Source organism: Numenius arquata, chromosome 8 (genome assembly GCF_964106895.1).
Source record: "Numenius arquata chromosome 8, bNumArq3.hap1.1, whole genome shotgun sequence".
In the NCBI taxonomy this organism is placed as follows: domain Eukaryota; kingdom Metazoa; phylum Chordata; class Aves; order Charadriiformes; family Scolopacidae; genus Numenius; species Numenius arquata.
This window is the reverse complement of record NC_133583.1, coordinates 29,944,017-30,056,646: the sequence shown is the minus strand read 5'-3', so window position 1 is coordinate 30,056,646 and position 112,630 is coordinate 29,944,017. Positions and strand designations below refer to the sequence as shown.

At 40.4% G+C, this 112,630-nt stretch overlaps 1 protein-coding gene across 2 annotated transcripts; it reads left to right on the top strand.

The window, feature by feature from the left end:
• The first annotated feature begins 31,716 nt into the window (after positions 1 to 31,716).
• RGL1 (ral guanine nucleotide dissociation stimulator like 1) lies at positions 31,717 to 110,802 on the top strand. Of its 2 annotated transcripts, XM_074151434.1 has the most exons (18): positions 31,717 to 31,837; positions 32,815 to 32,925; positions 60,411 to 60,619; positions 70,942 to 71,016; positions 84,930 to 85,114; positions 88,420 to 88,541; positions 89,124 to 89,339; positions 93,186 to 93,289; positions 94,441 to 94,525; positions 96,955 to 97,044; positions 98,839 to 98,925; positions 100,106 to 100,138; positions 101,654 to 101,775; positions 102,629 to 102,718; positions 104,760 to 104,946; positions 106,912 to 107,157; positions 108,429 to 108,543; positions 108,739 to 110,802. In XM_074151434.1, the coding sequence occupies exons 1-18, from the start codon at positions 31,811 to 31,813 to the stop codon at positions 108,924 to 108,926; spliced, it is 2,292 nt and encodes a 763-aa protein (XP_074007535.1). In that variant the 5' UTR covers positions 31,717 to 31,810; the 3' UTR covers positions 108,927 to 110,802. The 2 variants fall into 2 exon arrangements, with proteins under 2 accessions (XP_074007535.1, XP_074007536.1); XM_074151435.1 differs by lacking the exon at positions 98,839 to 98,925 and having other exon boundaries at positions 31,811 to 31,837.
• Positions 110,803 to 112,630: the final 1,828 nt, after the last annotated feature.

Here is a 112,630-nt window from a genome sequence, read left to right as displayed (position 1 = left end):
ATGTTGCACACCAGAGATATATCCCATTTTATGCTTGTTGATGGAGGCGATGGCTTGAGCTCTTTCAGCGTGTTTAAAGGGATGCCACCAGAGACACTTAAAATTTTATATCTCCCTCTAAAACTTGCCTTTTTTTTTTTGTTTGTTTGGTGGTTTGGCCTGATCAAAACCCAGTAAATATTCAGTCTTCTCAATTAATTGTGTCACATCCTTACAGGATGGGAGTCAAATCTCAAAGTACGCAGTTTGATGGATTAATTGGAATGTGTTCCCACAACCTGAGCACATTTCTGCATGCACTACAACAGCCTTTGGCTCCTTTGCCAGCACTGTCCCTGTGAGCCTGCTGGGACACACAGTGACAAGGGTTGCTCGCTCTGCCTCTGTGGGTTCCAGCCTTCCCACCGGTCTGAATCCTCTACCAGCTCTGGTGAGCAGCGAGGGTCAGGGAGCAGAATCCCAACGTGAGTATAAATGGGAGAGGCTTCTCATTTGCCACGTATGTCAGTCCTATGATCATTTTGGGGGTGCAAAGAGGAAGGATGTTTACAAAAAGTGCGAGTCGAGCAAAATGGAAGAAAGCTGACCACTCATCATATTCTCAGAATGGACCCATTCCTGGTTTATGAGGAAGCAGAAAGTTGATATTTTCTTCCAGTATTTTTGCATGATTTTTTCAGGAATAGAAAAAAGATGCAAATGTGTTACACAAGATCCTTTATAGTGATGTATATATGCACATTCATAAGAATGTGTATGTATGTATACATGAGTGTGGATTAAGCAGCTAATAGGAGCACTCATCATTCAGCTCCCTCGCAGAAAAAAATCTGTTCCCATGCTCAATTTTATTTAGTAATACTGAATGGCTTGGTAGCATTTGTCATCTTCAAAGTAGTTTATATATCTGACCAAGTGGATAAAATATAGACTGGTCTAAATGGCTCTCTTCCTGGTATTTCTGCTGCTTAGTGTCACTTCGATCCTACACAGGGGAAATTGTTAAAGTGGCTTCCAACTTTCAGAGTGCCTAATTTGTCACAGTGATCCTGATGCACCTGCAGAGGTGGTAAATGTTGCAGACTTTAGCTGACGTTAATAGTTTTTATAAGTTGGAAATTTGGAATTCAGATGGTTTCAGGCTGGAAATAGAAAATGAAGGTACTCAAAATGACTTCTCCCTTTAGGTATTTTTCATCTTGATTTCAGTGTTTGCAATCCTGATTAGGTGCAAAAATTTTACCTGATCAGGTACCTACTTTGGTTCTGTAGTTCATTATAAGATGTCTCCCTTAAAGCTTTTCTCCAATGCCTCCTATTGGCACTAATCAATTGTAAAGTGCTTTGAGATCTTCAAGATATGTGTTTGACTGTGGTGTTGCGTGTAGCTCATTCTGTTTATTCTCTTTATCCTTCAAATGCTACACCTCCAAAATATCCTTCAAAATAGTCAATGCCCTGATATAAAAGCAAGATATCCAAACTATTCTCTGCTTTGTCTAGTTGTCCCATGTTTTTGAGCAGAAAGCTTGCCCACATCTTCTCTAATATTAATCTTTTTCAACATGCAGCCCTTCCTGAGCTCATAGGCTGTTCCACATCCTCAGAAGAAATGCTTGATTTTAAATATGCTGTATGAACCTAAGGGTAAATTTTTTAACATTTGAAGTTGTTAGGGAAAATAACATCTTTATCTATCAATTTCATTGCGTGAAAACATCATCCTTATATAGAAGATCATGTCTAATGGATATGATTAGGAACTCAAAGCATGTGTTAAGGAATGAAACAGATCCATACACCCCCAATTATATTTAAAATTATAAATATATCCCTGCCCCTTCCAACTATATTTGGAGGGGACAGGGATATAAATATAATTTTAATAAATTGTTTTGCTTATTACTAAAATGCAGGCATCTTTGGGACAGAGGGCAGTAGCTGTTTAACAGTGCTCCACAACAAGGTATAAATGTTCACAGGAGGAATTGGAGAGGAATGCTTAATCCCTTTAAAACCTCAGGGGAAACTTATGTGGTCAGTACGTAATTGCTCAGGTTGGCAGTTAGCCAGGATACAAGCCATATGTTCTGCTCCTAGGGAAAAAAAGCGTAATGATCAGGGCTGTGCATTTTTTTATCCAAATATTAGCTAAAACCTAGTATCTCTTCAGGCTTAAAAACAATTCTGATTCATTCCAATGTGGCTAGTTTGGACCTGATACTGGTTTTACTGATTAAAACTTGGGACACTTTGATTTATGAAGACGCCTTTGGAAGCAAAGTTGCATGCATCAATTGGGCAAAAGCTAATCACATGTGATTATATGGAAGTATGATGATTTTTTTATTCCCCTAACTAAAATACGATCTACTTCCGTAGTCTTGTACAAGTGTAGTTCTGTTTCTGTGAGGGGATCTGGTGCTTCCCCCAAAAGCGCTGCACACAGTACAAGAATGGTTCCTTTTTTTGCTGCTGAAATATGAGTGTTGAAATTCTGTTGCATTTCTAAGTACGGCTTGGTTCAAAATAATCTCTGTTGGAAAGCATTTTACACATGACTTCATTCAGTAAGAAGTTTATCTGAGTTCAAAGTACAGAGGAGTCACATGGTCCTTAAACACCAGAGACTTGACGTTCTTGTGCAGTCCTAAGATTTTAAAAATAAGAAGTGCAGGAAGAAGCAGAATGCTCTCTAAAACTGCTAATAAACATTTCCACACAGACAATTTAAACCTGAGCTGTTGTGGCATAACTTGTGTCCACACTCAACAATCTCAAGTTCATTTAACACGTGAGTTTGGGATATCTAGTGCTGCAGGGACGCTGGCTCACAGCTCCAGAGCAGATCCCTGGTATTTTGCATTCTGCCACCGGGCCATAAAGATTAGTGAGGATTTAGGTCCCGAGTTTGGAACGTTTCCTCCTCAAGCACATGTGAAAGTCAGACCTTCACAAAACCATTCCACCAAACTTTCCTCACCTGTCTTGTCCAACCTCAAAGTGATTTAAATTATCACCTCACTTCCAGGGATTTTTCCAGGGTTCCACTACTTTTTGTTTGTTTGTTTCTCTTTCTCTATCTTTACGTCTAAATATAAGAATTTTTCCTTAGTCTATCTATTCAGAGTGGAATTAAAAAAAAAAAAAGTAGGTTAGTTTTAAATCTCCTATCCACTGTTAAATTTATGATGCCTCTGATAACAAACAGTGTAACGAGCAGCAGCTTGCCTTCCACTTCTGTTACATTGGCATGTAGACCGGCTAATGCCAGAGCACTCTGCTATACTCAAACTGTCTGTAATCTTGGAGAACTCGATATGAAACCGTGTTTGACAGGCAGCAGGCCTCCTGAAGTCTGTATGGTACTGCAGAGTTCTTATGCCTGTCTTATTTATCACCACCTCTTTGCCTGAAAATTACTGCTGAGTTTGGGGTTTTTTTTGGCATTGCTTATAACCTCACCCCTAACCTCACCACCTCTGAACTGTTCCTCTCTGTAGCAGCCTCTCAGCTCTCTATTAGCTGGGCAGGAAAAGGAGCTGGCAGAGCTTGTTTCAAACCATGTAGGTCCTGATCAGCTGATGGGCAGCTAGCTGAGCAGGTAGTGGATGAGCTACATTGACAAATTTTCCTTAGTAGGGGCATTTTATTCCATCTCTGTTTGTCTGCTGATTTTCCAGAAGTTAGTAGGAACCCAGCATGTTGGTGACCTCTGTTAACTTTTCAGCTGGGTTTGATGGATTCAAGTGAGTCAGTAAGTTCAGAAATCATACAGGATGGAGCAGGAAGGGGGCAGAAAGACAGCAGGATTGCATATGCTTTGTTTCTTTAGGATTTTAGGCTAATAACCATACAGAAGCATTAAAAAAAAAAAAAAAAAAGAGGAGATAAAGGCCTGTTTTAGATCAGCTGAGTCAGAAGGTCTCAACGTGAATTGCCTGAAATGTTTAAGAAAGCTGAAAATATAAGAATAATGGAAACTTTGCTGAATCTTGTTGAAGTTGTGGTTTATTTGTTGGGTACTGTAGCACTAAGCAGATAAACTCACTACGGAATTGTTCTTTAGTCCAGAAATTCACCAACTATGTGTGTGAACTTCAGATTGCATAAACTTTGAGCTGTAGAAGTAAGATGAATGTGTTTGAAAATGTAATGAGAGCCAAATGGCATGTCCATTACACAAATGGAGGTGTAATGCAGAAGGCCATTAAGCAATACTAGGTATTTTTGCATTTCAGCTAGGTCAATTCTGATTTTGCTGTATCAGAGGAAATGAAAATTATGCCCCATCACCTTGGCATTGTACAAGGGAAAATTCTTTGTATGTTGTGAATGAATCCTGGAGGCTGCATCAAAGCCGGGTTGATCTTTCAGCTTGTATGCTATTAGTCGTAGCAGCTGCAATGGACAGTAGAATAACTGGCCAAGGAAAAGAGTTACAACTGGAAAGCACATGACCTCCAATCAGGAAGACCAGACGCTCTTAACTAACATCTCTAGCACTCCTTGTACTACAGTGTTTGCTCTCTCCAGAATCCTTTTCACTAATGATATTGATTTATTACTGTTTTTATTAGGTAGGTGCTGGTGACCTGGATCTGGCCATTAAATATAATTTTGCTGTTGAATTAGACCAACATTAGCAAAAATAGATATGCACTGTGCTAGACTGGCCCGTCAGATGCTTACCCTCTGGTTCATTTAGTTTAAATAGCCTACATAGATCACTATTCAGTGTGATTATAAAAGTGTTGAGGCAAATGGCCATAACTGATATTCAAGTGTTTTCTTTTCAAAGAATCATGCAGTTCCTTTTGATGGCTTTCACTCAGGCAGACATCTAAAAGAGCCCTTGAAAGATTTTCTGGGCTTGGAGACACATATTTGAATCTAAGGCCACTTGAGAAGGCCTTAAGTAGTGAAAAATGGGAACCTGAAAACACAAAGAGAAGAAATGATGATAGTATTTATTTCAGACTTGGAATTTGTTTGCTTGTGAGAATTCTAGGCAATGCCTAGAAGTTTAAATTAACAAATGTGAGGGCTCTTGCTAATGTCACTGGGAGTGCTAACAAGGATAAAATTAACCAGATATATAAATCTTTGCAAGGTATGGGACTAAAACAGTAACAGCTGCCAAAGTTGATTTAGTTATTGGATGAGGGAGGGTACTGGCTGCTGAGAGTGATGGTTAACATTGTATGAAACTAGTCAAATTAGTACTGCTGTTACTCTCATGGATGTGAATTTGGATCAATATGTGGTTGGATTAAAAAAAATGTAAATAGAAATTAGAAAAAAGATATCTCAAATGGCAGCTACAAATGCCATATTTCTTTGTGTACCCCCCAAATAAATTAGCATCTAAGACTTGCACTTGCCACCCTCAGCACTTCATGAGGCTGTAATAAGCTGTAAGTGCCACAGAGTGGGGAAAACCAGCAGTCTTCCTTCATATTTCATGGTCTGCGTAACCTTGAGACACACACCGTCACATTCATTTGGATAAATTAGTCGATCGCATTCATCCTCCTCCTGACGCCTCTCTCTTCATTTCATCTGTTTTCCTACGCTCTTCCTACTCACCTCTTCCTGAAATGTGGACTCTCTCCTCCTGATGGCTCTTAGACTGGGTATTGCTAAAGTTGAGCAGTCCCCTCATTAGTCATATTCAAGGCATGAGAGAGACACTGCAATCTCCTGCATTGAAATGCAGGTTTGTCCCCTAGCAGAAAGCAATCTGTAAAGCGAATGACAGATAACACATACTTAAATGTCATAGGCAGGGTGACCAGTTTAAATTTTAGGAGAGTAAAAAGTGTAAGGAAAAATAATAGATGAAGTAACCTGGGATTTTTCTTGCTTTTTGATTATTTAAAAAAAATCCCATTGTATTGAGTGTGATCACAATACACATTCTAGGTTGAGAAATTCTTCCATAGTACTTTATAAACTTTTATCAGTATGCTTTGTTTTTCAAACAATTGGACAGATTTCCTCTTGTCCTATGAAAAAGACAGCAAACTTGCCAAGAACCTGTGTTTGTAGATAGAAAACGTGAAAGACCAAAACATAAGTTTAGAGACGGAAAGACAAGGGACCTTGTCTCTTTCTTTGAAGTAGAATGATAGAACTGAGTTTGATTCTATTTAACTATCAGTTTTTACAGGAGCGAAAAACGAGGCAGGTTTAAAAGCTGGCTTCAGTTCACGTGAAATACATGAAGCAAGTAGGAGGAAGAAACTTAACAAAAAAAGATTGAAAACAGCTACTGAATGACTGCTAGTACTATGCTGGTTCATCTTCCTTCCATTTGAAGTGAAGATGATTCTTGGCACTCGAAGAGCCATATTTCATTCTTAGAAAATATCAGTTCAGAAAATAATTTGAGATTTAGGGTCAAATGATTAATGTGTATACAGAATTGCTTCAGTGAACGTCAGTAGAGCTAGGATGGTTTCCAGAAGTATAGGGCCAGAGAAAGTTTTACCAACTACTTGCATAAGTGTCATAGGACAGGCAGAAATGTTCATTTTTATATGAAGTATGAGCTGTGTTTGTGGAGAATATTGCACCAATATTCAGTCCAATTCTGATCTCACTTCCACTTGTCTAATTTAGGGCCTGACTTTTGAAATAAATGGAGTTGCACAGGCATAAAACCTGTTTGAGTTGTGACTCCACTCTGTTAACAGTATGAACCAGGCAAATAAAAATTAGCTAATGCAATAAAGGATGATTATACCTATCAGCTCCTCCTTCCAAACTAGCTGCCTGGTGATTCAGATCAAACAGACTGACAAATGCTGGCTGTATGTGAACAAGAAGAAAGAGGAGGCCAGAATTTGTTGTTCTTTGGGAATACCCAGGGATGTCTGGGGATGTTTTAGCTGGGCTGTGAGCCTGGGTGTCCCAAACAGCCTCTATGGCCCTTGTGACTTTTGGGGTTATTTACAAGAATCGTCATCAGAAAACCAACAAATAGGATTATGTGGTGTACATTTCCAAATGGTTTGGTGGGGCTCAGAGTGTTGTTCTGGGCCAGTTCCATTTCTAATCTAGTCATTAATACAGTAGAAGAGTGGAGAAGAGTCACTAATATTTCTCTATTTAGATGACTTATGCTCTTTCACTCTGCAGAGATGAGTGTTAGCTAAATAACACGATTTAAGATCTGCTGGTCTCTAATAGAATAAGACTTTTTACAGTGTAGGAAAATCTGCTTTCAATTTCTATTGTTAGGCATTATTTTAGTCAATGAAAACAAAGTGTGCTTGGGAAGCTGCCTAGAAGACATGTGATTTCAGGGTATTGCTATTTTCTGTTTTATGAGAAAAGAGCCAGCTTTTTTCTTTTATGTCATGGTTGGATAAAGTGATGTATTCAGTATGGATGACGGGAATTCACTCAGACTCCTTTGATATGTGTAGGGCAACTCTACATGCTCGCTGATTGAATAAGGGAAGCCTATTTCTGTGTACAGCAGTGAAGACTCTTATTTGGTCTGGTTAAAACTCATGTAAACAACCTAAATTCTGTTCGTCATCTCAAGATCCAGTAAAAACTGCAATATGAAAGAATATCCTATTTCTAGATGTGTGCATTGCTCAATTTAAGCTGGTTTTTATCAGAATGATTTAGGAAAGAATGAGGCATTTCTTGGTATAATTGATTGTATTAAGACAATGAGAAGTTTGAGTTTCGTGTTATTTCATGTTAGTTGCACTGTTGATTAGCTTTTGAGAAGGGGGAAAAGTAGAACAGGAAAGTGGATAAAAAGAAACAGAAAAATGAGAGAGTATCACTGGCTATGGAGTGCCTTGCATTTACTCCCTCTTCCTTCTTTACGCCCTTCTCCCGTTTGCCAGTGTTAAACTGCAAGAATTGCATGACCTCATTTTGTTGCCTGCGTTGAGTTCTTGACTAAATTGGTTGAGGTTTCCTGTGTTCTCAGATTGGTGTCATGTTTAGTGGTGGTGGGAGAACCTAAAAAGGTTCAGATTGCAGATGTAGATCAGATAAGCAGTGAAGTTATCTATTTGAATTAAACCTCATGGGTCTGCAGTCTGGTCCTTCCTGCTTCTGGTTGTGTTGAAAATACCTCAAAGCCCCTTTTTTGATATTTCTCCCCAGGTTTTTCAGGTGCCCAGGTGCTATTAGGTTTAATGTTTTCTAGTCTTTTAGATGGATAAACTTACGGGCAAGGAATATCTTGTTATTTTTTCTTTATTCTGAATGTGACTAAAAATTATTCTCAAAGAATTGATATCCTGCTCTGCTATATGACTCGTTTCAGGACTTCTAAAACACTTTTATAAATACCAGTGAAATAGACTGTGCATTTTCTCCAAAACAGCTAAATCTATGAAGTCACTGTACCGGTAGTATTTCGTGTAACAGAATCAGAATCTTTTATGTTCAGTGTGTAGAGCAAGAAACCAAGGTACAGGTGAGCTACTGACTGAGCCAGGAGAAAAATCTGGATTTTTCCAGCTTTGTGTCAGAAAGACTAACTTTCCCCAGAACAGCAGTTTCTTCCAGTGCCCTGATGCTTGTGTGTGCCAGCTATTCCCGTTACAAGCTAAATGTGCTGTAGCATGAGCCAGATGTAGCCTTCTCACATCCGCCTAGTTGGCCGTTACAGCAACAAATCAAAGAACTCTGACCAGATCAGCATCACATCTGCAAAAAGACCAGTTGCAGACTCTTTGGAGAATCCCAGACTTGTCTGTAACTCACTGAATTACACAGCACCATCAGTAGGCAGATCCTACTCAGAAGCTCAGGGTCCAGCAGCCCATTTGGTTGTTGTTCTAACCAGTGCACTGCAGATGTGATTCTTACTCATCTCGATGTTGAATTTGTGTATGAAGCTTGTTGGTCCTGCTTCTTGCAGCTTTGCTTTTGAATGGAGTCAGACTGCATAGGTGAAAGCAAAATGTATTTTTCCATATATATATATATATATATATAATTGCTGTGTGTTTGCTTTTAATGGACATGTTTCTTTACACAGTTTATTATATTTAGATGGTTTGCATTTTTCATTTTGTGTCGCTGTTTATGTAGAAAATATCAGACTAATTCTTTACAGGTCTGCTGACTCCTGAGAGCATGTTTACTTACAATGCTCTGCAAGATGAAATAGAGGAATTGTTCTGTCCTATACAATAGCTGTGTATGTGGCTGACTGGTGAATGTGTGGTGAAAAGACAGTCAATGTGGTGTAAACACATTACCCCTCTCCCAGCACAAACAGGAGGGCTGGATCTCATCACAGTGTTTAGGGAGAAGGGAGAGATGGGCTGCTGATTTCTTAGTTCATTCACCACAGTCCCAAAGGACATGGTCTTTTGGGAATGTATCTCAAGGACTCTTTTTTCCTTGCATGCAATTATTTTCTGGAAATACTAGCCAAGGGGAGGAGCTACATGCTTTTTCCTTTCTAAGTGAACACCAAAGTGCTCTCCTGACTGCTCCACTCTTCTTTCAAGATTCATTCAGCAGCTCTGCAGAAAAGGACGCTCTGATCTTTGCTGCCTACCTCACTGTGTCTGGCTGATACATTAGCAAGGTAGATAAAAACTCTCAGGTGAAGGACCCTGGGCTCAGGAGGCATGAGTTCAGGTTCCAGGTTAGCATTTGGGCTTAGACCTCCATCTGATACTGCACTGCATCATGTACATGGAATGGTAGCCTGGAAAAAAAATTTTTAAAGCATCATTTCTTCAACTCTTAGCTCCTAATTGCTGTTCAGGTAGCACTATGAAGATTTTACAAGGAAAAGAGTGCCAACTGAACCTACTTGCTAGAGAAAAGGACTGCAAGTCAACATTTCTAGGATTTATTCCTGGCTTTTGCATGGAGACAGCCCCTCCCAGTATTTTAGCTGCCAGTGGTTCAGTTCCTGCTCTGTAATGTTCATCATTGTAACATTTCATTCTTGCTGCTGAGAGAACTGTGGGATATTCAATTCAGTAAAAACATGTGAAATGTGAGGAGACTTGATAAAGGATGTCACAAATGTGCTAAATGTTACAAAAAACAAGCTGTAATGTCCCAAACAGTGCTGAAGTTAACAGTTGGTCCTTTGTGCTCATTTAGTTTGTCTACAAAGTCAGATCATAATTGAAGGTGATTCACTGTTCTGTACAACCTTTTGATGCACTTCAGTGTGAAGGCTATAGTGTTAAACCATATCCTTCTGAAAGGGAAATTGAAACAGATTTGATTGAGAAAAATGTACATCTGGTGTAGTCATGCCGTTTGCAAAGAGCTCAGGCTTTTATATCCCAGAGCAGGAGAAAAATCTTACTGTGATATAAGAAATGCTTAAAGAACTGCAATTTTCTTTTTCTTTAGGTTTTCAAATGCTTTAGCAGGGCTGTGTCTGGATTTCTCATCAGATCTTAAGAATACCTTGGGTAATTCTTAATAGCACTTGCAAAGACAATACAGAATGTCTTGTGTGTGTTTGTTGGGTGTTGGTGCTTTAAGCCTTATTTTTATATGTTTTTATGTGTGTTTATATATATATGTTAAGGGTTAAAGTTTGACAGCTGTGGCTGCTACCTATTTCACCTTTTCTATCTCTATTTTATGTACAAGTGCTTGATAACTCGATTTATAAAATGGCATGTCTCCATTTTGATAACAGTCTGGAATGCAACAGATGAAATATTTTGCTGCCTCTGAGTTTCTCAGCTTGACGGTGTGTTGTATCACTTTCTGTGCACAGGACATGGGGAGATTTTTGCTCTGTAATATTGCAACTCATTGTTTCACTTTCCATGATCATAGTTTCTATTATTGCCCTGAATATACATTAGATGCATTTAAAAAAAAAAAAAAAAGGAAAAAAGTTGTGTTTACCTTTTGTATTCTTCAGTACCAAGTTTTTTGAGAAGGGCATTTTTTTACCCATGCTCTTTGTAACACTCCTGTACAGATGATAATTTTCTTTTCTCCTTTCTACTCTTCTAGGGTGATTTTCCCCCTCCTTCTCCCTCTGCATTTAGAAGAGGAAGGGGCACTCTAAATATCTGTGTTTTTTGACACTAAAAAAGAATACAATTTAAACGATCTTGTTAGACAAGGAAAGTAAAGTAAAAATACAGGATGATAAAACTTGTTTTCAAAATATGAACAGAAAATAAATAGAACTTTACACAGGAAGAATCTAGCTGTTTTCTGTTCTGGGCCAGGTGTCATACTGAGTCATAGAAAACCTGGATTTCCACCCAACATATGGCTTGTGTTGCTATATCAAAGCATAGTTCCTTTACATGGAAGAAAACCTGCTGGCCTAGTTGCTGTTAATATTTTAAAAATAATTTAATATCTCTGTTGTACCTTCAGTCTGATGGCTTCAAAGTGCTCTGCTGATGTGGAACTAAACTCCTTGGGGCAGGAAGAGTCCTGTTGTATTTATTTATAAATTGTCTGATGCAGAATTAGATCTTGGTTTTGCTGTATGGAACCCATCATAATATGTGTAAAAAGCAAGTATATTTTCTTGGTGAGCGTGAAAGGGAAAGATATCTCTTCCTTTGTTGGGACATGGTCACAGATTCTTGTAGTCAGAGGAACTCTGGGATGAAGAACTTATTTTGTCTGGTTTGGAAGAGGGAAGAGATGATGGAAGAAGGACCATAACCTGCTGTGAAGTCACTGAATTTTCATATTGTCCTGTGTGAGAAAAGAAAGAGGTGTTTAAAAAAATCAGAAAGTCTTAGTTTTATTTCAAAACTTGATTTTGGTTTGAACAACCTAGTTCTCACCTTTCATATAAATGAGAAGTCCCCTAGATCCTGCAGGGTTTTGTTGTTTTGTGTTTGGTTTTGTTTGTTTGTTTAAAAACTGCCATTCACATTTATATTAATTTATAATTAATTATAAAACATTTATATATTTAAATTTATTTCATCAACTTACAGTTTCCAGAGTGATGAGCACTAGCAAGCCTCTGGGCGGGGACAAAGATGGTAGGAGTCTAGGGAGAATTCTGCTGGAATGTTTGGGGGAAAGATCTTTCAAACCCAAAGTATTTCTAATGAACCACATTGACTCAATAGATGAGCCATTTTCTGATTAAAAAACCTTAACACTGGAAAAATTTTGAACCAGTTCTATGTGTTATCCATGTCTTAAACATAGGTAAATACAGAAAACTCTTCCTAAAATCATGCAAGTTTCTGAAAATTATGTGAGGCACTGCCAAATTCCTGACTCACAATCCTCAGTAATCAATTATATTGCCTTCCTGTTGGGTCCCCTTTTGACCCAAGCAGCTTGCCAGTAGTTTGGGTTCTTACAGACTTTTCTCATTAGGAAGAAAAAATAATTAGAGCCAGACATTTTTTTTAAAACTCAATTCACTTGTTTATAAAAAATGTATTCAAAGCAATCTTTGTGTTGAAGAGGATTCAAACTGCCAGGAGGTTTTTTTCTTCAGTTTCCAACTTCTTTCCAGGTAGCACCTTTCCCATGCTCCTCTCCATCATCACACAGCTTGCAAGGTATCCATGTGCCACCATCTTTCTTATTAGTATTCTTGCTTCATACATGTTAATCAAGGAATATGTAATGCTCTGACTATGTGCTATAACTCAAGTTAAAAGTAAAAATTTCCATTTATGATGACAAGTAAATTTATCTGGGAAGGCAGATGCAGCTACTGACCCTAGCTGTCTTGCATGCTCTATGAAACTATTGCCCCTGTAAGTAAAAATGATGAAACAGAATATGTACCCACCTCTGAGTTACCAGAACTATTATAGTTCACTACAGTAGCATAAATGGAAATCACCAATGGACTGTACATGTGTACGGGACTGTAAACTGCTGCGAGTCATCCAGTCTCAGAGTCTGAAACTCTGTTCTCCTGGGGGAGCCTGAGCTCCAGTTCTGTACAAGCTTTGCAAAGGTCTTTAATTTGACTTGTTCTTATTTCCAGGATTAACTGTATCTTATATTGTCTTTATCTGCTTTAGTCAATATTGTGTAAAATCCCTTTCATGCCTAAGACACGCCCTTTTTTTTTTTTTTTTTTTTTGTCTACAGTTGTAGAATCAAACCATCTCTTCTTAAAGGTTTCCTAATTTTACTTTGCTCCAATATTTTGTCTCATTTTGCAAGGATGTTTTCAAATCCTCTCTACTCTCAAAACAACATATTGGCCTAAGCAAGTGAGGTTTATGTGAGTATGCCTTCATTTAGCCTGTATTTCAACTGAATCTTGAATTGCTTTGCCAATATCAGCTCGACTTAGCAAAGCACTAGAGATTTCTCAAACAGTAATGCAAGTGTCATAAAAATCAGATAAAGAATAGAACTCCTTTCATGACCCTACTGTGAGAAAGGCTTCCAATTGGGGCTCCAAAAGTTTTCTCCTCTGCTTTCCTCTAGCAGGCCAGTTGGGCAGTCAGTGGTGATGGTGACAGGCTACAGTATAAGTTGTTTTTTACCTGGGCTACATGGGAAGGAGGGTAGGATTAAAAGGCCTTTTCTCCTTTCCAGCTGTAGAAGATTTCCATCAACTATATGGCATTTTAAATTTCTCTCAACCTGGCTTGAATCCACTGGTTTAAGGGGGAGAGTGGCAGGCCATGTGATTGCAGGAACACAAGCAAAATCAAGTTGAAAAAGAAAGACTATACCAATCTATTTCCTTCAGTGTTTTCTTACAGAGTTAGCCAGCTGAGCCCTCAGAGTAAGGTTGATCCTTCTCAACATCTCATCAGGTTCTGGCTTCTGTGGTCAGGAGTTTTATGACTTGCTACTAACTTATAAACTTTTGGACTTAGAATTGCTTCTTCAACATGTACATAATGCCTTTCTAGCTTCAGGTCCAATCATGAATTGCTTTACAGTTGTCACATACTCTCAGTTCCTTGTTCAATAAATGTCAGGTATTTAGGTAGATTATGTGTGGCAAACATACTGATTACTGCACCTCAGCAAAGGCCTAGACAGGTCAGTAGTTACTTATCTTGGGGGCCTTCTTGAGATGCTGTTGTGTAGGTGCTCTCTCAGGTTTAATGGCATCTTTCTTTGCAGTGGAAACATGATAAACTGGAAAAATTCCTCCATAGTCTTCGCTCAATATTGTTTAAGATACCATTTACCCCGCTCTTCGCTGTATTGTTGCTGGCCTGAATACCTAGATCAAAGGAGGCTGTAAAACAATTCCTGAAATAATTGAGCAGGATAAGGTAAAACAGTGACCTAGATAAGAAACATTTTCACAAGCACAATAAGCATAATAAGGTCCTGAAGAAGGACCCCTGGTGCCTGTCTCCCATAGAGACTCATTAAGTTTTGCTGTGGATTCTCTTATTTAGAATACCTGTTTAATGTCTGCATTTGATATGGGTGTTGTACTCCATTCTTGTATAAGCATAGGAGACCAACAAGATTATGGAGGACAGGTTAGCACAGGTAAAAGATTTGTTGCCATATGACTGTTAAGGGAGATGGCTAGCACTCTATTCTGATCTTGAAACTGGTCATACCTTGAACGTGGTACATGTTGTGACTTTTTTTTTGAGCCTTTTGATTAAATGTGGGAACAAGCAAGTTATATACCCTGTATATTACATGCAGGGCACTTTGTTTTAATGTATTTTTATGTTAATCAACATCTGCATAATCAGTTGAAGATTACTGTGGAATATTTGTTTCCATTCTCTTCTCTTAAACGCTATCGGAGGAACTGCTTTCTTTGTCCCTCAACTGCAGACTGAACCAGAGGAATTTGTTGTTTGTCCACTGAGTAGGCTGACATCTGCCAACAAGGTTACAGTGAAGGAAATCCATGGTAATTTAAGAGAAGGAGGTGGGGAGAGAAGGAAGTGGACCCATCCTGTCATTCAGATGCAAGTGGTGTGAGTGTTGTTGCGATGACATAGCCTCAGGAAAAGGACAGAGCTTCAAACTGTAAAGTCTATTGCCTTAGAGGTATAACACTGCTCTCTCCCCTCTTCCTTTGCCCCTCACTAAACCATTAGTAGCCAAACTATTTTAAAGCGTTAGTATTACCTAGATGTGATTAGTGATGAGAGACAATTTGAACGGTCATCTTCCTTAAAAGGAAGAATGGAGCAAGGCTGGAGTGTTATCCAGTATCAGTGTAGTAAAAAACCAATATATATCCTTGTCTGAACCCAATTATCAGCCTTGCCTGACTTCCCTGGAGATTTAACTGTTGGGTATCTTCCAGAAATTAGCTATGACCTCAGATGCTTTGCATTTTGAGATTTAAATGTAAGAAAGTTAGCGTGTAATACATGGATTTTCAAATTAAAGCCCAAGGAGCAGTCTGATTTAGAAGAGCAGGACTTCATGGCTGTAATCCTTGGATTAAATGTTGGCTTTTTCTATGCATGTAACTGGACTTTGTGTTTCTCAGGAAAAAAATAATGTCCATCAAAATAATTTTGAAGCCTGGGGAGATGTGGTGATAGCTGCATAATCAGTATTGCTTTTCTACAGAGTAGAAAGGGATTTAAAGTAAATCTCTTGGTGTTCAGATTAAACTGAACAATATCCTTATGTGTCTGAATGAACAGCTGTTAGGATTACAGCCACAAAATTATCAATCTCATCTGACAAGCTCCTCCCTCCCCAATATGAGGGTCACATAACCACAAGACTTAAAAAGTCATAATGTTTCCCTTATCTTAATTTTTTAGGTGTTAAAGGAGTTACTGGGGCAGCCATATTGAGGTGTTGGAATATAGAAAATGATTTGTATGTAAATGAAAGGCAAGACTTTTCAGGGAGTAAACAGGAGGAAGGTTTTTCAAGGAAAATCTTAAATGAGATAAAATCACGATTTATGGCAAGATTGCTGCCTGGATCGCTTGTTTTAGGACACATCTGGCCTATAAAATGTATACTTGACCCTCAGCATATTCATTGGGTGATGATATAGAACGTATATCTGTGGCTTTGTATTACATTTGCTTAGGGCTGGAGGCAGCGTCTAGGTTCAGAGTGTTGTAGCAAGAGCTGCTCAAGCCTGTTGCCCAGGTCATTGCTGCGTAGCCTTTACAACGGATCCGCTTTCTTTGTTAAAGCTGTTGTTCTGGTTGCCACTTGATAGGAAGCTTTTCCACAGCTTTGGTGGTAGCTGGTTCAGATTGTTAGTGGGTTCTGTGTTATTGTGAGAGACTGAATGTAGTCATTTTTAAAAATGAACTGAAAATAACATCTTACAAGTCATCCTGCATTTATTTGTCAATGATTCTTTGTTAGTTTCAGCCTCTGTTTCTTTTTGTAAGGATTTGTTCCTAGGCCGCCAGGCCTGAATGGAGAATAGGAAGTCATTCCAGCTGTTTTCCTCGTGTTGGCACTCTGTGCTGAACAGGAATTGCTGAGCAAAGAACATCATTTCCCCAGAGAGGTTTGCTGGGGTAGCACAAAGGCAGTCTGGACTTTTTTTTAATTAAAAGTTCCTGCCAAATACTATCATCAAGGGCTGGGGGAGGGAAGGAGGGAAAGAAATACATGAAGTTTGGAGTCCACTTGGAAGAGCAAGAAACCTGCCTGGGAAAGCAAAAGAGCATTGTTTTTCTCTACCGAACTCTTGCTTTTTAGCATATAACCACTTATCCAGAAAAGAGGACTGGGATATTTTTTTTCCCCCTTCCTTCTTCTGTGAATCTGGGTTCTGATTATTGCATCTCCAACCAAGTTGGAGGGATTGTGCAACTTTGCACTTGGTTTTGGACTAGTTAGTGGAACAAAAAATAAGCAGAATTCCTTCTCTTAAGTGGGCGCCAAATTATCAACTGGCACATCACATCAAGTTATGGTGATAAATGCACGTCTGGTCATGGTTTGCAGTAAGCTTAAATTCTCTCTCTTTTTTTTTCTTTTAAGATAATAAGGCTATGGCTTCTTTGCTTTCTTTTTGCTTTGCAAAAGAAAGGTTAAGAAAACAATCTATGAAGAATAATTGACACATATTTGGGGGAAAAGGAAGATAGAGATTCATTTAACTTCTTGGTGCAGGTTTAATCCAGGATAAATCCATAATGACTGAAACATACTGCCACCTGATGCTGTCTGGTGCTGGATGGAAAATGCATAGGTTAGTTTATTCCAGTCCTCAGTGCACTTGTGACCACTTTATAAACTCCTTTATTGCATTTGACACTTTCTGGTATTCTTGCTGGCAGTATTACTAAATAATTGCCTTGCAGTTTGAATAGTCCTCTCTAGCAAGGCAATTTCAGAGAAGAAATTATTTGTGGATGAGAGACCGTATGTTTTAGCTCATTCTTTGAAGATGCTGCAAAATCCCTGTAATGTCAAAGGCAGCTGTGGCTATACTAAGATTGACAAATTGCCTATGTAGTGCATATATAGTTCAGTTGTGGACAACTATGGAGTAACTTATAGGAAAAGCTCTTCCATGGATCCTATCAGTGTTCATCTTATAACCCGAAGTGAAGGAATTTCATATTCCTTTGACTTTTTTGTGTGTGTTTTAGTGTTTTTTAATATAACTGCATAATTATTAATTACCTGCTCTAGGTTTTGATTTCCAATCCAGTTCATCTCCCTGAGCATAGTAACATACTGCACAATTAATTTGCTGTTTATAATACTCCCTTGAAAAGCATGTCTTCCATCCTGTTTATTGATGTGTTTCCAACTGATCTCTGGAGAACAAAACAGTCGGCTTCTGCTTGAACTTTTGTATTACAGTGTTCAACCTTGGCCAAGTTTGAAGTTCTTACTTAGTTTTTACTGAGGAGAAAGTACGTTTGACTTCACCTAGATCTTTGTCTATGTAAAAACTTCAAAATACATCTTTAGTAATATCATCCTTATACAATGGATAGGGTTTAAGTTTGCTAAGTAATGCTCCATTGACAGTAAGCTGGATGCTTGTTCAGAACAGCACAAAACTGATCTACAGTCTGGCTTGCTTGTTAGTAGGTTTTCTTAACTTTTCTCTAATACAGCTGGGGTTTTATGTTCACATATTAATTATTATGAAGGCATATATAAGCAAAAGGATATTTCTTCTCTGAGCTTGTGGAGGTCTCAGAAGTGGATTGGATGTGAGGCTTTATATACATAAAAGATTCATGTACTTTGTTCAACTGTCACTGTGGTGGGTACTTTGAAAATACTGAAGCCAAATATCATGTTAATATACCCATCACAAAACACACTAGATTATTTTGTTTTTTGTAATTTTGCTTGGAGGTAGACAATGGGATTTCTCCAAGTGGAACATGGACTAATTCATTCTTCTTACATCTTGTTACTGTCATGTTGCTGTTCCATTCCTGCTTTTATATAGACAATTTTTTTTCTACCATAATGTTCTAGACCTGGATCCTCTCTAAAATTTTCCACTCTGCTGGTATCCGAATACAAGAAGATTTCCCCTTCACAGAGTTTTGTTTATGTTTTTATTTTTCTTTTTGGACTTTGTCTAATTCTTCAGTAACGATCATCTGGCAGAGAACTGGGGGAACTGTCAAAACACGGGCCGTTTCCTGTCATTGTCTAGAGTCTTAAGCATTGTGGACATCCATCTCCTTCCTGTCCTTTGTTTCTGGGTTGATAATGTTGTCTTTAAATAAGTTCAAATAAAAATAGATGTCATAGGGCTGGAAATAGAAACTAGTATCCTTAAATGAATGTCTTTGCTGTCTGAGCACAATGCGCCAATAATAATAAGCAACCTAATCCCAGTGGGTACTGAAGTGTTTACAGCCTGTGGTTCTAATCCTGTCACCTTTCCCTTGCAAGTGAATCCACTGAGGTCACTAGCAGCACTTCTTCAAGGAAGTGATATATTGACTACAGCAGCAGCCAAGTAGCAAGAGCCCAAGCAGTAAGAGGGATTTCTCTTTAGCTGAAGATGCTTGGAAAAATATAAAATTGAAATGTTTCCAGGGTGGAATACAGCAGCAGCTGGTATGCGAGGAATCCGCTCCATCCACGATTCCCTGAACAATATTGCTTGTGAAGCAACATGGAGGCTGGAGTGGAGTGAAGATCATACAGCAGATATGGGAACAAGTTGGTCCTATGGAACTGATAAGCTGTATATTTGCTACCCTGAGCCAACAGTCTGTCAAATTTTGATAAAATGCTGACTTTTGTGCGAACTTTGCTCATTATAATGTCAGTATAATACCAAAACACACCTCCATCCCAAAGGCTACCTGTCTCCAAGGTGCGACCACTCCTCCCTGAGTCTGCGCCCTGAATTTTTCGTAAACTATACCTTTAAATGTGAAGCGAGAGAATTTTACACCAATCATAATAATGGTATTTATGACTAGAGTCACTCAAACTCCACCTTGAAGGTAAAAAATAGTATAAAAATAGCCCAAGAAAGGGGGGATAGTAGGGAAGACACCATCGTGAACAAGTCAAGGAGGACTCCATCACACACTGCCTTTGACTTCCGGCACCAGTTGATGGGCTGAACCTTTCTTCCCCCCCATAAGGACGCCTTTGGGTAAGACTTAGACTATACCTAGTGCTTCCTCGGGAAACTTAGAAGTGTCTCTAGAGAGTTACTTTTCTACATTTATAGCCAGGCTGTATTGTTTATAACTTTGTCGCATATTTTGTACTATTAACAGTATTTTTATTTGCACGTGTTTTGCAGACAGTGTATTTATCACTGGCAATCCATAAGAACCTTTATATCTGTTGCTTGAATAAACTGCACTACTTAAGTAGCTAGTCGTCTCAGTTTCGCATTGAACGTGACCAAACACTTGACACTGGCCGTGCTAGTTCATGAGCACGACTAGACTGAAGGTGCAGTCCACTAGTAGTGTATCTGGAATCGTGATAGTTTAATACATTAAACGTGACTGGACTGATAGTGGTGAATTGGGCATCACTCAGAATTTAAACCTAGCCGCACCTAGCCTCCCACCTCGGTGAGGAGTGTTAGAACGCAAGGGGGTTTATTTTCTGCCAAAACTACTTTGCCTCTTAATGCAACACAGAGAAAACAGAAATTTAAGTGGGCTAGGAAGGGGGCTTGAGTGTATGTAACCATGCCATTGATTGTGAGTGGCTGGCACTGCATCTAATGATCATTATTGAGCATCTTCTTTATCTGTGTAATGATCCTATTAAATTGTCGTGTTTCACAAGACAGAGAAAAATATAATGGACTTTAAAAGTAAATGTACTGCTATCTGCATTTCAAAACTGCCTTTCTGTTGTTTTCAAACAGGTACAGAATTTCTCCTTCAGGAATCTCTTTTGTTGGAGATTTGGTAGAAGACGAAAGAGCAACCCACCTGAGCAAGACGTGGAAAGTCCAGAGAGCCTGCAGAAGGCAAGTCACTGGTGTACAGACTGTTGTATCTGATTATGGGATATTTTGGATATGGAGGACGTAAAACCAAACAAATATCTTAAAAAAGCCAAACCCAAGCCTCCCCAAATCTGCATTTTATTGCACTCCACTCAAAAGATATCCTTTGCAATTTAGAGATTTCTGTGTTCAAGGCTGTGTTAGTTAGTAAAGCCCTGAAACGTTAATTGTTCGAGTGGTATGTATCATGAAAAAACATTATGTGGTTGCAGAGGAACTTGTATATATATTTCTAAAGTTAATTGTTACATATTTGTTTACAGTTCACTTGTTCTTTGCTCCTCTTTGTAAATCTAAACAGTGCTCAAAAGAAAGCTGTGGAGAAGGAGTCTGATTTAATGATGCCATCTTGGCTCTGTAGCAGGGCTATAGAGGGTAATAAAATCCTTGTAGGATTTTGTAAAATCAGATAGAATGAATGTAGCATTTAAGAAAACAAGAGACCCATAGATATGCTGAATTCCTGCTTCACTTCAATTATTTCCCTTTTAACCCAATGAAGAGAGGAAAAAAAGTGACTACTCTGGCTTACTGTTGCTTGAGCACTGGGAAAAAAGTAGGGTCAGTAGCCCAAGCCAACTGGAAAATGAGATTCTTTCTCATGTCTTCTCTCTGAGCTGAATTGAAGCCTATGTTCTGTTTTCTGTTATGCTAGTGGAAATCCTTTGTTGGCTTGGATTAATAGCATTGTGATCTGAGACCAGAGTGCCCATCTTACGTGAAAGCTTGTAAGAATTTGTTTTAGATCTGGCTGAGAAATCTGTCCATGCTGTTCAACAGTCTTCAGCATCCAGAAGAGCTCTCTTATATGACTGGCATTCAGCAGGCTTCTTAAAAAGAAGTCTAGGAATTTCTGACTATTTTTAAATATGTCCCACAATAAAGGCGGACATAGTGTTTAAGTTTAATATGGGTTATTTAGAATAAAAAAAGCAAATAAGATAAACTCTGATAGTAATACAAGGATTTATAATTAATTCACCACTGTTATTTTAATGAACTCTTAGAGGTTAAAAGTGTTGTGTTTGTGCACAACATTCAGCAATGCCAGACTTTATTTTGGGGTTCACAGCTCACAAGATTGCTTTATGCAGATTTTCCTCATGTTTAAATGTAAGCTATGCAGTTACTTTTAGACATTTTAATTGTGATCTCTAACATATATAATGCCATTGACAACATGTGATTACTAGGATTTGTTGTAGGAGCAGCATTTAAATGGAAACTTTTCATTTACTCTTTCTGGAAACTAAGTATGCATGAACTGAATGAGTCAAACTTAAGACATGCCATCTGATTATAACTCAATGGGTGGGAGGGACAAAGTCCTTGGGCTTTGAACTAGTTAGATATAAATACAGACCTAGCTGGCAAAGGTCTGTTCAGAGGAACAGGAGGCCCCAGATAGAGTGGGAAGTACTCCCAGTATCCTAAATAATAGATACTCCAATATAATTATTAAGCCCAGAGTCCTCTGGGGGGTGCTTGGATTAAAGGATAGCAGAGCAATACAGGCTTCTAGGGGAGGAAATATTTCTTTTTTTTTAAGAGGAAAAACAAAAAAGACTGTAGAGTGAAAATTAAGGAGATTAAAATCCTCATAGTCATCAGAGTTTTATACTGTTTAGGCATACTGTAACAGCGCCATAAAAGGCATATGTGCAATATATCTGTAGCCAAAGAAAAATGAAACAGAGCAGAAGGGAAAAAGAAAAATATGTTTGTAAATGGGAAGTTTTGAGAATTCGTTTTTATCACATAGTTAAATTTCTTGTTCTGAAAACTAAAGCTTGCTAGAACAGAACATGACTATGGCAAGTAATTTGGGAATGAGGGGGAGGATTGAGTACCAAATAGCCAATAATATAAATCCCAAATTTGTAAATGTATTGAAACCAAGAAGCTTCTTATGGAGAATCAGCCTGTTTAATGAGAAGAGAAAGCAATTAGGGAAAATTAGAATTTTGCTAAATCAACCCAATACATGTTCGTGCCATGACAAATGTAATTATTAAACATTAATTGGGTGCATAAAAAAAATCTGAATCAAAGAGGAGTCAACTTTTGAGTGACACTTGTATATGAGAACCATTTGATTCACAAATCAGGAAAGGGATTTTCTTTTCCTTAATTCAGCTGGTACAAACAAAATGACCCATTTATATCAAAACGCCTGCAAGATTTTTTTTGGTCGTGTTTATTGGACTTACTTTATGACGCTGTCTAGGAGCTGTGGCAGAAAACTCAGTGACTACAATACTGATGATACTAAATGGAAGTGTGTGTGTATGTGTGTGTAAAAGATGGGAAAATCAATCCTTTCCTTGAAGAAGGAATAAATCAGTGAGCTCCATTTCCATTTCCTTTATATGCCTGCTTGCCTATTGCTCCATCAAGCAATAATAAGATAAATGGACGTGGTCCCATTGTTTACAAACAGAGCGATCTCAACAGCATAAGCAACTTTCACTTCATTAGTACCTCTCTATCCCCCACGATAGCCTTGTTTCAAACACTGTGCAGTATCTGAATGCTTCAGTCACTGCTTCTTTGGGTCTAAACCCTTGACCTATTATAGCTGTTTCGTACCATCTTCTTTAAAAGAAATTACTGAGTGACATTACTATATGACATGTATTTACCTTTTCTTTTTTTTTTTGAGAGAAGATTGAATTATCATGAAAGGGTAGTAAACTCATGTAATTCATAAGCAGTTCAGGTATAATTCCATGCCTAAACTATCAGCTGAGCAAGACATGGGCTGTGCTGGGGCTGGGGCTGCCACAGGATCCAAAACTCCATCTGGCTGAAGTCACCAACTTGTCCTGGACCTCTGCTGTATGCCAAGACCAGCTCCATTTGCCTGTGGCTGAGGAGGACTGATGGAGAGCCATTGTCCTCTTCCACATCAAATGCTTCTGAAGCTCTCCCTTTTCACTGTTTTTCATGCATCTTGTGGCATGAAGATTTTGGTATGAAGCTTACAAGGTTAGGCATTTTGGTCTGCTCTTTATGGCTGTTATTTTTGTTACTGTTCTTATAGGTATATAATGCTTGCTGGATATATTAGCATTCTCTTTTCAGTCTTCCATCACTTTTTGCTGGAGAAAGGAGTAATCATTTTTATTGGTTCTGCGTAGGCAGTGGGGTTGATTCTGGTCTCATGACAATGTAAATTGGAAGAAATGGAATTGACGTCAGGAGAATTACCCACACTCAAATTTGTACTTGAGCAATGCCTTTTTATATGATTAAAGTATTTATTCTTTGCAGAAAGTTTTAAAATTGTTCAAATGAGGCCCTTGGACTCTGCTCAAAGGTGAATTTTTTGGAAAGTTTGAGCAAAAACATTTCATCCATGTGTGAGTATGAGGAGAGTGGAAAACTATTTTTCCCCTCCATAAAGACTTTTTGCTGCCTTCTTTTGAACAGCTCTGCAGCGTGAGTGGCTGAGGCCTGTGTGCTAAAATTTGGCATTGAAATAGCCATAACTGTGAAGTGTCTTAGTTTTGGCTTTGATTTGACTGAGTTATGAGCCTTGGAAAACCATGCACTCGGCATGCACTTCAGGGTTTTGTTTCTTCCTTCAAAGCTTGGGAAGGGTGCAGTCAAGAGGATTTGCTGTGAACACCTGAGCTATACAACACGATACTAGAGAAAGATTCCGCTTTGAAGCAGCAGGGACATGTAGGGCTGGAAACGGAACGGAAGACCTTGTAAAGCATCTATGGCCTAAGAAATATTTCTGTATGTTTTGCAATATGTGTCACTGAGAGTCAAGTTCCTAGGGCTTGCTGTCTTTGCTCCTACAGGCTGTTTTCAAAGAACCAAGAGAAGTTTCTGCAGACTGAGTAGGGGTCAGGTATGAGACCAGACTCTGAGGTACACTGGCACTACTTACACTCAAGTCAAAAGGCTCAGGGGACAGGCAGTAAAACTCGCTGTTATTTCTCCATATGATGTTGCAGGTGGTGCTGTTTACTGATGATGTGACTGTAGTTTTGCAAGAAACATTGCTTTGAAGTCTTAACAAGTGGAAGTCTAAGGACTTGCTGTTCCTCAAGGGGATATGCCACCTAGATCTGAGATTATACAAAAACATGCCATATCCTATTGGACAGCATAGTTTGTGAAACAGTGCATACCTATCTAATTGCAATCACATGTGGAATATGAGGTCAAGGAAAGGCTGGATGTGCTTCCTTAACTACATAATTTTTTGACCTAGCATTGTTAATTATGCAGCCTTATGAATCATTAATTTAGTTTTATGTATGGGAGCTCTGCTGTATTTCCTCTGGCATTTTAACAATGAAGCTGGTTAATATTTCCAATTACTTGAAGGCTTCTATTTAGTTCTAGTGTCAGTGAAGACAGATTATGATGAACTTGTGTATCTGGTTCTTTACTGAGCTGCTACTGCATTGTCACATCTTTCAATGCTGTTGAGTGAGTCAGGGACATTGTTTTTCCCTTTTTGCATAGGAGTAAGGATTGCAAACAGTGTAAGATCAGGCATAGAGTGTGTAATGTAATGGTTCTTTCACTTTGATGAGTTAGTGGTTTGAAATTAAAATTTAATTTTTGATTGCAACAATTTTTCTTACTGGCTAACGGGTAGTGCCAGTGCATCTCATTCATTTAAAGAATATAAATACCCAAGTTAATTTATTGTCAAATGAGGAGGACAGAGGACCTGGCTCAACTCTGTTACCCTCTACACCATCACACAGGATGTGCAAAATATTGCCCATGTTCTAATGGAAATGGCTGCATGAGGTATGTGCCTGTGAGGCGCTTTGTGCTGTAAAGGACCTTCAGTGCAGGTGAGGTTGTAGCATGCTGAATGTTAAGCAGATCTAAAGCACTCCGTGACAAACTAACTTGTAATTGAGTGGAAAGCAGGAACTCAGGTGTGCGCAATGTCAAGGAATACTACCAGGTGATTTTCATATGGTAGCTGTGGTTAAGAGCTCTCTGCAGCCAAGCTACAGGTCAGAGTCCACAGTCATTAAAACACAATATAAAACTGATTTGTGTTTGCATTTCTATAGTCTCTGTATTCTGTAGCTTTTGTGGCTCATCTGTGTGTGATTTTAATTTTTTTAAAATAGTTTCAACCTCAAGAACTGTAGTCTGCAACACCTGTTAGTTATCAAATTGAGGGCATGTGCCATAAATGGAAAGCAAGAACTAAATATGGTTATAGAGAAACCAGACAAATAATAATTAATGAGATAGTTTTAATAGAAACAGTATTTATTTCCTTTTGTAGGCATGCACTTCTAATGCATCATCCATGACAGAGGTGTCTCTTTGGACAGGCTTTATTCTATATAATAGATTCTCGTATTTTCTATAGGATGAACAGATGATCTTGCAGAATCCTCTCTTCCAATTAACAGTTGCACATGTACAGAATTATCTAGGTTGGAAGGGATCTTTAAAATCATCGAGTCCAACCATTGACCTAACACTGCCAAAATCACCCCTAAACCATGTCCCTAAGAACCACATCTACCCATCTTTTAAATACATCCAGGGATGGTGATTCAACCACTTCCCTGGGCAGCCCGTTCCAATGTTTGATGACCCTTTCTGTGAAGAAATTTTTCCCAATATCCCTCCTAAATCTCCCCTGGTGCAGCTTGAGGCCATTTCCTCTTGTCCTACCACTTGTTGCTTGGGAGAAGAGACCAACCCCTACCTCGCTACAACCTCCTTTCAGGTAGTTGTAGAGAGTGATAAGGTCTCCCCTCAGCCTCCTTTTCTCAAGTCTGTCCAGCCCATTGATCCAGCCTGTTCAGATCCCTCTGTAGACCCTTCCTACCCTCACGCAGATCAACACTGCCACCCAACTTGGTGTCGTCTTCAAACTTGCTGAGGGTACACTCTATCCCCTTGTCCAGGTTGTTGATAAAAATATTAAATAGAACAAGTCCCAGTACTGAGCCCTGGGGAACACCACTTGTGACCAGCCACCAACTGGATTTAACTCCATTCACCACAACATCTTGGGCCCAGCCATCCAGCTAGTTTTTTACCCAGCTAAGCGTGTGCCCATCCAAGCCGTGAGCAGCCAGTTTCTCCAGGAGAATGCTGTGCTGTAGTGCCCTTGCGGTTGTAGCTATTGCTTCTTAAAAAAAGGTAATAGTGGAAAAACATTTAATGGAAAGGCATGGTTACTAGGAAATGTCTTGCATATCCAACACGCAAACAATTCTAGCCCCTGGCACAATCAAGCACCAGGGAGTGGAATCTGCTTGAGCTGGCACTGCTATTGAAAGGAACATCTTGAAACCATGGCCTAACTAACATTTTTTTTGTCACGCAAGGAGTGTTTTCCCTTTTTTGGAAAAAAATAAGGAGACAGTTGTGTGTTTTTCTTTCCCATCTCCCACTGAGCATCCTTTCACAGTAAAGCTAATTTGCATGCAGGTACCTGGCTTCTTTCCTTTTAGGTTGCATGGTGTCTTTCTCATATGGAGAAGCTGTCTGGGATGCCCCTTACATCACCTGGTTACATTATCCTTTTCCTTTGCTCTCCCAAATATTTTCCTTATTTGGGTATTTCTGACTTCTGCTCCCTCTTCTCCTTCTGTTAGGCCCCTAGCAGAGGCAGTAAGACTAGCTGTTCTTTATTTCCAGCTGGTTTATAGGTCTTTTGCTTTGTCTTCTCATGAAAGCGTCTGCGTGCCAGCTGTAGCAACAGCTGAAAACAAGGAAAAATCATCACTCTCTGAGTAACTTATTTCTCTGTGGACAGTCGGCAAGTTCTTGTTGGGCTGTAAGTGGTCAATGATCTGCAGTTTGAGAACTTTCCAGACCCCAAAGTATTTTCTTATATAACATTTCACTGTGAGAAGTGTAAGGTTGCATTCACAAGTGGATTTGTATTTCTTTCTTGTTGCAAGGGGGAGGGAATACATGCTCAGATGTATTAGAGGAACAATTCTGATTCAGTAGAAGGGGCAGGCACAGGGCTTGATTATGGCAGGAATGTAGTTATTGCATGTGAACATGATTTGGAAAGACACAAATATTTAACACAAAGTTGACCATGAGTGTGGTTCATTGGTATAGATCGGTTTCATGATTAAAGTCTGTTGAAAGAGCAAAACAACATTGCTACTAAAGTGAGTTGCAGACTGTTCTTACTCTTTTTCATGCTTCCTTCGGTCCCTGAAATCTTTACAGAACATCTTTTAGATTAATCAGAGCTTGCTTTGTCTTCATGTTTTCCTGTGCATTCTGATCCTGTCTCTTGGTCTCAAATAAGCAGTTGAACACTACATAATGGTCTTAGAATGTAACTAAGTGGAAGTTAAACATAACATATGCTTTTCCTGCTTTCCAGTATTAAATAACCAGTGTTGGATATAAGGCAGATTTTCAGGAGCCTAGACTGAGCATAATCCTTTCTCTATAAAAGATCAAATAAATACATATATGTTATGTATACATACACAGACATGCATGTTTTGGTGAAAGTTAATGATATGAGTTGGAGTTAAAATGGGTCCTTCTGTTAAATTTACAGTCACTACAGTATGTTTCATTCACTTTGAAAGATTCTACCAATCCAAGAGAAATTTCTTGTATTCCATGTAACAACATTGTTGTAGCTATGAAATCTGATGATATAAATATGGACAAGGTCTGTCGAAAGAGGTAGTATATTTAAATTGACCTAGTTGTTTAGCTGAAAAGCAAGCAAATACTGTGGCATAAGAAAAGCACACTATGTTGGAAAACACTATTCCATTCCCCATCAGCTGCTTTAATGAAGATACCAACCCAACCTACAGATATGCTTTTCCCAAGCGAGACAGTTATCAATACAACCCAGACTTCCAAGGAACTAGAAAACTGCAAATATTAGAATTGGCGGAGGATTTGGATAAACAGTTTTTCACTGAAAATCTGCTGGGCTCTTTCACTGCAATGTTTGATGTAATTCTTATGGGGGTAAGACTCAGTCCCATGGAGGTTTGAACCTGCAATCCACTTTGATTTCAGGGTCTAGGATCTAGTTCATCAAAGAATCTTAAGAATTTAGTTCCTTTGAAGTGAATGTTTGAAGCTCATGTTAAAGTAAAGCTACTGCTTACATGGTTTTCTGAACTGGCATACTAGGTAGGGGCTAAAGAAAGATTAAATTAATTTGTGTGTTGTTCTGGCCATCTTGTAGTTTTACCCTTGCAGCTAAACTAGTTAATGGAAGACATTTCTAGGACCTTAATCATGTTAACTAATTTAAGAGATAGGTAAACAAAATAACTAGATTAGGATTTCAATCAGGTAAATACTGAAGGTTTCTACAAAAGACAGACTATTTTGACACTGGGATGGGTTTTTTTGCCACATCCTTAAAGAGCGATAACTCTTAGCACAGACAATGAATTTTTCCTTCAGGCTAATTCTGAAACTTGCTTCTTAGATCAGCTGACTGAGGACACGTTATATCATCCAAATATCCCATTGTAAATGTATCGTCTTCAAGGCTCACTCAGAAATCTGTTGAGCGTGGAAACAGCTGCCTCTTAAGTATATCTACCCTCATAAGTGCATTTAGCATCCATGACAGCAGAGGGTGGATGATGCTGGAAAAACCCAGATAACAACAATTTGCCATCTCAGGTGCATGTTGGAGGAGCTGAGATCTTAGGGGTAAAGATTAGCATTTTTGTGTGATTTAGACTGTATGAAACTTCAAATCTGGGAGAGTGTAGGTAGGTCTGTGTTCTTGTAAAAGACGTGTATCTGTTGCCATATAGACCTCAACACCTTGGCCAAAATTTCTGTCTCCCCTTGTTGCCCTGCTTGCCATTGTGCGTGTTGCAGGTTCTTGTTCAGCAGCCCAAGTGTGACCACATGCTAGTGACGGGGTTTATACAGTATCTTGTTTCTTGTTTGTGCAGTCCTTGCAGTCTGTTATGATGAAAGACAAGACAATGTGTAAATTCAAAATAGTGTTAAAAAAGTAGAATGCAGTTTGATGTACTACAGAATTATACACTCGATTACTGTCCCTCCTGTAACCTTTCACTGTGATTTTGATTTGGGTTTTTGTTTGTTTGTTTTTAGAAAAGAGTATCTGTGTTTAATGTTACAAAGTCTGGGCATGGTATCTAACTAAAAATAATCTGGAAAATAGTCTAACTCTAAACAGGACTAATGGCAAATCTAATTAATAACAAGGGTAGCTTTTTGCTACTTGCTAAACTGGATGAGTTCATCTGGCACTCCTTCCTGACAGAGCTTCTCTCTGTCACTTGTCAGTGACCAAGAGGATTCAGAAACATCATCCATGAGAGGGCTTGTGCCCTACCTTGAAGAAAAGGTCCTGAGCTTGTCTCTCCGTAAGAAGAGTCCCCCTAGGGACCCAGTCTGAAACGTGTGATTCAACAGAAACTAAATTGAGTCAAACCTGTGCTCCTTCCCACTGTATTAACTCACTGCCATTTTCTTACTATTAAAGAAATAGCTAGAAACTGCTGGGTTTTGGTTACTGCCATCCAGAGTAATGGTGGTGACATTTATTGTGGCACCAGAACATCATACCACGATAAAGCTTTTCTTTCAAATCAGAATAATTATTTGGCTTTAGTGTTTTATTCCTTGTAGCTGGATACCCACTTTCATATGCTAACATATGTTTGTCCTGTTCAATAGCAATTTGTTCTGAAATGGCTTGCGTGCCTGCTGGGCTAGCTACATGAATTCAATGCAGACTCCGTTTTTTGCACCTAAAAATTACGATGTGGAAAACTGGTTTGCAAAATCTAAAGCATTCAAAATGCTCTCTGCAGTTTTACAGGAGAAGCCAGGGGACTTTGGAAAAGCTAGACTTTGGTTTGTATGCTACAATACATTTTAGTCAGATTACTAAAGTCTGTATCTGCCTCAGCATATTCTGGATCACTTCAGTATTACACAAATAAACTAAATGCACAGCCTGGCATATAATCAGATCAGTTCACCCATGACGACACAGCTCAATCTGGGTTTCATAGCTTAAAATAATGTTCCTTGCTTTCATATGCGTCCTCATGTTAACAGCTGCAAGTGATAATAGTCTCTCTGAACCAGCACTGCTCCTGAGATAATTGGTAGTAACACTTGTGCATAAATATGTTAATATACTGGCTCTTAGTGCTGAGGTTCAAGAGATCTGAACACTCTGGTTCAATTTTTACTTATTTTGTTGACTTGCACAGTAACTTGTGCAACTCCTCTCTGCTTTCATTTATAAGTCCAAAAAAAACCCCCAGGCAACTAAGGACAGCTCAAGAGGCAACTTAAATTAGTGTTTTTAAGGTGGTTGGAGATCCTTGTGTCAGCATGCTGATGGCTACAGTCGGTGTTTGTACAGTGAAGCTTATCATGGTTCATACAGGCTTGTCTGTGAGCAAGGGACTCCCACAGAAGAAAAATAAGGGTATTGTGGGTTTAGTCTGTGTTAAAGAAGTAGGTGGGAAATATGATAGACTATAATTAATGCAGAGGGCTGCAAGGGGCCTGTGGCTGCCCCCCAGACAGCACAGGGGGGTCCTCCTGCCCTGGCACAGACTGGCTGTCGTGGGCAGGAGGGGGAAGGCCCTCTCTCTCAGCTCACGTCTGAACCACCTAAGTTTTCTGGTGGGCGAGCGCTGGGCAGGCTCGTCACGCCTCTGCAGAGCAAGGACCGTGACAACCTAGAGTACCATCCCTAGCAGGGCTGTTGGGGTTTACTATAACGTTTAATTTCCTCACTTTCAAACTTGTAGAAATAAGGTTTTTTTTAAATTAAGCCTGTCTTAAAATTCCCTCCTTCTGTGTATTTTTATTTTTTTTTATTTATTTATTTTTCGTTCTAAAGCAGTTCAAAACCCGTCAGCAGCGGGCAGGGAGCCCCAGGGGCTCTCCGCACCTGTCCCGCGGCTGTCTGCGGGCACCGCCGCTCCCCTGCGCCCTGCCGAGGGCACCGGAGCGCGGCTGCAGCCGGGCGACGGCTGGCGGAGGCTGCAAAGAGGCGTTTCCTTCGTCCCCCATCCCCGCCGGGAGCCGAGCAGGACGCTCCGCACCTTTGTCCCTCTTACGGGGACACTGGGACGAGGGTGGATGAACGCCCCGCTTCAGGCGGCGTCCCCGCGGGAAGCCGCAGCGCCGCTGCCGGTCCCGGCTGGGCTCCGGGCAGGGGCGACTGAATCCGCCGTAACTTCTCGGCCGGGGCTGCCCACGATAAACAGGAAGCCCTTCGGCGGGGCCGGGGCTGGGGCCGGGCCGGGCCGGGCCGAGGCGGGGCCTGGCGCGGCCGCCCGCCCTCCCGCCTCCCGCGCCGCGGAGCCGAGGGGCCGCACGGCTCGGCCCGGCCCGGCCCGCGGCGGCGGCGGCCGCTGACAGGGCGGAGCGGCGGCGGCGTGGCCCGTCGAGGCGCCTGGGAAGGCATCAAGAATGAAATTGCTGTGGAAAGCTAAAATGGTAACCGGGTGTCCCGTCCCGTCCCCCCCCCCCCCGAAACCCTTTCCCTGCCCGCGGGGGTGCCGGTGTCCGCGGGGCGGCCGGGTGCGCCGACCGCTGCTTCCCGGAGCCTCTCCGCTCTTCCTCGCTTCCGAGTGATGCTGATCTTTACAAGTAACTGTGTGTGTGCGCGCCTGACACGGGGAGGATGAAGGGAGCGCTCCAGAGAGGGAAGTTAGACGAGTCCCTTTGGAGAAATTCAGATGCATGTTTTCTGCCCGCGTTGCAGCGGCTTGCGCTCTTTTGTACTGTTAATAATCTGGGAAATGAGGAGTCATTGCAGCACATGTTCGGTTAAAGTTTGGAAGACGTTGCTCTTCTTTTTTTTTTTTTCTTTTTTCACCCGCTTTCTATTATTTGTGAGTTTTAAAGCCTCGATTCTGTAAAGTTTTTTGTAGCTTGAAATAATAGGTTTTGGAAAGGCAAACCACAAGCGCTTTAGATCCCTCCTGTCAAAAGAAATAAAGGGTTGCTGTATTTTAAATGCTTGTTAGTTTCAAAGTTTAAAGGCTGTCTGCCTAAGTAATTCAACAGTTTTAAAAAGTGCAATTCCTTCCACAAATGAAAGGCCAAAGAGATTAATTGCTTTAGAAAAGGGAGGAGGGAGAGGGAAGAGAAGACTGCTAATCAAAACCAAACTATTTCCTTAGAAAAGACTTTATACAACTATTTAAAATATGTGCTAGTCTAGGAAAAATAGTTAAATGGAAAGTCAGGGTATCTTGATACCACAGGAAAGGACAACTTGCCAAGAATATCTCCAGTGTTCCCTCAATCTAAAAGTATCCTGTATTGCTTTGATTGTTGTATTTACTTTGCATAGCCCATCTTCTGCCCTCAGCTCTGCATGAGCAGCACCTGGTCTAGATTGTGGTTAGCAGAAGAGGGAAAACGTTCCCCTCTCTCTTACCTTTTTTTCTTTCCCCTTTTCCTGGCAGAGCACAATTCAGGACGGGGGTGAAGAGGTAGAAGAGGGAGCTGTTTACCATGTCACCCTGAAAAGAGTGCAGATTCAGCAGGCTGCCAACAAAGGAGCAAGATGGCTAGGGGTAAGTAAAGCTGACTTGGTGGCATTTTGGAAGGCTGCTCATGGACTTTGGAGCCTCCTCCAGGGAGCTGAATTCCACACGAATCATTATGATACTAACTTTTAGCACTGACTGGTCTCGCTACTTAAAAAAAAAAAAAAAACAAAAACAAAACCCAACAAAACAAAACACTGAAGTTGTCTGTCTGGGTCATCTGAAATAACTCTCTCCTTGTGTTGACTCTTCCTCTTTTCTTGACGTGTAAAGAAGATTTGACCAGTTGTGGTCATGGATCAGATGATAGTGCAGAAATAAGGATCTTAGCTTATGGCCTGAGTTGAACATTTAACAGTTATTTCAGACTGGTCTATAGCTCATTTCTGCTGTTAGGAACCTATTTCAGGTCTCCCAAACAAATAGTCATGGTGTTTTGACTAATGAAGGTCTCTCAAAAGTTAGCAGAAACTTCCTCAAAACTTAAGTGAATGTAGATTTTGGTTTTATTTTTGTATTGCTTTCTCAGCCAGATGAGAAATTAATTGTCTGCATTTCTGCAAGAATTACAGCTCTGTACCGTTTTTCAAAGGTCTATTTCAAAGCATGAAGGCTTTAGTGGTAAGTAAAATGAGCTTAAATGCACACGCACTCAATTTGGCATGCTGCTGAGTGCCTTCACCTTTGTCAGGCCAAGTCCCCAGCTGATATAAAATGTCCTCACTTCACTGGAATCAGTGCAGCTGTGGCTGTTTGAGCCAGATCTTCAGGAGGTGGCTATAACTTTCATATTATTTTGTTATGTTTATATATTTTCTTTGGGATCAAAGGCAATAATATAAGAACTTGGTTTGATGTAGTATCCAGGTTGGTATTCTAAAGACTTTTACAACTGCGCTAAGATTTATGTCCAATAGTTTTCTTGTTAAGTTCCATGACATAAAGCAATACAGCAGTGCTGAAACCACAGTCAAGAAAGATAAGCAAATTCTGTCCTACATACAGATAGTGCTTAGAATCTCCCCTTCCCATGTTTCCAAGAAGTATATAGAGTTCTAATCAGAACAGATAATTTAAAACCTGCTTCCTTTGAGTGGCAGATTTCCTATCTCTGCCTCCTCTTTTTACCAGGAAAAATATTAGAAAGTACTTGTGAGCTCCTTTAATTTCCTAGCTGGTGGTTTTGCGTAAGAGGTGGAGATCGTTTTGAACGTGTCTGTGTCCCATAAATGTACTTTAGAAAAGTAAAATTTTATCCTGTTTTGGCTGTGGTGGTTCTTGTATGTAGAAAGAGTTTGCCAAGTCTTGTTCGTATTCTCAAAGAAAGAGTGCATATGTGTTCCTGAGGTCGTCACCACAGCTGATGGTGCTGATCTTAATAGGAGGACAAGGGACTGCAAGGTCAGGGAAGTGACTTTTGGCTTTCTGTGGCTAGTGTTAGTTTTTTCAGGTCAGAATCAAGCCCTGTTTGTGGGTAAAGAGGCAGTGTGTCAGAAGTCCACACCTGTTCTGGATATAAATTGGTGACAGCTTCCAGGCTGGCATCTTTCATGAGGAAAAAATCTCATGAATATTATTTAAAAATATTTTTAAACATATGGGCCGTTGGTTTCCCTTAAGCTCTTCAGAACATAAAATATTTTAAGCTCTTTTTGTGATCTTGTTTTATTAATGGCTTTACTGTGGTCCTAAAGTCAATAAATAGCCTCTAACCCAGAACATTATTTATGAATAATTATCCCTGCTGCCAGCAGTTTTGCCTTGAAAAGCATAATTGTCCCTCTTATAATTGTCATCAGGTGACTTATTTTTTAATCTGGAGTTTATAAGAGTTTATTATGTTAATTTATTATTTTTTTTCTATGCTTTGAAATTTGTAGTATGAAATTAATAAGTTGTTGGCTTCATCAATATTGGTCTTATTTTTTTTTCATGGTGTTTTAAGTCAGGCATAGGTTGAAGACTCAAGGTCAACTGAAGAGTATGGGAACAACCTATTTGTACATCAGCAACTATTGGACCTTCATTGCAACAAATATAGTAACTCTGTTACTGATTATAGGCATGTGTGGCTTTGCTTTTTAAAAAGTTACTTTTTCAGTGGCAGCTTGTGTCCTGTAAAGGTCTACTTACCAGTTTGACCTTCTCTGAGGCACTGAGTTTATGGTGGTTTATTGGTGCAGGTCAAGTTCCTTGTGCCTTGAGAAGCCCAAGGCTTTTAAAACCTCAATGTTGCATGTGGCTATTAAATACTGTGTGGTATCAGAGCAGGGGTTTGATACAGTGGTTCCAGAGTGGTTAGTTCTTAGGGATGCTGCATTTGTAAAGTGATGTGGAGGCTTTTCAGCTGAAAAGCATTAGATGGTAAATTATTTGATGTGATGCAGATCTAACTGAAAATTTCATAGAACCTGTGTTGAAAGGAATATAAAAGGTCTTATTTATTCTAGGTGTGTTTGAATTTATTTCCAATTTCTTCGATTACTGAAGGGCTTGAAATTGTGCTTAAATATGTTCTTGTACAAGTACCAGTAAGCAAGTGAATCTACATCTTTTATGTTTCAAGAAGTCTAATAAACCTTTCTTAAAACTCTGTCCTAAGAACCCATCCAGGGCTCTTTAATGGTTGGCCCTGTTATGAGAGAACGGCCTGTTTAAAAGCTAATCATAAGGTTACAGCTTAAGCACTGTAAACACGTGCCTATTTAAATACAGCAATGTCTATCTTGCATTTCAAAATTCTGCAATTAATAAAAGAAAAAGACAAACAGGCTGTGATTTATGCAGTCATCAGCAGTTCCATAACTTTCCAAAGTGTGAAGCTTTTGTATAAACACCAAATTTCTTAGCTTTAAATTTAATTAGACATCAAAGGATACCAATAATAGCTACTGGTTTTGTCACTAAATACTTAGTCACTAAATATTTAGTGAAGCATAAGACTTTATGCAATACAGTATCGTGAAGTATTGAAAGCCCTAGTAGTAGCTCTGTATTGTGATAGATGCTGCACAGAAGCACTGTCCTGACTAAAAAGAACTTACATACTAAATATCAAATGAGACAACAATATATGTTGTCTCAGCGGATGATTGGAATCTGAGGCAGTGGTATCAATTTTGCAACAGTCCGTTGCAAACAGTCTGTTTTTTCTTATGTTATTTGTAGACATCAAGGCAATGGAGAGTCTTAACAAAACTTCTAAAGTCAAATGTAACGTATGGAGATGTTGAGAGAGAATACGTCCCAAACACAATAGACTCAACAAGAAAAAAGCATGAGGGCATTTTTTGAAAGTGAAGCGGGTTTTGATGTCTCCAGGATGGACCCTGAGATGTCTCCAGGATGGACCCTGAGAGGTCTCCAGGATCTTGAGAGAGATGATGTGGAGATTGGGAACAAGCCATGAAGGCCATGGAAACTAAGATACATGGCCTAACTTCTTTGTGAGAGAGAAGGATGGAGAAGTAGAGATTCGTATAGATAGACAGCACGCTCAAAAGAGGGGATGAGGAGAATGCTTTTTGCAGCAGGATTTTGAGTGGACATTCAGCATCATTTTGAATGGCATTACATCAGCCTAGAGAAACAGGCATATCGGTAACTGGAATAGGAGGCTTGAGGGCGCAGAAAGGAATTTTAATGATGTGGCTAGAAAAAAAAACTTTGTATTTTAAAACTATGACACAGAAAGAATCTGAAAAAAGAGATTCAGCTTACCTCTGAGGATGTAAAGACAGCCCGTGGGGAGGCTGGCACCCTATGTGTCAAACAGGATGGTGCTATTGTCCACGAAGAAAACGCAACAAAGCAGAAAAGACAGGTGAAAAGTTTAGAGTTCTGCAGGGTTTTTTGATCTTGAACTACAGCCAGGTACCCATGAAATGAAATAGATACAAGCTGAATCATACTGTAGCCAGAAGCAGATAAGGACAGTAAAGCAGTGGCTGTAAAAGTAGATCAGCTACTGAACACCTGAAATACTGTTGCCAGGAGCACTGTGCTGACAGAGTATGAATGGCGTTGGAAAAGGTGATTTATTGTAAATAGTAAACTGAAAAGTAAACAGTTAGTTGAAAGAGAAAGGAAAAAGCAGCAGGTAAAGAAGTAAGTGGAGAGACAGGGGGAATGTTTAAGAGGTGAGAGGCTGAAAGAGATTTTGACTAGGAGAGTGATGGGACCATGGAAGGCAAAAGGTACAAGAGAAAGCAGTATGAGGTGGGATTGGATGCACTGGACAAGTGAAAAGATCAGAGGAGGACCACAGGAAAGAAGCTCCTGCACTTGAACAATTCTCTTTGCAATGGTAGAAATAAGGAACTCTCCCTCGCTGGTGAATTTGAGGAGCAGGGACTGCAGACGTGGAATGAGATTAAATTGACATGCTGAAGTTGCTCGACCATGCAGTTAACAAAATTGAAGAAAGAGGGGAAGGAAAAAAGGCCTTTCTAGTGAAGGTAGTTGGCTTGCTGGTTGTGTTGATGCCAGTGGATGCATACGCTGAAGATGCACCAGGGCTAGGGGCTAGCAGAACGGGCCTTACAGTGATGGAAAGAGAAAAGAATGAATGGTGGAAGACAATAAGGCAGGAAGAAAAGGAATGACTAAATAGCAAAGAGGCAAGTGAGGGGATAGTTTAAGGCTGCCTGGATGGGTGAATGTTCTTGGCAACTGACAAGAATTGAACCAAGGTCTTAGATATTGCCAGCTTATTCCTTCATCAAATATGACTGATCCAATAGAAGGTGATGCTGTGTCAGTGGGGTTTACTTTAACTTAGTGTTCAGGAAATGATTAAATTTTATAGGAAGGCAAGTAGAGTAGGTCTGTGAGATACTTAGCTTTACAATGGCATGCTTGAAACGGTGGGAAGTATTTGTGAAGTCAAGTGGAGTAGGAAGTTCAGAGAGTTGGATGTGTGAGCTTGGAAGTTGGTGAGTCAAAGCTGCAAACTTGACTTCTAGTTTGGATAGGGGAAAAAAAGCTTTCAGAAAAGGATGAAGGTATAATCATCTAAAAAAGATGTGGTTTTTGGTAGGAATTAGGTTTTGACAAATAGAGAGAAGCTCTTGTCAGCAGAGAAAGCTGTATCAAAGAGTTAATATAGGAGTTGCCAAAAGTCAAACCTTACAAAGCAAATGAAAACAAACAGCTAAATGTTTGTCAACCATATAACAGCAACAAAAAAATAAGTCTGCTTCGCAGAGAGAATGAGATAGGAATTAAAGTTAATCTACAAATAACAGAAAAAACTAAACAAATTTTTGGCTATTTTCTATACAGATGACAAAGGTGAACCTGGAGGTTGATGATAATGATGGCACGTGGGGCTTTCACATCTCCTTATGTTTTGTCTTTGCCTACGAACTTGATGTGTGCCTACACTGGGCAGCTGGTAGTGTCCATCCCAGAACTACAAAGGAACTGGTATATGAAATTATAGTCGAGCAGCAAGGAGTTTTAATTCATCTGTCAAGTCAGAAATGACATTGTATGGCTGGAGAACAGCAGTGGTACCTGTATTTGGGGTGGGGGAAGTGTGGTCTAGGTAGCTAGGAGATATTTGTCTCCCAAAGATAACTGAAGTTCTGGATTTAAAAAGGCTGTGGGTTTAATCTGTTTGTTTGAAAGTCTGCTCTTGAAATCACTTGAAAAAATTAGTCCCTGGAGAGACTGAGGAATTATAAGGTAGGTGAAGGACCTGTTAAAGAAGAGCTGCTGCTGCAGTTCAAGCTACAGGAGGGACTGTTGGTCTGAGGACAGGTGCCTATGGGAGCTCTACGTTGGTCAGTCCTGTGACTGAACTGCTGTCATGTGTTCATTAGAGTCAGTGACATAAAAGCAGAAGCATGCTGACAAAATCTGATGGTCTGGCAGAGGAAGCAAACACCTGGAGGATGGAAATATCCTATAGGCTGGCATTCAGGATTGCTGTAACAGAAGTAGGTTGAAATAAGGTAGCATGGAATGCAAAGGCATGTTTGTGAATGAACTAAAATAATTTCTGGTATAGGATGGTATTTTTTGTTCTCGTCCCTTCCGACTTTGGGTGTATTAGTCAATCACAGGATATGTGAGCCACCAGCATGATGCAAAACAGAAAAGGTAAATGTGATGCTCGGTTGTTTTAGGCTATTGTCAGCGGAGTTGGGAAGCATGAACCCCCTTGTAGAGTGTCCTGGCTCACAGTCTGTAATTTTGGTAATTTTTAAGAAAGTTCATTTAAACTGGAAGGGAGACAGGAGAGGACTTTTGGGATCATCAAGAAAATTATGAATATTTCTGATTATAATCTGAAGACTATAGCTTAGGTAAATTAACAAAATGAAGATTTAGGGAGTCTATGACTAATTCCCATTAAAAAAAAAAAGCATGAAGTAAGCACAAGGGAAGGAAAAGGACCATTCACACCAGCTATAGATTGGTGTATAAATAGTTAGAAATTAGAAGAAAGTTTCAAATCATCAGAGCAGTGGGATAGTGGAGTAGTACTCCAGAAAGTGTGAAGGAAGCAAAGAATCCAACAGCACCAACATTGGAGCTGGCTCAGTTGGTGAAGAGGATTATAAGGTAAATTCAAGGTGGACAGTGGTGCTGCTGGAGAGACCAGTATGCAAAGAGGGCGTTGCTGTCAAATTTTAGATTTAAAGTTGTTGTTCTAGAGGCAGAGAGACAGGGTCAGGTAGGAGTGAGGAGGACAGCGGGGAAGGAGGGAGATGGATGAAGAGAGTGTGGAATGTGGAGAAGTGGATGCAGAAAAGTAGCAGAGAGGTGTTAGAAAATGTTAATGTAGAATTGGAGGAGAGGGAACTGCGGTGTAAGAAGAATAGAGCAGATGCAGTGCTACAGAAAATAAGCAGTGAAAGGTATGGGTGTGGCATGGGCAGATGGACAAGAAGATTACAAAAATGAAAAGCAAACAAGAGTTTTTAAAATGCTATGAAGTGACTTTTGTAGACCTCATGTTAACCAGCTACAGTGCTTTATCACCTTTCCAAGGGTTAGGAAGGGGTGGGTGACTGGTGTCCAGCCCTCAAGGAATCCGAGGGAAGCAATGAGGAATGAGTCTTTGAAGCAGGAGGGGCTCCCTAGTGCTTGCAAATGTTTTTTCTATCGGAGTCCTTTATCCAGGAAGAAGTGAGGAAGAGACCTGCACTCTGCCTCTGGAGTTTTTATTAGGGCAGGTCACAGGAAACGCAGCCAAGAACGGGAGTTCCCCAAGCCTCTGTGCACCAGAGGAGGCCTTTAGAGACTGTATCTCCACATCTTAAATGATTACTAAGCTTTCAGCGCCAGTCCTCAAGCATCAAGTTTCTTGCTCTACTGATGGATGACACAAGACGGCTCTTCCTTTTAGTCTTAAATATCCAGATAACAGAGAAATACTATGCTGCCTCGTGGCCAGTGCTGCCTGGCTTATTTAGCCATCAGATACGTGTCCAGAGCAGATTTTAGATCTGTGTTTTTTTCTTTTTGCTTTCTTTTTTTTGGCCACAGCTGAACTTCAGGCAGAGATTGGTGCAAAACCTTACTTGTCTCAAGGTATCTTTAATGCTGTAACGTTGGGTGTATATGGGTGTATAGCAGAACATCTTCTTCCAAAACTATAAATGAACTGCTGTAGGAGGGTGCTTTAAATACCTTCAAAATTCTGAAAGGGGAATAGCCGAAAAGTACCAAATCTATCATTAAATACTTCTGTCTTTTCTTAATGCTGATACTATTTGATAACTACCTTTTCTGAGAGAAATTAATTTTGAATTAATGTCTCACACTGCATACAACCACAAATTTGGATTCTGAACACTGCTACAGTCACATACATTGGAAAGAAGCTTGTGTTGGAGAGCTCAGTCAGAAAAACATTGCAAAAATGTCTAACTAATCTATATCCCAGCTAAGACCTAGGACATAAAATCCTCTTCGACTTGAATAATATGTCAGAAAAGAACTTTTACTTTGGATTTTTTTTCTTTCCAACACTGACCTCCTAAATATGGGTTGAGATTTAAGTGGTGCCTGGAACCATCAACATTTTTGGAACATGAAAAAAAACCTCACATTTTCTCTGAGCCTGCTCCTGCCCTCCCATGTGTCCTTCTAAGCCAGCTCTGTGATTTCTTTTTTATCTTACTCTTAGGTCCCAGATGTTCTGGTCAAGTGTAGTTTCCTGTGCAACCAGCAGGCAAGGATTTGGCTGCTCTTCATCCTTGCTGCAGCTTGCTGTTTTGTCTCTTGATTTATAGCATATGTTGGTCCCTTTTGGCTAAATCAGAGTCTTTGGAGTCTGGTTCCTGCAGCCTGTCCCGCCCACCCAGACCAAGGCCAGGGTGTCATTCTGACCATGTGTTTGGCAGAAGCAGCTCCCAAGGAGCTGACAGGCTCCCTGCAGAAACTGGGTTGCACTATTGTCCACTCTGAATGTTGTCTTCTCTGAGAAACTGTCTTGGAGATGGAGAAGGAAGAAAGATGGGGTGTGCTCACGTGGGTTTTGCATGGTAGAAGGTGCCTATCAACTGCTGGAGACCCACAAAGAAGATCTATAGAAGATTTCAGAGGGAACCAAATTATTTTACCTGTAGACAGGTGCATAGTTATCACAAAGAAAGCCTTGGCATCTCATTCAGCTTGCCTTTTGGTTTTGAGTAGGCTCTTTCCTCCTGCCCTTTCCTTCAGCTGTGGGCATAATAGTACCATAGCATCATAGCCTTTATTAATGACTTCTTATGGAATATTTTTCTCCTTGCTTCCTGGATCAGGCACAGATCTCTGCTCCAGGCATATCCCAAGTTGTACTCTTCGATGTGGTCATCAGCTGGGTAATAGAGGCTGTGTGTGGAACAGACACTCAAAAATGAAACCTGAGCTTATTATGAGTTTTAAAATGGAAGCCTGAAAGGTTACAGTCTTTTACTTTCCCAGTTCCAAATACAAAATGCATAATTAGAGGGGTAACTGGCTTTGTAGCGCAGTATCATGCTCTCAGTTGAGTTTAAAACCTCCCATTCCAAGCTGTCAAAGTGTGTCAGGGTGGCAGTGCTTTAATCTTGAGGTGTTATTAACACTGAGTTAAGGCTGTAGGATACTCCTGCGAGGCCACGTGGAACTAGGGAGAGAGACACAGACAACCTCCCTTCCTATAGGGCTGTGCAGAGGCACCTCTTGCTAATGATCGTTATATTAATTGGAACAGCAAGAGGTAAGGGAGGCCTCTTGAGCAAAAGTTGCTGGAGACTGCACTGTTCTGTTTCTGCACTGGTTGCCTGTGACTGCCTTTTGGAAATCTCACAGCCAGCCTGCTTACGTACAAAAACTTGTTTGGCATACTTTCAGTTTACCTGTGACATGTAGGAATGTAACGACATCCTGTACTATAATTGATCTCCACTGGGAATTCCTCTGATAGCCAGGTTGCCTGTCTTTTTAAACTATGCTTCTTGGATGGTAGTGATTCTCTTTGAATTGTAGCATCTTAACAGTCTTGCTGCTCACATCACTGAATGTTGTCTTGCTTGCTTTCTCAAGAAGAAATAAGTGAAAGGAATAACAAAAAAAAAATAAAAATAATCAGCTTGCTCTGCAAAGAAACTGGCATTTTCGTTCTGAGTGCTAGAAGATCTAGGTCACTTGTTGGGTTAAAGAAGTCTTGGCAAGGAATGTGGCTATGTGTCATCGGAAAGCCTGGGAGAAGTAGCATATGAACTGGACAGAGATGCTGTAAAGAGAATAGCCCTGGAGAAACCATTAGTTTTACTGTTTTGGTTTTGATGTTTTCATTTTAGAAACAGGCTGAAGCATTGCGAGCGTGTTAGTCACGCTTGGATTTAAATTTAGCCTTGGTAAAGCTAATTAAAAATATGTTTAGTGACAGTGTATAAATGCATGCTTTGAACTTGCATCTTTTACTACTGCTGTAGGAATCTGTTTTCTAAACATACAGCTTACTACAGCCGGCATGGTAAAGGGGTCCAACTGTGTGAGGAAACGAGCACAAAGTGACCGGATCATGGCCTAGCCCCTTGAAGAAAATGGGGTTTCCTTGTGTGAAAGGGGTAAATTAATGCTAACTCAGTGTGAATCCTGTTCTTCCTTGTCTTTGTGTAGCCAGTGCGTAGCATCTTATAAACCAGAGGCAAAATGTGTGTGATGTCTTAGCATCGTTTATCACCCCAGTAAGATAGTATCAGAGATTGTAAAACTTACCTTTTTTTTTTTTTTTTTTTTTTTGGAGACACCGGAAAAACAAAATGTCCCTCTTGCATTTGGAATATTATATTCTTAATAGATTGCTCAGACAGCAGCGAAGCTTTTATTCAGTGGATGTGGACTGAGTTGATAGACCATTCTTTGAGTAGTGGGATGGTACTCTGGTATGTTTTATTTGCATACTTTTCTCTGTCTCATGACAGTTAACACAAATCTAGATCTCCTTCCTAAAGGGCTGAGCAGGTGACCGGTAGTTGTCTCCAGGGAGTTGTTGTAGTTTGCCCCTGCAGTCTCCCAGAACATTTTTTTGCCCTTGATTCACCCCCAAAATGCCCTCTTTTCCTGTTCTCACTTTGTGAGAAGTGACTTGTAGTTCTTCATGGGTGGTACACCAACATGTAGGTGTACATTTAGGGCCACGCTATAAAGTCTGTGTTATGTTTTTACACTTTCTGGAATAAGAATTTTATTGAGAAGTATAAGAATGTGGGAATTTTTTTGTTTGGTTAGTTTGTTTCAGGTTGGTTTTTTTTCGTTTCTGTTTTTGTTGGTTTTTTTTTGGTTTTGTTTTGGAGTGGTTTTTTTATAAATTTTTAAAGGAATTTTATGTTTTGGACACAGAAATCCATTTACTGTTTATGGAAATCACTCTACCTTGGACCAAAATGAACTCACGCTAGCGCCTGAATGCAGCTGCACTGTACTTCAGTGCAGCACCGTGCCACCAATAATTTAGCGACCGGAAGGAAAGTAAAAACATATCCAAGTGAAATGATAATGATCTTGCATTCTTACAGCATCTTTCATCCAACTAAATTTCAAAGCGTGGCCACAAATTTTCACCAGACAGACTATGTGAAATATGTTGTAATGTAACATAGTACAAAAGTGTGATTTGGGTGGGGCTTAAAACTCAGCAGCAGTGCTGTTGCCTGGGAGTTGGTGGAGCTCCCCTTTATTTGGGGAGGTGCGGGAGAGAGGAGAAAAAAGCGTTTCTGGGATGATGTGACTTTTAAAAGGCTATTTTTGTTGAGGTTCCTGAAGAAGTTGAAGCATTAGAAAAAGTTCCTGGGGAGACGGATTAGCTGTTGAATTTGCATGGTAATATTTGTTTAGTGGCTTCATAGTGTTATCACATGGGTATCTTCTCCACATGTGGCATATATGCCGCAAGGAGCAGCTGCTTAACAATGCATAGCAGCACATTGAAACAATTTAGGACCAGAAGTGAGTTAATTAAAACCACTTGGGGAGAAGACCTGGACTTCTGAGAGTCCAGAGTTCTGTAGAAGCATTTGCCAGTCGTGCAACAGCAGTTGCGAAATCAAGTTCAAATATTAAGCTGAAGCGGGGAAGCTTAGGAAATACTACTAAGGAGATTACAGTAGCCTCTCACTCATTTGTGCTGCTTGTTCCCTCATCTCAAAGATAAGGGAATGAGAAAAGGGATCCCCAGATGGGAAAGTATTATTGGCATTTGGAGACACTGAAAATGTAAGGGCTGTTAAATGTGCGTCTTGGTGCAACTAGGGTTGATGTGCAGGTTTAACAATAAGCTCATTTGTTAAATTTTTACAGGATTGAGGCTCGATATTGGCAATAAATAGGAGGATATAGCAAAGGCATTTAAAACCGTGATTGGAGAAGGGACACCCCAGGGAGTGTGGTGGTTTTGAAAGCAAGGAGGAAGAGGGGGGGGCAAGAAATGTGTAATTTTACATGGCATGTAATTAACCTGAAGGACTCGCTGCTGAAGGAATTACTACTGGAAGAAATAATTGAGTCCAATGAGTCTAGAAGGATTCTGAAAGGATTAGACATTTATATAAATAAATAATAACAAATACATGAGTATTATATGGGATTTAGAACACAAAACGTAACATTTTGTAATTTAGGAATAAACCAAACACCTCCTGCAGTTGAGAAGAGTCTCACCCTTTAGACTGGTTACTCTGTATGTTATGGGTGTTATTTCTTCACCTTCCTCTATAGCATCTGGCCATTGTCAGAGGGAAAAACCTCTAGTTTAGTTTAAAATTATTATGTGTTGCTGTTTATAAAGTTCTGGTTTCAATTTGTTTGCAGCAAATATTTAACGAGGCAGAATAAAATTGAACACAGGCACTCACAAAAAAGAATCATGAGAACTTTAATGTCCAGAAGATGTCAGGGCTATATTGCAAAATAGTATGGGATTTTGTTGTGGGCCTGTTTTCCAGCAGTCCTGCAACCTCCTCCCAGTCAATGAGAACTCTGGGTGCTCAGATCCTGCTTTTTTTTGTGTGTAAAACAAAAAATTGTGTCCTTGCTGTTTTAGACTCAGCAAATGTAGGAATCGTGTGGGTTGCCCTTTGTGTTACCCCATTCAACTTCATAATAACCGCTTTAAAAATAAGGCAGCTAGAACAGGGTATGGGACGCTACATGTGGTCTCATGAGACCTTTTATGCAGTGGAAGAATAATGTCCTTTGACTTGCTTCGGTACCCTTTATTTATACTTTGCAGAATTGTTTGCTTTTTGTTGCTGCTTCCAAGCGTTGTGCTGAAAGATTTAATGTCCTGCCTACTCTAACCCTTCAGATCTTTTCTCTGATCTGTGTGCCACAGTGTGACCTTTGAGGGTAGGACTTTCAACAGACTTTTTTGCTGGCCTCTTACATTTCTCTACATTTAGTTGCATAAGCCATCTGTTGCCCATCAGAGTGTAGCTACCCTTTAACAGCTTTGGCAAGCAAAATGAAATTTTGGCAGCCTCTGCCTTAGGTGTGAAGCTTTCTGCTGGTTTGCATGATAGCACTCGTTAACCTTTTACTCTGTCAGTTTGCTGGGTTGCAGTCTGATGGAGTTTTTAATTGTTCCTCTTTGCCACTAGTTTGTGTCCAAATACCAATTTATGTCCAAATTTTTGCTATCATCTCTGTGTAGCTCAGCCCTGCATCAGTGCAGAAGTTACTGCATACTGCAAACACTACTGAAATTTGCGGTGGTGGTCCCTTAGCTGCTGCTGCTTCACTTGTCTACCATGGCTTAAAAATAACGTGAAATCTTCGCTGAGAATAAACTGTTTGCTGTATGTCATATTGAGCACATGAATTATTATATATGTAAGCCCTGCCATACCGATTTGAGGACAATTGTGATACTGGATTTAGAACGGTACTGCAAGTGAGGAGTCCAGTGCTCAGTATTCATTTCCTAATGATTCGTCCTGTGGCTTGAACTGACCAACTTATCTTTTGGGGCCTTCATTTTCTCACCTGTAATAAACTCACTATTCATTTTTAGATTTAGTGATCCAAGGAGTGCAGAGGCAAACTCTCATACTTTAATACGACTGTATAGATTCAAACCTATGAGAGAGAAAACTCTTCTACTGTGCCGGACACGCAAGAAAAGTTCTGTACCAGGGCAAGATCCTCCTGTTACACCCTGGGACTCCGTTATACCATCTTCACTGTTGAAATGTTAGAGAGCAATATATTCTGCCACTTACAGATGCAGAAGCTTGGCTCTTCTAATCCCTTCTATGAAGAGAAAGGGTGTTGGATGAGACACCAGCGTTTATCTCCATCTTCGTAAAACCTTCCAGCAGGAGTGCACCACGCAGCACATGGAGTGCCTCTCCTTGGCAGTGGGTTGCTGTTTTGGAGTTCGTTGCAGTGGTTTCGAGTGCTGCGTGGGTCTCCAGCTCACGGCCTGTGGACTACACCTGGCAGTGCTGCCACTGGGCCACAATGGCACTAATAAGGTGTAGGCACTTAAAATGATTTTGCGGAGTGATCCTGTTATTATATTCTATGCTTTCATCTATCTTTCTTTTATGTTCTTCCCACCTTTTTGTTCTGAAAGCAGTTTACAGGATTGTTTTCTTTTTCACTCCCACCCCCTCAGCTGCTTTGTACAGTTGTCTTTCTCCTTATGGAGGCTCAACCTTTCTCCCAGTCAATAGCTGTTTCTTCCTTTCTAGGGAGTCCATGGGCTCTTTGTGCAAGTAAAACAACATGTTTTTATTATAAAGTGGCATTTTTTATTGAAAGGTCTCAGAACGATTGAACAATGTGGAATGACTGAAAGCTTTGAGATGTGCTCAGGTTATCATAAGTATTGGGATTCAAACTGGAGACTTGTGATATATCTTATGTAGTAGCTTAGACTTACTGATATCAACAGCTCCTTCTGACCATTAAAAATCAAAAATCTAAACTTCTGAGTATCTATATAACCTAAAGCAGAAATAGACCATCACATGTTAAAGAGCTATCTAGGGTTTTATTTCCTCTTATATATAGTTTGTGCCCCATATAAACTTGCATAAAAGCTTGCATGCATTGAATCATATTGGGTTTCTGTTTTGACTCAAATCAAGTGCAGAATGTCCTGAAGTTGTTCGTAGTATTCACGTGGATAAAACTTATTTGATGAGGTTGGTAACATTTCAAAACTTTGTTGGTGTTGGGGTGCGAAGGACAAGTCAGTACAGCTTTTAGAATTAACTGTTGTTTTCACTGCAAAAGAGATTAGTTAACTAAATGCTCCTGAGGTACATTTGGAAGCCAGTTTAAATATTACATGCAAATACAACAAGAAAATTCTTATGAAGATATGCCTACACATCCTTTTGTCTGTTTGCTTGGTTTGTAGTAATCTCTGGCTCAACCTGTGGTGCATTTTATATTTTTTGAGTAAAAACCCTTTAGGGCAGCGATGGTGTCTTACGGTTTGACATGGCAGCCATTGTGCTGCTGTTGGAAATATTTCATAAGTAACAATAATGTATTTCACTTGGAAGTCAGATCTTACGCTTTTGCATTCCTCTCATTGAGTGCTTCAGATTGATTCTGGCTGTGCTTTCAGTCTGCTGGCTCCCTGTCGCATACAAAATGTGAATGAACTCTTGCACACTTACTTAAACCATGAGGCTTGCATTTTTCTTCGTGCAAAAACAGTTGTCTTGTTCGGAAAACATCAGGTGGCCATAGAGTTAGAACAGGACAGAGAAGAGCAGAGGTATGCTATTAACTCCTGATGGGTAATTAAACAGCAACACACGCCCCCCCACCCCCTCCCCAAAAAAAAAGCCAAACCCAAAAATTAACAGACAGTAAATGTGGATGATACGTGTTTTATCTTGCAGCCTGATATTTTTTTGCTCTTCCCTTTCCCCTTTCCTTGCAAGCTATACTTATTTTGCATTCTGACTCAATACTTCCACATAATTATGTGTGTGTTTTGATTTGTGTCCATTGACTAAGGATTTAAGTTCAACTGCAACACAGCATTCTTAAACTGAAATACAAATGTCTGCAGTGGGTTCAGCACCAGCTCACGCAACCCGTGCTTTCTGCTGTGTCTGAAGAGATGGGTTAATGGCTGGGTGCTGTAGTTACAAGAAGGCAGTAATTTGTGTAGGTATGCAATATGTTTAGCTGCCATACGTTTATGCAGTTTGTCATACAAAATGGAGAATTTGTCATAAAGGAGAGGCCTATAGAATTGGCACAAGGATGTTGCCATCACAGGTATGGTGCATAAAGACATGCACGTATTCATTCCTAGATACTCCCTTTCTCTATGTATACAAGAAGAATCCTAAGAGATTCCATAATCTGATCCCCCGTCGTCTCTAGATAATATAGTAAAAATGCAGTTTGGCCTGAACTGGTGATTGAACTAATATTGTTGGACTCTTTCAGCGCACAAAGGTTCAAGCTGGTAACTTTTAGTATTAGGAAACATTAGCTTACTTACTCAGGCCCCACCCTGGAGAGGTCTCTTAGTTTCAAAACAAAGGGTAGTAAAAGCACAGCCATTGAAATGAAGTTTATAATGCACTTCAGGTATGTATTCACGCTGTGGTCATAAAAATGGTTTGCTTACTGCTAACCTATTTCTTTTATAAAAGATTAAAAAAGCTTGTCAATAGAGATTTCTCACAGTAATTATTATGAAACTTGTAACGACATTTCCTTGATATTTTTCCTTCCACAAAAATATCTCATGTTTTTCAATTTCAGTTTATTGAGAATCAGTCTTCTGCTAAATATTTTCTCCTCTGTCAGAATGCATTTAATTTCCCCACACCTACACTTTTATTTTCCAGCTACTCATACTACCAAAACCTATCACTCTTGCCTTGTTGTTTATACTGAGCATAGTAGCAGTTTACACTGATTTCCTGAGTCAGTATAATTTTGATTTCTGTGTACTGTTTGAGCAAGCTTTACAAGCAAGTGTGAAAGGAAAGCCAACGATACAGTCAGGATGAATAAAACCATTTTGGGTTATGTAATGTGCATTCATGCTACTATTATGCAACAGAATTATTACTTGTGGCATCCTTAAATCCATTTTGAGTTCTGCAGTGTTGCCTGCTGTCTCATCCAGGATATTATTTGTTTCTACTGAGTGAGCAGAAAGTGATGATGAGCTCCACTGTAAATTTAAATTACATTCCTGAAAGGGGGAAAAAAAATAGTGCAACACTTCTACAGGAAAAGTATCACAGTGTTTGACTACCAACAACGTAGGTACTGGTGAAAAAAATGGTCTTTACATTTCTGAATGGTCAAAATAGAATTTTTTCATGGTCACCTATAATTTTCGTAGAATGGTGTGACACTTGCCACATTAAATCTGTCTGACTGTGTTAGTGGTAATATCAGTCATCCCTTCTCTTTGCTATACTTGGCATTTATTAAAAAATGACAGCATATTTTGGTTTAGCATTTTTCATAAAAGAAGCATGGCAAATGGCTTCACTGACCAATGTTTCACAAACAAAATTTACATAATAGCTTTCCTCTAATATTTCTTAGGGTAGACGTAGACTTGTTGTCATCTTTAACATTTAGGCAGCTTATAAATATGAGGATAATGGAGAATTTTAAACTTCTGTGTGGTGGTGATGTCATTGAGCTGATATCATAGCAGTATTAGCTGGCATCAAAATTCAGTTGTACTGGAAATAATCCTGTGATGTCTAGCCTTGTGTCAAAATAATCAAGGGTCATATAACAATAAAATAGGGAAATAGGGAGACGGGAGGGGATGCAATATTAAAATTGCAGTTATGCAGTAATTGCAGCATAAGCATTGAGGTGGATGAGACCAGGAGATGAGGCTTGGGACAGGGTTACATACAGAGTCAAAGGACAAGGCTTGCGATTTCAAGGTAGACTGAGTTATTTATGGGCTAGGACGATGATGATAGCAGCTGTATTTTTTTGTATCTGGGAGGATATTGATGTGGATGACATGAGGAGAAAGGTCCAATGTTGTAGGCCTTTGAAATACAGATTAGTTTAAAACAGGAGAAAGTACTCTGTGCAGAGGCCACAGTGTTGTCACATGTCGTTGAATCAGGTAACTTGATTTCTACTGGCTTATAGTGTCTGCCTTGTATGAAGTTCTTTAACTGGGAAGTTGACATAGCCTTAACCATTTGTGCCACATTTTCAGAGTTTAGTTAGCTCTTCTGTAGGAGATTTACACACTAAGTGAATTGCATTATGTGCGTTCATCCTAGCTGCTTACAATATGTATCAGCATGTTGTGTCATTTAACAAAAATATCACAATGATTTCTGCCAGTATTTATTTTTTTTCAAAGTATTTGGTCATACCTGGGTTTGTACTGCTCCTTGCTTGCTGTGCCCTTAGTTGTTGGCTCATGACAGCATTCTGCAATTGCTTGGTAACTGCAAAAGCTAAGGCCATGTGAAGGTCTCTTTTGTTGAACACTCTGGTGTCTCAAACCTATATTAAGATCTAGACTGACCGGTATTGCACGACGCTGGCAGGTGACTTCTCCAAAGATGGGAAGACGGGTGAGGAGGAACTGGGGAGAAGTTTTCATTTCAATAAAAGACGGTTTATTTTCAAGCTCCCAGTAGACTTTACAAAGAACTGAGCTGAGATCTGGCATTTTGAGCTGAATGCACGGATTTGTCAGGTTTTCGTTGCTATTTTTAGCTTCTGCTGTCTGCTTGTTGCAACAAAACTGGGTTGGTTTGGTGGTCTTCTACATCTGCTATATGGGCTCAGTGTAGAAATGCTATTGCTTAGTTTTATAGGTTACTTGTCATCTACGGACTCAGAAGTACTTCATAGAGGAGGTCAGTGTTAATCTGCCTTTCCATGGCTGGAAAAACTGTGGCACACAGAGGTCTTCCTTATGACTCTACCCAGGCCTAATCTTACCATGGCTTGAATTTCAAAAGTGCTAATATTCTCTTGTGTTACCTTTGAGGACCTCCCAGGGAGGGACTCTTCTTCTTGCAGGACTGTGATCTGAAGAGTCAAACTCCCTACCATCTGGAGTTAACAGATGTTTTGCTTTGTGCAGCTAAAATTTTTGAAATTAAAATGGCTTTCAGTAATCCTGACTATAGATTACAATGATAGGTATACACTTGAGGAGTACTTAGCAACTCAAGCTCACAGTACAGCAAATCTTGTATTTACATACAGAATGCAAGTGTGGATCGTGGTTATCTGAAAACACAGCATAACCAAGCAGGACATTTCTACTGTTCATGACTCCAGAAGTTAATATTGTCCATATGTATAAAACATGAAACAAATCAGATTAACAGCCAAATACGCATTTGGCCACCACGAAGTTTAGCTAAAACTACTGGCCACCATTTGCAAGGAGTGCAACTATTTTCTCTGCTCATCTACAGTCAGATTATTGAAAACTATTTCAAAGTCACATGAAATATTTGAGCTGTCTGCCACGTTTTGTACCATTTTCCCCACTCATTACCCATTCTTTTCTCCTTTACGGTTCCTAGTAACTCAGCCTGGGAACTATAAGCAGGCTTTGACACCTGCAAATTTACAGGACAGACTGGAAGCAGTGAGAGCGTGGGGACGGAGGAAGAGAAGTTAAGGCAGGGGTTGTTAGCAGAAACAGTAATTACTATTTACTGTTTCTGGGGCACAGGGGAACTGTCTCAGCTGCCTATTTGCCTCTCTCAGGGACCCTCTATAATCCATACCTGTAAAAGCTTTTATTAGTTTTGACAGTTAACCACTGACTGTTCTGTGCAAGTCCAGAGACTCTATGTAGAGCTCTTCCCTCATGGAGACACTACGTAACACTTCCTTCATCCATAGAAGTCAAAATATTTTACAAAATGGACTGATTTTAGTGCCAAAATGGGCAATAGAACTTATTTCCTTGCCTTCGTTCCGGTGCCTTACTCAGCTGTCTATTAACTTGAGTATTTACTGCTCGGTTTGGTGATTGGGCATTTTGGTGTTCCTATGCACTGAAGAGAGGGACGATGCTGGGTTTTATACAAGTAATTATCCTCTAATACAAAAGGACTTTGGAAAGATATTTAATATGGGACACAGGGACACATTTGTTTGCTGGATCAGAAGAGTATTTCTAGTAAATGTCAATTGATGACAGCTATTCCTCAACAATGTAAGATGCACATGACTAAGAGTCTTACCTGACTTACTGGTTCCTTTTTCTTACTTTTCTATTTTAAATTAGGAACTAAGCTTCGACGTCCAGTCAAAACCACCACAAAGAATATTTATACATACTGACGTATTATGAAAATACTATGTCCCTGGCATGGTTACAAGAGAATGAGATTGTGGTGAACTGCAGAACTGTGAAACACGTCAAAAAAAATGAAAATGGTTTAAGTAATCTGATGTTTTGGGTTCAGTTAACTCAATGAAGATTGTACGTCAGATAAAAGAATAGGGAGGGAGGGCTTGTCTTGATTTTGTTAAAAGTCCTTCTAGCAAGAGAGGTGAGAGTCAGGATGAGAAGGAACTTTTTGTAGGTAGGAAGCAATGAGAAGATAGGTGCATAAATCACAAAAATATAGCTAGAGATGAAGGTTTGGAGCAATTTTTGGTCTCTTTAAAAAGCTTGTGTGCTGCATAGTGAACCTCTCAGACGACTTGACTCTCACTGAATAATGTGGCTACATTCCTTTGCTGCACAGATGCTTCTAAGAAGTGGGCCAAATTTGGAGGAGGAATTTATATGTTCCCATGGCTGAATAAGTTCCACCATTTGTAAGAGTTGGACAATGCCATTTTGATGTAGACTTCTTTGAAGATTCAATTTCTTAATGCACTTGCTTAAACTCCTTTAGATGCATGTAGCAAGAGGTGATGTGTAAATTAGGCTTCTTTACTTTTGCTTTGATTCATTTAGGGCTAGTCCCACATAGTTCGCTGATACCCAAATGAGTCTAAATTAGCATAACTTCAGAAGGTGTGAGAATGCATAGCTCAGCACCATGGTATGCATGATGTTTCTTATTTTCCCCAAAGTGGTTTTAAGTAGCTGCAAGGTGCCTGAGTGAAAGGGTTCTAACTGAGCAACAGCATTTGTGTAAGAGGCTTTTTTTTTCTTTTTTCTCCCGTTCGTCTGTTTTTTTACCCCTAAATCTGAACCACAGCTTTTGTTCCTGTTTGCCAGCTCTTCAGACAGATACCAGCCAGGCTGTGAGCTCTAAGAATACGAGAAAACGAGAATGCCTTTTGTATCATGATCATGGAATTAACTGGTCCTGGAAACTCTGGGTTGCTGCCAAGAAAGTTTATTTATGTGGTAAGAAAGGAAAGGAAAAGGGTGGAGCTCTGGAAATCCAGGAATACCCCTAGCTGGCGGATCATAGGAAAGAGCTAGTAAAGTTATTTTGGCTTCCGAGTTTGGTGCAGTCAACACCTGATTTCCAGCAGCATCCAAAATGAGGAAACGGGGGTTAGAGAAGTGGAGGCAGCTCTGTGGAGAGCTCCATATTAACTTTATTTCCAACTGCATTGCACAATAAAAGCAGCCGCTCTCGCGAAGGCAGGCATTTACGCTGCCTGGAGTCTGTAGGCTGCGAAAGACCTGGCCACCCAAATCCTGCATTTCAAGGCACGGTTTCCTAGAGGGGAAATTCTGCTTCAAATTCAGACTCTTATCTCATGCAAGCTATTTTCCAGGCTGACGGTTGTGCAGAGTGGAGGACAAGGACAGTGGGGAGAGAGGCGGGATGTGAGGCTCTTAAATACTGCCGACATTGCAGAACTGATTGCAAGAGGATGGATGTGTGCGCCCGGGGGCCTACCCTAACGAGAATTGAAATACTTGTGATTTAATTCGATAAGCTTAGTCTGGTTACTGCTCTTTCTGGTGCGCACTGTTACGCGGTATTGTTAGTGCAAAATTACCACTTTTCAGAGGGTTGTTTTGTTGGGTTTTTTTAATGGTCATGTGGTGCGGACAAGGGGGAGTCGGCACAATATGTGTAAGTTTGAGTCAGTTCAGCATGATTGTCAGCTGCTGTGGATTTTATCTGGCAATACACATACAGGACAATCTTGTTTTCATCCATTTCAGGGGAGCAGGCTCAATTATAAAGTTCATTAAGGTCTTTGTTGGAAGAAAACACAATATCAAATAAGTTGTTAATATCTTTGCAGTTGTTCTTTACAAAAATACTTGACTAAAGTGAGTAGGAGTCTTACATGGCACCCTGAAGACATATTACTAAGTTCTGTGTGTTTTTTGCCACGGAATCCAGTTGTTCTTCAAGCAGCTTTTCTATTTCATCTGTCTTGCTGCTTTCTTTAAGTGATGTGTGACTCCATGTTAAATGAAGGATACCTTAGGTTTTTCTTCTTGCAGACTGGTGTTATGGATGCTTGTATTTTTGAAGCTTTTGAAGCTTAATCATTCCATGATTTGATTATATTTTTTTCCCCTTCCCTCCACCCCTGCCAAGGATGAGTGTAGATATTAAAGAATTTTGCTGGAGAGCCTGTGTGTAAGGAAGCAGTATCAAAAAAATAAGGGCAAAACCCATCTCATTCCTACTATCAGAAAGTTGAAGCTGATTCACGTCTATACAAACAGTGAAATGAAACAGCCATTCTCTATTAGAGTACCTTATTTTTATTGAACTCCTAAGTTACTGCACTTTAGGCAGTTTTTTATTCCAGCATAGGGTGTCCGTCCAGTAAGTTAATAAAAATAGCTAGAGTGGAAAAATCCCCATCTGGAAAAGCTGTAAGTTTAAAGGAAAGTCAAAAGCATTTGAAAATCTGTCAAAATCAGTAAAAACGGAGTTTAAGAGACACTAGTTGGTTAGGTGGTCTTGAAAACTATTATGCAGAATGTCTAAACAAAACAAGTCTGTAGTAAAGTGGTAATGTTTTAAATGACTAAGCCTGAAGAATATTTGATATATCATTTAATTATTGTTCATCCCAGTTGTTTTCTTTCAGTATTCTTTTTTCTGTTTGCCAAATGAAAAACAACTACGTTGATTTCATTCCACGATTCTCCCTTTCAGAATCTCAACAGATAATATTTGCATTGGGGAAAAAAACTACAGACCAGTGGTTTTTTGGGTAAAAGCGATTGTTTCCAGTGATGTTTCTGAAATAATGACATTTTGTATGTCTCTGGGTAGCAGCCTATTTTCTTACTGTTCAGAATTTGAACTATTTTTTTACCTTGGGTCTCTACTCCCTCTTGCTAAAATGTATCATTAATTTAGGAGATGCTGGATTTTATAATTAATTTATAATCCCATTAAAGGTTAACAGGTAACATTTGTAAGACTGTTGGCCCACAAGACTGTGGATCCAGATCTGTATTTTGGCTGTCAAACTGAGTAAAATACGTGGCAACTTTGGGGCATATGCAGGTTTTGCTTTATTTTCTTGCCGTCAGTAGACAAAATGGCAAGAGAACAGCGTATCTTGGCCAGTTCTTGCAGAGAAGGACTGATGGGAACTGGAGATTGTGGTATTGAAGGTTGCACATGATGTCTCGCCAAATTCATAAAGGAGCAGTGCTTTTACAAACCTAGTAACATGCTGTTCTGGTAACAAGCTGCTTGTACCTTAGGACCTGCTTACTCGAGCCCTGTATTGGTAGCTGTTGCAGAGAGATGATGTTTGGATATTATGCCGATACTCGTATCTTTTCCTCATCCTGCAATTGTGTGTGTGGCTATCTTGCACTTTCACAACGCCTTGGTGAGTCAGTGAGATTGTGTGTGGATTCAGGATCCAGCCTGTACGGGACAAGGTCAGGACCTTAATTGTAACCAGCTTGGAATTGAATTATAGCTCCTTCAGTACTGGGCATCTGCAGATGGTTTTGGAGTCAGTTTGTGTTTGAAGGAACTTTTTGGTTTGAGTGTGTTTTAGTGCGCGTGGAGCTCTCCTGTTTCAGCAAGAACTGCGTATGTGGGTACTGTTTTGTGCTGTATAGCTGTAAGATGATCGCCTTAAAAGAGAGTGGGCCCCTCTGAAGGTACAGTATTGCAGAGGATTACTAAAGATGTTAGACTAGATCAATACCCACACAACCTCAAAAAATAAGGACTTACAAGAATATACCTCAGTTCAATCTTTCTACATTTGCTTTTGAAAGATGCTGTCTGTCTTGTAGGAAGCTATTTGCTCATCAGTTACACTTGCAGATTATTAAGGCTGTAATCCGTTACCTGAAAAATCAAAATGAGACTGTTTAAAAAACATTTAAAAATTAGACTATAAAATGGCATATCTATTTGTTTATTTTTAGTCTTGTAGAGGACCAAGAAAATCTTACGAAAGCCCTGAGATGTTGGGTTCTAGCATCTTTGTTAGACACGTTGAGGGAGAAAAACGGAAGGAGCTGGAGAGCCTTTTTTGTTGTTTTGATGCATGAAACAATGCAAAACTTCTGGTGGCTTTAATTGGTACGACATAACAGTAATCACCATGTGCCACTGTCAGAACTTGCAAAAAGCTTTAGGAACGTCTTTTAATAGCAGTAGATACAGTATTCCTCTGAGCAGACGACACAAAAGCAAACATGAAAACTCTTTTGCCTTTGGGTAGCCTGGTTATGTCAGTGAGGAGATGGCCTCTTGATTAAATCCAGACTGAGCAGTTTCCTGTTAGCATGCTAACTCAGCCCACAATGTCTTATTCTGAAAGTCTGTTATTGAGCTCGTCTGCCAAGTCCTTTTTCCTTTTAAACTTACAGGCAGGATTGCTAAAATAATACAAATACAAACAGTCCTTAAAAAGTCTCTTAAAATGATTTCTAGCAGCTTAATGTTTTGCTGACAAACTCAGTTATAGATTGTCAGGGTTTGGGGTTGGTTTCTGTTTTGCTTCGGGGTTTTTTTGTTTGGCTTTTTTTTAACATTCTCCCACCACGATGTTTTGGGGAAGTTGAAGTGTTGCAATTAATGGAAAATTTTGTGCATGTATCAATCTCGGAAGTGGATTCTGCCCTTGTTTGGTTCACAGTCACATCAGTGAACGAGAGGTCTTTGTACACGCTGAGTAGAATACGGCTGTAAGTCAATACATCATGAGTGGGGCAATCTGCTTTACAGAAAATTAATAAATACAGTAGTGCAGACTTTCTTCCCTATTTGAAAGCAGTTGTATTGTGTAACTAGTTATTTTCAAAACTATGTTTTAATGGTAAGATGAAAAGTCAGCAAGAAAATTTAATATTTCTTCTGAGCAAGTTTTGCTTAGGGAAAATTTGAATGGGGCAGATACACGTTGTTACCGCTATATTCTTTTAGTGTTTCTGTAATTATGGTGTCATATATAATTATATATACCTTTAAGCCAGGTATATAACAGATTTAAAACAGCCATAAAATCCGTGGAACAAAATTTTGCAAGTTACTCAGGTGTAATTTCCTTCATTGCCTGTGGGGTTGCATTGGGATAACAGTGGGTTTTGTACTGTGCATTACCTTGTCTATTTATAGAAGGTATTAATGGGTTCACGACACAAGACCAAGTTACCCGGTCTGTAGTTTCACAGTCTGTTTGACCAGATGTAAACCTGCAGTGCTTCCAGAAATTGTCTTACACAAATTTGCGTGCAAACATGGCTGTTTCTGCAGCCATGGGGTGAACTTGTCTGGGTTGAACCTGACCCCACCAAAGGAAGTAAAGGGTATTTATCCAGTTTTGGCTGGACCGCTCTCCCAGCCCAGTTTGCTGTAGCAGGTGATCAGAAGAGACCCTCTGGGAATTGCTTCTTTCAGTGGCTTAAACTCAGGATGAAATGGTGCCATTCTGCAGTTGAGATGTGGCTGCCAAGTTTCCTAGGACCTCTGCTTACCTACTGTGTCTGTACTCTTCACAGGTTGTTGACAGGTCCTTGTGTCTTTATCCTACAAGATGTTTCTGGGTCTTCCAGGGCTTCCTACAGACGCAGAGGCACTTTTCTGCCAAAAAGTCTGTGCCTGGGCCCAGTTCTTGTTAGAAAGTCCAGAATATTGTGGGGTACTGCTATTATTCCTATTTTTTCTTTCCCTGTGTAGTCTGTGTGGTTTTTGGTGTTTACCAGAGTTGCTGGTGACTGTAAGTCATTAACATGGGGTCTTCGTGTCCTCAGTCTAGTACCAAGGTGTTGTGTTAACACCGGAATGTTGTTAGCCTTGTTGTTTCTAACTCGTATCTTAGTAGGCAGTTTCTGGAGCAAAACTTCTGTCCAAATGGCTGTGTGTCTGGTGGTTTCTCCTCAGGATGAATTTGAAACGTGTTGTCAAGGAACCATGGCAAAACACAAAATATGGATTGTAGTGCATTGAGTGACTCGGTATTCAAAACCCAGAAGAGCTGTTAAATTATAAAATATTGCTATAAGGCTGGGAAATATGACAATGATATACTGTTATTACCTGGTATCGTGATACAGCAGAAGCCATTACCCAGGAGAGGAAGGTTGTGATTCAGAAGAGAACCATCACAGCAGTCCCAGTTGCAAGCTTGCTGTGAGTGCGTATGTGAGGAGGAAATCTGCAGTGGAGTAATGCTGCAGTAAATATGGGTTGAACTCCTTATTTCTTATCCTGAGATTTCAGAATTGATGATGCAAAGACTAAGCTAGCTTGTTGTGTGTTCATGCCAAGTACAAGTTTATTTCCTGTAGTATTTGTGTACTGATATATTTAAACTAAAAAGAGTAAAGATTTTTTTTTTCAGTCTTGAAACCTTTCATGATGGCCTGATTTTCCTCTGCATAATCTCATTAATCCTAGCTAGATACAAGGTTTGCCTTAAACAAAAGATATTTCATTTAGTCAGATGACCTTCCAATAGTTTATTTATATAAATAATAGTGATGTCCGGGGATTTTTGACAGGATTTTCTTTGCACTTATGGTTGTAGACACTCGAAAAAGCTCAAGCCATTTCTTTCTCCCAAGGAAAATGACAGTTTGTTACCGGCATTTTATTACTGCTGGTGATATGTGATTATAGTAATTACGCATGTCGTGTAATTATGATCAAGGTAAAAAAGCAGCTGTGTGTGACAGCACATTTTCCTCAAGGTGGGGTTGCAGCATGTCAGCCAGTTTGGTCCCCGTTGAGCAGCAGCAATGGAAGGGGAACTATACGCTTCCCCTTGCTACTGCTCTAGAGTTCGGTGATCTGAATGTTCCTTCCCACAGACAACCATCTCAAAAGGTAGAGAGAAATTTTCTGTTAGATTGCTCTTCTTGATGTTTTTTTACTTATAATCCCAAATTAAAAAAAAAAAAAATCGCAGATATTTAACAAATAAGTATTTAAAAATAATTTTCTGAATTATCTTCTAAATAGTGGCAGAATTTAAGGGAACGTATCTAGTTATTTCAGACTTAAAGCGGCTGTAAGCATTAAAAACAAATGTAGTTTAAAAACAAGTACGCACACCCCCAACACCAAACCCTAATTTTGTTGACAAATATTGTGCCAAACGGAAACTGCATGAGAAAATTATAACGGCATGTTTGCAAGATGACTTTGACACTCCCCTTGCAAAAGTATCATGAAATATTTCGCATTCAAATGTATTCATGACCTTAAGTTCTATGTGGCAACTCAAAGTTGGTATTTTCATCAAGGGAATCACAAGGGCTGATGCTAAAGTTGTGGTCAGTTTTCATGTTTATTCAGAAGTTAAGTGGGACACTGAATTAGCACTGTTGTTCCCTCTAGTAATATTCTTTGTGGGGCAATGGATTTTCTTTTAGATAATAATATATGATGGGATCGTAAGATAACTTGATAGCAGTCAGACTTTGAAGTATTTTGTGGAGCATATCAGAGAATATCTTAAAGTTGAACTTACTAAAAACCTCTGGTATTTGATACAGCATTTGGTCTTTGGAGCACCAAAACTGACAAAATTGTTTAGTAAATAAAGGTGGACTATTCCTGTGAAAAGATGGAATTTAATCTGTGTTTCACCGTGAAAGCTGTGTCAGGGATCTGGCTTCTGTCTGATTTTTGTGCTTTGTTTTTGTTTCTACTTTGTAGGCTGAGGGGGACCAGTTACCTCCGGAACATACAGTCAGCCAGTATGAAACATGCAAGATCAGGACAATTAAAGCTGGAACTTTGGAGAAGCTTGTGGAGAACCTTCTGACAGCTTTTGGGGATAATGATTTTACCTACATCAGTATCTTCCTCTCAACATACAGGGCCTTTGCTTCTACTAAGGAAGTACTGGAACTTCTCCTTGACAGGTAAGAATCCATATATAACGGAAACTGAGCCAACATTTACATGACAGGGAGATGTTATAAGGATTTTCTTCCATTACTTTTAGTGGACATAGACTTAATAACCAAATGGACAGATGTCAAGAATACTGCGAAATTCAGAATTTCAGCATAAACATAAAATGCGTAAATGCATGCTGCCCACATCTCAACTCTCATTAAAGCATAGTCACCAGGTAGGGAGCGTGTGCCATGTCTGACTGCTAAGGAGCCAAACTGGGACCGGCACAAGAAATTTAATATAGCTTTTCTCCAAAAAAAGCCAGAATGCATGGGCGACAAAGTCATAACCAGAATAGATTCCTATGTTTTGCTGGACTCTGGTGTTTCCAGACCGAACTCTCCTGTTTGGGGGCTGCTGATTTGAAACAGGGATTGTACAAACATAAGAAAGAATTCACTATCCCCTTCTAGTACTTCACATGAACATGAAGCCATAAATTTTTGCAGACAGCACAAGAACCGCTTAATGTTATAAGATTAGCTTTTATGGTAAGACTTAAATCATGTCTGCTTTATCAGTATAAATGCTTAGAACATGCAACATTAGTTTTCTCTAAATTCTAACTAAGATATGACTGGGTCAGAGGTAATCTTATTTTGAGAGTATCGTATATATTGCACTTTCAAAATCAAGTGATAAAATCATAGGATAGTTAGAGTTGGAAAGGATCTTAAAGATTATCTAGTTCCAACTCCCCTGCCATGGGCAGGGACACCTTCCACTAGACCAGGTTACTCAAAGCCCCATCCAGACTGGTCTCAAACACTTCCAGGGATGTACAGAGTTATTCTGGCATATAGTAATTAGAACAGAGGGGTAGTGTAAGAACTCTTAGGTTTTGGCTCTCCCACTAGGTAAATAAGGAGCAAGGCACGGATACATTATCTGTGCTTTTCTTTTGTATCTGAAAAGGAGTATAATACTACTTGTGTTGTAGGAATGTTATGTGGCTCAATTAATAGCGATGTCGAAATACCTAACTGCCAGGCCTGCTGTGACTGTAACAGCTGTGGCTGCTCAAGTGCAGTAACTTCACAGCCAGGTAAGAAGTCAGATGAGGAAAGAGCAGCCATCCCAGGGAGCAGACTGTACAGTTGGATTTACTCTGAGCTTTATATCTCAGTCCATACAAATTCTGACATGGACCATGAGGAGCAATAAAAATTGACAGTGCATATATACAAGAATATAAAAATGTTGAGGAATTCCTTCTTTTGAATGGGTAATTCTTTCTGTACCCTCAGTTTTTTATTCTGTGTTTTGGACATACGTGTCTTTGAAGATTAAAATGTGAAAGGACACCAAGTTTGTGTGGATTCTAGGAACTTTAGGAGCTGGCTTGCCAAGTGACAGTGTGTGATGAGAATGTCTTGCTTCCTAAGCACGTGAATTGCCAGCCAGACACAAATTTATAGGAGAAACCAATAGTTGTGTGCATATACATTGTCACTTTCTGTCAATAATACTTATGTAAGATTTATTTTACTTTTTATAAAGACACGTTTTTAACAGAAAAAGTTGGAATAAATAAAATAGTAGCCTTTGCAAGGATGCTTTGGCCAAAACGGCTATTTTAAATATAATTCCCCTAACAGTGCAGGTTTTGTTTCTCTGTGTTGGTGGGTTGCCAGACTGCTCTTTTGAGGTTCTTATGTATTAATGGATTTGTATTTGGGGAAATTTTCTTTCTGTAATCAATGAGAACTTGTGAGCAGCTCAAATAATATGAGTCAGTCAGTCAAAGATGGCTGTAAACCTGACGATACATAGCTCACTTTTCAGTTAAAGGCTTCTGTCTGAAGTGCGTGCATATATGTCCCGTTAAAATGCACAGAAAGCATCTTTATGTCTTCCCTACCCAGCTCAACATAGTTTGGATTTTTAGTAGTTTCCATTCTTATTTCTCTCTTACTTGAGGTACTTCAGTAATGCAAACAAATATCCCACCTGAGACTGTGACCTCATTTTACAAATCACTGTATAAACATACCGAGAATTGTTTGCAACAGCCCCCACCCTGAAGACCCTCTACTGTCAAGAGATGACAAAGAAAAATAGTGAGAGGAATAGATTGTGATGCAGGTAGTTAGGAGGAGTGTACTGAGGCAAAGAGAGAGTAAGGGTTTAACTTACAGTGATGGTTTTGGAATTCGACCTGGGTTTTCACACATCCTTATTTTTACATGTCCATATTTGGTTGTTTTTTGCTGTCCTCAGGAGGCAGAAGACTGTTATGCAAAGAGCAATTAATATATTGCGCTTATTTAATTTGTATAATTATAAAAGATCCCGTGTGTCTGACAAGCAAGTTTAGGATCTACTGCCAAATCTGTTAAGCTGGGTGATCACTAAAGTGATGGTTTTGGAGAAAAGTTCTTGGCACTGGGAGGCTGCCTTGGGTCCTTGGTGGTGGGCTGGCTTTGGTTGGTGCAAAGCCCCTGGGCAGGACTAGGATAGGGGTCTTGTAGCTGTTGGGCTGTTTAGTCTTCCTGTGGGCTGGAAGTGTCTGGATCTTTTCCTCTGGGTCACCTTACCTGGCTGGACTCAATGGGTGCTCCAGGTGGTTCTGCCCAAGAAGCCAAGCTGTGGGTGCTGCTGGAGGTCTAGATGAACTGAGGCATAGAAAGGCATGTTCATCTGCAGTGTCCCTGCTCATTCTTCCCCCTCTTTGCCACTTAATAGGGGACATCACTCTCCAGAATTGTGAATTCAGCCCTTCAGTGACTACTGAAATAATTAAATCTCTCTGCAATTGAGGATTGAAGCATTTTAAACTTGGGGTTGGGGCCAAAGGGGTAATCCATTGAAACAGCAGCCCATCTTACAGTCAATTAGCCTTGTTCTGGTTTTGATTGTTATGTGGTGTTTCATCACTAGCCATTAAAATGGTCAAACTCTGTTAGGCTGCACTGTTATAAGGATGAAGAAAAAGTCTATTGGGAATCTTGCTTTTGCACTGAAGTTTGTAGAGTCCTCTAGATAAGCAATTCTGATTTCTTCCCGTATTTTCCCCTAGTGAAAATAATCATAGCAACCTAGAAATAGAAACGTACAGCATTAAGGAAACATTGAAGTTATAAAATCAGATACTCAAAGATCAGGAATTTAAGAGGGAGGAGGAACTCAATGCCTTTATGAAGTTCATCATCATGGGTTTTAGTTTCTACTTCTATATTGTTTTCTTTAATGTAGGTATTAATGATAGGATTTTTAAAACAGCCTGAAGAAAGTAATTACTCATTCTGGGCCAGACTTGTGCACTGCTGTGGTCTTGGAGAGACCGAGTTCCTGTCCCATTGGTTTTTGGTAACATGCTGGCTTGGTAGAAGCTCTGCTTTAAGGAGGGTCATCCTCTTGTGGGCAAGCTTTCAGGGTAGGAAAGGAGAATAAAAGTTCAGATACTGCAGTTTTACTTCAAACAAATCACCTAAATAATATTTATAGCAAGGTGTCAGGTAAGTTTGGGTAGTCAGGTTGTTTAGCGCAGTAGCAGATCAAGAGCATGCATGACACTAAGGAAGTTGGCCCTGCCCTCCTGCTTGATGCTGCTTTAAAAGGGTGAAGATGACAGAATACCACAAGATAGCACAGGGGAGAACCCTCCATAGAATAGAACTTGCTTTTCTGAGTCTAATTCTGATCTCACTGGCTTGTGCACCCCTCAGAGCAAGTTATAATGTCTCCTTCAGAGGAAGGGCATGTAGGCTGCCTGACCTTGTCAACGTTATCCCCAGCCTTTTATAATAAATGATAGAATCCACAGGAAATCCTAGGAGGTCACCACTTCCTTCCCCTCTCACAAATCTTAGGAGTGTAGTGTTTAAGAATCCATGGATGTTTCTCTTGGCTTTTTGAATATCATGGATAATCTAGATTTTTATGGCTTGGAACAAAAAATAGATGAATTTTAAGCTATAAAAGTTAGGATGATTTACATGCAGCTGTGGGGTATGGACTTGTGAAGAAAAGCAGACATCATAAGGAAAAATAAAAGAGAAATGGATAGTAATTGAATTTAACCAGCTCAGCTTTCATCTCTACCTTAGTGTAGAATAAGTAGCAAAGAGTTTGCATTTTTGCAACTTTCTTGTTAGTGATACTTGTTAATAAGAACAGTACGGAGACTAAAGTGGGCTTCGGTGCATAATCTGTGTTTTATAAGTACTTGTATTTTGTTTTCCAGTGAAGTAAAAAAGTAATGAAAAGGGCAATCTTTTAAAAAAGCAAGTAACATTTTGACATCAGTTGTCAATTTTAGTTTCACATGAAGAGCTTGAGCCCCATTTCTTATTCTTGGTGATAAAGCGGGATTGTGGAGTAAGGGAACAACCATGAATGGCAATGCTGAGCTCTTGTTGTTTGGTCCAAGGGAGAACAGTGATGCGGTCAGATCAAAAAAGTCCCTTCCATCTTTTTACAGGTGAGCAGCTCCTTGAGATAGAGGACAGAGTAAGAGGGACGAGCATCTCATCTCCCAGTTTTTGGGACACACTTTTTGTAGGAAAGTACACATTGATAAGCTTCCTCCAAAATGTAGATGTGTGGAAGCTAGGTTGCCCTGAAGTCTAGTGCATTCAGTTTATGTTGGATTTGCTGTCGATGCAGCCCTCACTGTGAGTGCTGCAGAGTTGTCTGATGTATGCATTAGAAATGCACAAATTCAGATTAGGCGAAGAGAGTCCTGGGAGTCTTGGAAAAACATCCTTGGAAATCTGTATGTATTGTAGCCTAAGTGTGTGGGATATCTGTTGGTCATTTGATGTGGTCTGCAGAATATCCTAACCAAGCGCTGCAAGCATTAACTGAATTTGGGACATGAAACATTATTCTGTTCAAAAAAGGTGAGATGCTCTTCCCTGAGTGACTGAGGCAAATAAAAAAGTAGATGCTGTACTTCAGAGAAACTGCAGTATTAGGGCAGAAAAAAACGAACTTTTAAAAGGTTTGAATAATTCAGAATAACGTGTGCTTTTGTTAAATCAATTTGTGCTGCAGTGAGGTTTTGTGAAATCTTCTGGGCAAAACCATTTTCCCTGCTTGGGCCTTCCTTTATTAAAGTAAGCTGTGATCTGCCCCGTGAGCGTGTAAAGCTCTGCAGCCATCAGTAGCTCCTAGGAGGCCCTTCTGGGCTCCACACTCTAATTTTCATTTCCTGCATGGCTGTGGAGGAGTTGGTAGTTTTCTCTCTCCCAGTGTGGTAGGATGGACTAAAGGGAAACGCATGTTGCTTACACTGCCTTTACTCCTCTTCAAATGATGTCGGAAAGCGGGAGGAAGTCCTCCCAAAACCAAGCACACATAGCTTTGGTTGTGTCACAGCAGGAATCGCACAGTTGCACGGTGCTAGTCCTTGCGGTATTTTTGACTCCCACAGCCCGTGCTGGTATTGTCATCACAAAAATGCACAAACCACCAGGGCAGAGAGGAACATTTCTAAAGGCGGTTTCTGCCCTGTGATACATCCCGTGCACCGAGTGGAGTCACACAAAATATCGATCGAGGCATATGAAAAGGTATAAATTGTTAATGTACAATTCAGAATAATTTAAGACTGATACAGTTCCCCATGTTTCAGTCAGAAGATACTTCCTGGATTTTTAGTGCTATGCTATTTCTTGTAATGGACTCTAAATTGGGCCCTTTGATAACTTGTCTTAAGTAAAAAATCAGAGATGCGCTATGTGCTCTCTGAGTAACTTTTAACACTTCTTGGAGATTGTGAATAATTGTTCGGTTTGTTTTTTTGGGGTTTTCTTTTGTTGTTGTTTTTGTTTTGGTTTTTTCCTCCAGGACTTCAAATTAAGCTTTTGCTTTTTAGTTAATTTGAGACTGGAACACTATTCATTCTTTTGGCTGGATTCAGCCTTTAAAGGTTTTCTTTCAACATAGAGTAGAAGTCAAACCAAACAAAATCTTGGGCATAAACCAGTATGTTGAAAAGTAAGGGAGATGACTTGTATTTTCAAAGCTATTTAAGAGTAATTGGACATCCGCATCCCTTTAGTATTCATGGAAGTTTGGCATCTAAATGGAGCAGACAGCTTTGAAAACCTGCCAAGGCTTTAACACTATACATTCTGATATTTCTCTTTGTTTGGTAGAAGTGGGTAGGGAGATATGAAAGAAAAAAATCTTGTTGGCATTTTGATGTGAAAACCCTCCATGGAAGTTCCTGGAGAGAGGAAAAGGAAACCAGCACCTCCTGCACTGGTTGTGCTGTGGAATTAAATGCTCACAGATGTAATGGAAGCCAAAGATGTTTAGCTGTCCAGATGAAAGCAGAACCGGGCCAAGTTCCCATCTTACATCTTTTATTTTGTCCTGGTAGTTGTGTTCCTTGCAACAGCGCTTAAAAGTGGGACCACACTGTGCTTGACGCAGTTGCACACGAAGTAGAAACTGGACCCTATTTCAAGGGGTTTACAGAGAAAAGAATGGATTCTGTTAGATGGGAGAGCCAGAGCTGGATAATGACAACAAATAGCAAGTTCATTTTACATTTTCAGTTGATTTCTTCTGCTGGAGGATGGCTCAATAGAGGGTAAATGGAGAGGAAAATAAAGGCAGAGGGGAGATATTGAAAGAATGGGTCCTTTGTAGCAGACTATACTTTTAGGACAGTAGCTTTATATAGCATTTGGCTCACTGTTGTTGCTGTACCATCTATTCTTTCCTCTGTTGTTTCCTGTATACCAAGTGGTTTGTCTACTCAACTGAAGAAGCAACTTCATGTCTGTGATTCTATGTGTGTATAATTGAAAGCACCTTACAATTCTTACAGAGTATCTGCGCTTCCAGTCACTTCTTTTGATGCTTATAAGCCTGATTTAGGGTTTTGTTTGGGGCTTTTGCAGAGAGCTACCTTTTCTTACTATTTTCAAGTCATTCAAAGAGTATTTTCCTCCTCCTTCTTCCCTATCCTTCTTAACAGAGATGCAGGGGTACATTTTCTACTCTATTTTTCAGTATTTAAATATTCAGTACTACCCATTACATTCTGGTCTCATTTGCTTAGTCAGTCCCTTTGAGTGGAGTCTATAATTTTCGTAATGCCAAACAAGACTGAAAAGTTCTGTGGGCTACAGGATCCTTTTGTTTCTCATGTCTCTTTTTGTATGCAAAGCATTCATACAAGGCTGGGTAGTGAATGGCTCTTTGTCTGGGAGCTGGTGAGAACAGAGCAGTGGAAGTCTGCAGAAATGCTGTTCTTTACATCAGATGTATCATTAACTCCTCCTAACCCGTATTTAATGACCTGTTGTTCATGCAGAGCTCTTGCATTGAGAGATAGACAGAGGTTTACAGCTGGCAATATAACAAAGCATTATATACTTCTCCAGTTTTGTACAGAAAATTGCCAGCTCTTTATTACTGTGTTATGGATTAATATTATAAAAACCAGCATGTGTCTCTCAAGTGGGATTTAAATGCAAATGCCTTCTGCAAATGCATGTTTTATATTTCATACAATATTAGGACAGTGACACTGAGTCATCTCAATAGATTTTGCTTTAAGAATTAATGGAAAGTTTTGAAAAATGAATGTAAAAAGTTAATTGTTATTAAAAAACTGAAGCTTTCTTTGCATATTTCTCCCAGCAGGGGGAAAATGTCGTTTGTCTATTGGCTGAGGTATATTTTAGTCATCTTACCTAGCAGATGGCAGTGGAGAGTTAAATTCTCCCCCTTTTAGTAACAGGACAGGAACAGCCATCATAGCGTGTAATGAACATTTCATCAGCAGCATGTCTTGATTCTGGCCTGGGCAATCTCCCTGAGAAGGCATCAGCATAGCTCTCTAAATATCCCCCTTAGCTCTTTTTGCATCTTCTTGGTAAGATGTTATCCAGGGTTATAATATTTGGAAATGCAGGGCAACCTTCAGGTCTGCAAGAGAAATGTTGAAACCGATAGAGTTTAACCTATTTTTTTATTAGATTTAACTTTACACTTCAGCCTAGCAAGTTGTTGGAAGTATTGTTCTTAAGGCTCCTCTGATGTTTTCCACCCTTGCAGTAAAGTGGTGGGAAGTATCTCAAATAGTTAATTGCATTCACTTTGAACTGCAAACACTAATAATGAGTGTGTAGGGTATGACTGAGAGCTGAGACAGGCCAGGTAGGATTAAGTGGTGAATTTTGGGTATAACCAAGAGTCGGAAAGAAGGTATCTGTTCAATCTTACCACTTCAGTAGTGCTGATCCCAAAAGAAAAAAAAACAGGCAGGGTTTGAAATTGCTTGGGAGAACACAGGAGAAAGCACCGAGGCCATTGATGCACCAACAAATCTCAGAATAAGATTGACAGCCATTCTTGCAGCGGTTTGTCTGTGAATGCTCCTGTTGTGATTCACTGTGACCACCAAGGGATTGAGGTGTTACTCAGCATATTTAGGAGTGGGTTCTTACACCATTGTCAGTTTAGCTAAGCATATTTTTTCCTTTAGATGTTTGGATTAGCTCTGTGAAATTGTAGTGGCAAAATGGGTACCTCTTAAGGACCCTTTCTATTTTAAGAAGTTCTTATAACCTAATGTCTTATAGGACCAGCAGGACTGTTTCAGGAAGAGTTTGTGTCCTTTAAACATAAATTTGCAAGTTTTTATGCATATGTTATGCCTTTTTTTTCTGGACAGATGAAATGCTGAGATTTCCGAAGTATTCACCATTGATGTGGGAACTTGGGTTGAATGAGAGACAGTGTATTGGCCAGAGTAAGCTACTGGGGTCAAGCAGTCGTGATTTTGTTCTCAGCTTTGTCACAGATATGCGGTTACAACTGGAGCAAATAATTTTTTGTTATGTCTACCTGCAATGTACTTGGAGATGCAAGAACTGGTTTTAAATGAGCTGTTTTAGATAAAGCAAGTGGTCTTGGTGCAATACTCTCAAGGCTAAATAAGCCCGAGCTGACCTCCTTACGACTGTGGCTACGCTGCTCCCATCAGAGGGATTACTTGTTTGCCTTTATTAGTTTGGGTTTACTTTGCAGTGCACTGGAATGTATGCAAAGCTTCTCCCTTTGCCTCAGTTTCCCCATCCACAGTGGACTTGTCTGACGCTAAGTCCTTGTCATAAGATTGTTGAAACTTGAGTTCTTATTTTAAAATGTTGTGGAAATCTGAGATTGTGAGCCATGGTAGGGCAGAATATATTGATATTCTGGTATGAGAGTAGTGGATCATGGTGCTAAAATGTGTTATTTACAATCTAGCAGAACCGCTGGTGAGAGTGAGCTTGAATTCAGTTACACTACTTGACTTTCTGTGCGGATCTGGGATTCTTACATACGAAGCCGAAGACTGATACTTCAGAAGAGCAAAAAACCACCTCTTGTTTTTATCCTTTGAAATATTTTGGATGAATTTGTTACCATTCTGACGTGAATCTTCTGGACGCAAACTGACAGCCCACTATATTTTCTCTATCTGATGTTAGGAGGATGTTGTAGCACAAACACTTAAAGATGCACTTGTTCTCCTTACTATTCAGATTAATTGCAGGTGCCTGACACAATTGGTTGAGAACAGAATGTGTAATGTGCCTTATTCTGGACTGTGAGTAATTGTCAGCCTTCATTAAAGCTGCCTGTAAGGAACCATGAAATTCTTTATGGAGCTGTATGTGTGAAACAATAGGCACTCCCATTGAAAATGAAGTCCATAATCCTGCCTTCAAGGCACATGTGCTGCCTGCGTAGGTAAGGGATTTTGCTTTGTGCTGTTAGAGTTGTGCCCATGGTTTCCTTTTTCCCAGCGGCTTTTTCCCAGTGCCATGGGCCATTCCCACTCGTGACAACTGTGTCAGTAGTTTTGGCACAATGGGTACTTGCCACCCAGAAAACTTTATGTGAAATCATGCTTGGGGTTAGAAGGAATGACAAATACTAGAGAAACAGAAGCTGTATTGGACACAGTGGTTGTGTAACTGCCTCGTTGCACACTGGAATATTGCTCTGGGAAAGGATGGATTGAAAATGGGCAGAGAGGGTCTTGGAGCTGCGAGCAAAGAAACTGGTTTTGGTTGATTCCTCCTATATGCAAGCTGCTTCATATAAATTTAACAAATTAGGTTTGAAGATACTGGCTGTTTCTAGGGTTTTTTTCCTCCTAAATGAAATAATCTTCAAGTTCCTTAATTTTGCCCAACTGTTAGATTCGATATTTGTAGTTTGAGCTAGAAACACTTTTTAGTTATTTATGATAATTGTATATGAATTATGGTATTGGGGATTTCACTTTTATTCAGTAGAGGTTCCTCTAAACACCTATCTCATTTTTCAGGTATGGAAACCTGGAGACCTCAATCTGTGAAGATGAAAGCCAGAATTCCTCTGAATCCAAAACAGTACTCAAGAGGTAAGTGTGGTTTTGCACTGTTAAAGTGAGCCCCAGTCAGGATTTGGTATTGGGGGAGGATGTGGGCAGCATAGCTGTTGTTTCCTTTGAAAATTCATGGCATTGTTTGCTTGCTTAAACAAGCTGGTGTAAAGGCCAAATATCAATTGGGTGTCTTGTAACACACCCAGTAATACAACCCAGAGATCTTTCTGTCAGGGAAATTGTCTCAGAATTAAACATGAGATGACATTTAGGCCAACTTTTTGTTCATTAAACAAACAAGAAGTGTTTGTTTCCCTTGCTTTATCTATAGCAGTAAATGATTATTGCTTATGACTGATTTTTATTGTGCATTACAACAGCGTCTGCAGACCAAAGCTGAGGTTGGTTCAGGCAACATGTGTATGCATGTATCTTTTCCATTAGTGCCCCTATGATTCACAGTGTTGTTTTTAGAGTGAAATTTAAATTCTGAAGTCATCCTAATTTGCAAGAAAAACAGCAAAGTTGTTTTGAAGTGTAGTTTAAATGAGGGGGGGAAAAGTGGTTTGGTTATTCTCCTAGCATTATGTGAAACTGCATTTTATCTTTAGAGACTGGGTGTAAAATGTGCCTTAGGTCATCAGCATTTGTACTTTTACATCTGCATGATCTGTGGTTTGCATGTATCGTGGCAGTAAAAAGTAGCCACGTCATTATATTTGATTACAGTATGTGGTGGTGCTTGATTCTTGTCAGCATTACTGAAGTTTTTCTTTCTATGAATTTATCTCAGCTTCCATTAGTTAGGAAAATCTTAATTTTTTTTTTTCTCATTGCACTTTCTCAAGGTGTAATTGAAGAAGAAGCCTTTAGTTTTCCTTTTGTTTTGAGATGGAATAAAAATGTTGAATTTTTCTATCATGACATACACAGTCCAATCAAGACCGAGAAATACACTGCAGTATTTTCATTCCTGAGATTCAGGGAGACTGTTGATTCAAATCACATTCTATTCTACAATGTTGGGCCTGCCCTTCCCACTGCTCACCTCCATGCTTTTCTGATGGCCTGTGTGTTCAGATAGGGGGGTTTCAAGTCTGGCTTAAAATGGTTCAAATATCCCCAGTCCAGAAAAGTGCCATTAACATACTGAACACCTTCCTGTCCTCCACTGTCTGAATGGAGTGGTTAGACAGCGGGGTTGCTTTGCCTTCTGTCATCCATGCAGAAACAGTTTTGTTTAACCACCAGAGATAAATTGGTAAAAGCTCCTTGACTGTGAGCATTTCAATAGCAGTCTCTGAAACCACAATGAATTATGCTTGCTTGACTGCAGAAGAAATGTAGAGCTTAATTAATGTCTGTAAACGATACAGGATTCTCAAAGGCTTTAGTTAGAAACAAAATGTTATTGCACATTAATTTTAATTTTTTTAGTACTTAGCAAGGACAGAAAGCTACAAGCTCTGATAACTTGGGCTGTTCTTCTTGCCCCATGAGACTCCACATGGGAGCTCAATTTTCCAATTCTTTCCTGGATGATGTAACAGAGAGCTATCAATGTTTTTCTCCCACTTTGCCATGAGAACTTATCAAAGAGCAACTGCTAGTTAAAACTTGATCACAAGCACCAAGAAGGCAGTATTATGTAGTGGATAGAGGCAATAATAGGCAGCCAGGAGGTTCCCACACTTCCATCCAAAATGAGCTTTAGGATCTCTTCCAACTTTGGGCAAACCATTTGACCTCCCCCTATCTCAGTCAGTTCAGCCATAAAATATGAGCTAAAGCAGTACCCTTCCTGCAAAATAGATGAAGTATTTATATTGCAGATGAGAAAGGTAATTTCAGCAGTATAAATCATGTTAGGATTAATCCCCCAACTGCCTTCTCATGGACTACGTGGATTACAAAATAGAGAGAAGAGGGGTGAAAGTAATCTTGATGTTAGTGTCACTCATGCTTTGGGCAAAATGTATCAATTTTTTGTTACACCTGGAGGTGAGCATGCAAGTTAAATAACGTTTAGTAGGTGCGTTATTTGTTTTAATTTTTTTTTTTTTTTAATGGAATTGTCTTCCTACTGACATACACATACTTTATCATATACCCCCTGCCTAGTTGCTTCCTGCTGCATCCATGCTGTCTTCCCTCTTGGCATGTAATTGTCATGTCATGCCTCTGCACAGCCAGGGACTGACAAATGGGTGGAGTCTGTTGTCCTATTTCTGTGGTAGCACAACTTCTGATGAGTTTATCTGACATAATTTTCATTAATATAGGCTGCACAGCTGATTTTGATCATTCGGCCCTTGTAAAATTCCATTTATGTCTGAATTTGATACCTGTTACCCAACTACTTATTTAGAGAAAGCTCAACAATGAAGTTGTCAACAAAATAATTTGTCAGGTATAGATGTTTTAACAGATCCTGTATAAATTCACTTTCCTGCCTTAAAAATTTCCATTGCTCTCAGTTGTTCTGGCTACTTGTCTCTTAGATGTAATTAGTGGAATCTGGAAAAGAGGTTGGCTTTGTAGTCCTGTTGTGAAACACGTAGTTCTAGTAGTTCAGGTTTTCTCTTGTCTGGGATAATTCCAATATAATTGCATTTGCCCTCTTTTCTCGTAGAACAGAAACATGATATAATTGTGCTCTCAGTTTTATATGACTTGGAGAAATAAGAGGAAAAAGGAGTAGAGACATGTGCCATTAACTCTGTATTTCTCAGAGGAAAAATATCTCATGGGGAAGCCTGTGGTCCGTTGCCAGAGATATTCTGTATTCATCAGACTCCTGTTGTGACAATTCGGATGCTTTAGAAATCCATTTAGGGCATTAGAAATGGGGGTGCAATTTAAGCATCTCCACTGGTTTGACACAAAAAAAAAAAAAAAAAAAAAAGCTACAGAAGTTAAAAACAACTGTAGGAGAAGAATTTATGGCTCTTTACGTGTCCCACGGAGCTTTAAAAAAGAGAGGATTTTTTGCAAAATGTAGGTATTATGGGAGGAATATTATGTTGAATGTGGTGTACTGTGAGCCGACAGGTTACTATGTTGGAATTCTCTTTGCTTTTTATACTTGTAGTATAGAGTTGTGACATGATTTGAGAAGGAAAATGCCTGGTGTATATAAATATATATATGTACTTTTATTATTATTCTAGCATACCACCCGGTGTTCATGTAACTCAGAGCCTGCAAGTCCTACACTAGGGCTTGAGCGCACTTAAGGCACAGCCTTGTTTGAGAGACCTGTGGGAGCTATAAACCTATCCTTGTGTTTCCAAATTCTGGGTCTGAGCCAACAGTTACTTCTCACACTTGTTGCAGTGACATATAGTTGTTACTGACCCAAGATCACTTCAGCTATGTTCGGAAACATGCCTTCTAAGGACCCCTTCTGCCAAGGGGATTTTCTCTTGGTCACTTAAACATTTAATTCCTATCATTTTTGGGCTGCTGGAGTGGTCAAAAAAATCATTTTTAACAGGGGTCCAACTTAGTTATATCTAACAGAAAATGTCTTTTGGGCTTTTTATTATTATTTCTTCTTTAAAACTGCATTCAGTAATACACAATTTAAACAAAGGTACAGTAATTTTGTAACTTCAAAAATACAGAGACAGTTTGGAACTCTGAACACTGTCAAAAGTTTTGTGAGCTTAAAAAAAAAGTGCCATGCATGACTGTAAGCTTTAGCTTTGCTTTTTTTTCTTTTTTTTGTATCAGGATCCACCTTAGCTTTTCATGTTCAGTAGCTTGTTTTCCACAGTTCTCACCACTTTCAGTCAGTCAGAAAGTTCATGATCACAAGTAACAGAAGAATAAAGTCCAGAAAAGGTCAGATATTCCAGTCAAATGTCTGAGTTTGATGGACTTCAGCCTGTGTTTCCAGAAACGTGATGCCATACCTCTCTTAATTGTCTGATAAGAGAGTTGTAAGGAGTAACTTACTTGACCCTCTATCTCCTCCTATAAGCAATTCTTTCTGCTCTTCCTTGCATTATATAAACAAGATTGCCTGGTGCTGTGCTTCAGTTCTGCATGTTTTTGTGTCAAGCTGTGACAGAGTTGCCTCTTCATCTTAGTTAAGTCGTCATTGTCTTCGGAGTTCTTTGTGTTCACTACATTTTTATTTTTTAGCTTAAGATTTCTGTTGACTTTCAAAAAGAAGAGAGTAGATATAACACACTAAGATGTGACAATTCAAAATAAAACTGTACTTACATTAAACACAAAAATTATCAGCATGATGAATAGCATTAAGAATTGGAGAGAGGTCCATATGATAGTACCCATTACATGAACTGTAGACAATTTTTACTATAATTCACTTACATTTTTAAGTGAGGTTTTATAGTTCAAGTGGGTGGTTTGGAACACATCACCTGACAAAAAGCAAATGAAGAAAGTAGAGAAAAAGAAATTAAATGTTTTCTCTTGCTCCTGTCTGATGTGAAGAATACAGAGACAGCCAGCAGTCACGGGGAACTTAAATGAGATGGTCACATCCAAGAGATTTCAAGCACCTTCACATATTCTGAGAAAGGGATCAGCAAGTCAAGCAACTAATGCTGTTTGGGGCCTTCAGTCCTCCTGAAATGGTTGTGTGTGTTGCCTACAAGATAGTTAGAAACAATGCTTTCGGTGATATGACCTGATCACTGTGATCTCTATTCAGAGCAGAAGCGTTCCTCAGTTAACTTTTAACTTGCTGTTAAAAGGTTGAGCTTTCTATGCAGAATGATTTGTGAAATAACTTGTGCCCTATTTCTCTCCCCCTACTGAAAGATGGTGTTAATTCTGGTCTCTGGGCAATCCACTGCTGGCAGACAACTATACCCAAACCACAGACTCTATGAAATTTAAAGAGGTGATGTATTAAAGGAGCAGAACACTTCTTTCCCTGAAGATAGGCATTGAACACCTGGCTGGAGCTGGCTGAGGGCAAAGAAAGAACCACAAAGCCTTTGAAGTATATAAAATATAATAGCTGCTTATACCTTTTGGAAGTCAGTAACTTCACTGGATACTGACATGCCCCTGAATAATGTGAGGGTCCGAAACAGGGCTGAGGCCATGTCACTGAGATGACTCCCTAGGCGTGTGAGACCTGGAGAGCTGATGCAGCACATCACGCTTCTTGGATAAAAGGTGCTGAGCTTGTGGCTATGAGTTTCAAAGATATCTGTCTGTGAAGTTCCCAGAAGTGATTCATTCCTGTTCAGCACATGCAGGAAAAATGTCCAACCTGGTGGTTCAAGCTTGCCTGCAATGTTTGTGTTCAGGGAAGACTAGTTTAATGTTAACTGCATCTAATTGCTTGAAGACCTCGCTCAAAAATGTAGTCGTATGAACCCGAGATTACCTGTAGGGGAGGTTTTTCAAGAGGCAGACAATGTTGCCATATTGGTCCAAGGACTTGGACCTTGATTGTTTGTTTGCTTTCCAGAGGTCTAATATTGGTGTGTTTTCTTTAAAGATACCCTTCAGGCATGTTGGTAAATATAATGGGGAGAAGAGAAAGTGTGCTGTCTCCCCCCATACACAGAAATAACTCTGGTGTTTGTAGCTGGTAAGACTCCACAACCAGGGCAAAGGTGATGAAAAGGAAATGCTGTGCCATAAACAGTGAGCCGTGTTCTGATCCATTCATTTACATCTCTCTGATGAAACCAAAGAAAGTTTAAGTGCTCTTATAAATCCTAGTCTAGGTTATATTTCTCAAGGATAGTAAAGAGAAAGCTGTAGAGCTGGAAAACTGGTCTCCTGGTTGCAGTATGATGTTTCAATGGGGATTTTAACTATCTTGATTTTCTTTTTCCTGCTTACATTGTATACTTGGCATGCCCAGTGCTGTAAAAGGGAGGATTCTTACTGGAGTTGGACCATGTGAATGAGAAGCAGAAACAGTTTATACAGTACAAAAAGTAAAATAGCTTTAAGCCCTCAGACTCTCCTCTTCTGCAGTCCCAAGCACTGTCATGGCTTAGTCATGAGGCTTTTAAATCCTAAATGAGCTTGAGTAGCAGTAAAAGGCTTTTCAAGCCTCCTTTTGGAGTAGAAAGTCGGGGTTTCTATCTGCTACTGGCTTTGGTTTGCTGATTTGGAGTAAACTGATGGTGCTCTCCCTCAGATGAATGACAGGCTACAAAAATGAATCAGAATACTTGGGGCTTTTTTTGTTGTCTTGCTCCTAGTTGCATCTGCTTTATTAAAAAATGTGGAATTTATTTGTTATTAAAACTTGGAATGTGGTGTGGTTGAAAACTGCAGACAGAGCTACTCAAAGCTAAACTGAAATTTCCTTGTTTTATTCCACAGCAGTTGGGTAAAACAGTTCACATAAAGAAAATTAAGGAACTACTCAGTTACCACATTACATGTCTTGCAGGTTTACCCATCGTCTTCTGCATTAAAATAGCAAATACTCTATGTATTTGTAATGTAATGCTGCAGCATTTGGAGTTTCTCATAGTGATAAACAAACATTGTCCCATGACTTCTTGTGCCTTCCCAACAGAAAACTTGTCTTTTGTTTCCTACTGAAGTTAACAGTCCACCTGGAAAACAGTTACAGTACTGCAGAAATAAAACTGGTCCTGAAACATTGTACTCCAGGAGAACAGGCACCAAAGGAATGTGAGACAAATGGAGCAAAATTGGCTGGAAGTTTCTGATGCCTGGGAAATCCATGGTGGGAAGCAGTTAAGATGCATTTGGGAGAGCAACAATCAGCATTCATTCCAGTAAAGCCAATTAAGCTAAAATAACAGCAGAAACCAATGTGGTTACATGAGAAGCAGAGTCAAACATAGGGCAGTATAAGCAATGGAAGAGTGGGAGAGTTATGAAAACAACTAGAACCAAGCAAAAAAGAATAATTAGAAGAGCAAAGAAAAATATTGATTGTCATCTCAATTAAAACAGAGAACGACTAGCAGAGCTATTCCCTTAGCGACTTTATATGCGCCCCAGCAAAAGCTTCCCCCCTGTGCTATTCAACCAGTTCTTTCCAAATTAAAAGAAGAACAGATCACTTACTGGAAGTCATCAACACATTATTTATAAATGGACTGGGTGTGAGAAGCTACCCTTACATCAGCCTTTGCTTGCAGTTTACATACATTTTAGCCCTGACCCAAAGCTGAGATTTAGCTGCCCATGTTGTTATTTAACAAGCACAACTGAGAAAATACAGCTGGCTGAATTTAGTCTGCATGTGCAAGCCTGAAAGCTATTGCATGGACAGTGGAGGAGAGGGAATACCCCACTGTAAAGATTATTCCACTGATGGTCTTAAGTATGTGTTTGGCAATTACAGGTAGTTTTGTCCATGTTCCTGTCTAATTTCTTAAGAAATCAGTCATTTAATCTCTTTTTGCAACTGAGGTTCTCCTTGTTCTCCTTAATTGCTGAGATTCCCTTCAACTCATGCTTTAGAAATAATTGTGGTAAGAAAGAAAATGCTGCTTTGCTTTTTTGGCAAGAAATGGTCTCTTTAATTCGTATGCAGACCTATTCAGCACCAGTGTTATAGCTGTCTTCCCAGATGAGAAAAAACTACACAGAATTCCCATGTAACCTATTGAATAACTTGTGGCTACGTGGTATGAAGGCCTCATTTTCCACCTCCTCTGTGCCCTGGTAGCTCATCTTAGCAGAGATGTTAGACTTGGAGCTGCCACAGCCTCATCACGTTTTGTGGTAGCTTGTGGGCAAATGTGAGTGGATGAGTAGTTTCTGTGTTCTCGGTTTGTAAATGACAGAACCAGATACGCTGCTTCTGCCTAACCACAGATAGATTTTGGAGACTGAAACCTTCAGAGAGATGGGATTCAAGCAAAGCTGGTATGGAAGTCAGAAGAATTTCTGACAGGTGTGAAACTTTGAAAGCGTTGCTGAACAGAGCCCAGAGTTTGTAGTTGGCAGGACAGGAGTTAAACATTAAAAACTTTTTTCTTATAGGCAGGAAAGGAAAAATTTATAGCTCGTAATCAACCCATGAAAAATGTAGTCTGTGATCTTTCTTTCCTGTCAGAGATCTTGGAAGGCTCCCGTTCCTATCTGTCTGTGGGGCTATTGGGTACAGGGAGTTTCTTCTCAAGGGCAGCAAATGTAAAGCTACTGCAAGATATGGGCAATTCTCCAGCCTGTTTTCAGAAAGCTTTCCTCCCTGACACACCAATTAAACAGTCAGGCGATAGGAGGTCACTAGGGCACAGTGTACCTTTTTTTCCTCTTTCTTCTTTCCCCTCTTGACTGAAATGAAATTTTTGCTGGCAAAAAACAGTGTCTGTAATGGCTGTGAACTCTTCACCCTGCTCTGGGAGACTGGGTCTGTCTAAAGATCTGTTTATTCTTTAGCTTATGAAAGTGGCCATCAACCAAGCCTCTGGAAACTGAGCTTAGTATAAGGAGTGTGTGAACAGTATTAGTACAAGAACTTATCCTGCGGAGAGGCTTCTTCTTCCATATCATTGCTGAACTGGTAAATGCTCATAAGAAAAGAATACCTAATTTATATTTTGGTGGTGGAGCCAGTAGGGATGATGGTGAGTATGTGATGTGGGTGTGGAAATGGGGCTACAGAGCATGAGAAAATAAAATATTAGCGCATGGACCGAGGTACAGTGTTCCCCCGCCTGTGGTAGAAAAAAAACAAAAATATAGTAGACATAGGACAGTGGTGTTTGTGACTTAAGTGCCGCTGTGATGACACGTTCTGCGTATGCATGGGGCTACAGTAGACAATTAAAAATGTGAGAAGACAGGATGATGGACTGGGGGTTTCGGAGCATCAATGTGGAAGCCTGCCTGGGCAGAGTTGTGGAAATTCAGTCCAAAAGAGTTTTCAAATCTAAAGAGAGCCTTCTGAGCTGCATGATCTCTGTGTCATGTTTGCAATGAAACCTGAAATCCAGAAGATGCTTGTATGTTAGTTTTTGGTTGTAAATACTTTTTGTAGCTTCAAAATTATAATTCCAGAGTTTGTCCTGTCAGCAAGCCTAACCAAACAGTATTACTGACAGCTTTCCAAAGACTCTCTAATTGAAACTTCGAAGTTGCCACAATATCAGAGAAGGAAACAGAAGAAACAACAGACTAAAGTGGATAGGACTTGTAAAATGACATCTGTGTGCAGTTAAAAATTAATTGAGTTTTGAGGAAAAAAAAAACATTAAAATGGGACAAGGAGAATGGGAGAGGCTATCTTTACTCTTTCTTAACTATTGGTTTATTTTGAGTGGCACTGAGCAGCTGAGCTAACCAGATACTGCTGTGGTTTCCCTACTTGCAGAACAAATTTGCCACTATTTGTATGTGGCACTGATATGAGAGCTTTCTGGGTTGGCTTTTGGGTTCCTTGTTGTCTACATGTGAAATCTGTGTTCATATTTGAACTCTTCTCCTCATGATTTTATAAATTGAGAGAAGTCCTCCTGGCAGGCTTGTCCCTTTCCATTTTGCAGCTATTAACGCAATAGACCCAGAGCCACTACATCCATGTGTTTGAGGATTTGAACTTTAAAAGCCAAGTGTCTGATTATCATGAGTACAGAGCACAGATGCTCTGTGAACTGACACATCTGTGTCTCTAACTGCATACATGCTTTCACGTGGCCTTTCTCCTCTTCACGGAGTATCATCGAGAGTACAGGATACTGTTATTGCATGAAGGTCTTGTGAAACAGGGTTACTGGAATAGGTATCGGGGAAGGTTTTTGTAGCTGTGAAAAATATGGTCGTTGGAGGGCTAAGGTCTCACAGCTAACTGTGCAGCACAGCCCTAATTAGCATTTGCAGAACTGAATAGGACCTGCTGCAAACCAGGGCTGTTGTCACTGGGTAGTCTCAGCTGTTTTTCTGATGGCAGTAGAACTCATGAGATCTGCTTCCCAACAAAACTGTTTCTTCTCTCCTAAACATCTTCCCCTGCTTTCCGTGACAGCAATACCTGTAAGTCACCTCTCATGCCCACCACAGCATTTATGACTACTGGCTGGAAGAGATTTGAAATACAGGTGTGGTTTCGGTGTCGCAAAGGAAATCTTCAGGACATCTTTTTCTCATGAACTTTAGATGTTCATTGTGCCTTTTATTCTGGAACAAGTGGCTCTTCCCCTCTCATGTTATGTCCTACTGTGAACACCACAGTAGGTGATCATGAGATAGTGGCCATGGCCAGTGTGTCATGTTACATGACCACACAAAAGTCCTTTTCCCTAATTTCTCTGTCAGTTCAGGTGAACAAAATTATCTTTTAAAACTTTTTTGATATGCATTCTATGTCTTCCCAGCCTGTAACATATGCTGTGGCCAATGCTAATTGGTGCACCAAAATATACATGCTGATTTTCCAGCACATGGCTATGAAGAACCAAAGATTTCACAGTCTTTCCTGCAGCAGAAAAAAAGAAGTTGATTATTTTTTATCTAGGCTTGAGTTTTCTTAAAACTTGAAGAAATTTGATTATTTTTCCAGGCTTCTTCCAGTTTTTCCACACTTAGTTGAAATTTGTCAACAATATTGTAGGTTATTTCTGGAAAACCATAGTATAATTTTTAAGTCTTATTGTCTTACAAAATCAACTTGAAGCGATGAAAAATCCCCACTAAGACAGGATTTAAAGAAATTCCCATAAGCATACATTTGCGCAGTATCTAAGTACCAATCTAATAGGTGGGTGTGGATTAAAACCTACATTAACCAGGAAAAGTAGATCAATAGATCACTTCCCTCTGTTTCAAGCAGGGGGGGAAGCCACGTTGATTGATCAGCTCTGGTTTCCTTGCACCCCCCCTCAGCCTGTAGAAGGGTTGTCTATGGACAGTTCTCTATAGTTGGTGTCTTTTTAGCTGCATGTGTCTAAGAAGGTCTGGGATAACTTTCCTGAATGAGATCCAACACTCTTGTATCTCCTTAAGCATCCTTTTCCTGCACCACCAGCATGACCAAGATACCTTTTGCATGGTATAATTTGACAGCCCCTCCTTGTCTTCAGGCTAAGGGTAAAATCAAGATTCTGCTGATATATTTTTGTTATGCATTTCTTTTTGAGATTAGCAAGACCAATCTCTCTTCTGCGTTCAGCTATCGTGGTGCTTCAAGCTTGATACCAGGCACTGGCAGCATAATGCTGCCCATGCTGCACGTGTCATGATTAGGGTTTTATCTTCACAGATGAGGCAATCTCACTAACTGTGTGTGCTCATGGGGGTTAGGTTCAGGCTTAGACTGTTTTTTCACAGAACCCAAGGTTTCATGAATGGGCAGTCTTTCTACTAAGACAGCAGATAATGAGTAACATAGTGTGGAGGAATATGCAGCTTCAGTTTGGTCCCCAGACTCAGCAGCAGCGATTGATGAGAGGAAGGCCACCAAAGGAAGCGTTTGATTTAGTACTTCCGCTGAGAAGCTGCTATTCTGAAGGAGCCACGAATACCTTGTTTCCTCCCTGCTATTTTCTCACAACATCCCAGGGAGCAGTAACGGAGCAAACATTGCAGCCTCACCAGGCCACAGCTTTTCCCACTGGCACAAGATGGAATAATGAAATGTTCTGCTTTTAATTGTGTGCATAATGTCTGGTAGTTATTCAAACATGGTCATGGTAGAGCTAAGCAAAGATACTTAAACTGATTAAACAAAGCATAACTCCAAGGTAATTTGCAAGTCTTGCTTGACAAACAGTGCAATACAGGGAAACAGGATGATAATGAATGCTGGTCATAAAACCAAATAATTTTTATCTGAGGTGCTGGTTTTGTATACTTGGGAGAGGGCTATTACTATTGATTGCAACAAATTAGTGAGACTTGGTGGAATGAGTTCCATGATTGGAGTGCTGAGATGGAGGGCTACAGCCTGTTCAGGAGGGGTAGGCAGGGCAGGTGAGGTGTAGGTGTCGCACTATAATAAGGGAGAGGTTTGATTGCACAGCCCTTGCAGTTAGTGATGATGTATTTGAGAGCCTCTGGGTAAGGATGAGTGGTATGGAAAACAAAGGAGACATTGTAGTGGGTGTCTACTACCAATCACCCAGCCAGGATGTAAAGAGTTGTTCTATAGGCAATTAGGAGAAATGTCTGGATCAGTAGCCCTTGTCCTTATGGGAGATTTCAACTTCCCAAACATCAGCTGGAAATATCATAGTGCTGTGACAAACAGGTCTTGGAAAGTCTTGAAGTTTATGGGAGGTAACTTCTTGTCACAGGTATATTCAGGGAGACAACTAGGAAAGATGCCCTCCTAGACTTGCTGTTTGTGAATAGAGAAGGACTCATGGGGGATGTGATGGTAGGTGGTTGTCTTGGCCACAGCGATCATGAAATGATTGAGTTTAAAATTTTCAGTATAATGAGAAAAAAGGACATCAGGGTTGCAACCTTGGACTTCAGGGGAGCAAACTTTAAGATATTTGGGGAGCTATTTAGCAGAGTACCCTCGGAATCTGCTTTTGAAGGCTTAGGAGTCCACAAGTGCTGGTCAGTCTTTAAGATCCACCTTTTGGAAGCACAGGAGCAGCCAATTCCACTGTGAAGAACTGGCTGAACTGCAGAGCTTAAAGGGTTGTAGTGAATGGGGCTACATCTGGCTGGCAACCAGTCATCAGTGGTGTTTCTCAGGGCTCAATTCTAGTTCTGTTCAATATGCTTATCAATGATCTGGATGCAGGAGTTGAATGCACCATTAGCAAGTTTGCTGATGATACCAGACTAGGAGGTGTTCTTGACTGTCACGAGTGACAGGAGGCCTTGTAGAAGGATCTAGATAGATTGGAGTTGTGATTAATGGGATGAAATTTAAGAAGTTGAAATGCTGGATTCTGCACCTAAGATGGAGTGATGCTGGGCACAAGGATAAATTGGAAAAGGAGTGACTGGAGATCAGCCCTCTGCAGAAAGGGATCTGGGGGTGTTGGGTGACAACAGGCTCAGTGGGAGCCAGCAGTGTGCCCTGATGAGTGGCCCCCCAAGAGGGCAAACCGCATCCTGGGGTGCATCAAACACTGCATGACCAAGCGAGGGGGTTATCCAGCTGTATTCAGCACTGGTGTGTCCTCACCTGGAGTACCGTGTGCAGTTCTGAGCCCCATTGTTTAAGAAGGATGTGAAGGTCCTTGAATGTGTCCAGAAGAGGGCAACAAAGCTGGTGACAGGGCTGGAAGTTATGTCCTGTGAGGGGTGGCTGAGGACTTTGGGCTTATCTAGTTTGGAGAAAAGAAGGCTGAGCGGTGACCTCATTGCTCTGCAGCTTCCTGAGGAGGGGACGTGGAGAGGGAGATGCTGAGTTCTTTTCCCCGGGATCCAGGGACAGGATGTGTGGTGGTAGTTCAAAGCTGTGCCGGGGAGGTTTAGGGTGGACATTAGGACACATTTATTTACAGAGAGGGTGGTCAAACACTGGAACAGGCTTCCTGGGGAGGTGGGTGATTCCCCAAGCCTGTCACTTTTTAGGAGCCATTTGGACAGTGCCCTTAACAACATGCTTTAACTTTTTGGTCAGCCTTGAATTGGTCAGGTAGTTGGATTAGATGATGGTTTTAGGTCCCTTCCAACTGACATAGTCTATTTTATCCTATTATCTTAATTGCCTTATTTATCATAATTTGATTTCCTTGGTTTAATAGGATAGTCTCAATATAGCTTAAATGTATTTGATTCTTTATTATTTTGCATTTTGGGGCTATAACTGGATCTGCTGGTAGGAATGCAAATCAGGAGCAACTTCACTGAAGTCCCTGGCAAAATCTGAGTGACATCTTACTAAGATTCCATGCATAAAAAGAATAAATTCCTTGCTCAAAAAGTCTTCATATTGCCTTCACGTGGAGTATGAATGTCTCAGTGGTTTTATTGTTATATTAGATACAGATATATACAATTTCACCAATGCATGCTGTATACAACCAGTGTGTTCTCTGTGTATTTGCTCTTAGTGCAATAGCATCAATCTTACGAGCCTGGCTTGATCAGTGCTCTGAGGATTTCAGAGAGCTGCCTGACTTCCCATGTTTGCTGAAGTTGCTGGATTACCTGAAGACAAATATGCCTGGCTCTGACCCAGAGAAGAGGGCGCAGAACCTCTTGGAGCAGTTCCAGAACCAAGAAGTGGAAAATGACAGTAAGTTACCTTTCCCTTCTGTTGTTTGTTCTCCCAGACTGTATGGTACCACAGGGATTTATGTGCATTACATTTCATCAGCTCTCGTGCTAACTGACAATATTGTGAGATGCGTGAGTGACTTTGTTCTTGTTTGGGTTTTTTTTTTGTTGTTTGGTTTGTTTTGTTTTTGTTTTAAAGTAATAATTTCTGTATGAAGCTGCAGGTTCTGTGCAGGGTGAAATAGTTGTACAGTGTAGGTGCCTATGCCTGTTCATTCTGGGCTGGACTGGGAATTCCAACACTTCTCTAATATTTAGCCAAAGCTTTGAGATTGCTGCAGCAATTAAAGGGTTAATTGTCAGCAAACTTCCCATGTCATTGAATTAAACCACATAGCTACTCTTTTAGCTATTCTTCTCACTTCACCCTTACCCCTCTAAGAAAAGCCCAAACCAACGAAAAGTAAAACACAGAGCTGCAAAAAAGTACAGCTTGAGTCACAAGCCTTGTTGTCACAAAGCTTTTCTTCCTAGTTACCATCATGTCAAAGGAAGTGTCTGTGGCTGTTTTTTCCTATTTGAGTGGCTGGCTGCTGGTATCCAAGGACAGAGGAAAAACTTACGTTATTGGGGGTCACAGTCTGCTGAAACAATAGTGAACTGTAGTAACACAAATATGCTGTGTGCAGCGTCAAGCGTGACACATACCCTTATCCTGGTCAGAGAGCTTCCTGTGGCATAAGCTGAAAAGTCATAGGAGCTCACGTAGTGTGTGAATGAGAATTAGAATCAACTTCCAGCTTTGGTAGAGGGGTGAGAGGGAATAATTCATGTAATAAAGGATAAAGGAAATGACAGGAAAAAAACCCCAACATTTCATCCTATAAAAATCATGTCTGCTGGATGTTCTAGAAATACCATGTCAATGCGTAATACCGTGAAATGCCAAATTAACTCTCGTTAACACATACATAAAAAGGAGTACACACAGAGCCCAGACGTTTTCCTTACTGAACACAGGTAGGTGAACAGGATTGCTAATATGTGCCTATTGATGTCCTTTCCTGGGTTTGGTTCCCATGGGTCAAACAAAGAAAGCTCACGAGAGCTATGTTTGGGTTCATCTGTTGTTCAAAGTGAGCAGAAGTTCCCAGCAGCCCTGTTTCTGCATTTGTTTCCTTAAGTAGTAGTTGAAAACATTATTTTCCGAGTTAAAGATGGGTCAGTTTGAATAATGTTTTCAAAACTGTGGCAGAATAGAGGCTGTCAATTAGAATAAAATAAGAGGATGAGAAAGCAATTAGCTTGCAGGGTCTGCAGAGAAGAGTTTTAGAGTTGCCACTTACTTTATCCGAGCTCCATCTTTGTTTCAGAGATTTCTTTCAAAACTCTTAATGTGTTGTCTGCAATCAAGACTTGCTGATAATTATTGTTCTAAAGCATTCACATCATGTTCTCAGTTTACAAATTTGGGTCCTAATACTAGAGTTTGATTTGTGTAATCAGACCTCCATTCAGTGCTGCCATCAGCCATGCCAGTAGATTAGATTGCAGTACCAGATACGCAGATAAAAGCTGTTCCCCGGCCTCAGTGCTTGCAGCTTGAGCAATACAAAGCAAGGTGAGTCAGAGAGTGCAAATTCAGAAGGGGCTTCTGTTTGCTCTCAGTGAAGTCAAGGCGGCAGTTGGGCTTTGAGAGGGCTAAATGGATCAGAGCGATTTGAAGATGATGAGATACTTGAGTATAAGAGGATTCCAGCTTCTTGGGGAGTTAGGGAGAAGACTGTTTAGGCATTTATGAAAGTGAGAGAGAAAGGAGAAAAAGAGGCATGAAAAAAGAAAAGGAAAACCTTGCATTGCACTCCAGGACCTGGTTGTAAGGGTGCTGTAAGGTTTTGAGTAGGGTTGTAACTCAGTGATGAGGCTTTTCAGTTGAAAGAGTTGAAAGGAAAATGAGGAGTTACATAGCCAAAAAGAGAGAGACAGAAGTGTGACTCTTGTAACAGTTCAGTACATGTCCATTTAATTAGGGGGATTGTTACAAAACAGCCACAGAAAAATAAGCCCTGAACAGAGATCTCCATTTATCACGTTTAGCTCTGTCAATAAATTGTGAGATTGGAATGGAATGTATGGTTGGAAATGTGGATACAGCCTGTAGTTATAATTTGTTACACAAAAACTAGCAGTTTACATTGACAATTAGGTTTTGCTAATTAATAAAGAAAGGAAAAATGAAGTATTTCGAAAAACGATGATGAAGTATCACTTTATCTGCTCTATTGCTTTAATGACTGTTCTGCTTTAATTGGATATGAAATATTGCATAACATCCTCTGAAATGCACTGCTTGTTTTTGCTAATGAAATCTCACTAGTAGTAAACTCGCTACTTTCGTTGTTAGTCTTCAACAAGTCCAAGCTTTTTTTCCTCTTTCTTCCTTTGGAGTTACTGTTGCCTTACAGTAAAAGGAATTAGGAAGAGGATTTATTTTCAGGAATTTTCTGTTTGACTTCCTCCTGTACCATGGGAAACAAGGGCATATTTCTTTGTGTTCTAATGCGGCTTTGTTCCCAACCTGTGGGAGCCAAAAGGTGACATGGGAACATTTGTGAAATCCCTTCCCTTCTGCACTGGATCGGGTCCCGCAGTGAGGACAGCTCTCCTGTCTCACCTCTTCACTGCTGCCCAGTGCAAATTTAGAAGCAGCATCCAGCTGAATGCTGCAGGTCCTCATCGTATTCCCTTTTCTGGGAAAAATTCCAAGAAAGGGAAGGTGAGGGATGCTGGATCAATATAGTCTGTGTAGCCCTGTGAAGGCACAAATGATGCCAAGAAAATCTGATACATCCTTTTATTTCCGCACGTGGGAGGTGAAATCTGGGTATAAGAACATTCCTAATGTAATATTTTGTGGATATAATTGCAGTCTCATCCCTTTGTATTTTGGTTTGTGGTGGTTAGTTTCACATTGTAAAATGCATAAATATTGAAAAGTAGATCAACAAAACTCTGCAATGTTAATAAGGAATTTTTGTTGGGGGGGGTGGTGGTATTTATTCTTTCAGACGAATGGTTAGGAAATGGGTTAACCCACTTCTAAGCTAAGAGACCCTGAACAGCTCAATTCTCTCTAACTCTCTCTTCCACCTTCTCTTTGCCAATTTAATCTTCTGTTGATCATCTTTCTCACCAAAATATGCAGCACAGTGGGGCAATTTGGATGTTCTGCTAAAATACATACAGTGATGTTTTGAAACAAACATCTGCTTTGATTCACCGTTTGCTGTATAAATTTATTGTTATGTTTTCCATCCTGGACAGATGCGTTCCATAGCACTTCCCCCTGTAACCTATCTGATGAAGAGGAACTGGAGATCAGTCCAGAAGAATTCTCTTTTTTCCAAGAAGACCTTGTGGCAGAACAATTGACATACATGGATGCAGTATGTAGAATATATGTACTTCTTGAAATGCTAAGGGAAATAGTGCTGGTCTTCTAAATTTTTATTTATAGGTCCGTTGTTGGGACACAGAACACAGCTCTGCTTGGTTATGCAAACTTGTTTCATTCGTTGGGCTTTTTCCTTCAGTCATTCTGAAGTGTTAATGTATACTGTGTAGCCTTTTTTGTTTGTAAAGTTTAGTATTTGACACCTGAGAAAAAGCACATTTTGACTACATTCCTGCCTGGCCTAAAGAGGTATAGGTACTCTTAACTGTAGTGCTCTAATTTAGTTTGTCTGTATCGATCTCCTTCAAAATATCATTATATAAAAAAATTTCCCCTTGGCTATGCAACTGTTGTAAAAGTGTCTTTTATTCTCCCAGCTGAGAGCTGGTTTTGGGCATCAAGCCTATAAAGAGTATGCCAAAGTGTATATTTTAAACTGAGAGAAAACAAATATTTACCTTGTAATACTGTATTAGAATTAGATCCAATTTGCACTGAAAACATGCATTTCTTCTTGTGGACAATAGAGATCTAGGAGAATTCTGCTGATGTACACGCTTCTGTTTCACTCTAGGAACTTTTCAAGAAAGTTGTGCCCTACCACTGTTTGGGATGCATCTGGTCTCGAAGGGATAAGAAAGAAAATGAGCACCTGGTACCTACCATCAGAGCCACCATCTCTCAGTTCAATGCAGTTACCAAGTGTGTTGTCAGCACTATCCTGATGAACAAAGAACTCAAAACACAGCAAAGAGCCAAGATCATTGAGAAGTGGATTCATATTGCACATGTAAAGCATTTATTCTAGACTGTTTAATGTTTCTTGTGTGGGTACCTTGGAGTGAGGGGGTTGGGAGGGGAGAAAGGGGTTGTATGTGTTGGTCCCAGGCCAGTGAACATCTTAGCTTGAATTCTCTCTATTTTTGACTGACTTTCTTTGTAATAGCAGATGAAGTATTGCCCTTCCTCTCCTTGGTTCCTTCCCCACCATGGAAACAGGGTTGATGCTTGTCTCCCCGCAGGGTTAGGAGTGCTAATTAACGGGTGAGGCAGATACTGTGTCTTGCAGATGGGGAGTGCCATATACTGGATAATGTGTTATTTACGGTAAGATAGGTATACACTCAAACAGTTCACTTTCCTAGGAAGAAAATACTGCTCATATCAGTGAAAGAAGTTGAAGTGATGGTTGATATCATCCAAAGGCTAGACTTGTTTTCAGAGGAAAGTTTAACAAGAATGGAGTAGGTCTGGCAGTGGTGCAGGCAGGAGGCACCGTCAAAATAAGCTTCATGCTTACCTGCCTTTGGCCATTCACATTCAGTCAATGAGCATCACGCTCCCGCTCCTGCATCTACGAACACCATGAGAATTGAAATCAGCCATGGTGGAAGACAGCACAACTGTTCGTGTTCTCATACGCTTATATATATTTGTATGTATATATGAAAGGAAAGTAAACACAAGGTTTTAAGTAAGTGCAGACAAAGCTAATTTACTTCTAGGAAGCAGTAGCCTCTTCAACTTGGAAAAAATGAAAAAAGTTGTTTCTGCTTTTTTGTTTTGAATGATTCGTGAAGCTGAAAAGTCATTTGCCTACTGAGTTATTCACAGTTTATATTAGGTACACAAAACAGCAGGGAGCAAGAGATGCAAGCAGTGACAAGAAAATATAAGTAGAGTTACAATATGGTACTAGTCCCCTCATCTTCTGACCTTTCTGCTGTATCGTCTCGCATGTTTAACATGTTTTTACTCTTTGCTTCAATTCCTTTGTCGTGTAGCAGATTAGGTGTTTCTTAATCTTTGCATGAAAGGGTTTTGCATGCCTTCTTTACATAACTCTGGTTTGCTAATTTCTTAGATTTTATCTTTAATATTTTACTGCAATCTTTTTAACTCCCCTTCAGAGCGCTGGGCAGCTGGCACTAAACTAGATCTCTCTTTTGAAGAGAACTTTAAAGCACTTTCATATGGAAGTGTGTTGACTTTTGTTTTAAGAATCACATGGGTTCTTTCTGAGCTATACAAAATAAGCAGTCATAAAAAGCTCAAGCCAAACAGAGGCTTTCCAACCTTGACAATGCACTTCTATGCTTCCAGAGGCAGCATTGTTAGTCCTGGCACCTAAGCTCCAGCAACTGCATGGTTCAGGAAACTGGTATGGGGAAGTAGTCTTTCACCTCCCTTTTGGCACTTACGCCGACTCGTTTTTGTTATCATCTGCTGGCTGCTTTATAGCCCATGTGAATGGATTAGGAAGTTTGATGCCTATTTTCTGTGTGCAGATCTTTAAGTTGCAGAGGTTACCGGCTAAAGGGGCCCTTACAGGGCAGACTGGTCTGCAGTTTGGGCGAGCAAGTACGAAGCAGCTTCCTGCTCATTGTGGGTCAGCAGGAAGGCCCAGGGAAGCCAGTACAGGCACCACGCTCATCATACTTGTTCTGTGGATGGAGAACTTTGTTCTCCACCTCTATTGATTCAGTGCTTCTGCCTTACTTAATTCATACACATAATTAAATACTTCAGTCTTAGCTAAGCACATGAAAAATGCATGTGCACGCTTTACAAAATAATTGCACATGTAGAACAGCTAGTTGCATATATACTTAGCTGCCCACTTCTGAAGAAAGTTGCTTGCTTTGTGCATGCAAATGAGTGTTTTGAATAGTTAGAGGCCTGAATTAGAAAACAATCCACTCATTAAAGTGCAGTTATTCACTGACAGCTAACTCTGTAACTTAGCAGCATGGAATTCCATGTTTGTTATCTGTTTGTGACTTTTGGATCCACTGTCTTGGTTTACAAGATAAACCAAATACTTTTTCTAACTGCCAGCCCTCACTGCTATACCTAAGGTTCCTGAGCAGAAGCAGCCAATTTCACTCACACAATATTTTCTTTAAAAATAAAAAGTAAAAATGAAATTATTAATATCCTGTTATGTTTATTTTTTTTTTAATCAAAGTTGCTTCTGCACAGGATTCTTTCTGGTTTCCCCTTGTGAAGGACACAGCATGAAACAAAGTTATCCAAAGCAGTCTTAAAAATTCTTTTTATATACAAATGAAAGCTTGCTAAAGTTTAGTCTGCAGTCAGTTAAATCATTGAGAACACAAAATCCAATACTGAATTTCTAATGTGCTTTAAATTATGCAATGTGCAATTAAGCCAAGATGGTTCCAAACTGGATCTTCCAGTCCAAACTCCTATCGTATTTGAAAAAAAAAATATGCTAAGAACTCGTGCCTCTAAATCTGTGTTCTCCCCAGCCTGAATTTCAAGTTGAACATAAAGAAGGATCTCCTTCTCAAATGTGTCAGTCTCCGAAGAAGAGCTGTTATGTGGCTTCTTTGGCCCCAAACCACACAAAAATAGCTTTCAGGTCTTGCATGTCCTACCATGTGATCTTGAACTTGGTCTTTATCTAGCCTAACTGCCAAGGTGCTTCAAATGCTGTCCGCCCAGTCAGTCTTCTTAAGCCACACTTCATTAAACTAGCCTCCCAAGTTGCACAAAGATTTTTTTTTTTTTTTATTTTTTAGGCAAATAAATGTGCCTTAGTTGTTCAGCCAATCTTAATGCAACTCATGAACAGAGTTGCTGATACATTAAGGTTTAACTTTCATTTATGCTAAGGTTACTTTACATTTGTTCAGTCCTACAAAGGAAATAAATTATGTCTGTTTTCACTGTAAGGATCCTTTACATAATCAGCATTATTAGTGTAATAATCAGCCCCATAAAACTTTGCAGAAGCGGAATTGTAGTTTGAATATGTTCTCATCTACATGCAACGGTCAATTGGCATGGGTTTTGTCTGCTTAATTTGCATGTACAGACACCTGTTTGGGAGGACTTGTATTTGCAAGAGTTTCTGAGGTCTGTGGTGCCCGTACTCTGGTTCAGATTTACCCTAGTTCCTTGGAGAGTCAGGCCAGACTTTCCACCCGCCCCTCCTTGATTTCATCTGCTTTACCAGGAATCTTTGCTATTTTTTTTTTTTTTTTTTTTTGAGGATTAAGTTTTTCAGTGTCCTTTTCCATCAAAGTTTTTGCCATGGAGAGGCTGCATAAGAGACGTCTATGAACCAGTCTCTGTTAAGATTTGACCCTAATTCTGGAAAAGCTGGGAGCTTTTTCTCTTTTAACAGTGTGCACATACTTGAATAACAGGTTATTCCTTTGCATGTCTTTATTTATAATTGACACTTAGATGATTGAGGGTTTACATTTTAAATACCACATACAAAGAGGCAAAGCCTGGTTTTTACCCTAAAGGGTAAAAGAGATTAGTGCTATAAAGAGCTTTAAAGAAGTGTAGCATTTGTGCTCTTTAGCCTGGCTTCATGGACTCAGTTCCTCTTTTATTTTCACTAGGAGAACTGGAAGCTGTAACACTGCAACATCACCACAAATACATGAAAGTGAGGAAAACAAGCTATAAGTGCCAAAGCCCATAAAGTGTTTGGTGGCTGGAGGGGGGAGTGATATTTTTTATGCTCATTATTTGTACAGCTGCCTGCTTAGCAGTGAGAAATGTGTAGCAAGCAGGACACCGGTCAAACAGAAGAGCACTAACCTATTCGTAATGCTGACATTTAATGCTCCTGTATTTCTAACCGCTCCTTTCACAGGAATGTAGGATCCTGAAGAATTTTTCCTCTTTGAGGGCCATCATTTCAGCGCTGCAGTCCAACTCCATCTATCGGCTAAAGAAGACCTGGGCGTGCGTTCCAAAGTAAGCTTCCCCCTCCACTTCCGTGGCTAGCCCCATACAAAGCCAAAAAGCTCAGCGCTCTTTCTTTTCATCTTGTTCTCAGTTCATGGCTCCTTCATGGACATCTGTTCTCTTAGAAGAACCTCTCATTCCTGTGAGGTTCAGACCTCTTTTTTGGCTCGACTGCTGTGAGCTCCTGTTTCCTATCAAGGGGTCAACCTGCCCTCAGGGATACTGGGTCTCTTCTGTCCTTTATAGCATACTGGATCTTCCACAACCTATTTTGAAAAAACATAGGACTAACTACTCACTTAGCTTGTGCACACTGCTCTCGGAAGGTCAACAAAAGGGCACTGTGATACCTGCTTGTTGTCTTTTCTCCCATGAAATTGGAGGAGGTCCAGGTTGCTACAGACCCTCATTTATCCTCTCGTGGTGCTGACATTTCATTAAAATATATCCCCAAACTGCAAAATCCAAATCTGTATCGAAGACAGATTTCTTACAGGGCAATACCTATTTGTGCAACTGGCATATTACTGCACGCCAAACAGACACTAGAAATCTCTGTGTTGGAAAGATGATGTTCTGCTCATTCAGTTTGGGAAGAATGGATTTCTTTCCTTTGCATTTGATAAACAGAGAAAAATGTCCCTCTGCCACACAGTATACTTCTGCATTTCCCCTAGAGAGAGGTGGCTCTTTCCTTCCGCTGCCCTATGTTCCTGTTCCTGATCAAAATATTGCCATCTTGTGTTTATAGTGTTGGGTAATAGAAAGGGACTCGTACATTTAAATCCTTCTAGTTTTCCAGACTGCATGAAACAGGGCAAAAATGAAGTACTTAGGATACCTCTCACAGCTATTGTTTTGTCCCTTTGTATCCATTTATCCTCTTTTTTACAAAAATCTCATACCTTGCAGTGTGATTGAAAACCCTACTCGTGGTCAGTGGCATTTCTCTGTGATGCTGTCAAATAAAGCCTGACTTTACTGGGAGCACCAGAAGATCTCGAGAAGGTTCCTAGTAGATGTGCAGTATCTCATTAGATGCATTTTGGTGTTCTCTTTTTATATGCCCAACTATTAACAATTCATGAGAAAAAATAGTAACCTGATCTGATTTAGAGTGCTTACTAATAACCTAAATAATTTAATCTTTTCCTGTACAGGGATGTAATGCTGATGTTCGAAGAGCTGTCTGATATCTTCTCTGATCATGACAATTATTTGACGAGTAGGGAGCTACTAATGAAGGTGAGAATTAGCTTGAATTGCAAGGCTTGTGATCTCAATCAAAGCTGAAATTATTCCTTTTTCTAACCAGCTGCCAAAGCTTGTCTCTCCCTGAACTCTACTGTATGCAGTGCTTCAGGGAAGATAGGTCTGGAAAACCTGTACTTTTCTGCTAGGATGAGAGGTGATTTTGTTGTTCCTGAAAGAACCTGCGCGAGCATTAGCCCATTGAGCTCAGATGCCACATATACAGCAGGCTGCAGCAGCACAGATTTTGCATCCTCATTCAGGATCCCTTGGAGCCCCTCAAGTTGAATGTCATGCTGCTGTAGTTCCCTTGGGCATGGTGATGTCTAGCTCAAGAACTGCTGTGTGCGCCGTGTCGTAACTCTGATAGCACTGGAGCCACAACTGAGTGAAGAGGTGCCACATGGTGTAATTTTACTGAGATGAGTTAAAAATTAGGACTTTGGCTTTATACCGTTCTGTACAGAAAGATGAGCAGCTAGCTTGTGCACCCTCTGAGCAGATCTAGAAAGGCTCAGGTTTGCACCAACGAGCGCAGAGAAACTCCAAACAAGATTCTCAACTGGGTTGTACCACTGGAGCGCTTTTGACTTCACTGGAACAATGCCACTCAGCTTCAGCTGAGGAATTAAACTAAGATGTTTATCCAACTATCCTGTACCTTTCTTGGAACTAGAAAACAGGGCTGGGAATTTTGAAGGAACAGGCTTCCTGCTCTGTGTGTGGCCAGATGGACAACAAAGCAGGCTCTGTCTGAAACAGTTTGACTTGTATGCTCTCCTGGGTGCACCCCAACAAGCTCAGTAGCTTGAAAGGAGTGAGGAAGAATAGCAGGGAAAGGTTATATTCTGTAGAAACTAAGGAATGTTTGTGGCAGTTTTTTCTATTTACATAAAATTTTCTCTAAACTGGCTAACCAGTTTACTTTTTGGCAGTTCCATCCAGTCAATCCGGCATTTGTACCTTACCCCCTCGCCTTGGTATCTGAAATGCTGTGTTTTGCTCAGGAATGATGGGTGAACACATTCAAACCTTCAGTCTGTTTCGTTTATCATCCCTTATAAACATCTGTAGCTAAATTTTAAAGCAGGTGAGACAATAATAAGCATAGAGGGGAAAATGTGTGTTCAGGACAACTTATTTAACTAAATATTAAAAAGACAAAACAACAATTCAGTCTGACCCCAGACCTCCTGGCTCCCAGCAAATCACATTCTCCAGCTACCATAAGTAGATTTGCAAAACATTTTGAAAGCAGCAAAAGGAGAAAAATTTCACGGAATACCTAGAACCTCTCTCTCCTCCTTGTCTTGAACCGTTCTGTAATGATTTTAGAATTAATGTCCGCTAAATCCTTAAAGTCTTTGTTTTCTTTCACTATAAACAGTCTCTCTAAGGATGACATGTTTGACCCTTGCCTATCCATCGTGTGAATTTAAGTGTAGAGCAGACAAAATGCCATATGAAACAGGTTGGCCGGCATGGAGGGGCATCACTGTGTTGTCTCCTCCCCGGACAACGGCACTGCTGGGAGCTGCAGTTTTAGCTTCTGTGCCTGCCTGCCAGCTGCTGTTAGAGAACCTTGAGTTTACCTTTCAGTATCTTGAAAACATTGAGACAACACTCCTTTTTCATTTGCTCCTGTTTTTCAGCCAAGGAAGGAAATACAGTTTGAGTGATCTATTCATTAACCGTGACTGAGAGAAGTAAATATTGTAACAAGAGGATCTTTACAAGTGCAGGCTGTTGTTTTGTGCCTCTTAAAAAGACTTTGATAATGATTCATGTCCTGTCTATCCAACCATTGGAAAAAATAACACTAACTCCAAGCATCCCATGTGGATCCAGGGAAATAAAGGCTAGAGATCTGTTGTGAAATAGCTCATCCATTCATAGGAAAGCTTGAATTGTGGAGATGAAAACCTGTTACTACCATTTCCTGCGTGGTTTTGGATTAGTCAGTGAGCCACAGAGGGTAGTTGCTGGATTTCTATGTTGTGGTATAAGAAAAACAACAAAGCATTATATAAGATAGAGATATTTACTTGTAGCAGTCCTGATTAGCAAATTAAACAGAAATCCTGGGGTCAAGAGTGTCAGAGTTCAGAGAAGCATCTGGACACCTGAAGTATTTCCAAGCTTCTCTGATTTAAACTCTCAGGAGATTTTTCAACAGCACTTAGTTTCAGCCCGAGTAGAACTGTTTTGCAGAACAATTCCCTTATGGTCATCTTGTGAGATTTTGTCCAAAATTCCCAATCAGTGTACGAGTCCCAGAAAATTAGCATGTGTGCATATAGATGCATGTACCTGCACAGCAAATACTTTTGCCTGTTTAAATATATTTGCAATTATTTTACATAAACATAGTTGTCAGCTTCCCACTTAGCTCCTCCATTATTTGCCTTCTAATTCCCTAACAGGAAGGAACATCCAAATTTGCGAATCTGGACAGCAGTGTGAAAGAAAATCAGAAAAGGACTCAGAGACGACTGCAACTTCAAAAAGATATGGTATGTCTCAGGTCCTTTTCCTACCCTTTTTGAATTGGTAACATGATTAGACCTATTTAGTCAATTATGTAAGAAGCAAAATCTAGAAAGGTATTTAGCAAAGCGAGTGTGCAGTAGGTAACGCTCTTGAATGTGCCCTCTGCCAAGCAAAACAATCACAGCAATGCTATCGATTGATACAAAGCAAGTGAACCGAAAGGTTTAGACTGAATATGCAGTCACAATGTCTGTCCCTGTAAATATACGCCCAAAGCTGCATTTCCCTTATGCTATGGATGGTAGTAAGCAGTGTGCGTATATATAATGTGCATATATATACACACACACAATCCCACACATGCATATATATGTATATATAAACAATTACAAAGTGGGGTTAGTGCTGCACCCAGCTCAAGCTGTATGGCCTATGCTGAGCTGCCAAGCTGTAACAGCCATGGGTGTTAGTGCAATTCGGCTGTCCTTTTACTGCAGGATCACCCGCCTGTGTACTGAAATGCTGGAGGAAATGGATATGCAAAGCATGAGTGTAGCCAGCGCGTTCAGTGATCTGATGCTGGGAATGCTCAGAGATTTCAGGATTCAGTGCATGTATGAAGGAGCCACGTTATGTTTCCTGGCACCAATCTTCCCTTGTCCCCTGCTAGGGATAACTGGGCGTATAGGCTTGTTGCTTCCGTCTCCACTTGGATTTACTTCACATCCCAACAAGCTGTTTGGGATGGATACTGAGCCAAGGGTTTGGCCTTAGTTTCAAGTCTTCCAGAAAGTTACTAAACCTGCCATATAAAGGGGTAATAAATGATTGATGAATATAAACGTGTCCTACAAGAAAGAATTCCATTACCTACTTTTGCTACGCCTTTAGAGAGAAATACAGGGAAAGCCACACAACTTTCAGGTAGTAAAATACATAATGCACATACTGGAATTCTTGTGATAAAGAAAATTAGCTCTGACCAGAGCAGAAATCTCATTTGCTTTTAAACAAGCTCATGAAGCTTCTGACATACCAGCTTGAAAATTGCACAGACTTCTATAGAGATTGCTTTGTAAAATATGTCTGGTTTCCAGTTTGCTGGTGAAAATAGCTTTTGTCTCAAAGATGGCAAAGATTTAAAAGGACAAGGGGAGAGAAATCTGGGATAGGGAGGCAAAAGTGCTGAATATGATTTTTTTTTTTTTGTCTGTTTGACTGGAAAAAATACAGATCCTTTCAGATGGTAGAAACAGCCTGAACTCTACAAGTGCTAGCAACCTAGAAAGCTTAAAATCTGAGTAATTACTATTGAAATGCAGTGAATGGTTGGGGAAGATGGTCAGTTCTTAGAGGAAAAAACCTGTGACTTGACTGTTGCAAGATGTAACAACATCATTACGTAAAAATCCACTGGAATGAAGCAGAGAGAGAAACTGCTTACACAGGCCAGGACCGTTCCCCAGATCTTTCTCTTGTAGCAGGTAACCAAGGGACCTTGTCCCTGGTGCCCAATGCTTCTTCCACAGCAGGGTTTCCTGTGACCCACTGTTAGAAACTAGTGTATGGTGGCAATATTGTAATATAAAACCACTTGGCAATATCTGTGTGAGCATCCTGCTCTCGTAAGAATTTGATACAAATTCTAGATTAGATACTGAGGATGACATAATGAAAGAAAATGTAATTTCTAAGACCGCTGTTTGGTTAAGCAGACTATTTTTATTTATTTCATTTTCTTACATAGGAGCATTTTAGCATTCTAATTATTACCATTTCTCAGTCAATTAATCCAACATTGCTCTTATAATTTGCAGGGAGTAATGCAAGGCACAGTACCTTATCTTGGTACCTTCCTCACTGATCTCATCATGCTTGACACAGCCCTTCAGGACTATATTGAGGTAATTCGGGGCAATATTTTGAATCCTAAATATCTTCCCTGCCTTCCCGGTGCTGACTGTGTCTGTTCATGTATCTTCTACTGGGTTCTTGTGCAGCTCTTAAGAACAGAGGAATCTGTTTTCAGAAAAAAAGGAAGCAATATACAGTTTTATTAGCAACAAGAATCCTGTGTGAACTTGAGTGCAGTTATCTCAAGGAACAAGCTTAGCATTGCATTTTGCCTTGTCGTCTTAGGTTAGAAAACGTGAAGAAAGTAGGCTTTCCGTTATTCTGTTTTATTTTTCTGAAAACAACATTTTAGGTGTAAGGATTTCTGTGAATAATTGGTAAAAATACACAGGATCATGAATTCAGCTCTTCAGACTGATCACTGAAGTTGCTTCAGTATTGATTCTGAGCTCTAAAGTGATTAAAGACTTGTTTTTTTCATTTCTCTTTAGCTGAACAAGCAGGGGGAACCAATCTAGAATAGGAAGGGGAAAAGGATTGCAAGAGAGTCTGGTCATTTAATAGAGACTGAGGATGGGGCCAATTTTCAAAAGTGTTCGTTTCAAAGGTTTTTAAACACCTTTGAAAATTGGCCCTGTTACTGTAGACACTTGAGGAGCCACGCTGCAGGCGCTTAGCCTTCTTTGTGCTAGTGGTGGTATTTATGGTAAGAACGGGCAAATACACTTCTTGCTGCGCTGGTAATGGTTGCTGGTTTCTTTGGTTTTTCTGTTTTGCAAAACTGCACGAAAACAGGCCTGTGTAAAGTTCCTACATATCCCTTTTCTTTTTGGCAGCTTCCCTTCTGTCCATGCTTTGCATTCAGCGTTTCTGAAACTTGCTGGGAACGCTGCTAAACTCACAGCACAGGCAAAAGCCGAGTTTGTTTCTTGTGTGCAAAATCCCGCTAGCATTCTTCGGACCTGATCTCGACACGGCTTTTATGAGCATTCTTGTATTGGGCTTTTCTTCTTGGGCAGATTGCCATTTAGGCCATGGGGACAGATATCCCCTGGAGACTCAGGTATATGAGTTCTGTGGTTTATACCAGATCTGGAGACAGGTATTTTTGGAAGGTCCTTACTCAGGGCAGGTCTGCGCTTTACATTAGCCTTGCTACTTCATCCTGTTTGTGATTAAATTCAACTGAGCATGTGGTCTTCTACTCTGATCCCTTTTTTCTTCCAACAGGGTGGCCTGATAAATTTTGAGAAGAGGCGAAAGGTAAGTTGAATGTTATGTGATTTTTAGTTTACCTACACCCTCTTCTATAGCATTTTCTTGGCAAGGCCTGTTGTCTTTGCTCAAGCATATACAACAGGTGCTAATTTTAATGCAAGTTTGTGAGGAAAGAATAGATCCCTGAAATGCTGCGAGCCTCTGACAAACTGTAAGGAGTGGTGTCGGAAAAGAACCTACTTTTTAGACGTGTGCAATAGGGGAAGAGGAGCTGCAGGCCACTTACTGCCATGGAATTTACATCTCGGGCATGCACATTCCCTCCATTTGGTGTCCACGGGAATACGTTACATGTGTATGTCCTGTGTGTTGAGAGTGAATCAGACCTGGTGGTGCGAGATCTTTGCTTTCCAGAAGATACAGTTTATAAATGTTGTCCTTCTGCTGCAGTAAACTGTAGGTAAAAGGCTGCAGAGGGCGAACTAGGTACACGGCACCGAGAAATAAATGCTATCAGTTTTTCCTTTCAGGCTGATCCTTGTTGGTCAGAGATAAGTAATGCTATGTAGTAGTAAAGGTACTAGTGGTACATCTGTCTGTCTGAAGTTGTGCCAAATCTCCGTTCTGGGGTCTGAAAGCTGACTTGGATTTGGCTGTGATGGAGCCATTTCCTTCCCTTAACTGCTCCCAGCTCTATAAACCACTTCTTGGACTTGCCTCGTATGTAGAACCGCAAAGCTCAAGATTCTAATAATGACATACACGAGCTTCTCCATGGTCATCAGTTCAGCTTCATATAAACCAGTGGCAAAGCCGCCCTCTGAACCATGCCGAGTACTCAGCTCCATTCCTGCATCCTGATTCTAGAGCCTCCTCTACCACAAGGGGGTTTTAAGAATTATTTTGGCAAAGTGTGCATGCAAGTGGCATTACAGAAGAGCAGCGCATTCTAGTCACACGTACTAAGTGTAGCATTTTACATTCCTCTGGTGCAAGCGTGAGTGCACAAAGTGCAAAGCCGGGGAGGATCAGACTCTCTGCTTTCGTCAGAGCCACTCCTAATTATTACCCTTGTTTGCTGCCTGAGAACCACCTAAGTACAGAGCATGATTCTTCTCTCAGAGCTGATCTAGCCAGCAAAAGGGTAAGCAGGGTAGAGAAACCTGAAGAACTTGTGACCCTCTGCTACCCTTGTTCCTAGAGGAACAGCCAGCAGTGCTGCTATTTGGTGGGTTTGCACTTGCATGACACTTTGGTTAGTACTTGGGAAAAGCTCTGTGGTGAAGTATGATTCCTTGTATTTGTCTTCTAATTTGTGTGCATCTCACAAAATGTTCACATTTCAATGCACATTACAGGTGCTGGGAAAAAAAAAAAGAGACTTCATTGTTTGAAAAACTGGTTCTTGAAACAGTCAGTTACTCATCTGAAACTGAACTTCAGGTCAAACAAAGTTTGTCCTGGCTCTGTTGTTGCACGTGTTTAGCATATGCATGAGTCTGTTTGGCTTTATCATGTTTTCTAATTAGAATTCCTCTTTGATTACTTTTTTTTTCTTAGGAATTTGCAGTAATTGCTCAAATTAAGCTCTTGCAATCTGCATGTAACAGCTACTGCATGACACCAGACCAAAAATTCATCCAATGGTTCAGGAGACAGCAGCATTTAACTGAGGAGGAGAGGTAGGTTCTCAGTCCAGCTGGCAAAGCAGGCTTTTCTTACCCCACACCCACCTGCAGGTAGGTTATGTCAGCCTTTAGCTATCCTCTTACAGGAACTTACATATGCTGCTGCTCGAGGAGAGTGGAAATACATCTGCCTTCTGCTAAACAGCTGTAGAAAACCTGTTGAACACTTAGCAGGGTTTAGTTTTGAGATTGGAAGTCAGGCTTCTAGCTTTGAAATATGATAGTCTGCTGCGTCTGGGGTGTCTATATGGCCAGACACATGCTCAGAAAAGGATCCTAAGGGACATCAAGATGCAGCCACCGAGCATTTGGCTGGTGGATGCGGGCAGCAGGTAGCCAAGGCAACGCAGAGCATGCTGAGTGCTCACCACATGAATGTCTCCTGGGTGTTTGGGGTGGGTTTTGCAGCCCTGCTGAGTTCTATGCTACTGCACACACTGCTAGATCAACCCAAGACAATTTATTTACAGCACTTTAGTATCTCCACTAAGTATTTAGGTACCACTCTGCTGCACTAAGAGTGTAAGCACAGATACTGAGTTGTAGTAAAAAAAAAAGTCAGCTCGTCCAAGATTCACATGTTGGGTAGTTTCTTGATTATTTTTTTAAATAAAACTACGAATGTCATCCAAAAAAGCACTAGTTTTTAAAACTATTCTAAAGAAGTGAAATATCCCCTTCACCATGGCAAAATATGGACAGAGCTGCGTTCCTCTTTGTGTAGTTGCAATCTTCTGTGAAGTGGGAATAACTGAAGTTTTCTCAAATTTCTTGAATATTGCTACTTTGATATATGTAACTAATAGTATCGTCTGTAAAAATTAACCCAGTGGTCTCTGTTCTTTAGTTACAGCCTTTCACGTGAGGTGGAAGCAGCTGCTGACACCAGCACCACATCACCAAAATCTCGGAAAAGCATGGTGAAGAGGATCAGCCTGTGAGTATGATGGGGCAAAGGGCACTAGTGTGTTAATACGAACCTGAATAAACCAAACAAACCGTACTCATTTCACCAGCTGAAAAATCTGGCTGGGGATCCAGACCACTGCATTACTTTAAGGAGACACCGTCAGCTAGAAATGCATACTTCTGTCTGAAGCTGTCCCTTTCTATTGTTATAAGTAGTCATAAGAATTATTAATGATGAAGAGATTAGAAACAAACAAGCCTTCCTAAGCTGTCAGAAAAAGGAACAATTTTAGCACTGGGTTATAAATTCAATATCTATTGTGTAATAACTTCCCTGAGTGCAGTAGCAAAACAGAGTAAATGAGGATAAAGTCTGGCCTATTATTAGTCTAATTTGCTATACACATGCAAAAATTCTTTGCAGCATTTTAATATGAAAGTTAAGGTTAGCAGAAAGGCATTTGATAATGGAAACAATCTGCCTAACTGTCTTCAAGTTAGAGAAAGGGAAAAAAGTCATGGGGACATGGTTCAATTTAGTCTAATACCGCAAAGATTCAAACAGGAGGTGGGTGGAGAACAGGGACACGCAGCTAAACACACGCAGGAAACTATACACTAGCAGGAATTCAAGGAAAGCTGCAGGGAATGAAAGCAGAGATCAAGGACCGAAGTGAAAATATCTTAAAGGTGAGAAATTTGAACCTGATGCATGAGGAGATATGAAGGGACTCCCACATACCTGTGGCATGATCAAGATGAGGGGGGAAATGATGAATTTAACAGCAGTAGCAGATCCCAACTTTCCTTTCCTGCTTGATTCTTGCACTTAAGTTTCCTCGGAATAGCCATCAGCCATTCACCTCATGTCAGTGCTACTGCAGGTTAGGGTCTGAAGGAATAGATGTTTTCATCCAAAAAAATCACGCAAAAAAATCTGTGCAGCTGTTTGGAAAGTGTTTTGATCAGTCCACCCGAGTTAGTGGTGATACACTGTAAAAATGTGAGCTTTGAAGATGACAATGCCTGAACTCTTGGCGGCCTCTCATTTGTGTCTCCCTTGGCATGCGTGTAAGAATTGTTGCTGTGAAGGCTTTGTTCCCTCATTCCTGACTGCGTTTCAGTACTGTAGTATTGTAATTTACTGAACTGAGTTTGTTTGTGCTATGCAGTCTTTGTCTAAGGTTTTGTTTCGACTGCACTCGGAATGTATTTTGCAAATTAATACTATAGTAAAGACTGGCATAATTCATCCTGGAAACAGCGAGTGACACCTTTCTAAATTGTTTTAAAGCATTAACTGCATGCTGACATGGCATCTAATTCACCTTGCCTCTCTACCTTATATACTATAAAAGTTTGTTTCCTTTGACACTCCTTTAAATTTACTTGACCTGCATTTAGGAATGAGTCTCAGAGAGGGAGAGACTATAATTTACACTTTCTTGTGATCTCCTCATTGTGTACATGTCTGGTCGGACTCTTAGAGAGAAACTGGTATCTGTGGCACTCCTATTGAGTGAAAGAATTTGCAGCGGGAATGAATTCGCCTTTTGAAGGACCTCTTCCCGGTGTATGGCCATGTATTACCTTTCATGCACTGTTTCACTTATGGTGACTGAGTAGGTCTTGAGCTGCCTTGTGTGAGAGGGACCAGGGTGTGACAGCAGTGTGCAGGAGCACGCAAGGTGGAGCCAGCTGCCATGCCTCTAACTTGTCCCTTTTCCCTTGGATTGCGAACACATTAGGTTTACGATCCGTCATTTCCTAGCAAGTGAGTCTGAAAATTTAACTGACTGAAGAGGAGTCTCGTTTGTGATAGTGGGGCATTAGTTCTGATTTTTGCCTTGCAGCTGGTGGGTGTGCTGTGTCAAGAAGGTATTGTTTTAGTGTGTAACAAACTCTCTTTACAAACCATATAAACAACATAGGGGAAATGAAAACAATAGGCCACTCAAGATCGGAAAACAAAACAATACGTAAGGTTTTTGAACCAAGCGACAGCTTTGCTCAGCCCAGCTCTGTTCCCTTTTCACTTACTGGCTGTTATGCTTTCTTTTCTACACTAGATTGTTTCTAGGCTCTGAGGTGATCACCCAGAGCACACCCATCAAAGAGCAACCCAAATCTACTCCAAGCGGGAGCTCTGGTGAAAGCACGGACTCGGCCAGTGTTTCGTCGTGTGAGTTTAATCACTCTGAATCTGAAGACGTCTGCATCAGTCCTGTTGGCACTCCTGATGAGTCTCAGAAAAAGGTATGGTCTGGGCCCTGTAGCCAGCCTGTGGGAGACGGTCGACACTGCAGGCAGGTCCTAGATGCTTGCCCAAGTCTGTTGGTCTTGACTAGAGGATTGCTTTCAGTGGGATGGAGAGACTCTAGAAGTAAGTGCATAGAAATGGAAGCAATCCAATCAGAATTTTTGCACAATTCCTTCTATGTTGCTGAGATACAAGGCAGACTGAAGCTTTCCTTCCCTGAAACCAGATTTTCTTCTGGTGCCTGGTAGCGTTTTTGGTTTAGGTGAGGCCCTGGAGAAGCACAAGGTTAATTTTCTTTTCAGTCCCTCATCGTGCTTTTTGAGAAAGATAAGGGCAGGCCGGTGGCATTTCTGCCTTTGAGCCTGTGGGAAGTGGGGTGAAGAGCCTGAGCATCACACTTGCTCATGGCACAAGGCAGCATGACGTTAGCAGTGACTTGGACAAGAGGATTTCTAAGCCCCCACAAACCAAATCAAATGAAGACAGAGATGGGATCAGCTGAAGAGGAGTAAGATAACAGCTGGTCATTTCCTCCTCGAATGTCTCAACGTTGGTAGGTTATTCTGCTGTTAGCAGCCTGCTGCCATGGCCATCATGCTCAATCAGCTGTAGCTGGAAAAGGAAGTTTGACTTGAGCAGCCGTGTCCTCACTGAGGAAAGCCCAACTGCAGAAAAGCTTTGCCTGTGTTCTGGGAAAGATGTTATCTGGGTGGAAAGTTTGTGAGCATTAGTGGCAGCCTAATCCTGGGGAACGCAGAGCAGCTGCAGTTGGCCAAGTGATAGGCGGGTAAGGTCACAGCTTGCCAGCCCTGTGGGTTTGACCTCCCGTGAGCTCCCTGCTGCCAAGATGAACACCTTGCCTTGGCTCAGTTTAATTCCACTGGGGGAGTCGGCGTGCGGTCCTGCTACACCTCGTCCTGCATGCCAGCTCACGCTCAGCACGCACAGCCGGTGTTTTACACAAACCAGCGTGTCAGGAATCCCTTGTTTTGCAGAGAAGGCAAAGCCCTACACCCCATGGCAAAATGAGCGTAAGGCTGAAGCCGTGAGTGTTCCTGCTGAGAGCAGATGGGCTGGGCACGTGCTGATACCATTCAGAGAGACAAGCTATACAGGCAGGAAACCAGCAAAAGGGATCTGATGGTGGGAATCCACAGGGATGTCTTTCCTACAGACTCTTCCCTTTTGAACTAATTTGTGTTAACTGTATTGTTGAAGCCCTTTTTAGGGATGTTTTGCTGAAGTGTCATATTAGGACACATTAGCTTATGGATATTTAAAATTAAATTGCACAAAATGTTCTTAAACCGAATGAAGCACAAAGTCCCAGACACTGTCATCCATAAGTTGTTTAAACTGTTTAAACCTGGAGCAGTTGTTACGGTGGTTTTGATAAGCAAATTGGAAAGGGAAGATCCTCTCAGCAGTTTTTGAGCAAGGCAGGTGAAGAAAAAGGCAAAACCCTGAGCAGCAGGGAAAGGAAGGGGGCAGTTTCCATTGTGGAAAGAATATTCATGGAGAAGTTGCAGACTGGGAGGTGTATGTGTATTTTGACTCGTGTAAAGGGTCCAACCTGGACCAGGAGCAACGATGCCTGTGATGCCTTCTGCTCTTCCCTGTCCAGTCCCAGTCCCCAGCTGGTTGCTTGCGACTGGAAGAATCCAGTTCGTTGTATCTGCTGCCACCTCCTGGCCTGCTCTTACTGAGAGGCAAAAGCAAGCAGTGCAGTGTCAAGCACACCAAATCGGAAATAAGTTTTCATTAAAATGGTGAAATTAATCAAATGAAGCTCACTTTTTCCAGAGGCAAGGAATACCACTGCCAGCCTGCTGGACAGAGTGTAGATCATGGAGGTCTTGTATGTGCCTTCTGCTTTCTCAAGCTCTTACTCCAGAATGACACACACAGACATACAAAATGTCCAGTTTTTGACAGTGTTTTTCTCTCTTTCTGTTGTGTAGCTCTCTGAATCCTCCTTCTCCTCCTGTTCCTCCACCCATTCCACGGATACATCTTCCTCGGCAGTGTCATCTGTAGTCTCAACCCCTTCTTTACTGTACTCCTCCTCATCGGACACGTCCTCTGTCTCTGCGACACCTATTACCTCAAAAGTACTGCCTCTTGTTTACAACCAGCAGAACACGGATATGTGCATCATCCGGATCAGCGTAGAAGACAACAACGGCAACATGTACAAGAGCATCCTGGTGAGCGGTGTGGAACAGCAAAATGCTGTTAGTGTTGGTGATGTTTTCATCCAGGGTGATTTAAACAAATGGTGCTTTTAGTTTTGCAAACACCCATTCACTGAGCTGACTAATCAAACCTGGCTTGAAAAGCAAAATGACAACTGTTACAATTCAAGATATGTGGGGCATGGTATGAATGAGAGGTTTGAAAATAGCCTCCCTGTGGCAGTTTCTGGTCTTGAAATTAAAACTTGTCATTTAGCAAAAAGTTCAAAATGAAGCATTCTGATCAAGTGCAGGCTTTCCTGCTCCTGCCCTTCTGTTAGCGGTAGCTGCTGCTTCTCTAGCTCTGAATTCATGTGTGAGTTTTGACACAAGATGCCACAGGCCAAATTTTGCGTGGAGAAGCTTTCGCCAGGAGCTGGTTTCCGGAAACAGGGAGCTGTAGGTAGGAAGCTTCCCTCTGTGGCAAAGGTTGCCAGACCAGGAGTAATCAGCGTTCAGGTGTTTCCCTTGATGCTGGTTCCAGGGATGGAGTCTGGCCGAGGGAGCGCAGGGCCTGTGCTGGACTGTGAGCGCTGTGACTGGCCCGTGCGCAATCTCTGCAGGCACCTGATGGAGACTCAGCTGCTGAGCAAACACTTGGGATCCTTCAGGGCCTGGGGGGAACAAACACACAAGGGTGGTAGTTCTTAGCGTGTTTAGCTACCTTATGGTTTTCATGGTCTGACTTCCCCAAATTGCAAGGAGCCGTTCCCTGCGGGCCTCACAAATTTGGCTATTGGCGAGACAAATCTTCCTTTTGACTGCATAAGGCTCTGGAGGGAGCCCTGGGTCTGCTCCGGATGCACAGCACTTCCACAGGAGACAGTACACCCAGTTACAAGGCCAAAAATCTTTGCAGGATGTCAAAGAAAGTATTTAGCGCAGGAGACTGCAGATTAATTGATGTCTGCAAACAACAGATGGGGCTTTTACGGCCACTGAGAACGTCTCATCTCTCAAAGTGTTTGCTCAGGAGAGCAGACACTGTGATTTACTGCTGTCTCTTTCTAGTACAGTATCTGTTGTCTTGAACTAAAAAACCACCATCACCAAATGTCACAAATACCATGTTTTAGTATCTAGCAGTACCTATTACTTCGTTATTGTCCCATTGTATTTTTTCAATTCTCTGAAATCTTTTCCAAGACCAAGTGGTCTGCAGAAAGGCAGACTTTGGCTAATTATTTAAATCATTATATAGAGTGAATAAGCAGAATCTCTCATTGCAACTCTTACCTTTCCAGCTAACTAGCCAAGACAAAACTCCTGCTGTCATCCAGAGAGCTATGCTGAAGCACAACCTGGAATCTGATGCAGTGGAGGATTATGAGCTTGTACAGATCATCTCTGAGGACAAAGGTAGGGAAGCAGAACGCTGCTGCTGCTTAAAAAGTTCTGCTGGATTTTGAAGCAGAGAGTAGAATGTGAAGTGACGTTAGAAATGCCATGGACGTGTTGTCTGTCACAGCTGCCAGTGACAATAACCCCCCTTGACTTTCCTTCTGCTATGTGCAACACTGCAAATTAACACTTGCTCCGGTCCCTCTTTTGCAGAGCTGGTGATCCCAAACAATGCCAATGTGTTCTACGGCATGAACAGCCACGTGAACTTCGATTTCATCCTGCGGAAAAAGGCTTCAGTCAATGGGCAGGTGAAAACAAGGAGCCGCTGCGTTCTGACACTCCCCAGAACTGCCAAACGGGGGTGCTGGAGCAACAGGCCCAGCAAAATTGCACTGTGAGAGAGAGAAGGACGTGGGGAGGAGAACCTTTGCTACCATCCAGTATTACGGAATTGCAGCAGCTGAATGTGTCAGTATTCAACTTCAAACATACGTGAGGCTGAAATGCAAAGTGAGCATTTGATAGACCTACAGCCAGAGATGTGTCTCCTCCCTTGCAGCTGGATATGGACTGACAGACACGGATTTACGGGACACTACGGACTGGAATTTTTATTATTTTTATTTTTTTTTTTTGTTTTGCACATTTGCCTAGGAAGGTGACAGCCCCACTTAGAGGGGAAAACGGGACTGGAACATTTGTCTTAAGAACACCACACAAGCCAACTCTTTTGTGAGAAAACATTTTCCTTTGTGCCAGTATTACACAGAAGAAGAAAAATCTAAATTTATTTTTATAAAACTGGAGAAGAAAAGTCTCAATACCATTTTGCCTGAACCAAGGAGGAGGTCCCAGCCAACCTCCAACTGACTGACGGGAGCACTGGTTTGCAGAAGGTGTGGGCGAGCTGAGCGCCGCTAGCAGCTGCTGCCTCCAGAAGGCATCTGCATTCACAAAAAAGCAGGGTGGGTACGTCCCCAAAACGCTCATCGCTGAAGACAGCAGAAACTGCAAGTGTGTGTGTGTATTGCTTTCACACAGCTGGCAAACTTTTATTTGCACTTGTTCCACGCCAGAAATTTACCTATTTTTGGACTTTTTTTCCAAAGAACTTTAAGAGAATGGACTGCACTTGCTTTTGGATGAATGTCATGTTATTTTCATGAACAAGGTAAATAACACTACTTGCCTGGATTTAGGTCTTGTCTTAACGCCGCTCCAGGGTGGTTTTCCTTTTACTTCGCTAACCCAGTGAACAGCAATCGATGCCTTTTGCGTGTACTCTGAAATGACCTCTTTGTAATGTGCAATCACTCTTCAAGAGCAAAACTTTTAACTCGCGTTTTCGTTCATGAGGGGCAACTACAGGACCCTTTATTTTAAAAGTGGGTATTAAGAGCAGAAGCCAGGTTTTAAGCGTTACCCCAACCAACCAGAGATTTTATATACTTGTAGCATTATTATGCATAATCTACAAGCATTGTTCTTTATATACATCTATTGAATGAATTTCCTGACATGGTACATCAGCTGGACTAATGAATTCAGTTGGAATAAAGAATTTAATCATTTGTTCTCTGTGAAACTTTGAATAACAGACTCCTTGAGTCTCTTCTCAGAAGACAGGCTTCCTTGAAAGGATAGTTAGAGGTTTTATTTTAAAAAGCCATAAATGAGACATTGGATTGTAAGTCAGCCCTTACTAAAAAGGCTGTCTCTGAGACAGATACGTCAGTATTAGTTAAACTCAGATACTGAATTTCACACGTCTGGGCCTTTTTCCCCCCCGGTTCTGTAGCACTAATTTTCAAAACTGGGCTCAGATTACATTAATGGTCAGTGATAAACTGATGATGCAAACAATGTTGGGTTGTACTGTGTTTTACACTACACGAAGATTTATCACCTCTGTTTACAAGAAGCACCATTGCAGGTCTTAGTCTGATGAGTTTAAGAACTCCAATTGTATGTCTGTTGGGAGGGTAAAGACAGCGAGTTTCTAACTGAGCCTTAACCTTTGCCCAGTGTTAGGGCAAGATCGCAACAGAAGTTCAGCTTCCTTTGTATTTCAGTGTCAGCACGCATTGATGTCTGTACGGTATCCTTTGCTGAAGTACAGTTTTGCTCACTCAGAGGTTGTGTGTCTGTATGAAGCTGAAAGTTGAATGTTCTTGATTTTAAAATTACACCCTCCAAATGTTATCTATGAAAAAAGATGTTTGTAATTGCTTACCTTTTATCTTTATACAATAAGTAAATAAACTTTTTTCCACTAATATTTGCCTGGAGTTAATCTATTTTCTTGTCTTAGACTTTATTACTGAATGTCAACTGTGGCTTTGTTGTTTTTAATTACACCTCACCACTTCCCTCAACTGTCAATCTATTCAACTTCATCACTTTTACTAACTGTTCTCAACTTCTTCCAGCTCCCACACCTCATCTTCCCTGCTCTCCAGAGAACTTGAAACAGCACATTTTAGCTGTATCCCCTCTGGCTGTAACCCTTCCGCGTTGTTTGATTCTTCAACATCACACCCATTAACAGTTTCGTACCGTTTGTAACGGCGTCAGCGTTACTGTCATGCTTTTTTTGTTTTTATGAGGATGGCCTCTGTGTTTCTTCAGCAGTGTGGCTGGAACGGCTGTCCAAGTAAACCAGTTACTCACCAACATGACGCCCTGAGTGGCAGCAGCTGACCACAAGCCCTACGTTCCAGGTGTGCAATAAGCTAAATGTAAACATCAGCAAAGCAAAAGCCGCCCCGGTGCCCCAGTCACGCACCAACCCACTACTGCCATGGAAAGTTTTGTGCTACTTTTTGAGCTTCCAGTTTAATGATTTTTTTTGTGACTAACCAGGTAACTTAAGATTATTATACACAAATTTTACAATGCTTCTTCATGAAATCATTCTCTTTTGGGTCACTGAATGATTTCTGTAGCAAGTTAATACAAAAAAAAAAAGAAAAAAAAAAAGGTTTGAGTGTTTCCATCTTTTTCCATCTTCTCCCCGTTGTCTCCATCATGTCATGTCTCCCCCTGGCCTCAACCATTAGTAGCTTCTTAGGTTTCCCCCTCTCCCCTGCACACAATACAAATGTTTGGAGCTTACATCGCAGCTGCTGCTTCTGCCTTTTAGCGCAGTCCCTCTTCCCCTTGGACCCCCTCCCACAGGTGACCTGCCATTTCACAAGTCATGTCAGCTTTGGGGGAGATTCCAAAAAGTGCCAAAAGTCACAGTGGGAGTGCCTGGACGGGGACAGTTGCCTTTGTCACTGAAGAGGCTCTCATATTACAGCAGCAAAGGCAAAAGAAAGATTACCCTGAATTTAAGCTTCCACCTCCTTTTTTTTTTTTTTTCCTACTTAAACTACTTAGAGAGATAAAACACAACAACACAACCTTACTCAGGATAAATACAATCTATTTGTGAACTAGGAATTTCATATTGCCATATTAAGAACAGAACAGCACTTTTCCTTTCTTAAACAAAAAGCAAAGACAAGAGTTGTTAGGTTACAAGCAGTCTTACTGCAGAGAATCGTTTTTAGGGCCAACACCCTTCTTGTGAAAAATCTGGGGTTTTTTTCAGCTGGCTGGGCTAGTTGTAGTTTGTAAAACCCATTCCTACCTTCCACTAGTCGGTCACCACGCTCGCTGGGGTAGGCACTGCTGGGTGGTTTGTCCATTGGCTGGGGGCTCCTGATACCTAGCTCAGATGGTCCACAGCAGAGCAAAAACCCCCTATCAAAAGGTGAAAAAAAGAAAGAAGGAGGAAAAATTAGAAGGGAAAATAAATAAATAAATAAAAGCCCTCTGTGGTTGATGAAGGAGCCTGGCACATCCTTACTTACGGCGCAGTCCCTGCCCTGCATGCAGCAAACAGCTGTCTCGGCCACAGCCGAGGCTGGTTCAAGCTGCTGCTCCTACTTGCGCCGAGTTTTGAAGCCTATTAGATGAATCAAAATAAATAAATACATGGAAAGTGGAAAAATATCAGAAAAACACAGAAGTGTTTCAACTGGCTCCTACTTTTCCAAAACACAGTTAATTCTGAGTAGGGCAAAGCCTGGGCAACACCTGCCAAAGAACTGAAAAC

Excerpts from the sequence above, each read along its gene's own strand:
- RGL1 (XM_074151434.1), top strand. The coding sequence starts at position 31,811 with ATGAAATTGCTGTGGAAAGCTAAAATG. Across the intron at positions 32,926-60,410 it reads AAGGAGCAAGATGGCTAGGG|GCTGAGGGGGACCAGTTACC; the intron begins GTAAGTAAAGCT and ends TCTACTTTGTAG. Across the intron at positions 88,542-89,123 it reads AATTGACATACATGGATGCA|GAACTTTTCAAGAAAGTTGT; the intron begins GTATGTAGAATA and ends GTTTCACTCTAG.